The 144,179-nt window shown below is 37.4% G+C and overlaps 2 protein-coding genes, 1 non-coding gene and 1 pseudogene across 8 annotated transcripts; 2 read left to right on the forward strand and 2 right to left on the reverse strand.

The window, feature by feature from the left end:
• Positions 1–23,041: 23,041 nt before the first annotated feature.
• LOC137757645 (zinc finger X-chromosomal protein-like) lies at positions 23,042–85,684 on the reverse strand. Of its 6 annotated transcripts, XM_068534248.1 has the most exons (10): positions 85,353–85,684; positions 82,534–82,669; positions 43,925–43,992; positions 42,948–43,036; positions 37,905–38,474; positions 28,614–28,763; positions 28,260–28,400; positions 27,732–27,887; positions 27,104–27,244; positions 23,042–26,203 (listed from the first exon to the last, which is right to left on the reverse strand). In XM_068534248.1, exons 4-10 carry the CDS (start codon positions 43,006–43,008, stop codon positions 25,020–25,022), a joined length of 2,403 nt encoding a protein of 800 aa, XP_068390349.1. In that variant the 5' UTR covers positions 43,009–43,036; positions 43,925–43,992; positions 82,534–82,669; positions 85,353–85,684; the 3' UTR covers positions 23,042–25,019. The 6 variants fall into 6 exon arrangements, with proteins under 6 accessions (XP_068390349.1, XP_068390347.1, XP_068390351.1 ...); XM_068534246.1 differs by lacking the exon at positions 43,925–43,992; XM_068534250.1 differs by lacking the exons at positions 82,534–82,669; positions 85,353–85,684 and adding an exon at positions 84,987–85,114.
• Positions 85,685–107,114: 21,430 nt separating this feature from the next.
• Positions 107,115–129,670, reverse strand: LOC137757670 (eukaryotic translation initiation factor 2 subunit 3, Y-linked-like). The gene is made up of 9 exons (XM_068534281.1): positions 129,473–129,670; positions 117,919–118,087; positions 116,867–117,001; positions 114,994–115,088; positions 114,587–114,731; positions 113,446–113,614; positions 112,788–112,821; positions 111,705–111,877; positions 107,115–107,178 (listed from the first exon to the last, which is right to left on the reverse strand). Exons 1-9 carry the CDS (start codon positions 129,668–129,670, stop codon positions 107,115–107,117), a joined length of 1,182 nt encoding a protein of 393 aa, XP_068390382.1.
• On the forward strand, positions 117,521–117,625 carry LOC137757676 (U6 spliceosomal RNA). The gene has a single exon (XR_011072428.1). It is a non-coding gene; the product is annotated as a U6 spliceosomal RNA (small nuclear RNA).
• Positions 129,671–141,257: 11,587 nt separating the features above from the next.
• On the forward strand, positions 141,258–142,338 carry LOC137757671 (E3 ubiquitin-protein ligase rififylin pseudogene; annotated as a pseudogene).
• Positions 142,339–144,179: the final 1,841 nt, after the last annotated feature.

Genomic DNA, 144,179 nt, shown 5'->3' on the forward strand with positions numbered 1-144,179 from the left:
TGCATGTGAAACTGACAAAATCTGACTAATATTTGTAAGTTGTATGAATTTCAGTTTGTGGTTTTGATGTGTTGTAGTAATTAAAGTTGTTCCACTGTTTTTGAGTTGTAAGAGTTCTTTATGTATTCTGGATGCTATATTCTTAACAGAGTTATGGTTTACAATTTTGTTTTTATTCCATAGCTGTATTCTCAGTTTCTTGATAATGTCCTTTAATGCACAAAGGCTTTAAATTTTGGTAAAATCAAATATAATCAGCCATCTATATCTGCAGAAGATTGGTTCAAGATTGGCTCTGTGTATAGCAAAATTTAAGGATACCCAAGACACTTTTCCAAAATTATGTAGTAGAATTGGTGCTCTGGCTCCATGGATATGAAACCTGTGAATATGGAGGGCCAACTATATATTTATTGGAAAAGATCCAAGCATAAATGGACTCACACAGTTCAAGCCTGTGTTGTTCAAAGATCAACAGTATGTCTATTTTTTCCTTTATTCCTCACGCTTTTGGTGTCACACTTAAGAATCTATTGCCAAATTCAAGGACATGAAGACTTGCCAATTTTTTTTCTGTGAGTTTTTTTGTTTTTGTTTGTTTTGGTTTATTAATGTATAGTTGATTAATATTGTATACGTGTTAGGTGTACAACAAGTGATTAAGTCATATAAATTTTTCCCTTTTCAATGAGTTTTATAGTTTTAAATGTTATATTTGTCATTATTTTTTAAGTGAATTTTCATATATGTCTTGAAGTAGGGGTCAAACCTTATTCTTTTTCATATAAGTATCTGGTTGTCCCAGCAGTGCTGGTTAAAGAATATCGTATTGCCATTGGATAATGGAAATTGAATTCTTTTTCTTGTCACCCTTGTTAAAATCAATTGACATGGATATAAAAGTTTATTTCTGTACTCAATTCTATCAGATTGCTCTATATGTGTATCCATTTGCCAGTACCACATTGTTTCCTCCTCTTCAATTTTTTGAAAAACATTTGTCAAATTTTTTGTCAGTTCTTCTTTAAACATTTGGTAGAATTCATGAGTGAAGGTTCTGGTTCAGTGTTTTCCTTTGTTGGATAATTCTTTTAAATTATTGATTTAATCTCCTCATGGGTTACAAGTCTATTCAAAGTTTCTGTTTCTTCATGATTCATTCTTGGAAGGGTGTGTGTTTCTAAGAATTTTTATATGTCATTTAGGTTATCTAGTTTGTTGACATGCAATTGTTCATATTACTCTCATTATTTATTTATTTACTTATTTTTAATTTTTTAATTTTATTTTTGTAAAATCATAATGTCTCCATTTTCATTTCTATTTCAGTAATTTTTGTCGTCTTTTTTTTCTTAGTCAATCTAATTAAAGACGTGTTAATTTGCTAATGTTTTTGGAGAAATCACTTTTGGTTTCCTTGATTTTATTTATTGTTACTGTGTTTTCTAATTTATTTACCTCTGTTTTAATTGTATTATGTCCTTCTTTCTGCTAACTCTGGTTTACTTTGTTTTTTTTCCAAGTTGTTAAGGTACAAAGTTAGATTGTTCACTCAAGATCTTTCTTTCTTTTTAATGTAAGCTTTGCAGGTTTAAAATCCCCTCTTAGTACTGTTTTCGCACACCTTCCAGGTTGGCATTGGCAGTGCTTATCAGCAAATTTGAGCAGAAACAGATTTTCTACCTTGACTATACAAGTGATTTTAAACAATACCTTCATCTTCTGGGCTGGGAATAGAAGATAAAATTCCCACTGAGACTCAGCCACATTATCTAGCAAGAGAGGTGGAATACGGCATATATCTCTAGGTGGAAGATGAGCATCAATTCCTCAGTCAGATTCATAGACACAATCCTGGCCGAGGAATTGGGATACCACCTGCAAATCCGGGATGGGAAAAATGACAATACACACTGCACTCTGCATCCCTCCAGTGGAACTGTAGAAACAGCTATGTCTATATCTTCTGTGGTCAGTGGTAGAGGATTAGAAGATCAGCTCCCTGCTCTGCCCTGAAGACACTATGTTGGCAGGGGAAGTGGAATGACATTGTCATCTTCTGGGATGGAGATGTGTTACAGACTGAACTGTGAATGCCCCCCACCCGCCACCAATCCATATGTTGAAGCCTTAATGCATAATGTTACTGTGTTTAGAGATAGAGCACATAAAGAGGTAATTAACATTAACTACACCATACGATTATTGTCATAATAATAATAGTAGTAAGAAGAAGAAAAAGGAAAAGAAGAGGAAGAAAGAGAGGAAGAGGGAGAAGGACAAGGAGGAAAAGGAGAAGGAGAAGGAGGAGGAGTGGAAGGGGGAGTTAGTGCAATGCCAAAAAGATGGTTGTCTACAGGCCAGGAAGTCAACTCAGCCTTGATCTCAGACTTTGAGTCCCCAAACTACAAGAAAAACAAACTTCTGTTATTTACGCTACCCAGTCCTGGTATTTTGTTATGGTCTGAGTTGACTAAGACCAGAAGTATGATTAGCTCCTTACTATAAGCCACACACACTATCTCAAGAGCATGGCCTGCATATTTAAAACTAAGGCTATAATATCAGCCATGGTAAGGCATTTGGAGCACTACTTGCATCTTTTCAGTAGAAGATAAAGATTACCTCCTTGATAACACCCTGAGATGCATCCAGGAATGGAAAATTGGAACATGTCCTGCATCTTCTGGTCAGGTTTGAATGTCTGTGTGTGTGTGTGTGTGTGTGTGTGTGTGTGTGTGTGTGTGTGTGTAAAATCAGCTTCCCTGTCAGCACCATAGAAACTCTGTCTGAAGTAGTATTAGAGTACCACCAGCATCATCTGGAGGTAAAGAAGATGAACTATCCACAGTTCAAGAATTACTATCTCAGCATGCAAATTGGATCAGTATTTTTTCGGAGGGGAATAGAAAATTAACTCCCAGCTTAGCCCCACCAACATATGCAAGGGAATTGGAGAAATGCATACATCTTACTGGCAACATTGTATAGAAGATCAGTTTCATGCTCAGAACTGCAAACACTGTCCCAGCATTTGGACTGAGCACAAAATAGATCATCTAGATTGGATATGAAGATCAACTCCCCAGTATAACCTGATGACACTATCCTGAGAGGGAAACTGAAGCACCACTGGCATCTTTTAAGAGTGGTGATACATGAACAGCTCCCTGTTGTAAACAGAGGACAGTGTATCTTCATTGGTACTACAGAACCATGTACACTGTGTGAGTTAAAGACGGAAGATCAGCTCTTAGCACAAACTCATAAACATTATTTATTGTAGCAGGGGAAACTGAGGATTAACTTTATGTGCTGAAGCGTGTTTGAAACATCAACTCTCTGCTCAGGCCCACAGACACAATTCCAACTAGAAATTAAAGTGCCAGTGCATCTAGGATGGATCTGAAGTATCAGTTCTCCACTCAGATCCATACATACACTTTCCCAGCAAGCAGAAGTGAAACACCTGTCCTTTTTGAAGGTGTCGGTGAAGAAGGTATCTCCTTGCTCTGACCAGCAGAGGACTATGCAGTCAGTGGAATTAATGAGACACTTGAAGTTTCCAGGTGGGGTGGAGTAGATGTGGGAGAGGATACACTACCATCTTCCCTCTCTAACTTGAAGACACTATGCTAGGAGGGCAGTTGAAGCATGGTCTTCAACTTTTGTGAAAGGAGGGAAGGGAGCTCAATTTACCTCTCAGTCAACAGACGCTATCCTGGCAGGATAGAGAACTGCCTTCATCTTCAGGGGACGGGAGAAATTCAGCTCCCCTCTCTGACCCTCAGACCCTATCTATATGACACTCTATGTCAGGGAAATTGGAGCACTGTCTGCATTCTCTGGTGGGGATCAGGTGTGGGTTGTATGTTCATCTCCCCTCTAAGCACTGCAGATAATTTTTGTGAGTTGGAATTGTAACAATGCCTGCAAACCTGGTGGTGGTGGAATGGAAAATCGTTCCCTGCTCAGTCTCTTAGATACCCCTGCAAGGGTATGGAAGCATTTCCTGTACCTTCCTGCTGACAGATAAATATTAGCTCCCTGTTATATTTGCAGACACTCTTCTGACAACACAATTAAAGCACATGTGCACTTTCTGCATGGAGGATGGAAAATCAGAATGCTTTTGTCTTGCAGACCCTATGACTTCAGATGATTTGGAGTACCACCTGCAGTTTTTAGATGTAGGATGCATAATAAACCCTCACTGAGTCCCACAGATCATATCTGGGACAACAGTTTCTTCACCAAATGGTTCTGGGAAAACAGTATAAATACATGAGAAAGAATAAGGTTAAGGAATTCCCTGGCAGTCCAATGGTTAGGACTTGGTGCTTTCACTGCCAGGACTGGTTTCAGTCCCTGGTCAGGCAACTAAGATCCCGCATGCCACACAGCGTGGACAGAAAGAAAAAAAAATGAGGTTAGACTCTTGTCTTATACCATATACAAATATAGAAATTAATTCAAGTGGATTAAAGAACTAAAACTATAAAACTCTGAAGAAAATTGTATATTTTGAACTATTTGCTCTTACAGAGAGAAAAATTCATGACATTGGACTTGATAATGATTTATTACATATAACACCAAAAGCCCCGGCAACAAAAGTAAAAATAAACAAGTGGGATTACTTCAAACTTAAAACTTCTTTGCATCAAAGGGCACAATTAACAGAGTGAAAAGGCAACTGATGTAATGGGAGACAATATTTGCAAATCATATATCTGATAAGGAGTTAATATCCAGAATACACAAGGGATTCCTACAACTCAAGAACAATAAACCAAATAACCTTATTTAAAAATAAGCAAAAGATTGAACAGATTTTTCTCCAAAGAGCATATATAAATGACCAAACAAAAAGATGAAATTGCTCAACATGACTAATCATTAGAGAAACACAAATGAAAAATGCAAAGACGTTATTTCGCATCCATTAGGATGGCTACTATGAAAACATACGATAACAAAAAAAGAAAGTAAAAAGCGTTGGCAAAGAAAGTAAGAAATTGGAAAACTTGGTGTGCACTATTGATAAGTAGATAAAATGGTGCAGGCATTATGAAAAAACAATATGGAATTTCCTCAAATATCAAACATATAGTTACCATATGATCCAAAAATCCAACTTTTGAGTATATATCCAAAAGAACAGAAAGCAGGATTTCAAAGAAATATTTGTACACCCATTTTCATTGCAAAATTATTCACAATAGACAAGAGGTAGAAGCAACCCTAAAGTCCATTGATGGATAAGTGGATAAACATACAATGAAACATTATTAACCTTAATAAATGAGGAAATCTTGTCAATTGCTACAATAAGGATAAACTTTGAGGATAGTATGATAAGTGAAATAAGTCAGTCACTAAAAGACAAACAGTGTATGCTTCTCCTTATATGAGGTGTCTAAAGTACTCAAACATACAGAAGCAGAAAGCAGAATGATGGTTGCCATGGGCTGAGGATAGAGAAAAATAGGAAAAACAAAAAAGCCCAAGAATAATCTTGTTTAATATGTGTAGGGTTTCAGTTTTGCAAGACGAAAAAGATGGCATGGTCTATATTTTGATCTGCATGGTGATTATACAGATGAATATATATGTAAAAACATTAAGCTGAACACTTGAAATTTATATATGTATAAATACAATAAAAATATACAAAGGTAGGTGGTCTTGAACCAAGATGGTGGAGTAGAAGGACGTGCTTTCAGTCCCTCTTGCGAGAGCACCAGAATCACAACTGGCTGCTGGACAATCATTGACAGGAAGACCCTGGACTTCACCAAGGAGGATACCACACGTCCAAGGACAGAGGAGAAACCACAGTGAGACAGTAGGAGGGGCGCAATCAGCGTAAAATCTAATCCCATAACTGCTGGGTGGGTGACTCACAGACCAGCGAACACTTATACCACAGAAGTCCACCCACTGGAGTGAAGGTTCTGAGCCCCACGTCAGGCTTCCCAACCTGGGGGTCCGGCAATGGGAGGAGGAATTCCTAGAGAATCAGACTTTGAAGCCTAGTGGGAATTGATTGCAGGACTTCGACAGGACTGGGGGAAACAGAGACCCCACTCTTGGAGGGCACACACAAAGTAGTGTGCGCAACGGGACCCAGGGGAAGGAGCAGTGACCCTGGGCGAGACTGAACCAGACCTACCTGCTGGTGTTGGGGGGTCTTCTGCAGAGGCGGTGGCTGGCTCTGTTTCACTGTGGGGACAAAGACTCTGGCAGCAGAGGTTCTGGGAAGTGCTCCTTGGCGTGAGCCCTCCCAGAGTCTGCCATTAACCCCACCAAAGAGCCCAGGTAGGCTCCAGTGTTGGGTTGCCTCAGGCAAAACAACCAACAGGGAGGGAACCCAGCCCCACCCATCAACAGTCAAGTGGATTAAAGTTTTACTGAGCTCTGACCGGCACAGCAACAGTCAGCTCTACCCACCACCAGAGCCTCCCATCAAGCCTCTTAGATAGCCTCAACCACCAGAGGGCAGACAGCAGAAGCAAGAAAAACTACAATCCTGCAGCCTGTGGACCAAAAACCACAGTACAGAAAGATAGACAAGATGAAAAGGCAGAGGGCTATGTACCAGATGAAGGAACAAGAAAAAAACCCAGAAAAACAACTAAATGAAGTGGACATAGGCAACCTTCCAGAAAAAGAACTCAGAATAATGATAGTGAAGATGATCCAGGACCTCGGAATAAGAATGGAGGCAAAGATTGAGAAGATGCAAGAAATGATTAACAAAGACCTAGAAGAATTAACGAACAAACAAACAGAGATGACCAATACAATAACTGAAATGAAAACTACACTAGAAGGAATCAATAGCAGAATAACTGATGCAGAAGAACAGATAAGTGACCTGGAAGACAGAATGGTGGAATTCACTGCTGCAGAACAGACTAAAGAAAAAAGAATGAAAAGAAATGAAGACAGCTTAAGAGACCTCTGGGACAACATTAAACGCAACAACATTCGCATTATAGGGATCCCAGAAGGTGAAGAGAGAGAGAAAGGACCAGAGAAAATATTTGAAGAGATTATAGTCGAAAACTTCCCTAACATGGGAAAGGAAATAGCCACCCAAGTCCAGGAAGCGCAGAGAGTCCCATACAGGATAAACCCAAGGAGAAACATGCCGAGACACATAGTAATCAAAGTGGCAAAAAATAAAGACAAAGAAAAATTATTGAAAGCAGCAAGGGAAAAACGACAAAAAACATACAAGGGAACTCCCATAAGGTTAACAGCTGATTTCTCAGCAGAAACTCTGCAAGCCAGAAGGGAGTGGCATGATATACTTCAAGTGATGAAAGGGAAGAACCTACAACCAAGATTACTCTACCCGGCAAGGATCTCATTTAGATTTGATAGAGAAATCAAAAGCTTTACAGACAAGCAAAAGCTAAGAGAATTCAGCACCACCAAACCAGCTCTACAACAAATGCTAGAGGAACTTCTCTAAGTGGGAAACACAAGAGAAGAAAAGGACCTACAAAAACAAACCCAAAACAATTAAGAAAATGGTCATAGGAACATACATATCGATAATTACCTTAAACGTGAATGGATTAAATGCCCCAACCAAAAGACATAGACTGGCTGAATGGATACAAAAACAAGACCCATATATATGCTGTCTACAAGAGACCCACTTTAGACCTAGGGACACATACAGACTGAAAGTGAGGGGATGGAAAAAGATATTCCATGCAAATGGAAATCAAAAGAAAGCTGGAGTAGCTATACTCATATCAGATAAAATAGACTTTAAAATAAAGAATGTTACAAGAGACAAGGAAGGACACTACATAATGATCAAGGGATCAATCCAAGAAGAAGATATAACAATTTATAAATATATATGCACCCAACATAGGAGCACCTCAATACATAAGGCAACTGCTAACAGCTATAAAAGAGGAAATCGACAGTAACACAATAATAGTGGGGGACTTTAACACCTCACTTACACCAATGGACAGATCATCCAAAATGAAAATAAATAAGGAAACAGAAGCTTTAAATGACACAATAGACCAGATAGATTTAACTGATATTTATAGGACATTCCATCCAAAAACAGCAGATTGCACGTTCTTCTCAAGTTCGCACGGAACATTCTCCAGGATAGATCACATCTTGGGTCACAAATCAAGCCTCAGTAAATTTAAGAAAATTGAAATCATATCAAGCATCTCTTCTGACCACAACGCTATGAGATTAGAAATGAGTTACAGGGAAAAAAACGTAAAAAAGACAAACACATGGAGGCTAAACAATACGTTACTAAATAACCAAGAGATCACTGAAGAAATCAAAGAGGAAATCAAAAAATACCTAGAGACAAATGACAATGAAAACACGACGACCCAAAACCTATGGGATGCAGCGAAAGCAGTTGTAAGAGGGAAGTTTATAGCTATACAAGCCTACCTAAAGAAACAAGAAAAATCTCAAGTAAACAATCTAACCTTACACCTAAAGAAACTAGAGAAAGAAGAACAAACAAAACCCAAAGTTAGCAGAAGGAAAGAAATCATAAAGATCAGAGCAGAAATAAATGAAATAGGAACAAAGAAAACAATAGCAAAGATCAATAAAACTAAAAGTTGGTTCTTTGAGAAGATAAACAAAATTGATAAGCCATTAGCCAGACTTATCAAGAAAAAGAGGGAGAGGACTCAAATCAATAAAATCAGAAATGAAAAAGGAGAAGTTACAACAGACACTGCAGAAATACAAAGCATCCTAAGAGACTACTACAAGCAACTTTATGCCAATAAAATGGACAACCTGGAAGAAATGGACAAATTCTTAGAAAGGTATAGCCTTCCAAGACTGCACCAGGAAGAAATAGAAAATATAAACACACAAATCACAAGTAATGAAATTGAAACCATGATTAAAAATCTTCCAACAAACAAAAGTCCAGGACCAGATGGCTTCACAGGTGAATTCTATCAAACATTTAGAGAAGAGCTAACACCTATCCTTCTCAAACTCTTCCAAAAAATTGTAGAGGAAGGAACACTCCCAAACTCATTCTATGAGGCCACCATCACCCTGATACCAAAACCAGACAAAGACACTACAAAAAAAGAAAATTACAGACCAATATCACTGATGAATATAGATGCAAAAATCCTCAACAAAATATTAGCAAACAGAATCCAACAACACATTAAAAGGATCATACACCACGATCAAGTGGGATTTATCCCAGGGATGCAAGGATTCTTCAATATACGCAAATCAATCAATGTGATACACCATATTAACGAATTGAAGAATAAAAACCATATGATCATCTCAATAGATGCAGAAAAAGCTTTTGACAAAATTCAACACCCATTTATGATAAAAACTCTCCAGAAAGTGGGCATAGAGGGAACCTACGTCAACATAATAAAGGCCATATATGACAAACCCACAGCAAACATCATTCTCAATGGTGAAAAACTGAAAGCATTTCCTCTAAGATCAGGAATGAGACAAGGATGTCCACTCTCACCACTATTATTCAACATAGTTCTGGAAGTCCTAGCCACGACAATCAGAGAAGAAAAAGAAATAAAAGGAATACAAACTGGAAAAGAAGAAGTAAAACTGTCACTGTTTGCGGATGACATGATACTATACATAGAGAATCCTAAAACTGCCACCAGAAAACTGCTAGAGCTAATTAATGAATATGGTAAAGTTGCAGGATACAAAATTAATGCACAGAAATCCCTTGCATTCCTATACACTAATGATGAAAAATCTGAAAGAGAAATTATGGAAACACTCCCATTTACCATTGCAACAAAAAGAATAAAATACCTAGGAATAAACCTACCTAGGGAGACAGAAGACCTGTATGCAGAAAACTATAAGACACTGATGAAAGAAATTAAACATGATACCAACAGATGGAGAGATATACCATGTTCTTGGATTGGAAGAATCAACATTGTGAAAATGAGTATACTACCCAAAGCAATCTACAGATTCAATGCAATCCCTATCAAATTACCAATGGCATTTTTTACAGAGCTAGAACAAATCATCTTAAAATTTGTATGGAGACACAAAAGACCCCGAATAGCCAAGGCAGTCTTGAGGCAAAAAAATGGAGCTGGAGAAATCAGACTCCCTGACTTCAGACTATACTACAAAGCTACAGTAATCAAGACAATATGGTACTGGCACAAAAACAGAAACATAGATCAATGGAACAAGATAGAAAGCCCAGAGATTAACCCACGCACCTATGGTCAACTAATCTATGACAAAGGAGGCAAAGATATACAATGGAGAAAAGACAGCCTCTTCAATAGGTGGTGCTGGGAAAACTTGACAGCTACATGTAAAAGAATGAAATTAGAATACTCCCTAACACCATACACAAAAACAAACTCAAAATGGATTAGAGACCTAAATGTAAGACCGGACACTATAAAACTCTTAGAGTAAAACATAGGAAGAACACTCTTTGACATAAATCACAGCAAGATTTTTTTTGATCCACCTTCTAGAGTAATGGAAATAAAAACAAAAATAAACAAATGGGACCTAATGAAACTTCAAAGCTTTTGCACAGCAAAGGAAACCATAAACAAGACGAAAAGACAACCCTCAGAATGAGAGAAAATATTTGCAAACGAATCAAAGAACAAAGGATTAATCTCCAAAATATATAAACAGCTCATTCAGCTCAATATTAAAGAAACAAACAACCCAATCCAAAAATGTGCGGAAGACCTAAAGAGACATATCTCCAAAGAAGACATACAGATGGCCAAGAAGCACATGAAAGAATGCTCAACATCACTAATTATTAGAGAAATGCAAATCAAAACTACAATGAGGTATCACCTCACACCAGTTAGAATGGGTATCATCAGAAAATCTACAAACAAGAAATGCTGGAGAGGGTGTGGAGAAAAGGGAACCCTCTTGCACTGTTGGTGGGAATGTAAATTGATACAGCCACTGGAGAACAGTATGGAGGTTCCTTAAAAAATGAAGAATAGAACTACCATACGACCCAGCAATCCCACTACTGGGCATGTACCCAGAGAAAAGTGTACTTCAAAAAGACACATGCACCCCAATGTTCATTGCAGCACTATTTACAATACCCCGGTAATGGAAGCAACCTAAATGCCCATCGACAGGCCAATGGATAAGGAAGTTGTGGTACATATATACAATGGAATATTACTCAGCCCTAAAAAGGAACGAAATTGAGTCATTTGTTGAGATGTGAATGGATCTAGAGACTGTCATGCAGAGTGAAGTAAGTCAGAAAGAGAAAAATAAATATCATATATTAATGCATGTATGTGGAACCTAGAAAAATTGTACAGATGAACCTGTTTGCAGGGCAGAAGATGTGACAAAGATGTAGAGAACAAACGTATGGACACCAAGGGGGGAAAACTGTGGTGGGGTGGGGATGGTGGTGTGCTGAATTGGGCGATTGGGATTGACATGTATACACTGAAGTGTATAAAACTGATGACTGATTAAAAAATATATATATATACAAAGGTAGTATATACAACTTATATATACTTATATTTGTTAAGTTACACCTCAATGGGAAGAAGAGAGTGGGTGAAATAACAGAAGTATCTTCGGCCAGACTGTTTGGGGTGTTCATTTCACTTATGGCATAGTAATTATGAAATTATTGTCATGGCTTATTGAGCCTGAAGCAGGGTGCGGCTCTGAGGCAACCACACTGGGCAGTGAGACGGAGTTACAGTCCTTGAAGATTTGAATGTCAGTTCTGTGCTTAGAATTTAATCAGTGGAAAGAACTGGCATGTTATGATCAGTCACTAAGTAACTCACAAACTATTCACTGGTAATTATAAGTCATTAATGTTTTTAATAAATTTTTTATTTAAATTCATAATATGTACATTTGTTAAAAACAAATTAAATCTTATAAAAGGGTTTACAGTGAAAATCCATTTAACTTCCACCTTTATCTTCAAAACCCAGTCTCTGGGACTTCCCTGGTTGTGCAGTGTTAAGAATCCGCCTGCCAATGCAGGGGACATGGGTTTGATCCCTGGTCCGGGAAGATCCCACATGCCTGCGGAGCAACTAAGCCAGTGTGCCACAACTACTGAGCCTGCGCTCTAGAGCCCGTGAGCCACAACTACTGAGCCCACACGCCACAACTACTGAGCCATGCGCCTAGAGCCGGTGCTCCACAACGAGAAGCCACTGCAATTAGAAGCCTGCACACCACAACAAAGAGTAGCTCCCATTTGCAGCAACTAGAGAAAGCCCGCGTGCAGCCAAAAAAAACAAAACAAAACAAAAAACCCAAAAACCCCAGTCTCCCAGTCTTCCTTTTCGGAGGCAAGCAGTATCATCAGCTTCTTGAATATTCTTCCACAGACAGTCTATAAATATTCATGAGTGATTTCCTTAAAATCAAAACCAATTCAAGGTATGCTTATAATTTTTCAAATGGTTATGCTTTTATTTTCAAAATGGAATTAAATTTTTATTATAAAAATAATACACACTTTTTTAAATTTTATAACGTGAAAGTGAAACCCCCAGCACCCAATCTACCACCTCCCTGTAATAAGCATTGTTGATACTCTGTAACTGACAAATGGATGTCCAGGTGTCGCAGGAGGTTATTTACCTCTTCACTGCACTGTGGGTTTTCATAGGTGTGACAAATCATATAGCAAGCCCTGGAACAACAGCCCTAAGAACTGTGTTTCATTTCCAGCCCAATCAAAAACGTCTCCACCTAACAACTTCTTGCCATTGTAGTAATGAAGGCTTTCCCCTTGCTCACTCAGCTTTCTGACTGTTCCTACTGCTTCTCCAGGTCACTCTGTGTGGTGTGGGGGCCTCCCCTGCTCTTGGAACTATGAGTAATAAGTTCTTCTTTCAATTATATATATATGACCTGTGTCATTACTCAATCATACCTGTAAAGTGAATTCCAGTGATTTAATTAAATCACTTTACAGATTAATTTGAACAAAACTGGTGAAGAATTAATTTGTAGAACATAGTCTGGAATATCCAATCCTAAGGCAGTCCCCATTTGACTTTATAAGTTACTTGGGCACACATTTTTGCTGTCAGAGAAATACAGGGTGCCCTCCCCATGGAAAGTCATGGCATGGAAAGGCATGGCATCAGACAAACATAAATGGTGCCTCAAGTAAGCAAATCATGAGGTTGTCATGATCTTTCACCCAAACCAGTGGAATATTAGGGATCCCACCCATGGAGATCAGTGGCCCAAAGTCTAATGAAAAAGGAAAAGGGGGAGAAATAGTTTATCCTTTCTTCCCTCTAAGACAGTGGTCCCCAACATTTTAGCACCAAGGACCAGTTTCATGGAAGACAATTTTTCCACCAGTGGGGGCGGATGAGGGGGTGATGGGGGCGATGGTTCAGGTGGTAATGCAAGCGGGAAGTGATGGGGAGCAGCAGATGAAGTTTTGCTCATTTGCCCACTGCACACCTCCTGCTTTAAGGCTCAGTTCCTAACAGGCCATGGACCTGTACCTCGGGGTTGGGGACCCCTGCCCTAAGACACCTGAGGAGGTTTCTCAATTTATAGGAGATTGCATATCTCTTGGTTAACATGCTTGGGTACTCCTAAGTGCTGTCATCAGCATGCTAAAAGACTCATTTTCAAAACCAAGTAACCACAAAATCAGTATGCTGCTACCACTGCTCCTCTGATATGGACCCTAACCTCTCTGAGTCTCATTGGTACACCCTAGAAAGGGAAGCTGTCACTCACAGAAGAGGCTAACTCTAGGGAATTTCTTGGTGGTGCAGTGGTTAAGAATCCGCCTGCCAATGCAGGGGACACAAGTTCAAGTCCGGGAAGATCCCATATGTCGTGCAGCAAGTAATCCTGTGCACCACAACTACAGAGCCTGTGCTCTAGAGCCCACGAGCCACAACTACTGAAGCCTGCATGTCTAGAGCCCGTGCTCTGCAACAATAGAAGCCACCACAATGAGAAGCCCGCACACTGCAGCAAAGAGTAGCCCCAGCTCAACGCAACTGAAGAAAGCCCGCGATCAGCAACAAAGACCCAATGCAACCAAAAATAAATAAACAAAAATTGATTCTAAAAAAAAAAAGTACAATTACAGTCGAAAAAATTATAAAAAAAGAAGAGACTAACTCTAAACAACAAGGGATTTATTAGGTAAACACCCAAAGGAAAATTTAAAACCAAATGGTCTAGGACACACAAAACAGAAATAAACAAACGAAAAATTAAGAGGTACAGGTGAAATGCTGGGGGAACGGGACTGATTTCACTGCAGACAGGGACCTTTCTAGAGAGAATCTGCTGCATAGAGGTACTGAATCTCTTCCCTCTCCTCCAGAGACAGAAATTAAAAATCTATTCTTCAGGTAGTTAAAAGCCTAAAACAGGAAAAAAAAAAAAAAAAAAAAGGCAGGAGCCATGGGGAAACCACAACAAATAGAAGGGAAAAGAAAAATAATTAAATAAATTGTATATGTGTATATATACACACACATAAACATATAGCACATATACTTTAATGTTTCATTATATACACTTATATATATAATTTTAAAATTAAGTAAAGGTATATATAACTAAATGGAAAAAAAGGTCCATAATTTGACCCTCAAATTTATTCTCTAAAAATTTATGTAACAAATTATATGTAATACATGTATGTATACATTTTTAAAAATAAAATTTATAGAATAAAGGAATTATATATAAAAGTATAAACAGGTGCTGGTTGGCTTTGTGCCTCTACAACCTAGATTATCAACTATCTGTAGCATTTACTAAAATAACCAATTAACAAAACTTCATGGATTTAATCAATCCTGGGGCTCAAATTGTACTTACACCTGGGGATCCCACCAGTTTAAACACTGTCACTCCCCATAATTAGGAAAAGTTTAGAAAAACTAAATGTAAAATAAAGAAAGGGTATACCTAAATTTCCCATAGTCATAGTACCCCTCCTCCTAAAATATTCAAAATATTGGGCATAGACACTCAAACACAATGAATAATATATTTAAAGAAAGCCTTCGACATTTACAAATTGACTTGATAAAATGGAATCCCATGGAAACTCTAATTAAAATAGTTAATGTTGCCCAATGTAAGTAGGACCTTCAAGGATTGTAACTCATTTTGTAAAACCTAAGTAGTAAAGGGGTGATTCTTCCCATTGCTTCTCCATTTAACAGCTCAATTTGCCTGTTGCTAAACATGAAAATTATAAATGACACCTCATGGTGGATTACCACAACCTTAATGCTATGGTACCATTCATTAGGGGCCTCATATCAAATATACAATGTTGTTAAAATTATTGACTATCCAAACAACAAACAGGAAATATTTCTCTCTTATAAACTGGTTAATATGTTCTATTCCATGTCTTGCCTCTCAGCTTCAGTTTGCAATCATCTCCAAATGGTCACAATACAAAGGGCATCCCAACAGCCTTGCCATTAAACAGTCTTTGCAGACATCTTAATGATAGCCACATTTCACTAGGAACACAGGTATGACATACATTGATGACATCCTCATCCAAGGAGATTCACTTTACACACTCATTACAGACACATAAGTCTGACATCTTTTAGTCTTTTTTTGGTTCTGAGGGCAATATACTCAGTATTAACAAATTTTACTTCATCCCATTGATGCTGCTAGTTACAAATCAGCCCACCCTCAGTGGGACCCTTGCAATAAAAGGGTCTAAAATCTATCCCCATTAAAATCAATAGGCACTCCCATTAGTGCCCTCAGGGACTCTGTCACTAAAGACTTTGGCAACCTTCTCTCATGCCTCCTATGATGGCATAGTAGCCTAAGAACTTATCTAATATGAGAAGCTGTTCCTCTTGGCTCCATGCTATACAACATTACAACTACAATTGCTGGCCATATCCTGGGCTCTTCTGGAAAGAGAGGATCTCATGGGACCTGAGTCTGGCCCTCCATACCTAGCTACACATATACTTTGGGTCATGAAAATAGTATTCCACAAGCTTGGCACAGCTACTGAGGCCTCATTATTACTGGATGCACCTAAACCTGGGTCTTCTGACATATTCTACCTGCAGGAGAGCATGTCCTCCCTGTCCTAGTCCCTTTCAGATGTTCTGGTGATAAAGGAAGTCACCCTACCCCTGACCAGCTGGCTACCTGGGGAACCCCTTGGGATTAACTGAGTGAACAGCAATGGGAGTCAGTAGACTAGCAGTGAATGGCACTCTGTGGAATGTTACTGCTTTCCGTCTTTGAGCCAGCATATCCCAGAAAGGATGGAACCCAGGAAACAACATTCCTGGCCAAACTTCAGCCAACTTAGTGTTGGGTGACTTCATCAAGTGTTCCCCATCTTTACATTATAAACTATTGGGCCATTGCCTAAGTGTTACCCCTTGAGGACAAATAACGGGGAATTTCTTACCTCAGAGATACCTGGAATACATCAAAATCAAAATCATACACGTCTTTACATATAGTAAAGCCACAGTAAAAGGCCTTGCCAGGACATTCTGTATTCCTTTCAGAGTTACAAACATTACTGATAATAAGCAAGGCATACATTTCACTTGTCAAATTCACAATGTTGGGCTCTTGGAAAAGGCATTCAAGGAGTTTCATGTTCTTGATAAGATGCAGATAGCCAATTTAATTAAAAAACACATAATACATCTTTTGTAACAACTCCATTACAAATTGCAGTCCAGCAAATGAACCCCTAAATGCATCTCCATCTTGCCCCAGGTCTTAACCTCTATTTACAGCTCCTGGGTTAGAGAACCTGGAAATTTCAGATCCATATCTGGGTTAATACTATACAAATGGGAAACTTAGTTATGGACCAACCTACAAAAACTCCTTGTATTTCAATTTGTGTTCCTCCTTTCTATCCTCATTTTTAAAATGTGTTTTACATTGCTTAAGGCAACTTATGTCCTCATCTCTAAAAGTTTCCACTATTACTCCCCTAAGTTTCCTTGATATGATTCCTAAACATTGGATACCTCTTCTCTGCAGCGTGGGTTTTCACAGATGCATGGAAATCATATTGCAAACCTCCAACACAAACTCCAACATCTGTATTTTACTTCCTGATCAATCAAAAAATCCTCACCTAACAGCTTTCCACCTCTACATTAATAGAGGTAATACAGTAAGGAGTACATCATTTTTCCCCCTTGCTCTGTCTGCCTGCTTACCAATCCTAGTAATTCCCTATGTGGCACAGCATCCTAGTAGGGCAGAAAACACTTCTGTGTGTCTCCTCTACTCTCAACATGTTTGGGACCGTATGTATTTAGGTTTTCGTCATAAGCAAAGCAGTTCTCCAACATCAGCTGAGTGTCCTATGATTTAACTCAATTATAACACTATCTACCTGGAGATAGCATCAGATCCCACAGGTCTAGGTGTTCAGTCCTGTAAGACTCTCTCATCACCCTCCCCACCCCAACAGACACCAATCACAAGACCTGTTCTTCACACCAACTGGCTAGCCTGAAGATAGGAGGTTTCTATGATTTCCTCTTGGGTTAAATTAACTTGCTAGAGTGGCTCAAAGAAACATTTTAATTACTAGATTACATTTATTATGAAAGGAATTCAGGAATAGCCAGACAGAAGAGAGGCATACAGCAAGTATGCCTCTCCATGCTCAACTTCCATGCTCTCTGGGCACACCGTTCTCCCCACCCCCTCTCCTCCTGGCAGTCAGACCCAACTTTTGGTCCTTTTCAAAGGTCACCTAATTAACAGAAACTCACGTGTGGTTGAAATGAGTTTGTTATGAATATCAAGACATTTTTATCCCCCTTATCACTTAGTAAATTCCAGGGTTTTAGGAGTTCTGTGCCAGAAACAGGATAAAGATCAAATATATATATTTCTTATTATAAATCACCAATATCAGGCTGCTCCTCTTGGGAACTGTAAGTAATGAACTCTCCTTTCAATGGCATTGACTTTTTGTATCATCATTCAGTCATACCTAAAAATTAAATTCTGGGTACATTTTAAAGATTCCTATCCCTCAATTCCATAGTTAAGTACTGTTAACAGTTTCCTGTGTGGCTTTTCCAACAACTTCATACCTGAATAAACATACATGGAATATTACTATAAATAGTTATTTTACCACCTTTTTTTCACCAACAATAGAGAAATCCTTTCACATCTATTATGCATAGCTCTATCTATTTAACCTTCTTAATGCCTGCATAGCATTAAATGTTTTCCAGGAGGAGGGAAAAGGGTACAGATATGGAAGGAATTACACATGAATTTGTCCACCTGAAAGCACCATGGGTCCCAGATGAATAAATGTTAAAAGCAGCTGTTTTAAACCACTGAAGTCACAGTTTCTCATCTGAAAAATGGAGACAATTAAGTCCCAACCACGTTACAAGATTTTCATGAGGATTACATAGACAGGAAAAGAATGTGTAACAGAATAATTTGAAAACTTATAAGAAATATGACATTATTATTCCTGGAAGGAAGAAGGGAGGGTCTAAGGTCTAACTACCAGCAATTATTGCTTCTCCTGCCCATCACAGCCAAATGAACTGTTCATCTTTGCACAACTTGAGGCCATTCACTGAGTTCTTACTTTGCCAGGCATTCTCCTACAATATATTTATTTAATCTCAACAACTCTATGAGATAGGTACTTTCATTGTCCTGTTTCACTGATGAGGGAATTGAGGCTGACAATTGGGAAATAGCAATCTTACTTCTGAACTGCACTAACTGCATATAGTTGGACCATTAAATTTAAAAAATTTTTATATATATACTTCATATATTATATATTTATATATATTAAAATATTTTAATCGTTCAACTATATGATGTCTACAGATTAACTACATATCCAAAAATACAAGAATGAAAGGGTGAAAAAAGATAGTTCATGCAAACAGTGACCTAAAGGGTGCTAGGGTAGCTATACTAGTATCAGGCAAAATAAAATTCCACTGAGTAAATTTTAAAGATCTTACTGGATTCAATGATATGTGAATCAGGTAACATATCATCCACCAGACAGAAATGAGCTCGAAGTAGCTGTACAAAATGAAAGGCTTTCATAGGCTGAAGGAACAAAGAAGTTACACTCTGCAAAAAAAAATGAGTTGGTTATTGCAAAGTTACTTTCCTTTAGGAGCTGGCAGGGGATATATGTAGCAGATTATCTAACCAGTGCTGATCAGGAGATTCCTAATTGACTGGTTTAAGACTCCACTTCTGGGAGAGCTGAAGCTGTAATTAAGTTAAACCTCCATTTGGGGCTTAGCATAAGCCACTGCATTTTGGACCTACTGTCTTGTTTTTAACCAGTGAAAACCTGCTACAAGATACAAAGGACATTATATATTGACAAAAGGGTTAATCAATAATCAGATATGAAGATATGACAATCAGATACACACCAAAAAAAAAAAAAAAAAACAAAAGAACACCAATTTATATGAAAGACATATAGACAGAACTGAATGAGAAACAGCTCTCCAATAAAGACATCAGGCTCACATTCAAAAATGGATAAAAACACCAGAAAAAAAGATGAAACAAGGAACAGAGGAACTGAACACTCTATAAACAAAATACTCATTCCAAGAGCAAACTACACCTTTCCCTCAACTGCACATGGAAAATTCTCCAGTGTAGACTATACATTAGGCCATAAAACAAGTCTAAGTAATTTTTTTTAAAGTTGAAATCATATAAAGTATCTTTTTCAACCACAATGGAATGAAGCCAGAAATCAGTAACACAAGAAAAACTGGAAAATTTACAAAAACATGGAAATTTAATGACATAGTATTAAACAAGCAATGGGTCAAAGAAAAAAAATCACTAATGAAATTAGGGAAAAAACCTTAAGTCAGATGAAAATGAATACAATAAACCAAAACTTAACAGATGCAGAGAAAACAGTTCCCAGAGGGAAATCTATAGCTATAAACACCTACATTAAAAATAAGAATCTTTCATAAATAAACTGTTTAAAGCTTAAAGTACTGTGTTTTAGTATAGCAAAACTAAACACAATGCAAGACGGAAAACAACAATGAAGGTTAGTGCAGAAATGAATGAAATAGAAAAATAACAGAATTAACAAAACCAAAAGCCAATGCTTTGAAAAAAATTGATGAAACATTAGGTAGACTAAGAAAGCTAGAAAAAAAATGTTAAGTTACCTAAATCAGTAATGAAGGTAGGGACATTACTACTGACCTTTACACAGGAAAAAAAGAAGTTAAAATACATTAATATTGTCAAAAATTCAACACCAGCAATTTAGACAACCTAGATGAAACAGAGAAATTCCTAGAAATGCATAAATTACCAGAACTTAATCAAGAAGAAATAAAATAAATACAACAAACAAGCACTCTCACAGATACAGAGAAAAAACTAGTAGTTACCAGTGGGGAGAGGGAAGGGGGGGAAGGGCATGATAGGGGTAGGGGTTTAGAAGGTATAAACTATTATGTATAAAATAAGCTACACGGATATATTGTATAACACAAGGAATACAGCCAATATTTTATTAACTATAAATGGAGTATAACGTTTAAAAATTGTGAATTGCTTATATTGTATACCTGTAAGCATTAACACCAATAATAGTCAAAATATTCCCCAAATACAGAATAGAATACTTCCCAACTCATTCTATGAAACGACATTATCTGATACCACACAGCCAGAAAAAGGCATTATAAGAAAAACTACAGACCAATATTCCTGATGAATATTGATGGAAAAATCCTCAACAAAATATGAGTAAACCTTAAGCACTACTGAAGTGTATACTTAAAGATGTTAAATTTTGTTACGTGTATTTTTACCACAGAACAAAATAGGTTGCTGGGTCCTATGCAGTTTTTGATGTAGTGCATATATAGCACACCCAAAAATCTGTTATTTCAAACATGTTTCCAAGTAATGCTGATACTAGACATCCTAGGCCCAAAGTTCAAAAACCACTATTCTGAAATACCACATCCTTAAGATACTGACTGGTCATGCTTTTCCTTATATAAAACCTACCATTTGTGGGAAATAAAGGAAATCAGTGTAACAGAAGATTCCAGAGAACAGGGCTATAAATGATCTGAGTAGTGGGGATCACAGACTTGGTTAGGTGTTATTTATAAGGCAGTCTATTATAAATGAGTTATTCAGTTGAGCTGCAGTGGTCTTGTCTGACTTATGACTTGTCAGAGTGACATTCACCATATTCTCTTAATATTTAACTCAAATTTTTATTATTTACTGTTTGAACTATTAGGCAAACACGTACTCCTATACAGTTGAAGAACTGCAGAATCTTTATCTTTAAAAATCTAAGATTTTTGGAACTAAATAGAGGTGATTGTAACAACACTGTCAATGTATTAAGGGTCACTAATTTTACCCTTTTAGACAGTGACTTTTATGTTACATCAATTTTATCTCAATAAAAATCTGAATGTCCCAATCTTTTTAACTCCTATTGACTGAATGTCTTTGACTCCCTAAAATTCTTATGTTTTTATGTGCCACTGAATCCCAAGGTCATGGTTTTACGAGGTGGAGCCTTTAGGAGGTGATTAGGTCATGGGGGTAGAGCCCTCAGAAGTGGGAATAGTGCCTCACTATTCCTCCCCTCACTCTTTCCACCATGTGAAGACACAACCAGAAGCTGGCAGTCTATGAACTAGAAAAGTGGCACTTACCACCCACTGAATCTGTTAGTGCCTTGACCTTGGACTACCCAGCCTCTGGAACTGTGAGAAATACATGTCTGTAGTTCATGAGCTACCCAGTCTATGGTATTCTGCTACAGTATTCTGAATGGTTAAGACAACTCCTGATAACTTTTACCGAACTTCTAATTTTTACTATGACGATAACCTGTTCTACAGTATGTTAGTGTCTGTAACAGACCTCCAAACTGGGCACAAAAGGGTAACTCAAGGACAGGGTTCTTTGCTATGAAAACAGTAATAACCATCACTGATTGCTGTGGTCTTATACTGAAATGAACTTTATGTGGTCTAAAACAACCACTTTATACATGGGACATTTAACTCAGAAGAAGTTGCAGATGAAAAACGACAAATGTTTTGTAAAGAAAAAAGAAAAAAATGTATTTCAAGGACATGCTAATCAAAAGGACTTACCGGTTAGCTCTCAACTACTCTAAAATATTACGTGCAAACTCACAGGATGAACATTTCCATCCAAGTCAAAAAATGAGCAATTAAACATTTTGCCTTCATTCCACTTCTATACAGAATGAATTAAGAAATGGGGAAACAAAAATAGTCCACTGTATTATGTTTATTAGATTTAAGAAAACTGCACTTTTTTTTTCTCAGAAACGTGTTAACTTTGTACTAGTATCAAATAGACTAAACACTCATTATCAGGAAAATAGTCTGATTTTTATTTTTGCATGTTACTCTCAAGTACACATTTACAATAGTGTCACATTCTTCTATATGAATTTCTTATTAAGTATTTTACTTTAAGTATTTTACAATGTGTACAAAGGAAGGAACATACAATATTTGACACGTTATTTCAACAAAATAATAACTTACATTCTTCTAAAAATTGGTACCTCTTTAAAACATTAAACTGAAACATACACTTTTTTAGCTTTGCTAATCAAATTGTTTTAAGAATTAAAACAACCTCAACTAATATCAGTACATAACAGTAAGTACAATTTCATTTTTTCTTTATAAAGGCAAATGTTTTATCATATTAACTTGACCAAATCCTTAAATACCTTTTAAAGGTCTTAATATTGCGCTTAAAAACAAAACAACTGTTTGTGACTCCAGAATATGTGAGAAATATGATGTAAAGTGTTTTGTTCTTTATCTTTCAATGTATTTTTAAAATATAATTAGTTATTTATCTATATTAATTTTACAGAATGTTTTAAAACTCTTAAATGTAAACTTTCATTAAACATTTCCTTTTATGTTACTTCAGGGAATAACAAATTTGAGGGAGATTTAAAAGATACATACAAAAATAAGAGTTTTCCAGAACAGGACAACAGATGGACAATAAAACAGTTGGGGACATATATGAGGGCCAAGAAGACAGAAGTTCCAAAATCCATCTTGTGGCTGTGGCTGGCATTAGGTTTAAATTCCTATGTACCTAAAGCACTTGATTTAGAATGAGACTAAATTAATCTAGTCTTGAGTGGCTGTGAAAATCCCCAAATGCTTAGATTTCTAACCGTATTAATATAACTTCTGAATATGAAAATTAATGGCACAGAGAAAGGTAAAAGGTAAAACCTCTACAGGAGTAGAAGAAAGCACCATAATGAAGTTGTAAGGTACCTACCAAAAGGGAAGAAAAATTTCTAATTTCCCACAAAGTGCCAGTACCTATGTGCCAATAGCTAATTTCAGCAACCTAAAAAGTGTTTCCTTTTCTCCAAAATTTGTATTAACACAACCAAATTCTAATTAACTGAATTAATTTTATATCTATATTTATGACTCACTAACTGCTTAAAATATTTCAACTCTCCAATAAAAAACAAAACTGTGAAAGAATTGATATTTCAAATAAAGCCTTACATTTTATTATGTACTTTAAATACAACTTGTCTTCTAATAAAAGCCAACTTGAGTATTAAATCAAGTTTGCTAACTGCCTAAGAAATAAAAAAGCAGGCTAAGCTTGTCAAGTTTAATTTGCACCCATTGTCTAGTATATAGAGCCACCGCTTCCTTACTCTCCGCCTTATTTTGTGAGAAGACAGTTTCTTTACAGGCTTCTCGGTCTGAACAGAAAGATTAATCTACCGGTACTCATTAGCTTTTCAGAAATTTTTAAGGTATGAAGATAAACCTGTACGAAAGCATTCTATCTAGAAATACCGTTAACTTCTCTTTTCCAATTACCAAAGATTTTTACAATACTTCACTTTATAAAAATACTAGTGTCCTTATTTTTTTCCTAATTCTTCAGCTAAATTTTAATCTCTGAATAAGAAGTTGGCAAAAATGCTCCTTCATACATCTGTGGATCTTTCAGTTTATTGTACATTTAATACTTTTCATTGTAGACTTAGAATTTGGGATTGTGTGTTTAAGTAAGTAAAATAAGCAACATACAGGCACATATAAAATTTAGGGTACCTTGCAAAATCATATGAGCCACACTTATCTCTAAAACATTCCAAAACTTAGTTCACAATAAGTCTCATTTGCAGAACATAACTATTCCAAAACAAAGGAGTATAGACAGAAGAATGAAAAACAGGAAAAAGCAAAACCTTTCAATAAGACTTCTAAAAGTGTGCTGTGCTGGCAAAAAATGTAAACACTACAAAGAAAGTAAAAAGAAGCACATTTTGCCTGTTAAACAGAATGAAGACTAAGCACAAACTTAGCCAATATGCTATATTCAATGTTGAGGCTCAAATGCAAAGTTTCACGGTCACGTGATTTGAAAATGTTAAGCTAGAAAAGTAAATGACTCATGTTATAATTAGAACTGACAGTAAAATCTCCCATTGATATTCCAGATGTTTCTATTTAATGCAAAGAATTTGTGGGGAAAAAATGAGTCAAAATAATTACTTTCAGAGTTACCAAATCATGTTTATCTTTAAGTGGTCTTAGAAGAGTATCATCAAGGTGAATAAAGTAAATACTTAAATAGTAAAACTTCTAAGACTGAAAAATTCAATACAGAATCAGGGATGATTTTATTGAAAGCAACTTGTTTGTTGCTACTTTCCTCATTAAACAAACTGAATAGGATTCAGAACACTCTACTGAATAAAATGTAAAGGTAACAAGAAGGAATAATCCTACCTGTACACAGCATAAATCAATGTACAGTATTGTATGTGAACAAGACTGACTGGCTTTAAAATTGGCTTTTAAAGGCCAACATCTCTACAAAAGTCTGTAGAAGTATTGTTAGGGCAGGCCAACTTCTTTATGATGTCGCATTATGTGCTGGTTCTTTTCTGAAGGTCTTCGGAACCCTTTCTTGCAGTACTCACAACGGTGAGGATAGTCTTTCGTATGAATGGAGATAACGTGTCGTTTAAAGCCTGAGGCATCTGTAGTGCTATACTCACAGTACTCACACTGATACACTTTCCTGCCACTGTGTGTCTTCATATGCTTTTTAAGCTCATTCTGTTGTCTAAATCCCTTTCTACATCTCTTACACCTAAACGGAAGATCTTTTGTGTGAACTGAGAGAATATGGCGACTTAGAACGAATGGATCTGCAATCTTAAAGTCACAATGTCTACACTGGTGCATTTTTTTACCCTTGTGGGCAGCCACATGTTTCTTGAGTTCTGAAGGCCTATGAAAGCCTTTATCACACATATCGCACTTATGGGGGTAGTCCTTCGTGTGAACTGAAATTACATGTCGTTTCAAATCACTTGAGTTCGAACTCTTGTGGTCGCAATGCAAACACTGGTGAGTTTTGCTTTCTTGGTGGATAAGAGCATGTTGCTGCACCTCTTTGGTATCTGAGAAAGTCAGAAGACAAATGTCACACTTGAATGGCATCTCTTTACTATGCTTAGTTTTTACATGAGTTTTCAAATTAGAAGAGTCTGCAGACCTATATTCACAGTACTGGCATTCGTACGGCTTCTCCCCAGTGTGGATTCGCATGTGCTTTTTGAGCTCTGACGGGTGACGAAAACCTTTACCGCACTCCACACATATATGAGGAAAGTTCTTGCTGTGGACTGCCAAAAGGTGGCGATTCAATAACCCTTGTTCAGCTGTCTCATATTCACAGAATTTACACTTGTGCATTTTGTTAGCTCCTTTTTCCTTATGCACCATTTTGTGAGTAAACAAAGCCCCAGCGTGAGAGAAATGCTTCCCACACTCATCGCATTCAATGGCCTTCTCTGCCTTGCTGGTCAGCTTGTGGCTCTCCAGGTGGTTGTGTAAACTTATCTTCTTGTTGGTAGTGTAATCACAGTCAGTACAGCGGTACTTCTTCTTGGTGAGGTGTTCAGGGTGGTTTTTCATGTGCCTTTTCAAAAAACCTCTCGACTTAAACTTTTTCCCACAAATCATACAAGGATAGACAGTCAAGGGATGTCCATCAGGGCCAATAATTATTGCTAAGAAAGGAAAAGAAAGAAGCATGAGTGATCAATCCAAGTTGTTTTGGTCTCTTCAAGCATTTAAAGTGTGTGTTCTGAACACTGTTTATAAGTACCTATATTACGTTAACATACCTTTTATTGTTTTGCAACAAAAGATATAGCAACCTAGTAATAAAGAGAATCTGGTCCAGAAACCTCATTATGACTGTACCAATCTTATTCCCAGTTTAAAATATATAAAGTAGCAATTTAAAGCCATATAAATTTAGATATCTAGAGAAAATCATTCATAAAGTTCAACATTTCAGCTTTTATTATGTCAAGCCAAATTGATATTTAAAGTTCAACCACACCTATAAAAAAATTTAATATGTAAATCATTATACAAGATATACAAAAAAGGAATATATTCAATGAACAACTGAAGTATTTGTCCTGCTCCTCTGTGAATGATGCCTGCCTCATGCTGACAGAAATAGATCCTCTTTTTTTGGCCAAGCCATGCAGCATGTGGGATCTTAGTTCCCTGACCAGGGATTGAACCCGTGTGCTCTGCACTGGGAGTGAGCAGTCTTAACCACTGGACCGCCAAGGAAGTCCCTAGATTTTTTTGACTTTTTTTCATTTAAAGTTAACTGACATAATATTTTAGTGATTTTTTTTTCATTTCCACTAAAATAACCTGATATTTTTATTTTTCCTGAAATAGGTTCTGATCCAAAATCTATTTCTTTTTATCCAAGGAAATCATTCATGAATATCAGTGAATTCTTAAAATTATATTTTCAAATTCAATACACAAAAGCTACTGTATTCTAGCAGCTAAAATGCCATCATAACACCTCTGGGGATACATACTAGTTTCAACTGAGAGCTTGCAGAGCACGCTGCACTGTGGAACTCATGTGCCCTCACCTGTTTGGTACTGCCTGGAATCAGGTCTTCTCCTTTTCTTTGGTTTTTGTTTAGCCAGTCTGCCAAGTCCAGCAGACTCATCTATGTGCAAGAGGGCACTTGCAGTGCCATTCCGGCTTTCAATTCCATCAGAATTATTACCTAACAATATGCATTAAAAAACAAAATTATACAGTATTATAAATAATAAAGAATTAAGGATTCTTTATAAACTACAACAATGAAAAGCCATGATACTCATGAATGACAGAAATTCCCTATCTAGGTACTAGGCTTTACTTGGCTACTTATATACAAGACTGTAGGAAATGCCTAACTTCCAAATATAGCATCATTTTCCCCCATGAATTCTCTCGTTCTCACTCAAAGGTCATGAGCCACATATACTGAAGATTAAAACATTTGAGCTTGAAAGTTTACATAATTCTTAAATAACATAGGCACGAAAAAAATTCCTGTTAAACGTAAAGGCAAAGGCAAAAGGTAGACTATTTCATCTTCCTGTTTTTACTTAAATCACTACACTGGTACTTCATACTGCTGAAACTTAAGACCCTAGAAACATGTTTTTCAATAATAAATTCATGTTCAAGAACCATGCAATCCTTCAAGCTGCAACATGACATACCATAAGCTGCTGCCCATGCTATTGGCATGAATGTTTTCATTTCATTGTTATCCATTTGTTGTTCATGCACGGCAGCAGCGGCTGCTGCTGCAACAGCAGCATCCTCCTCTCCTACAATCACTTCCATATAAACTTCGTCTGCAATTTCTGCAACATCTGAGTAGAAAATCAACAGAACCACTTTTGTGACCAAGTTTACAGATCAGACAGGGAAGATATTTTTATTTCAATTTTGTTATTAAACAGAAAGGAGGTTCAAATGTTACATACCTAGAATATTACTTTCCCATAGTAAATACACTATAAACATTTATTCAATGAATCATCACTTTCTTGGCTTTCACCATAATTTGCTTACAAAATGACAATCTGAGCATACATCAAGAGTCACTGATATTCTTCTTTGGAATATGGCAGTACGATAATGTCTTCTTAGTGCTGCTTATTTTCTTCAAATACTGCTGCTTTAAAAAATTAAAAGCCTATAGGAACATAAAATTTTCCCCCACAAAAAGGCCACCTACTTACTTAAATCTTCATCTTGCTGAGAGTCATTGACAGTCATGTAAACCATCTTTTCCCTTGGCACACGAATACTGCTATTCTGATCAAGTAGTTCAACTCCACGATCATTCTCAGGCTCACTCTCCACAATGTCTACAGTGCCACCTATCAGAGAAGATGACAGCTCCAAGAATTTATGTGAAGACTTCATTTCCACCTGTTTCACTAACTACATTTTACATACTTTTCTACTGCTATATTGGAACCCTCCTAAAAGTTATCTTCAGAAAAGATTACATTCTCAATCTAAACCACCAAAAAGTAATTAGGTTGCAGTGTTTGATCAGGATGTACAATACGCTGAAGGTTTCCTCTTACCTAAGTCATCTTCTCCAGGGTCAGCTTTAAAAATGTACACCTTGATGACTTCAGGGCAAGTGCCATCCACTTTACAAGGATCCACTTCCGACTCTGCATCCACGGTCATTCCAGAGGAACCGTCGTGTTCTATTTTGCCAGCATCATCCACTAAAAAGGCAGGAAACGCATTACATAGTAATAGCAGATACTTAAATAAAATATTATCATTTTCAAAAGTCCTGTTTTACAAACATAATCTCTAACTTGACTCATGAAAACTGGATGATTCTACCTAGAAAGCAGAAGATTCAATGAATACATTTTGAAAATTTTCTAAAAGCGGATGAGATATAAAGGTAAAAATTATTTTATTTAAAGTAAACTGCTGGTAACCTAGAAAACTAACAAAAGTAATGAAATGATATACTTTACCTTTGGATATAGTTATATGCATAAGGTAAAAGCAGTATTACATTTTCCAAGATCTTGTGGAAAATGTCCTAGTAGTAAAATCAGCAAACACTAAATTTAATATAAATGTTTTATCAGTGTTATCTCATGTTCACTACTCCTGAATACTATTTGAATTTATGTTTCTATTAGAATTGCATTTTTCTTTTAAAAAAAACAAGTATGATTTTCAAAAAAGTATATTACAATGGTAAATGTAAACATCAAACTGTTTCATGTAAAACCACATACTCACAGACATGGTATATATACGTGCACATAACACACACAAACACACACATACTTGAGTCCACAAAAGTAATCACTCTGGGTCATTGCTTGCAAATGCAGCAAATCTATACTTAAACATACTCTTATAGACCTTAATTGAAGGTAGGGTGTTTTACATTTTTGGAAAAAAAACCCAAAATCATTATTTAACAATAGAGGCTCACATGGTTCCCAACAGTAGAGATTCAGGGAATACAGAACAAACATTTCATATTTTAAACTTTGTACCAGAAGAAAAAAAATTAGTACAGTATTATGTTTAGGATTTGGAAAATTAACAAAAGTAAAAAAAACAATGTCTCAAAGAAACATATTCTGAATTGTAATAATACCAAAAATATAATTCCCCAATAATGTCTCCTTTCATGCACTGCTATCTCTGGCACAAAAGAACGTCTGGCAAAGACTGATAAAAACTTAGTACTATTCAACTCATCACTGATGCTGTGTGCATTAGAGAAAGACTGATGGAATGTTCTCTCTGCTCTAGACACAACAAGTGATCTATTTGGCAGAGCTGAAGACCAAGCAGAGAGAAGCAGAACCAAAGCCCAGAGAAGAAGGTCGATTTAGCTTGTCTTCAATACTGCCATCAAGCCTTTTCATTTCCTTTTTGCTTCTGGTGCTCCTCTGCTAGACGTATTTCATTATCCTTTTCGTTGAACGATTATATTTTATTCAATTCAACAATGAATCACAACTATAAGTGAGACTTTGGGCTAGGTATCAGAGATAACAAATAAAATATGAAAAAGTCATGGACTCAAGAAGTTTGAATTCTAGTAGGAAAACAGATGATGAACAGATATTTGATTATTTTAAAATGTGGTAATACTAATAATATAACTACCATTTAAGTGATTACCTACCTAGTAACTACCTACTTAAGGAGGGAGGTTTTAAAGTACTGCCACTGCCAAAATTTCAAAGGACAGCAAACCTATGTTAACGCAAGTTGAATGATTATCTGAGATCACACAGCTAATGACCTAAGCCAGAATACAAAACCTAATCCATGTGACTCACAACTAACATTCATCAACTTTTAGTATTTTAAGAATGTATTCTATGAGATTTAAGGTAATTTTTTGGAAAAATCCAAAAACGGTATAATTAACAAAAGGTGGTTTCCATGAGTAGCGATCAGATGAGTAAGTTCATGACTCAAGCACAACTCAAAATAAGGCCATGGTGATAGTTTTGACCATCATGTAATTTTATGTCTTAAATTCTTAACACTGGCTTAGAAGGACAGAATTCAGCTTTTGATATCTTTAAAATAATTTCTCCAAATTCCCCATCATGTTCTTTAAAAGATCTAAAAATTTCATTTGTCTAATCAAATTCTTACATAGAATTATAGAACATTCTTACGTAGACTATTCAGATAAATTAAGTATCTCCCAAGTGAAAATACAACACTTTAGTTTCTTACTTATTACAAATCAAGACCATCCCCATCCCCAATAAATTACTTAACATAAAACTGCTTTCAAACAGCAGCCTGAAATATTTTTACCAACGTGAAAACCCTACTATGGCGTATAGAGTAACACAACACACATACAAAGTCAAGGAGGAACATCTACACTGGTTTATGGTAACCCAGAGGTCACTGATATTCTCGATGAAAAGTGTTTTAGTGAATGCTATATGGGGTCAGACTAAAGTGGGTGGAGAATTCTATATAGGATGTAAATTTCTTTAAGTTTAGTTTAAAAAAGGAGAATAAAGAAGCAGTAATCAGAATGGGTTGCAGGATCAAGGAGATTACTGTTTAACTGATAAAAATACTTAAGCCTGCTCAAAGTCTGTAGGTAATAAAGAAAGTGAGAGGCTGGAATTAAGAGGGCATAGTGAATCTGCTGGATCAAGATCTCAGAAGGAAAGGGAGAAGACAAAACTAGGAGCAAAGATGAAGGCAGTTTCCTTATACAGGAGAGTAAACACTATTCATTTTGAGACCCAGAAGCAAACAGCAATAGCAATGTAGCTAGATTGTTTTGGGGGAGAGGGTTGGACAGGAGCTAGAAATGCAGAAAACAAGAAAAAAAGTCCTGACTGGTGGTTTCAACCAGATGTACACAAGAGGAGGCAAAGGACTCTGGTTTAAAAGTAAGAGAATGGTAGACTGGGTTAAGAACTTGAGAAGTGAGGGAGAATGAGCTGGTACAGGATGAACTTAATGATATCAAGGTTCAAAAATCCCAGCTTGTTAAACTCTTGGCAATTATAAACAAATAACACACACACACCCCTTCCCTAAACCCTGAATTTAACTAACTAAAATATCTTCAACAATATTTAATAAATACAGTTTGTGAGGAAAAAAATAGGCATTATATCCTTAATTCTGGTCTGACGTGTATAGCAGTTTTTTTAATGACATATCCAGCTGACTGACCTAATTAAAATTATGTTCTTAAAGGTGACTTTGGAATGTCAAACTGAGATGGGAGTGGAGATCTCAGCAAACCAGGCAGGAGAATCCAAAATAAATTTATAATTCTTTGGAGAACTAACCTTTAAGAACTCTGTAGATGAAGTTGGCCTCTTTTGGCAAGTTTATAAAAAGTCATTATAAACAGGTACTGAAAAACCTAATGTCCTGTGTTTACAAATTCACACTAGATGTTCTTATAAATGTTAATTTGTAGGTAACCATAAAACTCTTGAGGACTGTAAAATCTAATAATTTTGGAATTGCAAAATGTCACATATTCACCTGTAGCTTGTAAAAGATCCTTCTAGTTGCTTCTACATTTTTAAAAATATGCAATAAAGGGAGTTCCCTGGGGACTTAGTGGTTAAAATTCTAGGCTCTAACCCCATCACCCAAAACTATCAATAGTTACAAGAATACTATTCAGATATTTCTCTATGCATGTATACATGTAAAAGAATGAAAGAATGAACACAAATGTTTTAAATGAAAATTATAACGTTATTTTTAAACAACAAATTCAACAATAAAACCAGTTTAATTTCACAGTTCACCATTCTAATCCCTTGAATATTCTCCCAATTCTTATGGCCCTCTCTCACTTCATCTGACCATTTGATTTGCAGAATCACACCCCTGCCAAATGTAATTTTTGTCTTTGCACCTATTATCTATGCAGCTACATCTAGATTTTTAAAAACCACATAATTCTTATGGTCTCATTTTAAAATACCTGACCATAAACTTTGAATGGATTATATTTCACATTTTTTCCTCAAAACTCCAACACTACCTACCAATTGATTTTACTGCCTATTTCCCTAAGAACAAGTGAAACATTAAAAAAAAATCCACTGAATTTGGCTCTACCCACGTGCCAAAAACTAAATCCATAAATTCTACCTTTACTGTACGTTACCATAAACTATTTGTACTCCTCCTATTTAAAAGCAATCCCTCTCATTGAGCACTAATTTATACTTTCTCTGTACTGTTCAACAATTATCTTTTACATCATCAATTTATCCATCATTTTCTACAGGAACATTGCTTTCAGCAAACAACTAAGCTTTCTCTCTCTTTGTAAAACAGCCACAATGATAAAACCACCTTATCTTGATCCCACTTCTGCAAGTTTCATTTCTCCAACTCTCATTCCACATTCTCTGAACTCACTTCACTTAGGCTTTTGCCAAACTTCACCAAAACTGTTCACTAAAGTCACTCATGACCAATTCTCAGCACTCATTTGACTTGCACCAGCATCTGACACAGATGTTCACTCTCCTCTGTGACTGACCTTCCTTCTTGACTTCTTTGACCTAAACTCTTGATTCTTCTACAATAGCTGCTCCTTTTCCCCTGCCTCTTAAAAACCTCACATCTTTTCATTCTTGGCCTTCTTTCCTTTATACATAACCAATCCCTCTTTTGGTGATCTCACTCTTACGGTTTAAATTTCATCTATACACTAAGAATTCTCAATCCGTATCAATCTATATCATCAACCCAGAACTATCTCCTGAACTCAGTTTAGCACATGCATTTCCTTTTTGATGTCTACCAGAAAACTCAAATGAAGTTTTTCATAAAATGTCATCTTCTCTAGGCATCCTGAGCATAACAACTCAGTATCTTCTTTATTGGGCTATTTTAACTTTTTCAAAGCACTTTCTAATACACACATAATTCACTTATTAATTTTATGCCTGCACACTTCTGCTAGAAGGCATTCCCTGTGAGGGGGAGGAACTTCCATTCATTTTACAACATTGTCTGGCACATAGTAACTATTCAACATCCATTTGCTAAATGTATAAGTGACGGTCTTCAAGTAAATGTCTATTAGCCCAATAAATGTAGATTTTAAAACACCCCTCTTGGAAAAAAGTATTATAGTTAGATTGTTATCATATTTTAAGTATCTACTGTCATCTGTGATAAGAGAAATTAACACACTTATACATCATGCCATCCGAAATACTTTATAGTTAATACTTTGTACATAATTACTTTGTTGCATGATCTTAAAATATACATTTGTTTGGTCTAGTTTTATTTTTTACTTTATTGAAGTACAGTTGATTTATAATGTTGTGTCAATTTCTGCTGTTCAGCAAAGTGATTCAGTTATATACATAATTTTTATATTTTTTTCTTTTATGGTTTATTATAGGATATTGAATATAGTTCCTTGTTCTAAATACACAGTAGGACCTTGTTGTTTATCCATTCTGTATATAACGGTTTGCATCTGCTAACCCCAAACTCTAGCTTTAAATTAACACTACTTTTTCCCTCTATTCCTGAGATATTTCTACTGATGTATTTCATTTAATTGTTCTAGTAATTACTGAATAGCAAACCCCCACCACTCATGAGTCCTAATGTCTGTGAAATCTTGGGTACCTGAGAATGACTTATCTGTTAATTTATTTTGAAGAACAAGTTGGTTGGGTATAAAATTCTTAAACTATAGTTTCCTCAGAATTTTTAGACGTTGTTGCATTATCATATGGCATTGAGCATTTTGTGGTTTATCCTCTAAAAGTTCACTAACATAACTACCATTATGACTTGATGGTTTTTTTCTTTTTACAATGTATTGCCTCATGATTTCAATGATTCCTTTTTAATATTGAGATAAAATTTATATACCATGACAGTCACCCTTTTATAGTGAGTGTACAATTCAGTGGTTTTTAGTAAATTCAGTCATGCAATTATCTTCACCATCTAATTCCAGAATATTTCTATCGCCCTTAAAAGATACCTTTGTCCTCTTTTAAAAAATAAATTTATTTATTTATTTATTTATTTATGGCTGTGTTGGGTCTTCATTTCTGTGCGAGGGCTTTCTCTAGTTGTGGCAAGCGGGGGCCACTCTTCATCGCGGTGAGCGGGCCTCTATCACAGCCTCTCTTGTTGCGGAGCACAGGCTCCAGACACGCAGGCTCAGCAGTTGTGGCTCATGGGCCTAGTTGCTCCGTGGCATGTGGGATCTTCCCAGACCAGGGCTCGAACCCGTGTCCCCTGCATTGGTAGGCAGATTCTCAACCACTGCGCCACCAGGGAAGCCCCCCTTTGTACTCTTTTAACAACCCGTCTTCAACTATCTCACAATTAGATTAGGCAATCACTAATTTACTTTTTGTCCTTATAGATATACCTATTCTAGACAGTCCATATACTTATTTCTTGAACTTTCTAAGTTCATCCATGATGTGGACTGTATCAATGCTTCTCTTATTTTTATGGCCAAACAAAATTCCAGTGTATGGTGATACCACATTTTTAAAGTCAATTCATCTACTAATGAACATTAGGGTTGTTTACATGTTTTGGCTACTAGTATTAAAAATGCTGCTATAATCATCTGTATAAAAACTATTGTGTGGCCATGTTTTAACATTTCCTGGGTATATGCTTAGCAATAGAATAGCTGGGTCATACGGTAATTCCATGTTTAACTTTCTGAGGAATTGCCAAATTTTTCTGAAGTGGCTACACACCATTTTCTTTCCCACCAGCAATTTATGAGATGCAAAATCTCCCCATTCATGCCAACACTTCTTACCTCCCATTTCTTAAAATACCAATCTGAATGTCTGTAGTGGTATCTCACTCTGGTTTTGATTTGTATTCCCCTAATGACTAACAATGTTGAACATCCTTTATATGCTTATGTTTTTTCCTTTGGAGAAATGTCTACTCAAGTTCTCTGCCCATTTTTTAAATTAGGTTATTTGTCTTTTTATTACTGAGTTGTAAAAGGTTAATATCCTTGATTCCTAGACCCTTACATACAGGCTTTACAAATATTTTCTCCAATTCTGAGTTATCTTTTCACTTTCTTGACACTGTCTTTGAAACAAAAACATTTCAAATTTGGGGCTGTTCTCTGTATTTATTTTTTGTTTTGCTGCTTGCGCTTTTTGGTGCCAAACCTTAGAAGCCACTATCATTAATAATCCAAGTTTAAGAATACTTACACCTATGTTTTCTTCTCAGAATTTTAGCTCTTACATTTAAGTCGTGAGTTAATTTTTGTTATGTTTTGAGATAGTGGCCCAACTTCATTATTTACAACACATAGACATCTAGCTATCCCAGTATCATTTGTTGAAGAGACTATTTTTTTCTCCCCATTGAACTATCTTTTATTTTTTTTCCGGCCTCACCACGCAGCTTGCGGTATCTTAGTTCCCCGACCAGGGATCAAACCCCGGCCCTTGGCAGTGAGAGTGCAGAGTCCTAACCAATGGACCCCCAGGGAAGTCCCCCCATTGAACTATCTTGAAACCTATGTGAAAAATCAGAGTATCAATCAATGGCCAGAAATGTACGGGTTTATGTCTGCACTGCCAATTCTCTTCCATTGATATATATGTCTATCCTTATACCAATACTGCTCAGTCTTGATTACTGCAGGTTTTTTGTTTATATGGGAAGGTCAATTTCTCCTTTATTTTTAAAACTTTAACTAGATAATAGAATTCTTGGGTGACCGTCTTTGTTCCTTCAACATATTGACTATATTATCCCATTGCCTTCTAGCCTCCATGTTTCCTAATGAGAAAACCACCATTACTCTTTTTGAGGAAAGATCATTTGTATGTGATGAGCCAATTCTGTCTAGCTTTCAGGGTTTACTGTCTTTTAACTATTTAAAAAGTTCACTGAATTTTTCTGTATTTGGGTTTTATCTCCTAGTTTCTGTCTCCTGTGTCTATCAATTTTCTCCATAATCATGTTTAATTCTATTTTTTTAGCCATTTCATTTTTGCAATTTTCTAAAGCCTGATCAAAAGATTCCTGAATAAATTACTTATTTTTATTCTTATTGTTGCTTTCACAGTGGCTTTTTTTTTTTTTTGCCAATTAGTTTACTTTTATTAAAAGAGTAATCCATGTACGTGGTATAAAATTCAAACAGTACATCAGTGAAAAGTGAGACAGAATGCCACACAGTTAAGGAGAAAGAAAGACAACTTGTTAAGAATCTCTGTGGATAGAGAAGATGAAAAAAAGTGCAGTTGCACTGGAGCAGTGGAGGCTGTAGAATGTAGAAAATTATCATTATCATAAAGCTGGGCCATGATGATGATATACCTGATCACACTGGAGACATATAAATGCCTACTATCTCTGCCCCAAAAATGTGTGCAGTAAATTTTACTGTGCTATGCTCAAAGACACAAGGGAAAAAGACTTATATTCAGAGTTAATGGAAACAGTCTGAACTCCGCATTTACACTAAAACTTGAGTGCAAAGACCCTGGTTATCTCTATGACCTGCTGATTTAAGATAACCAAGTTATTTAAATCAGCAGCTAGATAATGGAACTAGCCGACAAAGTGAAACCCCATTAATGTAAGGAATATATCTAAAAGCTGAAGTCAGAAAGATCAGACACCTATCCAGGCATTCTACTAACAATTATTATGACTATGACGTGTGCTATAAGCAAAACTATGTCTAATTATGTCCTGGGTGATTAAAAAAAGTAAGCTCAATGAAGAAAACCAGCATTCCATAATGAGTAGTGAGCAGAATGTAAAACAGTGATATTAAATTTCTAATCAATCTAAAATCTACATCAATTAGTTGTTTACGCTCTTGTACATGACTACTTTAGTTCAAGGTGTTACACTAATATAATTCCAAAAGCAAAAGTGAATTTATTTTTAAAAATACAATTATTACTCCAAAGGGAAAAGAGACATTGGTGTGGGAAAAAGTAAGTGCAAAAGTGACTGCATTATAAAGACAGAAGATTTTTTTCCAAACTGAAACCCTTTCAAGTTTTGGTGGTAATTCTAATAAGGGAAGTAACAGCCTAATTACATCCTTCACGATTTCATATAGTTCAGTCCTATTCTTTGCAGCCTTTATCTTTCTATTACAACCTTATGTAGAAATAAATCTTTACTTTTGTATCATTTCACTTTCCTTAATTACAGCTTATCTTATAGGAACCACAGTAAAACAATATTGCAAATAGGCTTATGCGATTTATCTTAACATTATATAAATGTAAGTCAAGAAAACATCACCCTAATGTAAGTTAGGAAAGACAGCCTTCAAAAACACCTTTGGACAATCACTGTACCCCAAGACTTACAGGAAATCATTAGGTAGTCCTCACAGTTGCCTTTGTCATCATCTTGCTGGTCCACAGGGATCCCGTTGGCATCTATGACTGCTTCAGAGGCACAATCTGCTACCAATACTTCTTCTGAAACTACATCAGTTGTCAGAGGATCAGTGATGATTTCTGCTTCAACTACACTATCATGAATGTGTTCAACGTGTCCAATGTCAGACACGTGTATGGATTCACTTGTCAAGACGTGTTCTGGCATAGACATTGAGGCTGAAGTAATATCAGAAGCTAAAACATCATCTGGGACTGTGCAATGTGCTAAAGAAACTTCTTCAGTTACATCTGAGGTAATAAGCACTTGCTCTGGAATGATGACATTTTCAGACACATCTGCTTCTTCTAAGATATCTGAGCACTGAACATCCTCAATAACAACATCCTCAATAACATCTTGGATTACAACTGAGTCTGGGTCATCAGGAACAAAGTTATGTACAGTTATATCTGAATCCACAACATCTGAAACAAAAACCGTTTCTTGAACTTCCACAACAATTTGATCACCATCCATGTGTGTAGCATCAGTTCCTTAAAAAAACAAAAATTAAAACAACAAATTTCAGGTAGGCATGAATGGCTATCTTAAATGATGTAAATGTTCTTTAACTTCCACCAGAAGAACAGACTATATCCTTGGCTTTCTCAAACATTAAAATAGCTTTAAGAAATACAGAGGGAATCTATTTGATTCATATAAGAAACAAAAGATTTTAACACAAGCATGGTTTTATTCAATCCTAACCAATTAACATGTAAAGAAATACTAGAAAAACAAAAAATGCAGGGCAGTCACAAAAGAAAAATATTCATTAAAAAAACACACAAAACATTGAAGTTCCCAGGCAACCAAAATAAAATTTTAAGCCATATTATGAAATTAAGCAAGTAATACAAGTTCAGAAAACTAATGAACCATTTTCCCTCCTGTCTGTTCCATTTCTTTTCTTCCCCCCCAACTCATTCAACACAGTTTTCTACTTTTAATCATTCATATATATTTCTTTTCTTCCCTTCCTTTAAAAAATTTCATTGTCTCACCCTATTCTGGTATAATACTCCACCATTATTCTTTATCTAATGACTGGAAATTTAGAAATTATCCTCTAAATTTATCCTCTGAATTTGGCGTATAAAAGGATTTGGGCATCAGTGAAAAGCGAGATAGAATGCTACACGGTTAAGGAGAAAGAAAGACAACTTGTTAAGAATCTCTGTGGATAGAGAAGATGAAAAATAGTGCAGCTGCCCTGGAGCAGTGGAGGTTGAGGTTAGTTGCTGTGCAGCCTGACCAAGTTCACCAGGGTATTGTGCCTCCACCTAGCCTCTTCCTGAGCCCATACACTCCATCTCCAAGGCAGTTCCTCAGAATATAAGAAACCCAACTCACTCCATTCTGCAATTAAGGTAGAGGGGTGAATCAACTGGAGCCCCTTGAGATTAAATGACTTCACCAAGATCACACAGTTGCTTGCACAGCACATGTACTGAATGAATGCCATGAGTGGGAAAAGAAGTAAAATATCCTCACCAAAAACATAAAATAAAATAAAACAAATCTGGTATCTTGGCTCTTGGTCCAGTAAAAAGCAATCATGGAAGTCTTAACTACAATGCTACTTGGCTGATTAGTGTCCCTGGTCATGACTCAGAGAAGCTGAATTTAATAAGCAGATGCCTAACCCAATGACTATGTGTCAATGAGCAGGCCCTCCAAGAAACAAACAGATTCTTCAACAAACAAAAATGATCAACAAGGGCCAAAGAATAATAAAGCTGCAGGGAGTCTTTAAACCAGTTAATACCCACTTTCATTATATATAGAAACAATAACGAGAAAATGCCTCCTTTAATTTCTATAAAACTTCAACAAAAGGCTTAGTAATAATTTGTCTTCAATGTCTCTAATAATTGACATCAAGCAATAGATGACTTTAAGCTGCATCTTAAGAACATACCTGTGAAAGCACTTAGTGGCAACAGCACTGATTAAAAGATCTAAATCACAGAGCACAGTTTAGACACATTCATTTTGTAACCTTGGGCAAGTCATTTAACCTCTGAATTTTGGTTGCCTCATCAGTAAAATGAGGACAGTAATATCTGTCATGCATACCTCACAGGACTGTTGTGATGATCAAATGGCAATGTAAGGAAAGTGTTCTGAAAAACTGTAATGAGAGGTTTCATTATTATTAGGACATATAAAAATGGAGGACCTCGTAAATTAAGTGACTTGTTCATAGACAGACAAACAACATAGTGTTAATAAATAGGGCTAAAATGCAAAAGCCCTTCATTCTACCCCTTGACCCATGCCCAGCCTTGCTTGTGGCTTTAAACTAGTAAATCCTATGTGTTTTTCTCCAAGGAACTTACAGTCTCTCTTTCAAGAACATTAATTATACTTCAATATGTTCAAGTATCCAAAGATGTATTTACCATTATCAAACAGAAATTACCACGAGTCAAGACTATCCCTAATTGTTTAAGACACACACACACACACATACACACAGGATTTAGAAAGCATATTAAAAATCCTCACGTTTCTTGGTATAATTAATTACTGTTTCTTTAATGTATGGCAATATGATCATATAAAATTCAATGAGTAAAATTCTTAAAATTTTAACTTATAAGAATAGCTGTGTAAATCACTTTACAATATTATGTACTTAGAACCATCTGTAAATGTCAATAATTTTTTTCCCACTGTTACAACTTCATGAATGTAATTTTCCTTGAGCAGTTGGAGGAATGAAGCAAGATTCCATCTGCCTGATGCAGAAGGCTCCTTTCAGAAAGCCTTTTGAGAATCAGGGCTGTATCAGTAGGACACTATCAAAACACAGGACTTCAGGTTTATACTTTACCTCCTGGGCATCAAAGAACAGAGAAATGACCTCATCTATGTGTTATTTTAGAATGAGTACTCTGCTGGTGCAGGTAGTGAAAGAAAGAAACTAACTTTGAGGAAAATAATTTAATATTATTAAGTTAAGAATGAGATTATAGTGCTTGGGCTAAGTGGGAGAACTGGCATGAAGAGCAGTGTGGTATACAGCCTCCCCAGCCCATTTACTCCACACTACCCTTCTTGCAAAATGTCCATGCCACAATGGCTGGAATTGTGAATACATTACATTATGGCTAATGCCATAAATACTTTTCAGATATAATTAAAGTTATGAACCTTAAATAGGGTGATTTTACTAGATAAACATAAACCCTTAAAGCAAAGAAATTTCTTAGGCTGGCATTAGAGAGTTGAAGCAGAATGTTAAGTATGAGACAGATTCAATGCCCTATTGCTTTGGATGGGGCAGGGTGGAGAGCACATGAAAAGCAAGTGAAGGAACACAAGCAGCTGCGAGGAGCAAAGGCCAGCCAGCAAGGAAACGGGCACCTCAGCCCTACAACTGTAAGGAAGTGAATTTAGCCAACCACCTGAATTAGCTTGGAATCGGTTTCACCCCAGAAGCTCCAGAAAGGAACAACACCCTGATGACACCTTGATTTCAGCCACATGAAATCCAAACCAAATAGCACAGCTATGCCATGATAGACTTCTGATGTATGGAAACCATGAGACGAAGAATTTTACTATGTTATACAGCTACGTTTGTTTAATGTTTGGCAGAGCAATAGTAACAGAAATGAATACAGATTTTTGGTACCAGAGAGTGGAGTGCTGCTGTACAAATACCTACAGATGTGAAATGGTTTTGATACTCCCTTGAATAGTCCAGTAATGGAAATATGGATGTTAACAACTCATGCTAGTGAGAACTCAGAAGGAAGAAACAACCAAAGCAGAAAAATTTTACATGGATTTACAGAATACCTAAGTCACCATGTACAGACAGTTAATACAAATCTAGACTTTAAGGACACTGCTAGTAAAGGCTCAAAAGATAGTGAGAAACATGTTATTCAAAACTGAAGGAAGGAATAACCTGTTACATTGCGACAAGTAGCTTAGCAAAATTGTATCCTGCGGTTATATGGAAAATGTAACTTGTAACAGTTAACTCAGATATTTAGCTCAGGTGATTTTAGCTGAGTGTTGATGATGTGACTTGGTTTGTTCTTGCTGCTTATGGTAAACTCAAGAAAAGAAAGATAAATTGTGGAAGAACCAATAAATAAAAAGGTAGCAGGACTTAACAACTGGGGAAATTCTCAGCTGCAACAGATGACAAAGAGAAAAAAGTAGTTAAAATTGGGGTGATTTGCTGTCAGTAAAGAACCTTTTAGAGGAAAAGCAGTTTGTGACTCTACAACTCTTCCCTATAATCTCAGACAAAGCAAAAAGTCTGAGAATTCAGTCATATAATGTCTTTCTAAGGCTGTAAACAGTGTGCCTCACAGATACCTTAATCAAAGTAGGATGCGTCTAAAGAGCTTAGGGCGTTGTCCTGCAACCATCTCAGCAGAAGTCAAAAAGAAGAGGGATTATCTTAGAAGGATATGTACATGGATCTCTTTTCCAATAAGGTAAATGCCCATGACACAGAGAGGAGATTCACAAAATTCTTTTAAAAATTTACACCATCAGAATCAATACTAGTTTCGATTGCTAGCTCCAGAAAAGAATGAAGCCCTGCCAACACTCTGAAACTCAACACAAGGACCAAGTTAAGCCACACTGTAGCTGAACTTCTGACCTACAAATCTGTGAGGTAACAAACTGATGTATTTTAGGTCGCTCAATTTGTGGAAATGCATTACAGCAACAAAAGAAAACCAGTAACAGCAGAAATAAACAAAAAACACTTTCAAAGACAGAACTAATAGGACTTAGTAAACTGAGAAAAATTAAAATAAAGATAACAAGTTTTTGATACTGATGGTATTACTGACAAGACTGAGTTGGCAACGAGATTTCTGAGAGGAAAACAAGATACCTAAGTATAAATCAATACAGATCTAGCAATACATCCTCTTGATAACTCCAAATTTGGCAGATGGAAAGTGGAACAACCCAAGAAATAGATATACCTATTCCATCAAAAAATGAGTTTGGCTCTTGTGGCTGTAATTCAAGTTCATCTTCATCCATGGCCTTTGATTCTCATTAGTTACAGCTCCTAAACCGGGAAATAAAGTATATCAAACATTAATTTTTTCATATCACATACTTAAAATGTCATCATGATATTTACACTTCTGAAATGGTCACATTTCTTGATTTTTCAAAACCTATCAATGTAAAATAAAGTGAACATAATGATTTCCAATTATATTTGGGTAGCTGTATCATAAGAAAGAGAAGTTAAATCAAGCAGGTTGACAGTGTTTTGGGGTTTTTCTCTTTGTTTTATTTAGAGTATACTCTACTAAAGTGAAGAAATTTTTTTCCTTTTTTAAACTGAGGAATAGTTGATGTGCATTTGCTATATAAGTTCCAGTGATTCACAATTTTTGAAGGTTATATTCTATTTATAGTTATTATAAAACACTGGCTATGTTTCCTGTGTACAATATATCCTTGTAGCTTATTTATTTTATACATACTACTTTTTAACCTCTTGATTCCCTACCTTATTTTGCGCCTTCCCTCTCCCCTCTGGTAACCACTAGTTTGTTCTCTGTATCTGTGAGTCTGTTTCTTTTCTGCTATATTTCATTAGTTTCTTTTATTAAAGTGCATAAATCTTAAGTGTTTAGCTTAATAAATTTATATTTCTGTAAATCTGTATTAGCATTACTCAGAATAAGACATAAAACATTTTTTGTACCCCAGAAAACTCCCTCTAGCCTCCTTTCCATAAACAGCCATGACTGTTTAAGGTTCAACTTTAACACATTTTGTGGAATACTGAGGGAATTCCAGAAAGATTTTTATTACATCTTTAAATTTAATATAGTCTACAATTTCTTACCAATAAATTACAAAATGGTAAAAATTCAAATCATTACAATGGTAAACCTTCTTAAGATTTCTATATAACTTACAGTGACCTCCCTTAACTGACCTTCTGGTTGCAGAAATAATTCTCAAAGTATATGTATATTCTCCAGGCCACAAATAACTTGGTACCAGCTGAAAGGTTAAAAAATAAATTCATCTTTACACAATAAAATCAAAGTCCCGTCTACAGGATGTCTGAACCCACAAGCAAGAGTTTGTCTCTGTCTCTCCCGGTGACCAAAACAATAACACACAAGCATGAAAGCTGGAGGTCATCGACGAAATACGGCCTAGGGTAGAAAAAATAGCCAGTTTAAAAAAAAAAAAAAGTTAAAATACAAGAATACAAAGAACCTAGTACATGCCTAAAAAGCAAGTGAGGAGATAGAGGGAGCAGAAAGGGGAGGTTTATTAGGGGCCATGATTTACTTATGTTGCAAGTACCACACAAACTTCCTAATTGGTTTTCCTATCGCCACTTTCTAATTCACCTTCAACAGTGCTATCACATACAGTTTCTTTAATCTCTATCATTTTTGCTGACAACATATAAATTGTTACTATTAAGACTGCAAGTAATGTAGTGCACCGACTATATTTCTCTCTCTTTTGCGGCCTTGATCCTGGAGGGACTGCCTACTGACAGCAATAGTCTCCCCGTGAGTGCACCTCTGATATACAAACCAACCAATCAAAGCCCACACCCCTAACCACCAAATTTACTAAGCCAAGATTCTCCTTACTCTAAAATAACCCAGGGCCACATTCCAAACAACTAGGGACAGTTCTTATAGCCCAGAGGCCACTAAAATTGTTCAAACTATCCAATCCTAAACTTAGTATACCTATTCTTCCTTGCCCATTCCTTCCCTATAGAATCCCAGTAACTCTGTACTATGGCATCTCCTCTTCTCCTCTGCTTTCTTACCCTATGTGGTCCGTCATGGAACGGCATGCCTCTCTCCTCTTATACATGTGAGTATAAACTTCTTCCTTTTCTAAAACATGTTTTAAATGATGTTAGACCTCAATTCAAAACATGTTAATGACTCCCTACTGATTCTCCAAATAAAATCTTATCTCCTTGGCCTACATGCCTCCAAGGTCTGGTTCTGACAACCTTTCCATTATTCTCATAATTTCCCTTCAATTCATCTTCCCTTTCTTTCTACCACTACCCCAATCTCTGTTTCTGTCTCTCTCATCAGCCAAATCCTTGGTTTCAGATTTCTTCTATGTGAATGACCTTTACGTGTCATCCCTGCACTAATTTATCCCCTACATGTCCTTCTTCACGAAAATACTAAAAACAACTACTTTCTCTGCTGCTGAATTTCCATACCACTTTATCCCTTTCTTCTTTTTTTTTTAAGCATACGTCATGGTAATTTATATCTCTTTTTTTTAAAAAATTAATTTATTTATTTATTTAATTTTTGGCTGCATTGGGTCTTCGTTGCACGCAGGCTTTCTCTAGTTGCAGTGAGCAGGGGGTACCCTTCGTTGCAGTGCGCAGGCTTCTCCTGTTGTGGAGCACAGGCTCTAGGTGCACAGCCTTCAGTAGCTGCAGCGCATGGGCTCAGTAGTTGTGGCTCACGGGCTCTAGAGCACAGGCTCAGTAGTTGTGGTGCACGGGCTTAGCTGCTCCGCGGCATGTGGGATCTTCCCCGACCAGGGCTTGAACCCGTGTCCCCTGCATTGGCAGGCGGATTCTTAACCACTGCCCCACCAGGGAAGTCCCTATATATCTCTTATTAATGTTTGATATTTACATAGTGTCTAAGGAACTATGCAAGTAAGAAACTCAGTTGTAATTTATACTATAAAAAAATTAATTTCCAACATGCCAGCCCTAAGACATCCAATTCATTTTCAAAATATAACGTATTTTATGACATTTATTCAAAATGCTTCAAATGAAAAGGTTATGATAGGTACAGTAATATTTTTTCAACTATAAAAAAATGGAAAAGATAGTTCCTCTAAATAAGTTGTCACTGCTTCCTCTTCCCAAAACTTTCTAGCTTGTACTTCTTTTCCCTTTTTCAATATGTGACTATAAAAGGATAAATGAGAAAATATCTTATGAGAATAAAAAATAAAATGATGTCTTATTTAAGGTATTTTAAAGTCTCCTTATAGAAATCAATCTCATTACCTCTAATAAAAGTTGAACTTGTATTCATTATGGTGCAATAAGACTTTTCTACTATCCTCACTCCAAAGAACACTGATTGAGACAATCATCCATGGATGAGTGAGCTTTTGTGGAAGTTCAAGAGTCAGTGGAGAAATTCCAGGACTCCCTTCAGCAAAAAATCTGAAATTGGATGCACTGGAGCAGGTAAGAAGAATGGTTTCACTTTACTCACATCCCCCAAGGCAGCACAGCTCAGTGCCAAGAGAGTCCTTCTTGGCCTGTGAATGAGGACCCAGCTAACCCAATGGTGCAGAATATTGTCAAAGAGATCCACTTTGTTTGCCACATCCAGAATACTGAGGTGTGGCTATAGGACTAGGGGCTGGAGAGCAGCTATGAGAACAGTAGCCAGGGTTCTTGCGGGCATCAAAGGAACATGATCCTCCTGCTTCACAACTCTATCAGAAAACCCACCCACGAGCTGCTGGGGACCCCCTGCTTGTTCCACCCACACACCTGCCTTACCCATACACACTCTCATCCTATGGCTGGCTCTCTGTGTGTCTTGCCAACAGTACCAACAGCAGGCCTGACTCAATGGGATTGTGTGAAACCACGCAAATTAGGATATTCAGCACCACCCTGGGTAAAGGAAACGCGAGGCTCTCAGCACCCATGTTGGCTTTGCAGAATGGGAATAAGGCATACAATCTAAGGATTCCCTCAAAAGAGGGAGCAAAAAGGATGGAACAGGCATGTCCATAGAAAAGGTATTAGAAAGCCTCAGAATTCCTCATAGGGATGAAAGAAGGTATTTCTTTGCTGAGGACAGTTAAGTAAAGACTAGAGAAGTGACTGCTTCTTGTAATGCAAAGAAAATGACACAAGACTTCAAGGAATTTGAAAAATGAAGGACACACCACACCACCAATGGAACACAGTAACTTTCCAGTAACCAACTCCAAAGACATGGAGATCTGCAATGTGCCATAAAGAATTCAAGTTATTTTATGAAAGCTCAGAAAACTAAAAGAAAACCCAGAGAAACAATTCAAGAAAACAATGAAAGAAATACATAAACAAAATAAGTTTAAAAGCAAGATAGAGATCATAAAAGAGAACCAAACAGAAATTCGGAAAGAATACAGTGAAATGAAATGGAAAAAAAATGAAATAGAGAGCATCAACAACAAACTGGATAAAGCAGAAGAAAAAAATCTGATAACAAGTCCTTTGATATAAACCAGTTAGAGGTTAAAAAAAAGAAAAAAGAATGAAAAAGGAGAGAGAGCATACCTTAACTGTGAGATACCATTAAAGAAAACAACCTACATATTACTGACGTCCCAGAAAATGAGGACAGAGACAAGGGGAAACAATGGCTTTAAGGAAAGAATGTCTTCCCCAAACTGTACAGGATTTGGATATATCCCCTGAATTTCAACCTAAAAGAATCTTCTCTAAGACACATAATTAAACTGTCTAGGGACTCCTTAACTGGCGAAGTGGTTAAGAATCCACCTGCCAATGCAGCGGACACAGGTGCAATCCCTTGTCTGGGAAGATCCCACATGCCAAATAGGTGGCATTTTCCCCCATGGGAAATCCACCTATAGCTTGATGGTGGTTCCCTTATGAAAGAACTTTTTTCTCTTGCTGCTTTTAAAATTCTCTATTTCTTTTTGATTTTAGACAGTTTATTTTTTTTAATAAATTTGTTTATTTTTGGTTGTGTTGGGTCTTCGTTGCTGCATGCCGGCTTTCTCTAGTTGAGGGGAGCAGGGGCTACTCTTTGTTGCAGTGTGTGGGTTTCTCATTGCAGTGGCTTCTCTTGTTGCAGAGCAGGGACTCTAGGCATGCGGGCTTCAGTAGTTGCAGCATGTGGGCTCAATAGTTGTGGCTCGCAGGCTCTGGAGCACAGGCTCAGTAGTTGTGGCACGCAGGCTTAGTTGCTCCGCGGCACGTGGGATCTTCCTGGATCAGGGCTCGAACCAGTGTCCCCTGAACTGGCAGTCAGATTCTCAACCACTGTGCAACCAGGGAAGCCCCTTTCCTTCATTTCTGAAGGACATATAGGACAATAATAAATTGTTCTATAAATTAAAAGACAAAAAGTATTAGAAACAATGTTAGCTACCATTTGTTGCTAGATATATGAGAAAAGTAAATTGTGACAACAGAAACAAAGTGTGAAGAGTAAAAGGATAGGGTTTTTGTATGCAATCAACATTTTAAGTTGTTATCAGCTTAAAACTGATCATTATGTGCATAAGATAATTTATGGAAACCAAAGCAAAAACCTACAGTAGATACACAAAACATAAGAGAAGCAAAGCTTACCACTATGAAAACTAGTCAGTTCCCAAAGGAAAACAGCAAAAGAAGAAGGAAGGAAAAAAGGAACTACTAGTCATTCAGGAAACACTAAGAGAGAATTAGTAAGTCTCTAAGTATCATTAACCACCCTAAACATAAATGCACAGAATTTTCTAATCAAAAGACAGAGCGTGGTTAGATGGATTTAAAAGAAAAAAAAAGACAAGACTCAACTACCAACTATATGTTGCCTAAAGGACACTCACTGCAGCAGTAAGGAAAAACACAGGCTCAAAGTGAAGGCATGGATAAAGATAATCCTTTCAAGTGGAAATGAAAAGAGAGCAGCGGTAGCTACAAATATCACACAAAATCAACTGTACATCAAAAATGGTACAGAAAGTTATATAATGATAAAGGATCAATTCATCAAAAGATATATCAAATCAAAAGTATGTATGCAACCAACATTGGACCCTACATTGGCCCACTTAAGTATAGTAACCAAATACTGACGAATCTGAAGGGAGAAATAATATCACAACAATAGGAGGAAGCTTCAACAGAGCAACTTTTAACAACAGACAGATCATCCAAACAGAAAATCTAAAAGGAAACATTAGAATTGAACTATACATTAGACCAAATGGACCTAAAAGACATATATAGAACATTTCATCCAACAGCAACAGAATACCCATTCTTCTCGCACGCACTCAGAATATCTTTCAAGATAGATTATCATATAGGTCATAAATCTTAAACTTAAGAAGAATGAAATTATCAAGTATCTTTTCCTGCAACAATGGTATGAAATGAGAAATCGGTACCAGGAAGAAAGCTGGAAACTAACTGAACAAAAAACTCTGAATTAATTTGTCCAAGAAGAAATCATACAAAAATTTAAAAAATATTCTGAAGCAAAAATGGAAACAAAATGCAAACATACCAAAACTTAGATGCGGCAAAATGATGATAAACACCTACATGAAGAAAAAAGATCTCAAATAAACAACCTAATATTACCCCTCAAGGAACTATAAAAAGAACAAACTAAGCCCAAAGTTGGCAGAAAGAAACAAAAAACAGAGCAGAAATAAATGAAATAGAGACCAGAAAACAACAGAAATGATAAAGTGAAGAGCTGTTTTTTTAATGAGGTAAACAAAACTGACAAACCTTTAGCTAGACTAAAAAAATAAAAGTCAAATAAATAATATCTGAAATTAAAGGAGACATTACCACTGACACTAGAGAAATACAATCTTTAAGAACAATCACATGCCAACAAACTGGACAACCTACAAAAAATGGATACAGTCCTAGAAACGTATTTCCTAACAAGACTGAATCAGGAAAAAAATAGAAAATCTAACAGATCAATAATAAGGAAGAAGACTGAATCAGTAAATAAAACCTCCCAACACAGAAAAGCCAAGGACCAAATGGTTTGGTAACATTTAAAGAAGGATTAACACTAAGCCAATCCCTTTCAAACACTTCAAGAAGCTGAAGAAAAGGAAACAATACCAAGCTCATTTTATGATATTAAAGCTATACAAGAGAACAGTCCAAAAAAGGAAAACTACTATCCCTGACGAATATAAACGTAAAACTTCACAATAAAATTGTAGTAAACTGAATTCAACAGCACATTAGAAGGATTACCACATTAACAAAATGAAGAATAAAAATCCTATGTAACAAGTCCACAACTAATGTAAGCATCTACTCTATGTTCAGACACAAGAGTGCTCACAATCACCACTCCCATCAACACAGTACTGCAAGTCCTACCTAGACCAATCAGGCAGGAAAAAGAAAAGGCACTGGAATTAGAAAGGCAAAAGTAAAGCTGCCTCTACCTGCAGATGACACATTTTATATACAGAATATCCTAAAGACTCCACCAAAACACAAATTCAGTAAAGTTTCAGGAATACAAAATAACATACAAAAATCAGTTGAGTTTCTATACACTAACAATATACTATCTGAAAAATAAAGAACACAATCCCATCCACAAAAACATCAAACACTACAAAATACTCAGGAATAAATTTAACCAAGGAAGTGAAAAATTGATCAGTACACTGTAAGTACAAGAGTTGGATGAATGAAATTGAAGGCACAAATAAATGGAATGAAATGCTGTGTTCACAGGTAAGAAAAATTGATATTGTAAAATGCCAACACTACCCAAAGCTATCCATAGTCTCAATGCATTAAAATTCCAATGGTATTTTTCACAGCAATAGGAAAAACAATCCTAAAATTCATGTGAAATCACAAAAGAAACAAGAGTCCGGAAATAAACCTATGTAAATACACTCAATAACTTAAAAGGACGTTAGAAACAGTCAATAGGGAAAGAGTGGTCTCTTCAACAGTGTTGAGAAAGTTGGATAATCACACGCAAATTATGAAACTAGACTTCTATCTTATACACCATTCACAAAAATTAACTTCAAATGGACTAAGACTTAAGACCTGAAACCATAAAACTCCTAGGAAAAGATAGAGAAGAAAAGCTCCTTGACACTGGTCTTTGCAACAATTTTTTGAATATGACACAAAAAGCAATCTATCTGTTAGAGTCATCACTTAGTAGCTGTTAACTGGCTAGTATGAAAAAGAGATGATTAAGTGTTGGTGAGGACATGAAGAAAAGGGAACGCTCCTACACTGTTGGTGGGAATGTAAACCGGTGTGGCCACTAAGGAAAACAGTATGGAGGTTCCTCAAAAAAATTAACAGGACAGCCCCATCGGGACCCCAGTGGGGTCTAAATGCCCAGTGAGCTCAGCATGTGCCCAGAGGGTGCCCAAGGACAGAGACCCAGGCCTGGAGATAGCATGTGCAACTCTGTCTGCAGGCTAGAGAGGGTGTGCACCCCAGCTGAGCTCCGCATAGCCATCTGGGAGAAGGGGAGGGGAGAGAAGCCTTTAACACTCTGACATTAAACCAAAGAGGCCTCACTTAGCCAAAGTTACTATTTTACCCTGAAATTGAGTGTCCTACAACTGAAAAACAAGGAGTAACCTTAATGGACCAATGTACTACTCTACTCTACTGGGAGTGCGAACTTGAGCACCACATTATGTCAATTATACGGATAAAAAAGGAACCACATTTTCAGAAAACAGAAAGTTGGAGACAAGATGGCAGAGTAGAAAGACTTGAACTCACCCCCTCTCACAAAAACACCAAAATCAGAACTAACTGCTGAACAACCATCAATAAAAAAGGCTGGAACCTACCAAAAAAAAATCTACATCCAAAGACATAAAGAAGCCATAATGACGTGGGAAGAGGGGTGCATTCACGATAAAATCAAATCCAATACCCGCTAGGTGGGCAACCCACAAACTGCAAACTAATTATATCACAGAGGTTCTCCTACAGGAGAGTAATGACCCCCACATCAGGCTCCCCAGCCCATGGGTCTGACATTGGAAGGAGGACCCCCCCAGAGTATTTGGCTTTGAAGGCCAGTGGGGCTTGATTGCAGGAGCTCCACAGGACTGGGGGAAACAGAAACTCCACTCTGGGAGGATGTACACAAGGTCTCATGTGCACCAGGACCCAGGAAAAAGACAGTGACTTCATAGGATCCTGGGTCAGACTAAGCCGCTGATCTTGGAGAGTCTCTTGGGGAGGTGAGAGCAACTGTGACTCACTGTGGAGACAAGGACACTGGTGGCGGAGGTACCAGAAAGTACTCATTGGTGTGAGCTCTCCTGGAGGCTGCATTTTGACACAAGACCTGGCCCCACCCAACAGCCTGTAGGCTCCAGTGTTGGGATGCCTCAGGCCAAACAACAAACAGGGTGGGAATACAGCACCACCCATCAGCAGACAAGCTGCCTAAAATCTTCCTGAGTCCACAGCCACTTCTAAACACACCCCTTGACATGGCCTTGCCTACCAGAGGGACAAGATCCAATGCCACACACCAGAGAGCAGGCACCAGTACCCCCAACAGGAGGCCTGTAAAAGCCTCTTAGACCAACTTCACCCACCAGGGGGCAGACACTGGAAGCAAGAGAAACTACAATCCTGCAGCCTGAGGAACAGAAACCACAAACACAGAAGGTTATAAAATAAGACAGCAGAGGAATATGTTCCAGGTGAAGGAAAAAGTGTAAACTCCAGAAAAACACCTAAGTGAAGTGGAGATAGGCAACCTACCTGAAAAAGCATTCAGAGTAATGAGATAAAGATGATCCAAGATCTCAGAAAAAGAATGGAGGCAGAGACCAAGAAGATACAAAAAATGCTTTACAATCAGTTACAATATATAGAAGACAAACAAACAGAGATAAACAATACAATAGGTGCTTCCCTGGTGGCGCAGTGGTTAAGAATTCTCCTGCCAATGCAGGGGACACGGCTTCGAGTCCTGGTCCGGGAAGACCCCACATGCCGCAGAGCAACTAAGCCCATGCGCCACAACTACTGAAGCCTGCGCGCCTAGAGCCCATGCTCTGCAACAAGAGAAGCCTCCGCAATGAGAAGCCCGTGCACCACAACGAAGAGTAGCCCCCCCTTGCCGCAACTAGAGAAAGCCTGCGCACAGCAACAAAGACCCAACACGGCCAAAAATAAATAAGTAAAATAAATTAATTTTTAAAAAATACAATAAGTTAAATGAAAAGTCCACTAGAAGAAATCAATAGCAGAATAAATGAGAATGGATAAATGAGCTGGAAGACAAAACCATCAAAATCACTACTGCAAAACAAAATAAGAAAAAGAATGAAAAAAAAAAAATGAGGGCAGTTTAAGAGACCTCTGTGACAATGTTAAATGCATCAACATTAGCATTACAGGGGTCCCAGAAGGAGAAGAGAGAAAGGGCCTGAGAAAATATTTAAGGAGCTAATCGCTGAAAACTTCCCTAACATGGGAAAGAAAACAGTCACCCAAGTCCAGGAAGTGCAGAGTCCCATACAGGTTAAACCCAAGGATGAATATGCTGAGACACATATTAATCAAATTGAGAAAAATTAAAGACAATGACAATGAGAAAATATTAGAAGCAATAAGGGAAAAACAACAGCTGATTTTTCAGAAGAAACTCTGCAAACCAGATGAGAGTGGCACAATATATTTAAAGTGACAAAAGGAAAAACCCTACAACAAAGGATACTCAACCCAGCAAGGCTCTAGTTTAGATTCGACAGAGAAATCAAGAGCTTTACAAACAAAAGCTATGAGACTTCAGCACCACCAAACCAGCTTCACAACAAATGCTAAAGGAACTTCTCTAGGTGGAAAAGAAAAGGCCACAATCAAAAACAAGAAAATTACAAACGGGAAAGCTCTCCAGTAAAGGAAACCATACAGTAAAGGTAGGAAATCATCCACACACAAATACGGTACCAAAACCAGCAACTGTGAGGACAGTACAAATGCAGGATATAGGAAATACATTTGAAATTAAGAGACAGCAACTTAAAACAATCTTGTATACATATAGACTGCTACAGCAAAACCTCATGGTAACCACAAACCAAAAATCTACAATACATACAAAGCACAAAACAGAAAAAGGATTCCAACACAACACTGAAATTAGTAATCAAATCACAAAACAGGAACAGAAAAAAAAGACCTACATAAACAAATCCGAAACATTAACAAAATGGCAATAAGAACATACATATCGATAATTACTTTAAATGTAAGTGGATTAAATGCTCCAAGCAAAAGACACAGACTGGCTGAATGGATGTAAAAACAAGACTGCTATAAATACTGTCTATGAGAAACCCACTTCAGATTTAGGGACACATACTGAGAGTGAAGGGATGGAATCAGGTATTCCACACAAATAGAAATCAAAAGAAAGCTGGAATAGCAATATTCATATCAGACAAAACAGACTTTAAAACTAAATACTGTTACAAAAAAAAAGATATTCCTTAATGATAAACCCATCAACCCAAGAAAATGATATAACAACTAAAAATACATATGCACCCAAATAAGAGTACCTCAGTATATAAGGTAAATGCTGTCAAAAAAGAAGAAATCAGCAGTAACACAATAATGGTGCAGGAATTTAACACCTTACTTACATCAATGAACAGATCATCCACACAGAAAATCAATAAGGAAACACAAGCCTTAAATGGCATACTAGACCAGATGGATTTAACGGATGTTTACAGAACATTCCATCCAAAAGGAGAATACACATTCTTCCCAAGCACACATGGAACATTCTCCAGCATAGAGCACATGCTGGGCCACACAAAGTAAGCCTTGGTAAGTTTAAGAAAACTGAAATCATATCAAGCATCTTTTCTGACCACTACATTATGAGATTAGAAATCAACTACAAGAAAAAGGCTGTAAAAAACACAAATACGTGGAGGTTAAACAATATGCTACTAAACAACCAAAGGATCACTGAAGAAGTCAAAAGGAAATCAAAAGATACCTAGAGACAAATGACAGCAAAAACATGAAGATCGGAAACCTATGGGACGAAGCACAAGCAGTTCTAAAGGGGAATTTTACACCAATACAATCCTACCTCAGGAAACAAGAAAAATCTCCAATAAACAACCTAACCTTACACCTAAAACAACTAGAAAAAGATGCAAACAAAACCCAAAGTTACTAGAAAGAAAGAAATCATAAATATCAGAGCAGAAATAAATGAAAAAGTGATGAAGAAAACAACAGAAAAGATGAATGAAACTAAAAGCTGGTTCTTTGAAAAGATAAAACTGATAAACCATTAGCTAGGTTTCTCAAGAAAAAAAAGAAGAGAGCACAAATCAATAAAATTAGAAATGAAAAAGAAGTTACAACGGACACCACAGAAATACAAAGACTCATAAGGGACTACTATAGGCAATTCTATATGCTGGTAAAATGGACAACCTAGAAGAAATGAACAAATTCTCAGAAAGGTACAATCCCCCAAGACTGAACAAAGAAGAAATAGAAAATATGAGCAAACCAATCACAAGTACTGAAATTGAAATTGTGATTAAAAAACTACCAACAGGGGTGCTGGGCAAGATGGTGAAAGAGTAAGATGCAGAGATCACCCTCCTTCTACATCTACACGTGGAACTGCTCCTACACAACCCCCACTGAATGCTGGCAGAAGACCTCAGACCTCCCAAAAGGCAAGACACTCCCCACGTACTTGGGTAGAGCAAAAGAAAAAAGAAATAACAGAGACAAAAGAATAGGGACGGGACCTGCACCAGCGGGAGGGAGCTGTGAAGGAGGAAAGGTTTCCACACACTAGGAAGCCCCTTCGCGGGCGGAGACTGCGAGTGGCAGAAGGGGGAAGCTTCGGAGCCACGGAGGAGAGCACAGCCACAGGGGTGCGGAGGGCAAAGCGGAGAGACTCCCGCACAGAGGATTGGTGCCGACCAGCACTCACCAGCCCGAGAGGCTTGTCTGCTCACCCGCCAGGGCGGGCGGGGGCTGGGAGCTGAGGTTCGGGCTTCGGTCGGTCGGATCGCAGGGAGAGGACTGGGGTTGGCGGCGAGAACACAGCCTGAAGGGGTTAGCGCACCACAGCTAGCCAGGAGGGAGTCCGGGAAAAAGTCTGCAGCTGCTGAAGAGGCAAGAGACTTTTTCTTGCCTCTTTGTTTCCTGGTGCGCAAGGAGAGGGGATTCAGAGCTCTGTCTAAACGAGCTCCAGAGACGGGCGTGAGCCGTGGCTATCAGCACGGACCCCAGAGACGGGCATGAGACGCTAAGGCTGCTGCTGCCGCCACCAAGAAGCCTGTGTGCGAGCACAGGTCACTATCCACACCGCCCCTCCCGGGACCCTGTGCAGCCTGTCACTGCCGGGGTCCCGTGATCCAGGGACAACTTCCCTGGGAAAACGCATGGCGCGCTTCAGGCTGCTGCAATGTCACGCCAGCCTCTGCTGCCTCAGGCTTGCCCCGCATCCGTACCCCTCCCTCCCCCCTGCCTGAGTGAGCCAGAGCCCCCGAAGCAGCTGCTCCTTTAACCCGGTCCTGTGTGAGCGAAGAACAGACGCCCTCAGGCGACCTACACGCAGAAGCGGGTCCAAATCCAATGCTGAACCCCGGGAGCTGTACAAACAAAGAAGAGAAAGGGAAATTTCTCCCAGCAGCCTCAGAAGCAGCTGATTAAAGTTCCACAAACAACTTGAGGTACCTGCATCTGTTTAATACCTGAATAGACAACGAATCATCCCAAATTTAGGAGGTGGACTTCGGGAGCAGGATATATTAATTTTTCCCCTTTTCTTTTTTTTGTGAGTGTATATGTTTATGTTTCTGGGTGAGAATTTGTCTGTATAGCTTTGCTTCCACCATTTGTCCTAGGGTTTGGTCCGTCTGTTTTTTTTTTTTTTTTACTTAAAAAATTCTTTTTCTTAAAAAATTTTTGCTTAATAATTTTTTCCTTATTTTTTTATTTTAAAATATTTTTTTAAAATTTCTTTTAATTTTTTTTTTTATATTTGAAAAAAATTAAAAAAAATTTTTCTTAAAATTTTTCTTTTATTACAAAAAGTTAATAAACTTATTTTAAAAAATTTAAACAAATTTATTACATTTTTTCTTAATAATTTTTTTCTTATTTTTTAGTGTAATAGCTTTATTTTATTTTATTTTACCCTCTTGCTTTCTATTTTTTCTCCCTTTTAATCTGAGCCGAGTGGATGAAAGGCTCTTGGTGCTCCAGCCAGGCATCAGGGCTGTCCCTCTGAGATGGGAGAGCCAACTTCAGGACACTGGTCCACAAGAGACCTCCCAGCTCCACATAATACCAAACGGTGAAAATTTCTCAGAGATCTCCATGTCAGCATCAAGACCCAGCTTCACTCAACGACCAGCAAGCTACAGTGCTGGACACCCTATGCCAAACAACTAGCAAGACAGGAACACAGCCCCATCCATTAGCAGAGAGGCTGCCTAAAATCATAAGGCCACAGACACCCCAAAACACATCACCAGACGTGAACATGCCCACCAGAAAGACAAAATCCAGCCTCATCCACCAGAACACACACTAATTCCCTCCACCAGGAAGCCTACACAGCCCACTAAACCAACCTTAGCCACTGGGGACAGATACCAAAAACAATGGGAACTACGAACCTGCAGCCTGTGAAAAGGAGACCCCAAACACAGTAAGATAAGCAAAATGAGAAGACAGAAAAACACACAGCAGATGAAGGAGCAGGGTCAAAACACACCAGACCTAACAAATGAAGAGGTAATAACAGGCAGTCTGAAAAAGAATTCAGAATAATGATAGTAAAGATGATCCAAAATCTTGGAAATAGAATAGACAAAATGCAAGAAACATTTAACAAGGACGTAGAAGAACTAAAAAGGAACCAAGCAATGATGAAAAACACAATTAATGAAATTAAAAATACTCTAGAAGGGATCAATAGCAGAATAACTGAGGCAGAAGAAGGGGTAAGTAACCTCGAAGATAAAACAGTGGAAATAACTACTGCGGAGCAGAATAAAGGAAAAAGAATGAAAAGAATTGAGGACAGTCTCAGAGACCTCTGGGACATTAAACGCACCAACATTCGAATTATAGGGGTCCCAGAAGAAGAAGAGAAAAAGAAAGGGACTGAGAAAATATTTGAAGAGATTATAGTTGAAAACTTCCCTAATATGGGAAAGGAAATAGTTAACGACGTCCTGGAAACACAGAGAGTCCCATACAGGATAAATCCAAGGAGAAACACGCCAAGACACATATTAATTAAACTATCAAAAATTAAATATAAAGAAAACATATTAAAAGCAGCAAAGGAAAAACAACAAATAACACACAAGGGAATCCCCACAAGGTTATTAACAGCTGATCTTTCAGCAGAAACTCTGCAAGCCAGAAGGGAGTGGCAGAATATACTTCTAGAGTGATGAAGGAGAAAAACCTACAACCAAGATTACTCTACCCAGCAAGGATCTCATTCAGATTTGATGGAGAAATTAAAACCTTTACAGACAAGCAAAAGCTGAGAGAGTTCAGCACAACCAAACCAGCTTTACAACAAATGCTAAAGGAACTTCTCTAGGCAAGAAACACAGGAGAAGGGAAAAACCTGCAATAACAAACCCAAAACATTTAAGAAAATGGGAATAGGAACATACATATCGATAACTACCTTAAATGTAAATGGATTAAACGCTCCCACCAAAAGACACAGACTGGCTGAATGGATACAAAAACAAGACCCATATATATGCTGTCTACAAGAGACCCACTTCAGACCTAGGGACACATACAGACTGAAAGTGAGGGGATGGAAACAGATATTCCATGCAAATGGAAATCAAAAGAAAGCTGGAGTAGCAATTCTCATATCAGACAAAATAGACTTTAAAATAAAGACTATTACGAGAGACAAAGAAGGACACTATATAATGATCAAGGGATCGATCCAAGAAGAAGGTATAACAATTGTAAATATTTATGCACCCAACATAGGAGCACCTCAATACATAAGGCAAATACTAACAGCCATAAAAGGGGAAATCGACAGCAACACAATCATAGTAGGGGACTTTAACACCCCACTTTCACCAACGGACAGATCTCCAAAGTGAAAATAAGTAAGAAAACACAGGCTTTAAATGATACATTAAACAAGACGGACTTAATTGATATTTATAGGACATTTCACCCAAATACAACAGAATACACATTTTTCTCAAGTGCTCATGTAACATTCTCCAGGATAGATCATATCTTGGGTCACAAAACAAGCCTTGGTAAATTTAAGAAAATTGAAATCGTATCAAGTATCTTTTCCGACCACAACGCTATGAGACTAGATATCAATTACAGGAAAAGATCTGTAAAAAATACAAACACATGGAGGTTACACAATACACTACTTAATAACGAAGTGATCACTGAAGAAATCAAAGGGGAAATCAAAAAATACCTAGAAACAAATGACAATGGAAACACAACGACCCAAAACCTATGGGATGCAGCAAAAGCAGTTTTAAGAGGAAAGTTTATAGCAATACAAGCCTACGTCGAGAAACAGGAAACATCTCGAATAAACAACCTAACCTTGCATCTAAAGCAATTAGAGAAAGAAGAACAAAAAAACCCCAAAGATAGCAGAAGGAAAGAAATCATAAAGATCAGATCAGAAATAAATGAAAAAGAAATGAAGGAAACAATAGCAAAGATCAATAAAACTAAAATCTGGTTCTTTGAGAAGATAAACAAAATTGATAAACCATTAGACAGACTCATCAAGAGAAAAAGGGAGAAGACTCAAATCAATAGAATTAGAAATGAAAAAGGAGAAGTAACCACTGACACTGCAGAAATACAAACGATCATGAGAGATTACTACAAGCAACTCTATGCCAATAAAATGGACAACCTGGAAAAATGGACAGAGTCTTAGAAATGCACAACCTGCCGAGACTGAACCAAGAAGAAATAGAAAATATAAACAGACCAATCACCAGCACTGAAATCGAAACTGTGATTAAAAATCTTCCAACAAACAAAAGCCCAGGACCAGATGGCTTCACAGGCGAATTCTATCAAACATTTAGAGAAGAGCTAACACCTCCCCTTCTCAAACTCTGCCAAAATATTGCAGAGGGAGGAACACTCCCCAACTCATTCTAGGAGGCCACAATCACCCTGATACCAAAACCAGACAAAGATGTCACAAAGAAAGAAAACTACAGGCCAATATCACTGATGAAAATAGATGCAAAAATCCACAACAAAATACTAGCAAACAAAATCCAACAGCACATTAAAAGGATCATACACCATGATCAAGTGGGGTTTATCCCAGGAATTCAAGGATTCTTCAATATATGCAAATCAATCAACGTGATACATCATATTAACAAATTGAAGGAGAAAAACCATATGATCATCTCAATAGATGCAGAGAAAGCTTTCGACAAAATTCAACACACATTTATGATAAAAGCCCTGCAGAAAGTAGGCATAGAGGGAACTTTCCTCAACATAATAAAGGCCATATATGACAAACCCACAGCCAACATAGTCCTCAATGGTGAAAAACTGAAATCATTTCCACTAAGATCAGGAACAAGACAAGGTTGCCCACTCTCACCACTATTATTCAACATAGTTTTGGAAGTGTTAGCCACAGCAGTCAGAGAAGAAAAAGAAATAAAAGGAATCCAAATCAGAAAAGAAGTAAAGCTGTCACTGTTTGCAGATGACATAATACTATACATAGAGAATCCTAAAGAGGCTACTAGAAAACTACTAAAGCTAGTCAATGAATTTGGTAAAGTAGCAGGATACAAAATTAATGCACAGAAATTGCTGGCATTCCTATACACTAATGATGAAAAATCTGAAAGTGAAATTAAGAATACACTCCTGTTTACCACTGCAACAAAAAGAATAAAATATCTAGGAATAAACCTACCTAAGGAGACAAAAGACCTGTATGCAGAAAATTATAAGACACTGATGGAAGAAATTAAAGATGATACAAATAGATGGAGAGATATACCATTTTCTTGGATTGGAAGAATCAACATTGTGAAATTGACTCTACTACTCAAAGCAATCTACAGATTCAATGCAATCCCTATCACACTACCACAGGCATTTTTCACAGAACTAGAATAAAAAATTTCACAATTTGTATGGAAACACAAAAGACCCCGAATAGCGAAAGCAATCTTGAGAACGAAAAATGGAGCTGGAGGAATCAGGCTCCCTGACTTCAGACTATCTTACAAAGCTACGGTAATCAAGACAGTTTGGTACTGGCACAAAAACAGAAATATAGATCAATGGAACAGGATAGAAAGCCCAGGGATAAACCCATGCACATATGGTCACCTTATCTTTGACAAAGGAGGCAAGCATATACAGTGGAGAAAAGACAGCCTCTTCAATAAGCGGTGCCGGGGAAACTGGACGGGTGCATGTAAAAGTATTAAATTAGAACACTCCCTAACACCATACACAAAAATAAACTCAAAATGGATTAAAGACCTAAATGTAAGGCCAGATACTATCAGACTTGTAGAGGAAAACATAGGCAGAACACTCTATGACATAAATCACAGCAAGATCCTTTTTGACCCAACTCCTAAAGAAATGGAAATAAAAACACAAATAAACAAATGGGACCTAATGAAACTTAAAAGCTTTTGCACAGCAAAGGAAACCATAAACAAGACCAAAAGACAACCCTCAGAATGGGAGAAAATATTTGCAAATGAAGCAACTGACAAAGGATTAATCTCTAAGATTTACAAGCAGCTCATGCAGCTCAATAACAAAAAAACAAACAACCCAATCCAAAAATGGGCAGAAGTCCTAAATAGACATTTCTCCAAAGAAGATATACAGATTGCCAACAGACACATGAAAGAATGCTCCCCATCATTAATCATTAGAGAAATGCAAATCAAAACTACCATGAGGTATCATCTCACACCGGTTAGAATGGCCATCATCAAAAAATCTAGAAACAATAAATGCTGGAGAGGGTGTGGAGAAAAGGAACACTCTTGCACTGTTGGTGGGAATGTAAATTGATACAGCCACTATGGAGAACAGTATGGAGGTTCCTTAAAAAACTACAAATAGAACTACCATACGACCCAGCAATCCCACTACTGGGCATATACCCTGAGAAAACCAGAGTCATGTACCAAAATGTTCATTGCAGCTCTATTTACAATAGCCAGGACATGGAAGCAACCTAAGTGTCCATCATCAGATGAATGGATAAAAAAGATGTGGCACATACATACAATGGAATATTACTCAGCCATAAAAAGAAACGAAATCGAGGTATTTGTAGTGAGGTGGATGGACCTAGAATGTGTCATACAGAGTGAAGTAAGTCAGAAAGAGAAAAACCAATACAGTATGCTAACACATACATATGGAATCTAAGGGAAAAAAAAAAAAAAAAAGGTCATGAAGAACCTAGTGGCAAGACGTGAATAAAGACACAGACCTAGTAAAGAATGGACTTGAGGATATGGGGAGGGGGAGGGGTAAGATGTGACAGGGTGAGAAAGTGGCATAGACATATATACACTACCAAATGTAAAATAGATAGCTAGTGGGAAGCAGCCGCATAGCACAGGGAGACCAGCTCGGTGCTTTGTGGCCACCTAGAGGGGTGGGATAGGGAGGGTGGGAGGGAGGGAGATGCAAGAAGGAAGAGATATGGGAACATATGTATACATATAACTGATTCACTTTGTTATAAAGCAGAAACTAACACACTATTGTAAAGCAATTATACTCCAATAAAGATGTTAAAAAAAAAAAAAAAAAAACTACCAACAAACAGAAGTCCAGAGAAAAGTCCAGGACCAGATAGTTTCAGAGGTGAATTCTATAAAATATTTAAAGAAGACTTAACACCTATCCTTCTGAAAAAATTCCCATAAATTGCAGAGGAAGAACACTCCCAAGCTCATTCGATGAGGCCACCATCACCTTGATACCAAAACTAGACAAAGATACCAAGAAAAAAAAAAAAAAAAACTACAGGCCAGTATCACTGATGAACATAGACACAACAATCATCAACAAAATACTAGCAAACTGAATCCAACAATACATTAAAAGGATGATACATCATGAGCAAGTGGATTTATCCCAGGTATGCAAGGATTTTTCAATATCTGCAAGTCAATCCGTGTGACACACCACATTAACAAATTGAAGAATAAAAACCACGTGGTCATCTCAACATATACGGGAAAAAACCTTTTGACAAAATTCAACATCTATTTATGAGAAAAACTCTCTAGAAAGTGGGCACAGAAGGAACATAACTCAAAATACTTAAGATATTATATGACAAAGCCACAGCTAACATCATACTCAACTGAAAAGCAGAAAGCATTTCCTCTAAGACTAGGAACAAGACAATAGTATCAACTCTCACCACTGTGATGCAACATAGTTTTGGAAGTTCTAGCCACAGCAATCAGAGAAAAAAAAAGAAATAAAAGAAATCCAAACTGGAAAAGTAGTAGTAAAACTGTCACTGTTTGCAGATGACATGATACTATACATAAAAATTCTGAAGATGCTACTAGAGCTCATCAATGACTTTGGTAAATTTGCAGGGTACACAATTAATACACAAAAAATCTCCTGCCTTTCTATACATTAACAACGGAAGTTCAGAAAGAAATGAGGGAAACAATATCATTTACCATCACATGAAAAAGAATAAGATACCTAGGAACAAACCTATCTAAGGAGGCAAAAGACCTGTACTCCAAAAACTGTATGACACTGATGAAAGAAATCAATGATGGCACAAACAGATGGAAAGATATACCATGTTCTCAGACTGGAAGAATCAATATTGTCTAAATGACTATACTACCCAAGGCAATCAAAGATTCAATGCAATTCCTATCACATTAGCAATGGCATTTTCTCACAGAACTAGAACAAAAAAACTTTAAATTTGTATGGAAACACAAAACACCCCAACAGTCAGGTTCCCTGACTTCAGACTGCTACAGAGCTACAGTCATCAAAACAATATAGCACTGGCACAAAAACAGAAATATAGATCAACAGATCAGGCTAGAAAGCCCAGAAATAAACCCATATACCTATGGTGAATTAATCTACAACAGAGGAGGCAAGAATATACAATGGAGAAAGAAGTCTCTTCTATAAGTGGTGCTGGGAAAACTGAATGAAAAAGAAATGAAAGAAAATAAATAAAAGAATGAAACTAGAACATTCCCTAACACCATACACAAAAATAAACTCAAAATGGATTAAAGACCTAAATGTAAGACTACATACCACTAAACACTTAGAGGAAAATATAGGCAGAACACTCTGACATAAATCGCAGCAATCTTTTTGGCTTCACCTCCTAGAGTAATGAGAATAATAACAAAAATAAAAAACTAGGACCTAATTAAACTTAAAAGCTATGTGCAGCAAAGGAAACCATAAACAAAATCAAAAGACAACCCACAAAATGGGAGAAAATATTTATAAATGATGTGATCTACAAGGGATTAATCTCCAAAATATACAAACAACTCATGGAGCTCAATATCAAAAAAACAAACAACCCAATCAAAAAATGGGCAGAAAAATCTAAATAGACATTTCTCCCAAGAAGACACACAGATGACCATAAAGCACATAAAAAGATACTCAACATCACTAGTTATTAGAAAAATGCAAATCAAAACTACAATGAGGGGGCTTCCCTGGTGGCGCAGTGGTTGAGAATTTGCCTGCCAATGCAGGGGACATGGGTTCAAGCCCAGGTCTGGGAAAATCCCACATGCCGCAGAGCAACTGGGCCCGTGAGCCACAATTACTGAGCCTGCGCGTCTGGAGCCTGTGCTCCGCAACAAGAGAGGCCACGATAGTGATAGGCCCGCGCACCGCGATGAAGACTGGCCCCCGCTTGCCACAACTAGAGAAAGCCCTCGCACAGAAACGAAGACCCAACACAGCCATAAATAAATTAATTAAAAAAAAAAAAAATAATTTCCATTCAACGGACCAAACAACATAATAAAGTTTCTCAAAAGAAAAAAAAAACTACAATGAGGTATCCCCTCACACCAGTGAGAACGGCCATCATCAAAAAGTCAACAATAAATCACTAGAGAGTGTGTGGAGAAAAGGGAACCCCCCTACACTGTTGGTGGGAATGTAAATTGGTACAGCCACTGTAAGGAGATTAATTAAAAAATTAAAAACAGAGCTACCATATGATCCAGCAATTCCACTTCTGGGTATGTATTCGGAGAAAACCATAATTCGAAAAGGTAGATGCACCCCAATGTTCATTACATCACTATTTACAATAACCGAGACAGGGAAGCAACCTCAATGTCCATCAACAGAGGAATGGATAAAGATATGGTACACATGTACAATGGAGTATTACTCAGCCATGAAAAAGAATGAAATAATGTCATCTGCAGCAACATGGATGGACCTAGAAATCATCATACTAAGTGAAGTAAGTCAGAGAAAGACAAATATCGTATGAAACCACTTATATCAGGGATCCCCAACCCCCAGGAAACAGACCATTACCGGTCCACATAGAGGTGAGTGAGTGGCAAGCAAGCGAGCAAAGCTCCATCTGTATTTGCAGCCGCCCCCCCCACTGCTTAGATTACCGCCTGAACTCCACCTCCTGTCAGATCAGCGGCAGCATCAGATTATCATAGGAGTGTGAACCCTACTGTGAACTGCACATGCGAGGGATCTAGGCTGCATGCTCCTTATGAGATTCTAATGCCTGATCATCTGAGGTGGAGCTGAGGCAGTGATGCAGGCACTGAGGAGCGGCTGCAAATATAGTTTATCATTAGCAGAGAGGTTTGACTGCACAGAGACCATAATAAATCAATTGCTTTCAGACTCGTATCAAACCCTTATCAGTGAGTGGCAAGTGAAACAAGCTCAGGGCTCCCAGTGATTCTGCATTATGGTGAGTGGTATAATTATTTCATTATATATTATGATGTAATAATAATAGAAATAAAGTGCACAACAAATGTAATGTGGTTGAATCATCCCAAAACCACCCCCCACCTCCCACCACCTGTGGAAAAACTGTCTTCCACAAAACCGGTCCCTGGTACCAAAAAGGTTGGGGACCACTGATTTACATGCAGAAGCTAAAAAAAATTGATACAAATGAACTTATTTACAAAAGAGAAAAAGACTCACAGACTTAGAAAACAAACTTATGATTACAAAAGGGGAAAAGTGGGGTGAGGGATAAATTAGGAGCTTGGGATTAACATACACACACTACTGTTATATATAAAACAGATAATCAACAAGACCTACTGTATAGCACAGAGAACTCTACTCAATATCCTTTAATAACCTAAATGGGAAAAGAATCTGAAAAGAATAGATATATGTATAACTGAATCACTTTGCTGTACACCTGAAACTAAGACAACACTGTAAATCAACTATACTGCAATGTAATATAAATTTTAAAAACTTAATAGAATTGAACTACCATAAGATCCAGCAATTCCAGTTCTGGGTATATATCCAAAGGAAATAAAATAACTATGTCCAAAAAATATCTGCATTGCCATGTTCACTAAAAAACAGTAGTTATGGGCTTCTCTGGTGGCGCAGTGGTTGAGAATCTGCCTGCCAATGCAGGGGACACGGGTTCGAGCCCTGGTCTGGGAAGATCCCACATGCCACGGAGCAACTGGGCCCGTGAGCCACAATTACTGAGCCTGCGCGTCTGGAGCCTGTGCTCTGCAACAAGAGAGGCCGAGATGCTGAGAGGCCCGCGCACCACGATGAACAGTGGTCCCCACTTGCCGCAACTAGAGAAAGCCCTCGCACAGAAACGAAGACTCTACACAGTCATAAATAAATAAATAAATAAATAAAAGAACGTGAATTTCTTTAAAAAAAAAAAAACAGTAGTTACCCTTAGCCACCAGGACAGGTTTCAAGCCCCCAGTGGATACCTGAAACTGTAGACAGTACAAAAGCTATACATTCTACGTTTTTTCCTGTAAGTACATACCTATGATACAGTGTAACTTTCAGACACAGTGAGAGGCTAACAACAGTTAAGAATTAATACAGTAGAATGATTACAATGTATTTTAAACAAAGTTACGTGAATGTGGTCTCTCAAAACATTTTATTGTACAAATTCAATACCTTTTTAAGCGTTTATTATGCATTGTGGCTGTAACTTTTGCAGTCTGAGGTGTGACAGTAAAACCACGACGAACTTTTTTTTCTGGATAGGATATTTCATACATGGATAGAATATTCATTTTTAATGTAAATCTTAGCAACCTAAGCAATTTTTTTCTTTCCTTATTATATCCAGAACTTTCACCTTCTCCTCTGAAGCATTTTATGGCTTCTTTTTCACATTCCCAAATTGCTACCTTTTCCCTTAAAGTAAGCACTTTATGCTTGTCTTTGGCACATCCGAATTGCCAGCATCACTACTCTTGTGCTTTGGGGTCATTATTAGGTAAAACAAATGTTACTTGAGAACAAGCACTGTGAAACCATGACAGAAGATCTGAAAACCGAGGAAGCTACTAAATGACTAAGGGGCAGGATACACGCATCAAAGGGTTAATTCACGTCCCAGCTGAGAAAGAGCCAGATGGCAAGAGATTTCAACACGGTATTCAGAATGGCATGCAATTTAAAACTTAAGAGTTGTTCATTTCCAGAATTTTCCATTTAATATTTTCCAACCACATTTGACCAGGGTAACTAAAACCCCTAGAAAGTGAAACTTCAGATAAGGCAGAGACTGCTATATTATTTGCAATAGCCCAGATACAGAAACAACCTTAGTGATGAATGGGTAAAGAAAATGTGTTATAGGCATACCATGGAGATATTTTGGGTTCAGGTCCTGAGCCCCACAATAAAGGAGGTCACATTAATTTTTTGGCTTCCCACTGCATACAAAAGTTACATTTATGCTGTGCGGTAGTCTATTAAGTATGTAACAGCATTATATCTTTTAAAAAAATACATATCTTAATTTAAAAATACTTCATTGCTGAAAAACAATAACCATCATCTGAGGCTTCAGCTAGTACTAATCTTTGCTCATGGAGGGTCTTGCGCTTTGATCTTGATAGCTGCTGACTGATCAGTGTGGTGGTTGCAAAAGGGCTGAGGCAATTTCTTTAAATAAAACAATAAAGTTCACTTCATCAATGACTCTTCTTCTCACTTGGAATACTTAAAGGCCACTTTAACCAGCCTAATTTTTTTTCCTTTCCTTTTTTTTTTAAATTGAATTACAGTTGATTTACAATTCTGTGTTACTTTCCAGTGTACATAACTGAATATGTATACATATTCTTTATCATATTCTTTTCCATTATGTTATTATAAGATATTGAATATAATTTACTGTGCTATACAGTAAATCCTTTTTAACTATTTTACATATAGTGGTATGTATGTGTTAATCCCATTCTCCTAATTTACCACTCCCCACCCCTGATTTGGTAACCATGTTTGTTTTCTATGTCTGTTTTGGTTTGTAAATAAACTCATTTGTATTATTTTTTAGATTCCACACGTAAGTGGTATCATACAATATTTGTTTTTCTCTGACTTCACTTAGTAAGATGATGTATATAGGTCTCTCCATGTTGCTGCAAATGGCATTATTTCATTCTTTTTTATGGCTGAATAATATTCCATTGGTGTATATACAGTGCATCTTCTTTATCCATTCATGTGTTGATGGACATTTAGGTTGCCTCCATGTGTTGACTACTGTAAACAGTGCTCCTATGAACAGTGGGGTGCATGTATCTTTTGGAATTAAGAGTTTCCTTTGGATATACGCCTAGGAGTGGGACTGCTGGATCATATGGTAACTCTATTTGTAGTTTTTTAAGGAATCTCCATACTGTTCTTCACAGTGGTTGCACCAATTTACATTCCCACCAACCATGTAGTACGGTTCCCTTTTCTCCGCACCGTCTTCAGCATTTATTGTTTGTAGACTTTTTGACAACAGTCATTCTGACCGGTGTGAGGTGACACTTCATTGTAGTTTTAATTTGTCTTTCTCTAGTAATTAGCAATGTTGAGCATCTTTTCATGCAGGCCTACTATTATTACATATTGTTGGGTCCCAGGGAATAGGGAGACCTGAGAAAAGGTACAGAATGGGGAATGGCCCAGAGCTGAAGCAGTCAAAACACACACAACATTTATTAAGTTCACTGTCTTCTATGGGTACAGTTCCTGGTGCCCCCAAACAATTACAATAGTAACATCAAAGATCAGGTCACCATAACAAATGTAATAATAACAAAAAAGTTTAAAATATTGAGAGAACTACCAAAATGTGGCACAGAGACACGAAGTGACAAAATGCTGTTGGAAAAATGATTCCAACACACTTGACACATCGTTGCCAGAAACCGTCATTTTGTAAAAACCTCAGTATCTGTGAAGTGCAATAAGCAATATACAGTAAGAGCAGGTAGGCCCATCTATAAATTAAATGAAATAAAGAGTAGAATCAGGGGCAGGAGAGTTTGAGGAAATGAGAACATGTTGGTCTAAGAGTACAAACTTCAGGTATAAGTTCTGGGGATCTAATATACCAAATAATGACTTCAGTTATCAATACTGTATTACATACTTCAAAGTAGCTAAGATGTCAAAACTTAATATTCTCACCACACACAGAAAATGTAAATACGTTATGAGGCAGAGATGTTTACAACCAATTCACAATGCATACTGGCATCAAATCATTGCACTGTACACCTTAAACTTACGTAATGTTATATGTCAATGATATTTCAACGAATGGTAGGATTAACCTAGGTTAAAGAATAACCCTTTTTCTCATTTACCCCATTAACGTTTGAGAGAGAATTCCCTCAGTTTTGAAATTCTCTTGTTTCTCAGTCTTTAAGTGACACCCTAGTTTTCTTCCCACTTTCCCAAGTTCTGGTTACTGTGTCACTCCTCAGCCTTTACTGTCTTGCCCAAGGTTGTGCAATCAGCCATGTCTTCTTCTACTTTCTCTTTATTCCTATGGTTTCAACTACCATATGCAGAATGATAATTCCCCAAATCCACATACTCACACTAGGCTAGGACCTAATTCTTCCACCAGACTATCTACTGAATATTTCATTTGGATAAAACCCAGCTTCCTCCAGACATGATCACTATGACCTTTTCTTCCTTCCCTGTCAGTTGGGATGTCCGATCTTGCCCATTCCTTCCCTCCCAACTACTCAATTATCTGTTCCTTTCTCTTATTCCCATGATCATCATTCACTCTCAGCCCCGTATTTCCTGATCCTAGGAGATGAAAATAGCCTCTCGGGACTTCCCTGTGGTTAAGGTTCAGTGGTTAAGAATTCACCTGCCAATACAGGGCACACAGGTTCGAGCCCTGGTCCAGGAAGATGCCACAAGTCATGGAGCAACTTGCCTGCGAGTTGGATGCCACAAGCCTGCGAGCCACAACTACTGAGCCCGTGCACCACAACTACTGAAGCCCACCCACCTAGAGCCCGTGTTCCACAACAAGAGAAGCCACCACAACAGAAGCCTACGCACCACAACCAAGAGTAGCCCCAGCTCACCGCAACTAGAGAAAGACCGTGTGCAGCAACAAAGACCCAATACAGCCAAAAATGATTAATTTTTAAAAATTTACCAGTATTAACTGGAGATAGAAAACTCAAGCAATCATAAAAATAAATACATAATAACTTGTCTAATGTTAACATTTCAAACAGCTTGAAACCCAAATGCTTTCATAGGTGAATTTTTTCACAAGTTCCAAGAACAAATAATTCTAAAGCTTTATGAATTATTTTAGACCATTTTACAATTCCTTTGGCAAAGTCAACAAATCTCCAAAACCAAAACCTGATAAAATAATTCAAACCACTCCCAAACTCTATTACTTATGACACCAGTTCAAGTATTTGCAAATATGATCCATAATCTGAAAGAGAAACACACAAACACATCCCTTGACAAAGTAAGAAACCAGGATGGAGCCAATTAGTCCATATCAATGGGCTGCAAGTAAAAAACTATGATACTCTTAAAGATGTCAAAAAGTTGATATTCAATATTGATTCTTTACTTAAAAATATTCACTCCAGTGGAAAAAAAGGTATGTCTTAACACAATAAAAATGTGTGCACAAGTGTACACACGTGTACAATTATGCACTTCAGAATCTGAAAATCAGTCTAATCTGCTACCAAAGGGTTTCTATAACACAAATAAAATCAGCTCACATAATACAGAATAATATTTGCAATACTTTAAAGTAGAACTGCATACCTTGAACTTCGGGATGAAACACTACATTCTCACAAAGGTCAGAAAATTAAGATGCCTTTTATCATACTGTATTATTAATACTGGAAATTGCTAACCAATGCAGTTAGGTAAGATAAGTAAATGCATGATTATAGTCAAATTTCTGATTTATACCTTATATATCCAAGAAATCCAAAAAACCAACAGAAATACTATCAAAATAACCAGTTCAGAAAAGCAAAATAGTACAAAATTAGTACTATTAAAGACAACAGATTTTTTACCACTTAATTAAATACATGATTGGCTATATTAATTGAAAACTCTAGTGAGATTCTTCTTAAAAGACAAATGGAGAATTCTCTTGCTCTTGAAAACATTGCATCTGTAATGTCAATTTCCCCTAAATTAACCTCTGTATTCAATTAAAATCCTAGCAAATTACTCTTACATACTTATCTAACCGGAATGTTTACTACCAGCACCAAAGCATGCACTGGGTAGGCTAAAAAGTTTCTGCTGATTTTTCTGTAACATTTTACAGAAAAACCCAAATGATCTTTTTGGCCAATCCAATAAATGTACATTCTCCAACAGTACTCTTTGAAACTGCCAACATAAAGAATCCAGATGTTAATCAATATCAGAATGGATAATGATGGAATATTTATACAACTCATTATTATACAAAATAAGAATGAAATAACTGCTATATGCAATTTCATGGATAACTTTTCCAGGCATAATGTTGCTCTGGAAAGCCCGACACACAAAAATACAAACCAAATCAATGGTAACAGAAGTTAGAATGGTGGTTCTTTCTTGCCAAGGGAGGAATAATTGACTGGGAAGTGGACAGGAGTGAGGCTTCTGTGTTACTCATAATGTCATTTAAAAAGTCAGGGTAATGGTTAGTCCCATGAGTGAATGTGTTTAATAGTTGAGGCCAACACAATCAATATCAGATAAGGTAATAATGCATTTTAAATAAACTACCTCTACATCTTACCACCGTTATGATTAATGTTCCTCAAGAGGGCTACTTTTCCTCAGCAGGTAAGAATTATTAAGAGATGCTCTCCATTTCCTTCTAGATTTTTTAAAAGTATGGTAAATTCTATAATTTGCCCTTTAAGCAGATTCAGTTGGTTATGAGTATGCTCTTACTTAATTTAGCCAAGTTCAAAATGAGACTTGAATACTGCTTGCATCTATCTCAGTACTTTAGTATGCAACACTGCGACAGACAGCACATTTTGTTTTTTGCTGTTGTCGTTTACATTTTGGTGGATATTCTATAGGAAAACTGCAAAGAAGGTCACGTGAGTCAGACTGTTTTGTACATGTAAAAATTTAAGGGAATATCCTCACAGTCCGGTGGTTAGGATTTGGAGCTTTCACTGCCGGGGCCAGGTTTGATCCCTCGTCAGGGAACTAAGATCCCACAAGCCACATGGCGCAGCAAAAACAAAAAACAAAACAAAAAAACCCCCGACAGATATTGTTAAGATGCTCTCCACAAAACGCTCCTAACAATGTATATGCTTTTACCAGTAATGTAAACGTACCTATTTCCCTAAAACCCAATGAACACTGGAAATTAATATTTTTAAAATCTGTAATTTTACTGAAAAATGAGCATTTGGGTTTTTTTGTTAATATGTTGCTTATGAGTTTTATACATCTCTCAGTTGAGTTTTATCTCACTGACTTTTTAAAGACCTATCAGTCTATGTGTGTGGTGTATTCGTCCTTATTGCCACATATTTAAACTTCTCTTTTTTAACACCACTGGGATTGACTGGGATTCTGTTAATTTATACTGATCAATTTGGGAAGAACTGACATCCTTAAAATATTAACTGTTTCTAATCTATTTCTCTTCTTTAATTTATCAATCCTTAAATTTAATATGTTTGTGAAAAAGGTCTTAGATTGTTTTATTAAAGTGCTAGATGTTAGTCCACCATTATTTCCACTTTGTTAGCTAACAAAGTCAGGAAAGCCCAGTATTCACACCTTTTAATTTGTATTCATGCTTATTTTAATCTATTCTGTTTCCATCCTTAAAAAACCTGTCATCTGTAGATAATTTGCTAGATCTCAAAAACTGTACTAAGGTCTTTGCATAAATTATCTCATTTTATCTTTACCTGAACTAGCGGTAGATATTACCAGCCCCATTTTCCAATAAATGACATTGAAGCTTTGAAAGCTAAGAAATGTGCTCAAGGACACAAAGGGACTTTATTCATTTCTCATAAACATGTTAACTATTTTACTTTTTTAATCCTTTTAAGACTCTTATTCTCTACTGTCAATTATTTCACAGTATCTTCTGAAGCCTATTTAAGTTGTTTGAATGTTCATTACCTGAATCTCAGGAGATCTAATGGTTGTAGGAAAAAGCAAAAGTCTTAAGAATGAATGTATTTAATGTGCCACTGGTCACTGAAGTGATATGTGCACACCCCACAGAACTGTTGTTTATATATAATTTTTTTAAATGCTGTTCATTAAAATTACTATATTGCACATGTTTAAAAATATATAATAGTTTAACAATACGGGTGAACAAGAAGACTGCTTGGAGTTCGCTCAACTAATGAACTCAAAACATTTCTTCCACATAAACTGTAAACTCTGCTTTCCACTTAAAACACATTATCTTTGTTAATTAGTATGACTGATCAATTCTTTAAACATAATGATAATACAAAGTAAACACAAAGTAATTATATTTTAAAGTGAAAACGTAAAGCACAAAAGACATAAAAAAGTTGGTGAAAATGAAGAAGAAATGATCAGTCACAGTCATGGCCACTGACTTAGTCTTCCTATAGATTTTAATTTAACAGCTAGAGAAAGAAAAATATCCACAAGAATAAGCCTAGCAAAGGTATTAGAAAACTGACATACAATTCTCATATTGCAATTCCAGTATGAAGTGAAAATACCATATAATGCTAGCTCACAATTATGTCAGAAAATCATGCCAAAATACAATCCACCTCTTTATTCTCTTCATTTGTAGAATGAGTGCACTGTTAAAATTAGAACTAAATCTAGTTTTTAAAAGATGAAACAAATATAATTTCAATTTTTAAATTTCATTCACAGAGATAAAACATCAATCAGTTTCATCACTGTTAAAAATTCTTCATTCTAGGGACTTTTCCTGGTGGCCCAATGGTTAAGACTCTCCATGCTTCCACTGCAAGGGGCACAGGTTCGATGCCTGGTTGGGGAATTAAGATCCCACATGCCACAAAGGGTGGCCAAAAAACAACAACAAAAAACTTATTTTAGTTTTCCATAGTCTAGCCTTCCATATAAAAATTCTCAAAAAAAAAATTTAATTAATATTTTTTAAATTACATTTTTAAAAAACCTCTCACTGTTATCCTTTTAAATCTACCTAGTTTTCCTCTAATATTTTAAAGTTAACTTTCATTCTCTCTATCTTAAGTAAAGTCCTAACCATCTTTTTTTTCCCCCCCTTATCCATCCCTCAGCTAATCTTTTTATTACCTGGCACAGTGAATTTTAAACTTCCTTTTTTTTTTTTTTTCTAGTCAGCAAACCCTATCTTCAAATGGAAGTTTAAAAAGAAGGTAAACATAATGATTAACGTTCATTACCTGAAATCAAGTTAAGCAATATTTAACATCTAAGTTGAATAACTGGAAGAACATAAGTAGAAAGAATTAGTTTGTAAGCTAGTGTTTAAAAATATCTTGAGAAATAAGGGACAAATTACAGCACAATGATATGGAAATGTAAATACCAACTACACAGAAAATTCAAAGATAATTTAAAGTTAGGAAATCCATTAATAAAATTCAGCACATTAACGGATTAAAGGAAAAAAAAAAACAACAGATGCAGGTCAAAGCATCTCCCAAATTCAACTCCTCTTTATGATAAAAACTTTTAAACTCTAAAGGAAGAGAATTTAAAGAATATTTACCCAAGAGAACACTGCAGTATCAGTATTTAAAGAAAAAAACACTAGAAACACTCTTTCAAGTACCTAGACCATTAAAAAATGAATCTAACATCATTAGTAACAGAAAACACAATTACAAAGAAAATGCAAAAAGACCACTAACTAGTATCACTACTGGATTTCATGGACTCTGAAGATGCTCTTAATTATTAAATGAACCATTATTTTACATACCACTAAGAAAAATTACTGCTCAGTAAAATGATATAATTTGTCATCATTTAGAACTGTAAAATACATATTGGAGTTGGCATTTGTGTGAAAAATAACCAAAAGAAATGCATTTAGAATATTAAAACTTCTTCACATCACATTCAGGGTGTACTGTGGCTCACTTTTCTGCTCAAAGCTGTTCAATGTCCATGTCTAACTATAGTTTTCTCCCAACAACAAGGTGTTGATGAAGTACCCCTTAATTATCAACTGTAGAATCTTCTTTCAAGTCAATGACACTTACTTCTCAAACTTTGATGCCAGCACTTTATTTTTTGACTAAAGTCATTATTTAATTTTTGCTAAAGTAAGTTAAGCAGCTTCCGTTCAAAGTTGGAAATTTTGCGTTAAAAAGGCTCTCAATGTATGACCACGTATCCTACGACTGAACTATGAATCAAACAACCCAGGCTCTGACTGCTGTTTAATTTCTTTCAACTCTTCCAAGAGCAATTTATTTTACTTTCAGGAATACTGTCTGACAAGTATTAGCAATGTATGTAGTAACCAATAATTACGGTAACTCATGTGGAGGGATACAAAATGAGTAGTTCCTGAATACTGCAGGCTGTGATAAATACATTTCAATTTCAGAGATACTGACCTATAAGGGGGTAAGTGCACCTCAGAATATATGCAATATGGTCATGCATTTAATAATGCAAGTTTGCATAATCGATTTCTGCATGTCAACAGAGTCTGTTATAAATTATAACCTGAAATTGTTACTTTTAAATAACTGCTATTCACTATGGCCACACAAGTTACACAACATAACAGGATACAGTTAACAATGCATCTATGAAAAGCAATATATAGTATGGTATAGGTGTAGACTCTGGAGCCAGATGGTACAATTAAAATTCTAACTCCACTAAGATTATGGGTTTCAATCCCTGGGGTTTAGAAGTTTCATAGCAAACTTAGGATACAAGAAAATGCGTATTGGGAACTCCCTGGTTGTCCAGTGGTTAGGGCTCAGAGCTCTCACTGCCAAGGGTCAGCGTTCAATTCCTGGTTGGGAAACTAAGATCCCACTAGTCATGCAGCACGGCCAAAAAAAATAAATAAATGAAATGTGTAATTATCGCAGGGAGATTTAAAAAGTTATTATATTAGTACTGTCTGAAGAACAGTGCTGGCACACAATAAATGTTTGATGACAATGGCAAAGATGATAACGATGATGGAGAAAATGTTATAAAAGGACTTTAAAAAGCCTATATAAATAAACAGACAAACCATGTTCATCAAAGGCATATATATGTCCATATACTGTATAAACTTGATGCAAATACAAAAATCTAATAATTTTTCCAATTGAAATAAACAGTCTAAAAAAAGTTAAAGGAAAAAGATGACTAAAACAATTCTCCAAAGAATAAGAGAATACTTACTAAGATTTTATTATAATCACAGTTTTAAAAACAGGGTATACAGATATGCAACAGACCAATGGAACCAAAATGGGAAAACGTTCAATATCCTTGTATAGGAATTCAATATACCTCATAAACTGAATTACAAATCAGTGAGAAAGGCTAAACCTGCCAATAAATCTACATCTAAAAAACAGAATTAGAATCCTACATCAAAAAATACAGAAAAAAAAATTCCAGACAGACTAATCATCTATATATAAAAAAGCAAACTGTAAGAGTTTGTGATAAGGGAAGAATTTGTCGAAGATACAAAAAACACAAGCCATTCTTGAAGATTAAAAAAAAATCATCTCACATGAAGTTCCACTCAACAAAATATGGCAGAAACAAAGATTAAAGACAAGTCACAGACTGAGAAGGTATTTACAGTGAAAATCACTTTTACACAGAACATAAAAGTAACACCTAAAAATGAATAAGAAAAATGTGTTAATGGAAAGTGGCCAAGATGGAGGAATTGGAAGACCCTGAGCTCACCTCCTCTCACAGACACACCAAAATTATATCTACAGAACAAGTATTGTTGAGAAAAACCAGAAGACTAGTAGAAAAGATCTTCCACAACTAAAGATACAAAGAAGGAACCACAAAGAGACAGACAGAAGGGGTGGATATACAGTACAGTCAAGGCCTATGCATATCCCTGGGTAGGTGACCCACAAATGGGAGGATAATCATAATTGTAGAGATTCTTCCCAAGGAGTAAAGAATTGGAGCACCACAGTAGGCTCCACAGCCTGGGGGTCTTGCGCTGGGAGGACAAGTTCCCAGTATGTCTGACTTTGAAAGCCAGTGGGGCTTACTCTGAGGAGACCCAGAAGAATGCGGGAAATAGACTCCATTCTTAAAGGGCACATACAGAAGCTGTAATTTGAAAGACACCCAGGTTAGATCCATATGCTGATATCTGATCTTGGAGAGTCTCCTGGAAAAGAAGGGGCAAATGGAGCTCACCCTGGGGACAGAGTCACTGGAGGCAGCCATTCTGGGGAGCCTTGTTCTACCATGTGGACACTGGTGCTGGCAAGCACCACTCTGGAACCCTCCCTCTAGCTTATTAGCACTGCGACCTGGTCCAGCCACCAGTCTGTCAGCACCAGTACCAGGAAGTCCAGGCCAAGCAACTAGCCAGGAAGGGACCCAGCCCCACCCACCAGGAGGCCAGCTAACCTTAAAGTCCTTCAGCCCATAGCTGCCCTGGGAATCAACCACACACACAAGTGCACTGGCACTAGCACGGGACCACCCAGCCTGGGAACCTCATGGGACTTCACATCTGGCCATCAGAACCAGGCCCTGCCCACCAGCTGGCTAACACCAACTCCAGGACACCTTCAGCCCTGCAGTTAGAGACCCCAGCACTCAGCTCAGCCCACTAGTGGGCCAGCACTAGCCCCAAGACCCACTAATACTCCACAGCCAGCTACCCTATGTACAGAAATAAAACCTCAGAGGAACTAAATGAAGTAGAGATAGGCAATCTACTCAATAAAGAGTTAAAGGCAATGATCATAAAGATAGTCAAAGAATTTGGGAGGAGAATGGATGCACAGAGTGAGAAGTTAGAAGTTTTTAACAGAGTTAGAAGATAAAAAACAACCAAATAGAGGGGAATAATACAATAACTGAAATGAAAAACACACTAAAAAGAATCAACACTAGATTAGATGATACAGAAGAACATATCAGTGACTAGACAGACTAGTGGAAACTGCTGAGGCTGAACAGAAAACAGAAAAAGAATGAATAGAAATGAGGATCGTTTAACACACCTCTGGGACAACTTCAAGTGTACTGATATTCACATTACAGGAGTCCCAGAAGGAGAAGATATTAAGAAAAGAGGCAGAGATAATATCTGAAGACATAATAGCCAAAAACTTCCCTAAAATGGGACACAGACATCCAAGTCCAGGAAGCACAGAGAGTCCCATACAGGATTAACCCAAAGAACACATCAAGATACGGTGTAATTAAAATGGTAAAAGTTAAAGACAAAGACATAATATTAAAAACAAGTTATGTACAAAGGAACTGCCCATATTTGCATGTAATTAATCTGTAACAAGGGATGCAAAAATAATACAATGTGGAAAAGAGAGCCTCTTTAATAAAGCTGTTGAGAAAAGTGGATAGCTACATGCAAAAGAATCAGACTGGACTACTCTCTTGCACCATGCACAAAAATAAACTCAATACGTATTAAAGACTTAAACGTAAGACCTGAAACCATAAAAATTCTAGAAGAAAACACAGGCAGCAAACCCTCTGACATTAGTATTAGTAGTATTTTTTTTACACACGTAAAAAAGAGAAATTTTATTTCTCACAAGGGATATAAAAATAAACAGATGTGGGACTACTTCAAACTAAAAAGCTTTTGCACAGGGAAGGAAAATATCAACAAAACGAAAAGGCCCCCAATTGAATGGGAGAAGATATTTGCAAAGGATATATCCAATAGAGCGTTAATATCCAAATGTAAAAAGAAGTCACACAACATCAAACAAACAAAAGAAAACAAAACCCACAAACTACCCAATTAAAAACAGGCAGAGAATCTGATAGACATTTTTCCAAAAAACACATACAGATGGCCAACAGACACATGAAAAGATGTTCAACATCACTAATTATTAAGGAAATGCAAATCAAAACCACAATGAGGGATCACATCACATCACACCTGTCAGAATGACTAGCATCCAAAAGACAGCAAATCACAAGTATTGGCAAGGGTGTGGAGAAAAGGGAACCCTTATGCACTGTTGGTGGGAATGTAAATTGGTGCAGCCACTATGAAAAACAGTATGAAGATTCCTCAAAAAATTAAAAATAGAACTACCATATGATCCAGCAATTACACTCCTAGGTATTTATCAAAATAAAAACAATAATTAGAGAAAATACATGCACCCCAATGTTCATTACTACAGGACTGTTTACAATCGCCAAGGTATGAAAGCAACCTAACTGCACCATGCAGATGAATAAAGATGTGGAATGTTAGCCATAAAAAAGAATGAAATATTGCCATTTGTGACAACATACATGAACCTAGAGGATATTAGACTAAGTAAAATTAGTCAAAGAAAGACGAATACCGTATGATTTCACTTACATGTGGAATCTAAAAAAACAAATGAACATAACAAAACAGAAACAGAGGGATAGATACAGAGAACAAACAGGTGGTTGTCAGAGGAGAGACAGGTGATAAGAGGAAAGAAATAGGTAACGGAGATTAAGATATACAAACTTCCGGTTGCAAAATAAATGAATCATGGGTATGAATATACACGGTGGGGAACAGAGCCAATAACTGTGCAATATCTTTGTATGGCCACATATCGTAACCAGACTTACTGGGATGATCCCGTTGAAATGTATAGGTAAGTCGGATCACTAAGCTGTGTAATAGGATCAAACATAGTGTTGTAGGTCAATTACAACAAACAAACTCACAGAAAAAGAGATCAGATTTGTGGTTACCAGAGGCGGGGCTTGGGGAGAGGGGTAAGTGGGTGAAGGTAGTCAAAAGGTATTAAACTTCCAGTTATAAATAAGTACTAAGGATGTATGTACAAAATAATAAGTGTAATTAACACAGCTGTATGTTATATATAAAAGTTTGTTGAGAGTAAATTCTAAGAGTTCTCATCACAATGAAAAATATATTTTTTCCACTTATTTGATTTTATATCTATGACTGATGTTCACTAAACTTACTGTGATAATCTTTTCATAGCATATGAAAATCATTACACTGTATGCCTTAAACTTATACAGTGCTCAGTAAAACTGGAGAAAAAAAAGAAAAATGGGTCAAGAATAGGAATGAGCAATTCACTGAAGAGGACAAACAGCCAATAAACATATGGTATAAAAAAAAAAAAGCCTCCACCTCACCAGTATTCTGACTGACGCAAAGTTAAAGCGACAATCAGAAAACATCTAATCCCTGAAGACTGGAAGAAATTAAACTGTTAAATCTTTGGCAGTGCTATGAAGAAAGAGAGACTCACAATTTAGTATCAACTAAATACAACCACTGTGGAAAGAACTTGGCAATTCCCAGTAAAGCTGACAATGCATATATATACACTTCAGTGTACCAATTCCACGTATATCATAAACCCAAGAGAGAAGAGTTATGTGCAAAGAGAGCAGCACTGTTTTGAAAATTCAAACAACTTAAAACTTAACTGTAGCTATTAATGAATAAATAAGCCAGGGCTTATTTATTTACTAAAATACAAGTCTATTATTAAATTAGACTAGGAATTTCTCAAACTTTTCCACCTCAGGACTCCTGCATAATTTTATAAAATGTTGTACTGAAAAATAATGTTATAAGAATAATGGACTGTCCATATTCCTATTAGGTGAAGAATATGGGGGAGGAGAATAAAGCAGGGAGGGAAGGTTATTCCTGAGCTCCCATTTGGACTTTGTGCCTTTATAATGTGGACACAGTATGCCTTAATATTTATACCTTTGTCCACAACACAGTATCTGTTTAAGCTAATTTCAATTGGAAAGTTAGTCAACTCCATATAAATCTCTGCATTCAATCATTCAAATAATATTTACTGGAAATGATGTCCATGCGCCAGATCATTTTGCTAAGGGGACAAGGCAGGATGAGAAACTGTCTCTACAGTTAGGACCTCAAGAAAACAAAATATAAACTAACAGAATACAATAGATTCAATGGTAAGTTAAAGATGTCTGTATTGTTCTATGGGACACAAAAGAAAAAAAAGCCTGGGAAAATAAAGTCACAAACAGAAAGAAATCAACAAGCAGGAGTTGTTTTAGGAATTCTATGAAGAAACTGCTTTTTCAGCTCATATTATGTATCTAATATGTATCAGATACATTTTATTTTAGCCATATTGAGTATGGAATGTCAGGAAGGCAAATGAGTTGTTCAGTAGGCAATGAGAAATGCTAGATGAGAATCTTAGACAAGAGGAGACAGTGAAGCCGGGTAAGACTGGAGAAAAAAGGATAGAGGACTGACCTCAAGGGAGAGTCCACATGAGGTTATAAAAAGAACCACAGCAGAGACAGAAAGCAGAGTTTCTGAAACACAAAACACTTTTATGTGACATACCAATTGTACTGTGGAATAGTCTCATTATTAGGGAAATAATGAATTTAGAAATAAGTGGGATAAAAAGAAATAAAAGGACTGATGATTTTTAGAAGATTAGAGAACCTAAGAAAATTTTGAGAGAGAAATGAGCCAGCAGAGTGTCTGGGAAGAGCTTAAGCAGAGCACCTGGGCTTGGAAGGAGAGCACTGTAGCAAAAGAAATGGGAGAGAGCCTAAGTAGAAATAGAGGAAAAGCATGATGTTAATGAGAACAATCATTTACAACAAATGACCATCTACCTTTCTCAGTTAAGTAAAAGAATAAAAAGACTTCAAAAATTTGAAAGACTGGAGTTGAGAATTTTTTTTAAAAGTTTGTAATTGCCAATGTGCTCAAATACAAATAACACAAAGAAGATTATTCTGTGACAATACAAATTAAATAGGATCAGAGAAACCATTTACAAAAAGTGCTGTATGCTTTTTTTTAAAAAAAGAAAAACTGCCTCTATTTGAAAAATACACATAAATTAAAACAGCTGGCTAATACCTGTCATCAGAATCTACCCCTTCAAGCAAAAAACATCATATATTTAACCGTTTCTGATAGAAATGCTTTAAAGTCATACACTTACCTGTCTTCTTAATTATACATTTGAGTTTAGTATAATCATTATCTTGAACATCCTTTGTTGCTGTACTGGAACATCTGCTGCTGCTGTACTATGCAGCATACAATTCTATCTTCTCAGAGTTCTTTGTGTTTCCCAGCTGTCAAGATATAAAGCAACTATTTCTACAGTTTATGTTCATACTTCACACCTCAACAACTAGGTTGCATTAGCAACTTGCTTCCCATCTGTCTCTTTCAGTCCAGTTTCTAAGTTTTCTAAACATGGCCATTCATGATAAATGTAAAAATCTTTCTCATGGAGCATCACTGTTGAAAGATTAGCAAACACCTACTTTCTGAAACCTGCATCTAGAACATTCATAAATGAAAAAACGAAGTTTAAAGCTTGGTTTAGAGAAGAGTAATAAAATTATTTTCACGATGCGGTTGCCTTCACCAGGGGGAAGGAGGTTTGCACAAGGTCATGTAAAGGTTACTTATTGTGTTTTTAGGAATTACTCTTCTGTTTTTTCAAACCTACTTCCTAAATTATTCCTGTAATTCTGAACCATGGTTAACTAAAATTTTGTTCACTATAGGAAATATAATACTTTTGAGCAAAACGTTACTTTATGTTAGAACTCAGGATAGAAAAAAGGAGCAGCTGTCGGGCTACCCTAATGGCCCAATGGTTAAGAATCCGCCTGCCAATGCAGAGTACACAGGTTTGAGCCCCGGTCCGGGAAGATCCCACATGCCATGGAGCAACTAAGCCTGTGTGCCACAACTACTGAGCCTGTGCTCTCGAGCCCAGGAGCCACACAGCTACTGAATCCCACGTGCCTCAACTACTGAAACCCGCGTGCCTAGAGCCCGTGCTCTGCAACAAGAGAAGCCTCCGCAGTGAGAAGCCCGTGCACCGCAAGGGAAGAGAAGGGAGTGGGGAGCTCACTGCAGCTAGAGAAAGCCTGAGCGCAACAATAAAGACCCAACGCAGTCTTTATTAAATAAATTTATTTTAAAAAAGAAAAGAAAAAAGGAGCAGCTGTCAAGAACACACGAGTCATTCAAGAAGCAGCAATACTCGATAATTTTTCTAGTAAAGAAAAACACTGATCAACTTACTACTAGTTTTCATTACTTCTCAACTATAAAAGTTCTCCCCAATGGCTGGAGCCAGAACTGCTAAATGAATATGAAGCACGGCTTAGGTGTTCCATCAGTCTACCTTAGAATCTACCTTTTCTAGTCTCAATTTCCAGTATGCCCCTACCTATACCATCCACTCTAGTTAAACTGTAAATATGTGCTGTCTTCTGAAGAAGCTTCAAACTTAAAATATGCCCTTTCCCTACTTCTATCTCCACCTAATTAAGTCCCACAAATTTTCAGTCAGTACCTTCCTAAAATTCCTCCTACTTCAGGGACCATTTCCTAATGCTCCAAATGAAGACCTCGCATTCCTATGAAACCTTAGAGGTGAACTTCTAGCAGGCATAATCCAATTTTAGGAACTTTTTCAATCTTTACTAGTACAGCGCAAAGCTCACACAGGCTTAAGAGTTCACCAGTAAACCTGAATAATATACAATGTAAAGTACTGTAAGGAATGGGACTGTACCTCAAGAGTTTTCAAATAAGACAAAATCTAAACAGCAGCACGGTACAAAAACACGAAAATAATGCATCACTTTATCGTACTTCAATAAGAAAACGCCATTTCCAACTCTTACTATATACAGTGTAAAATTATCACTAGTCGCTTAAACGAAAGTTTCCAACAAAATTTTTCCAGCTAAGGAAAGAAGACTTCAGACTTTTAATCGCTTTCGAAGTATTTGTATCCTGCGGCACAAAAAAGAGTTGCGAGCACTTTTTTCCCATCAAATTCAATTTTTATTACTGAGATACACAGGGAGGCAACTGTTGGAAAACCCCAAGGAAGGCACGTCGGGGGGCATGTATGACTTAAGTAAAAATAAAATTTCCTAGATTCTCATTTGCCTTCGTGAGCCCAGGTGCCTAGGCGGTCATCGGCCCTAACCGCCCTAGGGTGGCTTCAAGCGCGGGGGTAAGGCGCGAGGTCGTGATTGCCGGCAGCTCGGCTAAAATGCAGCGGAAGCAGCAGCCAGCCAGCGAGCTGCGGTCAGCACGGCAGGAAAGTGGCGCTGCCGCCGAGCACCTGGAGCCCGAGGGCTCATCACGACTGCGAGTACCACGGCCGCTGTAGGGAGCTAGCACGCCCCCTCCGCGCGTACACGCTGCCGTGCCGGGCCTCCGGTACCCGCCACCCGAGCCGCCGCCCGCCCGCTTTCCGACCCCGCCTCACGGGCTGTAGCGGAATTTCCCCTTCAGAAGCCACCTTCAAGATGGCGGCTCCCCCTCCCAGCAATCCCTCCCAACCATTCCCTGCAGCAGGCGTAAATCCGCCGCCATCTTGTCCCCCCTCGCTACCCCCTCCCCGCCGATATTTACATAGCGAAAAATTGGCAGGCAGGCCAGCGGCCTTCACCTCACGCCTGCAGCCTTCGCCTCCTTGCCAGGCCTCACTCCCGCGCGGTGCCCGGGCGGGCCGCGGCGCCAACCCGGCGCCCCTCGGCCGCCTCCCGGGCCACAGGGAGACCCTCCCCCACATCCCGCCCCGTAACAGACCGCGCCTCCACCGCCGCTTGGGGCAGCCGGGCTCCTTCCCGGGCCTAACAGCGGCCTCCGTGGGGCCTGCTCGGCGCCACACGCCACACTGCCCCGCCTAGCGCGAAAAAGCGCCACGCGGGCCGCCGACCAGGCCGGGACCAGGCCGCCCCACTCGCTCTAGGCCCCGCGGCCGCGTCCCTGACTCACCAGACCCAGGTGCGGGCGGTCAGCGACGGTGGCGGGTGCCGCAGGCCGGCCTTTCTCTGGACCACTGGGCCGGGCTCCGGCTGGTGGGGCGGGCGGAGGGAGGGAGGAGGGGCCGAGCTCGGAGCTGACAAAAAGCGGCCCAGCTCCCCGGCACGGGCCCGCCGTCAGCACGTCACGTCACCGCCTGGGACAGAAACCCAAGAAAATGCGGAAGGGTAGATAAGCCCCTTCTTCTGCCCGGTTGGTCCCTCGGCGTCTCGTGTCGAAGCCAGTCAGGCCCTTCGACCCGAGAGCATAGTTGCCGTGCTCCGGCGGGGTCTCCGGCGGCCTGACTGACAACGTTCCTTTCTCCTCCTCCGCGCTCCCGCCCGCCGCCGCCGCACACGCGCCACTGCCACCACCTCGGCCGTAAAACCCACGCAGGGCCGCGGTCCGCTGACCCCGCGGAAAGACAGGAGGTCCGCACCTGCCCGGACCGAGCTCTGCTCAGAGGCGTATCGCGTCTCGGCGCGGGTCGTGGCCCAGGTACCTGCTCGAGTTGTTCGCAAGCTGTCAGACCCATGCCTGCAGAAAATGTGTTTTCTTCATCCTTGTAGCTAGAAAATTTAGCAACCCCCGCCGTACCCTTCCTTCGCTTAAAAAGAAAAAAAAAAAAAAAATTGAAATAAAAATAGGCTTGCCACTCTGAATGGTTGTGGGCAAGAGCAGCAGGCGGCTTATTCTAGAACTACCACATATTTTCATTTTTAAAAGTTAATCAGAGAACCTAACTGATTTGAATGTAATGTGGGAGAGGATTAAACTCTGAAAGCGATTTTGCACATTTCAATGAACAATTTTTAACGTATCGTGCATTTTCTGTGTACCTTGTGTTTGTGGATTTGTGAGCCTATTGAAATGTAAGTTTTGTGTATTTGTTTCATAAGTAATGCTTTTTTTTGTATTTCAGTATTCATATATAGTGGCAGAATTGGCTATGGATTTTTTTTTTTCAAGCAAACTACATAAACAGCTCTTTAAACGTTAAAAAGGCCTGAAAGAGTAAAATGTATTTGATTAAACAGACATTTATCAGCTCCGAAACCATGTATTTTCTGTTTTTATTACTTTAAATTTCTATGCTGTCTTTCCATACTGAACTTGGGGTCCAAACTTTGAAAGATGCTAGTCAAAAGTGAAACAATGTTGTCTTTCTCTATATTAATCTGGAATCCGACATGCTGTATTTCCTCAGTATGGACCTAAATGATAAAGACATTTTAAATAACAAGGAATACAAAAATAACAGAGCTTGAAAAAAGGAGAATAAATAAATAAATAACAGAGCCAATAGAATACAGGTGGAGAAATCTCTTTCTTTAAATGTAGAGGCCAAATATTTAAGTTTTCTATCATGCATATTGTCAAAACTCCCAGAATGCAACTCGTCCTTGCCTCATATACATTAAAATCACGAAAGGCTTTGTAAAAGGAAAAACAGAGGTACAGTTAGAAATCTCTGGGAAAGTCTCTGGGTGATAGTTTTCCATTCATGTCCATAGCTTAGTTTTGTTTTTGTTTTTTCTGAGTGACTAAATTTTGTTTCAGAAATCACAAAAGACAACATGTCATTATTGTTTATAGAAAACTACAAAAGGCTGTGATAGAATATATTTTCACAGAAAGGTGAAGAAAAATATTTTTTCAGGTGAAAAAGAACTAGCTTAACTTCAAATGTAATTAACATAATTTCAAAATAATGACAACCAGTGTTTATTTTCCGAAGGCCTTGTTTAATGTTATGGTATGCTAAGAATGGGGTCTGACATCATCCTTTCAACTGTAGTACCATAATCAGAACACAAAAAGATAATGTCAGTATTCTTGTTAGATCTCCCATGATTATAAAAAATACTAGTAGGACCATCAGTATAAAGCACTTAAGAGTGGCCACAGTAAAAAGAAAAAGATGTTTTCTAATTTCAGAGTTAAGTAGTTTAGACAGTGTTATTTTTATAATAGCCTTTTGAAATTACATTTCACACGTTAAAAGATTGTTAACCTTTGATAGGATACAAGTGATGGCCTAATTATATTTGTTGATAAACCATTATTAGAATTCAAGAAAGATTATTCCATAGATGACTATACATATGAAGTCAACTATATTACATTAGCTTTTTTAAAATGCAAAGTCATTTGTATTTCAAATACATTTATGGATAGCAGTAAAGAAATACCAGTATATGACAAATCATTTTACCAGAAATACATGTAAAAATACAAGATATTTATGATAAAATGAAGAAGTATGAAGAGATGTGAAATTGTTTAACATTATAAAATATGAAAGTAGTTACAGTAAGACCTTTAGTACACCTAACATCACCATGAGTTTTAAAGGATCTCCTACACTCTATCTTGTATTAAAATTATTTATCATTGTTTTAGTATTAGGGGAGGGGCCTACAGAATTCTGGACACAGAGAGTAAGGAAGATGTGCTTGGTTCTTGCCCTTGGGGAACTCCATATAAGCAACTGCTCCTGACAATGAAAACATTCAGAAATGCTTTCACTTTCACATACAAATACACAAAAGGAAAAGTTAGACAGTAAGCAAAATATTTTGAAAGTGTATGCTGTAAATACAAAATGCCTGTTTTCAAAGAAAAGGAATTTTTATTACTACTAAAATATTTTTCTTTTTTCAGAGATGTGTGTATCAGAGGGTTACAAGCTATAAATATCAAGGTTTTGGAACTTTAATAAAGTATCAAAAAATGGCATGGGGGCTTCCCCGGTGGCGCAGTGGTTGAGAATCTGCCTGCCAATGCAGGGGACACGGGTTCGAGCCCTGGTCTGGGAGGATCCCACATGCCGCGGAGCGGCTGGGCCCGTGAGCCACAATTACTGAGCCTGCGCGTCTGGAGCCTGTGCTCCGCAACAGGAGAGGCCGCGATGGCGAGAGGCCCGCGCACCGCGATGAGGAGTGGCCCCCGCTTGCCGCAGCTAGAGAAAGCCCTCGCACAGAAACGAAGACCCAACACAGCCATAAAAAAAAAAAAGAAAAAAAAATGGCATGAATAAGAGACAATACAAAGTTTTCAATCTTCTTCTGAAGAACAAGGCCATACTTCAATTTATTACTTAGAAATCTCTTCAGCAAAATATCCAGGTTCACCACTCACAAATTCTATCTTCCACAAAACACTAAAATGCAATTTAGCTAATTTCTTTACCACTTTATAACAAGGATCACCTTTCTTCCAGTTTCCAGCCCCTAACATCTCACCAGAGCAACTTTAATATCCGTATTTCTACCAACAGTGCCTTCAAAGCAATCTAGGCTTTTTCAGCTTCTAATCAGTACCTTTTTCAGCTTCTAATCAGTACCCAGTTCAAAAGAAGCTTCCACATTTTTAGGTATTTGTTATTGCAGCACCCCACTTCTCAGTACCCAGAATCTGTATTAGTCAGTGTTCTCCAGTGTTGACGTATAACAAACTCCCAGTTATTTCTTCAGGAAAAAAGGGGAGGGGTTTTGAGATCAGCAGAGAATTGCTATTCACAGTCTGCAACCATGGGTGAGCCACACACAAGTTCCAGCACAATAAGCAAAGGAGAACACTTCTATAGAGGGGAAAAGGAAGTTGGGAGGGCTGTAGTAAACAGAGAGCCCATGGGCTTTCATTGGCTGAGTTCTTAACAGGGAAGAAGAGGACTCTTTCTTCTTCCTGTTGGGGTCTACTATTTTTGCAGAGCATGAGAGCTCCCCATTCCAGTCTCTCAACTTCACTATATTGAGGTTTCTGTTTATTAAAAATTTTCATTTTCCCCTTTTGATCAAGATTTTTCTCTGAAAGCATCACTGATCAAAAGTCAGCTTTTCTAGTTTCAGCAGTTTTGTCCCTCAGTGTCAGGAAGGACCTTTCCTGGGTGTAGTTTCTCACATCAGCCAGAATGTGTACAGATTGGAAACCTACTGAGGTCATATTCAAGCAACAGGCAGGGGTAGGAAGGAGAACTCTCAGGGACCTTTTATCTAAAGTTCATATGTTACATAGAACATAGACATTGCAGACCATCTAAAGCATTATGTCATCATCAGAGGTTTGGTGACAAATTTTTATCAGTCCTGGTCTGGATGTCGTCAGAAAGCTGTCTCATCAGATGTTTTCTACTTCTATTCCAGGAAATCTTTAGTTTAAGGTCACCAGATAATGTGCAGGTCCAGTCAGCGTTCTGTGCTTTTTATTTTTAGGTGTGCCACGTGAATCCAAGAGTCTTTCCCTGGAGATTGATGCCACAGGGTTGGTTAGCTGTACCTGATAGAGGTCTTTCGATTGAGATGAAAATAATCTTTCTGAAGGTGTCTTTTCCAAGACACAAAATATCTAAGTTGCAAGGTGTGATGCTTAAGGTCTTTATCTTCACAGAGTGCACTGTGAAAATATCGCTCTATGAAAACATGGTTATTTGTAATAGAAACAATTGGCCTTACAGGATATTGAGTAATTCTGGGAAGAGGTTTTGAGGGATCTATGAGAATCTTGATGGGAGGGGTGCTGTGAATTTTGCCAATACCAGCTGGAGATTTTGCCCATAAGAAGGTGGTAGCTGATTCAATAGGGACCAATGATCAGCTTTTCCAGAATGTGCTCTCATACTGACAGAGAAGGAACAAATAAAAGATGTTAAAGTGTCATTTAATTCACCTGGTTGATTACTTTGATGACTACTGTCAATTCTAGAATTAGTTTCCATTTTGGGGAAGAGAAATTCCAGCATGATGCTCCTGTAAGAAGTCTCTGCCTAGGTCATGAAAAGGGGTAGAAGAACCAGTGAGAAACAGGTATGTATTTCTCAAAGGGCCTGAACAAAAGGGCAAGGGTTCAGAGACAGGAACCTCTTGAGGTTCGTTAGAGATCTAACTCTGAAACATTTCAGTGCTCCAAGGCAGGGGCTCTGGGTAGTAGAGGGGTAGAGCACCAAGAGTGTGGCTCCAGTGTCAGGGCTGGAAGCGGCTTCATCCTGCGTGTGGAGAACTGCTTCCCCAAGCTGCTTAAGAGGAAGGAGTGGGAAGAGCCCCTGTAGTTCCTCAGAGCTCCATCATTGAGAACTGGGAGGATGTGAAAGGCTGGTTACAGGGTCAAGGTGTCTGAAATGCCTAAGGTAACAATCTCTTTTTCAATCTCCTGCCTCTTGGCAAAAATAGTAGAAACTAGAGGGATTTTTTTTTTTTTTTTTTTTTTCATTTAGGAGACTTCATTTGCTGGAGTTGAAGATGAAGAATTTCAGCAGTGTTGCTTTTAGGTTACTTACCTAGAAGGTGAGAAAGCTGGTTTACCAGATTAACTAAATCTGCGTGGACATAGTTTCCTGTTCCATCCTGGTCCTTTTTACCACAAGGGGAAAACAATCCTTGTTCAGTCCATTAGTAAACAAGAGTTAAAAGCTACCCAGGTGGGATCAACATTTAAAGGAAGAACAAGAATTCAACAACAATCTGAAGTCAATTGTAATAGTCATGAACAGGATCATCAGATTTTGTGTGCAACGCTGAATTTTCTTCCAACCAACAGGCTTTGGAAAATCCCTAGGAATTTCTCCATGAAGTTGCCTGGTGACTGCCTGCGCCTGATCATATAATAAGTTAGTGGGCTCATCTCCCAGTTGTAATTGTAGAGACCTTTGAGGACCTTCCCAATTAGCGGTTTTTGTCTGATGCTGGGCCTGGCCTTCACAGCATATGATCAGCTGATGTAAGTCAGAGAAACCAGGTTGATAAGTTTGAATGAATATGTTAATTTCATTAACAAATCTATGAGAGTCTTTGGTTATGTTAGGAAAATCTTTGACTATGGCTTGCGGTTCAGCTTTCGTCCAGGGAGAATAAGAAATTAAGGGTTTAGCTTCTGGATCCTTAGAAGGCTTAATTTTAAAGGGACAAGTTCCGATGGGTACAGAGGAAAAGGGGGTGGGGAGAGTTTCAGGGAGAAAGGAATTTTGGTAAGAGAATTAGTATAGAGGATTTGAGGGTATAGGGGAGGCATAGGTACAAGAAAAGGAGGAAGATGGCACGGAGGCAGAGTCTGAGACAGAGAAGCCAAGGAAGAGGACAGTGAGGCTTTGGAAACCATTTTATCTGTCTTTATCATTTGCTTGCCTCAGTTAATCTTAAAAATCTCATTTTGCAGAGAGGAAATTTTAGACTTCTGATAACTTCTGGAAGCTTCCAAATACAAACTGGAAGAGGCATTCCATTCAGTTCTGGAAATTTTAGAGCCACTGTAGTCCAATTCAGTTTTAAGAAAAGTAAGTTTGGGTTTGTTCAAAATTAGCAGAAAATTAGTTTGGGGTCTGCAACTGTGAGCAAACCATGTGTAAGTCCCACGTAGCACAGGAAGGAGAATACTTTTATAGAGAGGAGAAAGAAGTAAAGGAGGGCTGTAGTAAACGAGAGTTCAGGAATTTTCATTGGCTGAGTCCTTGCCAGGGAAGAAGACAAGTCTTTCTTCCTGTTGGGCTTGCTACCCTCATGGAGTGTGCGAGTTGCCTGCTGGCCTCCCGACTCCATTTAATTGAGGCTTCTGCTACTTAATTTTTTTAAATATTAAAAAAAAGAAGCAATAAAAGATAAACAGTGAAAGAATGAGAGACAGACACAGAGACAGAGAGACAGGAACAGAGAGACAGAGACAGCGAGAGAGATCTGCAGTGTAGGCCAGCAGGCTGAAGACCAAGGAAAATGTTGATGTTATGGTCTGAAGGCAGCCTTTTCTTCTTCAAGCCTTTAACTGATTGATAGAAGCCCATCAACATTATGGAGAATAATCTGTTTTCCTAAAAATGTTAACCTCATTCTAAAAAACACCTTCACAGAAACACGTCAAATAATGTTGGACCAAGTATCTGGGTAACCTGTCCTAGCCAACCTGACCCATAAAATTAACTATCACCCTAAGCATGGCTTACAAAACTTTATCATTTACCTTGGACAATGAGCAAGTTGCATGTTGTGTTGTAATTTGCTGCATCTATAAAATAATATCAAGTATAAATTTTGACCTGCATATTTAATCCATACATATTCTGCAAATAAAATTAGTTTAAAATTTTGACTGTCAATGAGGTGATTTTCAAGCAGTATTTTTCCACTTGTTGAATAAGGTATTATTTAATTTCTGAAAATCGCCACCAGCTGAATTATACTTTATGGTTATAAGTCACAGGGGATGACAAACTAGCACTACTAAATAGGTAAAAGTCAACATATGAAGCCTAGAAAAAATAATCAGCAGCAATACGCACCCCTCGTACATGGTTTGGGGCTTTTATATATCATTTCCCACAAAAAGCAAACAGCTTTCCTTAAAGAAAAGACAATTCCCTGGCTAGGACATCTTGTACCATAAATTAAGAAAATAAAGTATTAAAAATTAGTAGTGTTTCTAAACATGTCACAAGCCAATAAAGAGAGGCTTCCATTTGCTAAAGATGAGAATATTTGTATCAAAATTATATTAATTGCAAAAGAGTCAAATATATCAACGGTGTCCACATTTATGAATTTATAGTGACATTTCAAAAAATGATCACTTTTGATAAAGTAGGCAAGAATATACAATGGAGAAAAGCCAGTCTCTTCAGTAAGTGGTGCTGGGAAAACTGGACAGATACATGTAAAAGAATGCAATTAGAACACTCCCTAACACCATACACAAAAATAAGCTCAAAATGGATTAAAGACCTAAATGTAAGGCCAGACACTATCAAACTCTTAGAGGAAAACATAGGCAGAACACTCTATGACATAAATCACAGCAAAATCCTTTTTGACCCATGTCCTAGAGAAATGGAAATAAAAACAAAAATAAATGGGACTAATGAAACTTTAAAGCTTTTGCACAGCAAAGGAAAACCATAAACAAGACGAAAAGACAACCTTCAGAATGGGAGAAAATATTTGCAGATGAAGCAACTGATAAAGGATTCATCTCCCAAATTCACAAGCAGCTCACGCAGCTCAATATCAAAAAAAGAAACAACCCAATCCAAAAATGGGCAGAAGACCTAAACAGACATTTCTCCAAAGAAGATATACAGATTGCCAACAAACATATGCAAGAATGCTCAACATCATTAATCATTATAGAAAGGCAAATCAAAACTACAATGAGATATCATTTCACACCAGTCAGAATGGCCATTATCAAAAATCTACAAACAATAAATGCTGGACAGGGTGTGGAGAAAAGGGAACCCTCTTGCATTGTTGGTGGGAATGTAAATTGATACAGCCACTATGGAGAACAGTATGGAGGTTCCTTTTTAAAAAACTAAAAAGAGAAATACTATGTGACCCAGCAATCCCACTACTGGGCATATACCCTGAGAAAACCATAATTCAAAAAGAGTCATGTACCACAATGTTCACTGCAGCTCTACTTACAACAGCCAGGGCATGGAAGCAACCTAAGTGTCCATCGACAGATGAATGGATAAAGAAGATGTGGCACATATATACAATGCAATATTACTCAGCCATAAAAAGAAACGAAATTGAGTTATTTGTAGTGAGGTGGATGGACCTAGAGTCTGTCATACAGAGTGAAGTAAGTCAGAAAGAGAAAAACAAATACAGTATGCTAACACATATATATGGAATCTAAAAAACAACAAAAAAGGTCATGAAGAACCTAGGGGCAGGATGGGAATAAAGACTCAGACCTACTAGAGAATGGACTTGAGGACACGGGGAGGGGGAGGGGTAAGCTGGGACAAAGTGAGAGAGTGGCATAGCCATATATACACTACCAAACGTAAAATAGATAACTAGTGGGAAGAAACTGCATAGCACAGGGAGATCAGCTCGGTGCTTTGTGACCACCTAGAGGGGTGGGGTAGGGAGGGTGGGAGGGAGGGAGATGCAAGAGGGAAGAGATATGGGGACGTATGTATATGTATACCTGATTCACTTTGTTATAAAGCAGAAACTAACACACTATGGTAAAGCAATTACACTCCAATAAAGATGTTAAAAAACAAAAAAAGATCACATTTGGAAAATGCTAGAGAACATGTTATTTGAAAAATGCATGATTATAAACCGTTCCTACAATGAAAGAGGAAATCTGTCTCTACAGAGGTATTCCAACTAATACATTAAGAAGGATAGAAGTAGATATATCACCTTAATCTAATCAATGACCATCAATGGCTGCTAAAAAGAGGGACAATTAGCTATTTGCCTCAGGATGACTATACACAATACCACCTATGAAGTAATTTGTCCCTCATCACCTCACCCTAAAATCAAACCTCAATATGACCAACCCTGTAGATTTAACTATTTACCAGTAAATACAGGGGTTCAAAGAAGCCAAAACCGTGGGGGTATGATGATTCATAGGGATTAATTCACAAAATCCAGATGGTAGGAAATTTGACAGGACAAATGACCTGCTTTATTTATCAATTTTTTTCTTACCTTCTTATTTGAAAGAAATCTTGCAGAGAGGCAAATATTACCAATACTGGTTGCTGCCTTCTTCACTCTTCTGTGGACCCACATCATAACAGATATTTTCAAAACAACTAGCGTAACTAAATAAGCAAAAGCAGACCACTTATATTTAAGAGAACAGCAATAGTTCTCAAACTGTCAAGGGAAACATGCCGGTAAAGATGCATACTAACACTGTTGTTTTAATTTGGTAATCTTTTTATTTTCATTAGCTACTTAGTTTCACTCTTCTGGACATTACTTTAGTATAAACTTTATACTTTTTCTCTTGTGTTGCTCTTTTCTTTATTATTTGTAGTAATATTTTATACATTATGAATGTTAAACCCTTGTTGCTATGTATGTTACAAACATCTTCTTCCTTTTATGGAAACCAAGTCCCTCCATTTTTTTCAGGACTTTCCAGTTTTAACACTAAAAGTTCCGTTCCCTGTGAATTCCCGTAATCCCAAAGCAAACCATGACAGAAGATCCCACAGCCACTTGTCTTCTACTTGGTCTAACAAGAGGTTTTCAAATTGAAATCAGAATCACCTGTCCACATTCAACTTCCAGATACTCTAATTTCATCTGGGTGGAACTACAGCCTATGTTTATTTTCCAAAAGCTCCATCAGATTGTATTAATGAGTAGCAAGGTAAAGAACCACAGATCTAGGGTGTTGGCATTCTTTAAGTGTAACAGAATGCATCAAAGTACATTGCAAGTAGCAGGTGATTTTACAAAGTTCTTGTTTGATTTCATACTTTTGAAGGTATCTAACAGGTTAAACATATACAGGCATACGTATCTCATTATTTTGCTCTCTTCACACATTGAGATTTTTACAAATTGAAGGTGTGTGGCATCTCTGTACTGACGAAGTCTATATTGGTGCCATTTTTGCAACAGCATTTACTTATTTCATGTCTCTGTGTCACATTTTGGTAATTCTTGAATACCTCAAACTTTGTGATCATTGATCATTGATATTACTACTGCAAAAAAAGATTATAATTCACTGAAGGCTCAGGCAATGGCTAGCATTTTTTACTTATAAATTATTTTTAAATTAAGGTATGTATATTGGGGTTTTTTACACATAATGTTATTGCACACTTAACAGACAACAGTATAGTGTAAACATAACTTATTTATATGCACTGGGAAACTAAAAAAATTTGTCTGATTTGCTTTATTGTGATATATGCATTATTGCAGTTGCCAGGAATTAAACCCATGGTATCTCTCAGATATGCCTACATAAAATTTCTCTTACTATACGCAGAGGTCAAACTTTTGAAAGCCAACTGGCTTATGGTGGATTGTGCAATCTTTAACTATCATATAATCAAATCACTTTCAACTTACATTGTTTCCTTTTTTCTAGGTCATGTTTAAGAAATCCAAAGTTTTCCCAGGACTCTAAATAGTAACTCCTCTATCTTCTAGTTGTCACTTAATTCTCTAATCCATTTGTGTATATGAAGACTTTATTTTCATTTCTTTCTACATGGAAAGCCACTTGTTTCAGCATTATTTGTTGAATACTATACCCTTTCACTATTTTGTGGTGCCAACTCTATCACAGTAGTATGTATTTATAGTTACCTGAAAATGTTGCTGTGCTTCTCCTCTGGTATACTGATATATTCATTTGTCCCTACATAAAAGCCATACTTTAAAAATTACTGTAGCTTTATTATAAGTCTTTATTTTGTTAGGTTAATCACTTCCCAATCCCTCCGCCCCCCAGTTTTAATCTGTTCTCAAAATGGTTCTCCTAGTCCTAGAAATGGAAACATAAATCTAAAATTAAAAATTTCAAACATCACAAGATATGCTAATGAAATTTAAACTGCAGTAATACACCTATAGATTTAATTGAGCCTTTCCACAAGTGAACTTGATCTATCATTCCAAATTGCCTTTCTTACATATATTTCAAAGATACTTTCTAATTTCTTTTCATAAAAATCACCAAGATCTTTATTTACGCTTACTGCTCAGTTATCTTATTATGTTACTGTTAGGAATGAGGTGGTTTTTAAGCTGTATTTTAAAACAAGTATTACTTTATATGAAAGAAATGAAATTAGAATTGTATAGAATGAGCAAACTCCTAAAGTTTCACCATTGTGAACGTTTCACAATGTATCTGGTAGCAAACATTCTGCAAATTTTTGGCAGCTAAACATCACGACAAAGAAATTTCTCTCTATTCCTATCTTGCTAAGAATTTTTTATTAGGAATGAATGCTGAATTATCATACTTTCCCTCCTTTACTCTGTTCACATAGATCTGCTATAAGTTTTTACTGAAGTTAAGCTATTCCTTTCGCTATGATGAATTCTACTCAGTCATAACTCTTTGATTGCTCCAATGAAGTCACCTATTATTTTCATGTTCGTGTTTTTAAGTAATGGTTGGTTAATTTTCTTTTCATGTACAAGATCTCACTTTGATAACAAGGTTATCTCCAAGGTTAACTCCTTACATGAGTTGGGTATAATTCCCTTTTAAATTACTATCTGAATATTTAGGATAAGATACTGTTTTCTTATAAGCTGGGCAAAGTTCTGCTATAAAGCCTACTTTGTGTGCATGTGTTTGTGGTAGAGGATTCATCAATTTTTATTTCATTTTCATTTCTTGATTCCATTAGGAACTCCATATATATATATTTTTAATAAATTTATTTATTTTTGGCTGCATTAGGTCTTCGTTGCTGTGCGCAGGCTTTCTTTAGTTGCGGGGAGCAGGGGTTACTCTCTGTTGCGGTGCGCTGGCTTCTCATTGTGGTGGCTTCTCTTGTTGTGGAGCACAGAGGCATGGGTTCAGTAGTTGTGGCACGTGGGTTCAGTAGTTGTGGCACATGGGTCTAGTTGTTCCGTGGCATGTGGGATATTCCCTGACCAGGGCTTGAACTCATGTCCTCTGAATTGGCAGGTGGATTCATAACCACTGCGTCACCAGGGAAGCCCTATACATTTTATTTTTAAATGGCCTATTTGTGAATTTTAAAATGTATATTTATAAAGTGATTCAAAATATACATAAGTTTTTCAATCTTTATCAAATATATCATGTTCTCTTTTATGACTATCATTTTTTATGAATTCTATATTTACCAGTCAGTGATGCAAGCAATTACTCAATTTTTTACATTCTTTTAAAATATTAATGTTTAGTTTCCTTGATTATTTTTCTTGGCTGTCTTTTATAAATTTGTTTTATATCTTCTTTTCACTCTTTTCTATGCGTTTATCTTTTGTCATTTATAGAAGACTGCTAATTGTCCAACATCTTTTCTCTCCACAATTTTCTCTATAATTTTAACAGAATTGTAGCTGGACACATGGCTTTGGAACCAGAAGTCACATTTCCCAGTCCCCTAAGCTACTAACTGTTTCGTCACCACAAAACAAAGTTCTAATAGAATGCAGGACGAGCTATTATGTGTCTTTTCAGGGTCTTGCCTTTAAAATAATTGCACTCACAGACCCTTGGGCTCTTTCACACTTTCTGATGGCTGATGTGTGATAACAGCTTTTATTACAGATGTCCTGGAGATGTAAATAAAAAAGCTGATATTAAGTTTGGTATGGCTGCTTATCAACCTTTAACTATTCCCCAATCACGAATCGATTTATGAGGGAAAAACAGAGTTCTTCATTTCTACATATCTAAACTGTGTATTTATTAACATATTTGGCAGTGTTTTTAATAGAGGTACATCACTTGTATACTAAATTATTACTTCTTTATCCAAGCACTTCAGCTTTAAAAGAGAAACTTTGGTAAATCCCAGCTTTAAAACAGAAACTTTGATAACTCTCACTTTTTTTTTAAACTGTTGGTTCTAACTAGTTTATTATTTTCATTTTTGTTTCTTCTCTAACTAGTTAAGCATTTTGGTGTATTCTTAAATTTTGATACCAGGGTCAGGACATTGCTGTGTTTTTACCAATTATTTGTATCAAATGATACCACTTGAAGCCAGAGAATGTACTCTTTATCAGTGCTGCTCAAGTTTTCTGCAGTAAAGAATTACCTTCAAAAGAAAAAAAAAATTCCCTTTAATTTTTAAATTACCAACCTACTGTACGCTGATGCTTTTGTAAAATATTATAAAAATAAATTAATAGAATAGTGAGGTGCATTAGATTCAGAGAAGAAAAATACTTCGTCAATGGCTATAAAAGTTTCTAAGCTCTTAGTCTCAATTTTTGTACTATCTTGTCATAGATGGGTCAGAAAAACTGTTTGTAGATTACATCCCTACAAAAATCATAGTTCCAGTAGCATCGGTCTATATAATATATAAATCATATAATACAGACTTACCTTGTATGATGAAAAGTTAACAGTTCTTGCCATAAGAGCTCTTGAAAAGGTATGACATCTTTTGAAAAAACAATGACTCTTGTCTAATTTATTTCTTCTTTTTATTTTCATAAAAGAATTTTTATTTATAAAAGTACACTTTCAGAAGGCAACAGACAGCAGAATAGGGATAATCTTTATATAAGCATACTTTAGTAAATAAACTGTGGTACACCCAGACAATGGAATATTATTCAGTGCTACAGTGAAATGAACTACCAAGCCATGAAAAGACATGGAGGAAAGTTAAATAGAAGCACTAAGTGAAAGAAGTCAATCTGAAAAGGATACATTCTGTGTGATTCCAACTCTAAGACACACTGGAAAAGGCAAAAGTATGGAGACAATGAGCAGATCACTGGTTGCTAGGGATCAAGGGAAATTTACATCTGTAAAAGCCTAAATTTACAAAAAAGTCTCAAATCAGTAATCTAACTTTACACCTTAGGGAATTAAAAAAGGCAGAGGGAACCAAACCGAAATCTGGTAGCACAAAGAAAATAACAGTAGAGCAGAAACAACAGAGAAAAACAATGAAATCAAAAGTTGGTTCTTGGAAAGATCAATAAAATTGACAAAACTTTAGGCAGACTGAAAAAAAAAGAAAGCTCACGACTACAACAGAAATGGAAATGGGGACAGTACACAAACCCTCCTTAAACTTTTCCCAAAAAATGAGTAGGAAACAGTTCACAATTCATACCACAATACCAGAATTACTGTAACAACAAAGCCAAAGATATCACAAGAAAACGACAAATCAATATCCCTCAAAATATGAATAAAAATGTAACATTTAATCAATATAACATACCACATTGTTCTGGGGTAAATTATGTCCCCATGCCCCAAACGCAGAATAGTACTGAATATGGAGATACGGCCTTTAAGGAGGTAATTAAAGCAAAACGAGGTCATTGGGTGGGCCTTAAACCAATCTAGTGTCCTTATAAGAGGAAATTTACAAAAATAAAGAGATATCAGGGAGGCACACACACAGAGGAAAGATCTGAGGACAAAGCATCATGTGGCCCTCTGCAAGCCAAGCAGAGGCCTTAGAAGAAACTAAATCTGCCAACACATGATTTCAGACTTCTGGCCTCCATACCTATGAGGCAATAAATTTCTGTTAAGATACCCCATCTGTGGTACTTTATATGATAGCTGCAGCAAATGAATAGTGATACCTCAGTATCAAAGGGGGACTGGTTCCAGGAGTCCCTGCATATCCTCAAATCTTGGGTGCTTAAGTCCCTTACAGAAATGATGTAGTACAATCAGCCTTCTGCATCCGTGGGTTTCAAAACCTGTGAATATGGAGGGCTGACTACATATTTATTGATAAAAATCTGCATATAAGTGAATCTGCACAGTCCAAACCCATGTTGTTCAAGGGTCAACTATATAATCTGAATTCAATCAATAAAATATATAATATCAACAGAATAAACAGCAAAAATCACATGATCAACTGAACAGATGCAGAAAAAACATAAAATGCAAACCCTTTCACAATAGAAACACTCAGCAAAGCATAAAAAGGAACTTCCTAAACTTAATAAAGAACACCTACCAAAAGACAACAAAAACTGGAATTTCTAGGTGGCTAGGCAAGAGAAAGTTCTAGAAATTAGACAAGAAAAAGGCATCCATATTGGAAAGAAGTAGAAGTTTATTAGAAGAGGACATGATCTTATAGTTAGAAAATCCTAAGGATCCACTAAAAAATCTATTAGAATTCATATATGAGTTCACCAAGATTGCAGAAGATCAATATATAAGACTCTTTTATTTCTACTGAACAAAAAATCCAGGACTATACAATGGAGAAAGGATGGACTTGTATACAAGTATCGAATCACTATGTTGTCTAACAGGAACTAACACAATATTGTAGGTCAATTATATTTCAAAAATAAACGAACAAAAACAAAAACAAAATTCACAGAAAAAGACAGCAGATTTGTGGTTACCAGAGACGGGGTGGGAGGAGCAAGAACTCACTGAAGGTGGTCAAAAGGTACAAACCTTTTTAAGATAAATAAGTACTAGGGATGAAATGCACAACATGATAAAAATAATTAAAATTGCTGTATGTTATACAAGAAAGTTGCTGAGTTTTCATCACAAGGAAAAATGTTTTTTCTATTTCTTTAATTTTGTATCTATAAGAGATGATGAATATTCACTGAACTTCTTGTGGTAAACATTACATGGTGTATGTAAGTCAAGTCATTAAGCTGTACATGTTAAACTTACACAGTGCTGTATACCAATTATATCTCAATAAAACTGGAAGAAAAAGAGGAAAAAAACTTTTATGCTTCTAAGGACACTATCAAGACAATGAAATCAACCCATAAGAGAAAATATTGCAAATGACATCTGATAAAGCACTTGTATCCAGAGTATATAAATAACTCTTACAACTCAGCAAGACGAATTAATCAATTAAAAAAAAAGCAAATAATAGTCGTATGATTCAAGTCAGGACCACAATAATCTATCACTTCACACTTACTAGGATCAGTAGAATAAACAGTGAGGTATGAAAAAGTGTGATGAGGATATGGAAATCAGAATTCTTATATATCACTGGTGGAAATGTAAAATGGCACAGGTACTTTGGAAAAAAGTCTCACAGTTCCTCAAATGATTAAACATAATTATACGATCAAGCAATTCCACTTCTAGGTGTATACCCAACAGAAATTAAAACATATATCCACTCAAAAACATGTACATGAATGCTTACAGCATCATTATTTATAAGTCAAAAAGTGAAAACCAAGTGTCTATCAACTGGCAAATGGATAACACAACGTGGTACAGTCATACAATGGAATGTTTGCCCAGAAAAAGAATGAAATAGTATAGATGAAGGTCCATGCTATAATAGCAACAAGGATGGAAACATGCTATGTGAAGATGCACAAAAGACCAGATTATGATTCCATTCACATGAAATGTCCAAAGCAGGGAAATCTAGAGAGACAGAAAGTAAATTAATGGTGTTTAGGGCTTGTCAAGGGTGCATGATATACAGAGAGAGGAATGGTGGGTAATACCTAAAGAATACAGTGTTTTTGAGGTACTGAAATGTTCTAAAATTGATTGTGGTGACTGTTCACATAGGTTGTGAATACACTAAAACACCACTGTTTTGTATAATTTAAATAGGTGAACTGTATGGTATGTTAATTGTATTTCAATAAAGTTATCTTTAAAAAGCTTCATAGGTATTAGAGGAGAGAGAAATATACAAGTAGAAGTGGAGACTTCAATATTCCTCTCAAAAACTACTAAACAAGTAGATAAAATATCTGTAAGGATATAGACATATGAAGCACTGTCATTTTGACCTAACTGACAGTTAAAGAAGTATTAAGGTTGTTAGTATAAGTGATACCATCTTGGGCCCGTACCGTTACCCTTGTCTTTCGCTCAACCTACCCAGTACGGTTCAGTAAATCACTTCTGTTGTCAGGGGCTTTAGTTAATTGATATTGTTTACAATGGCTTTGATACAATGATGAAGAGCTTCGTTGACATATTCCCAGCACACACCAGACTAGTTACCCAACTGTAAACCTTGACTTAGGGATGCACATCTTGTTTCTAAGTACATACTCCAATATCCTAGATTAACTATAAAACTGTCCTAATGGCCCCTCGATAGTGTAGAGTGCAGCTGCAAATGTTTATGGATCACTGTCTGATCCAGGTCCCACCCATTAGGTTTCCCTGTAATAAACTGATCCATTAATTATACGAAGCTGTCTGTCTCATTTTTAGTTCTCAGCATGGCTTCTCAGTTCAGTGAGCACTTTTTGTTCCCTCCACCCTCCATCAAAAGCATTCCTGTCTAACAGCACTAAACATGTACTTTTCAAGTGCATATAAAATATTCAAAATATACCATATTCTAGGCCACAAAACAAACCTTAACAAAGTTTAAAAATAAAAACAACAAAATGTACTTTCTTGAGCTACAAAGAAATTAAATTAGATACTGGTAACAGAAAGATATCTGGAAAAATCCCAAATATTTGAGAACGAATCAAATACTTCTAAATACTCATGGATCAAAGAGAAAGTTACAAAGGAAAAATTTTATATAAATTAAATATGAAAATAGAACTTTTCACATTTGTGGGATGTAACTTAAGTAGTACATAGAGGGAAATACATAATACTAAACGGTATGCTAGGGAGAAAACTAAGCTTCCAACTGAGGAAGAGAGAAGAGTAAATCAGATTTAGAAAAAGGAAATGGATGGAATATTTTTTAAGTGCAGAGATGAACACTGCAAAAGGAAAACAATAAAGAAAAAAACAAAAGCTTGTTCTTTGATAAGATGAATAAATTCATAAACCTCTAACCTAGCTGAGTAGGAAAAAAAAAGAGGCCCAAATTACCAGTATCAGGGATGAAACTAGTTATAACACTACAGACTCAAATGTAGACAGAAGATAATGGAATCTTATGAATAACTTCTACCAAAAAAATCCAGCACTTACATGAAATGAACAAAATTTTGAGACAGAAACTACCATAACTCACTCATGAATAGCTTACACTAAAGAAAGGATTTTAAATTGCAGGTAAAAATATTTCCATAAATACGAAAAAAAAAAAAAGAAAAAAAAAGAGCTCACATGGCTTTTATGGCTTTGACTGACTTCCTGACTTTAGCAAAAATACCAGTTCACAGATTCATCCAAAATGTTGAAGAGGGAATACTTCTTCAGTTCATTCTAAGTCAGTATACCTAATTTAAAAAATTAACTGAAAAAAAATCAAAATTCATCCTAACAGATGAAAATTCTCAACTAGAAAAAAGAGCAAACTTAACCTGAATCGTCTAAATAATTATTTAATTTACAAACATTACTCCTGAACTCTTCCCTCCTCTCGATACTTCAAAATTCTACATGAAGTACATTTAGTTTTCCATTCTACGAAGCACATTTTTCCAGGAAGATTTATTTTGAAGACTGTGTTCTCTGAACAATGAAAGGACATTCAATTAATACATCTGCATAAACAGATGGCTAAAGTTCTTTAGCTAATATGATCATTTTCTCTAAAAGAACAGAAATATTAACTATAGAGTAGGCACACATATGAATAAGCATTTTTAAAACCTCCACTCTGAGTGTAGAGTGAGAGGTAGCTGGATGAGAGTATATAAACTTCTTACCTTTACTTTTTTCACTCCTAGTACTAAAATCTACAGTGTTTTAGACTTACGTTTGTATCATTTAAGAGCAAAGTAATACAGAAGCCCATCTTGGTGAAATTTTATCTTGTATGTTTAGAATCCAAATTATTATCACCACTGCTACCAATACCAGTAAAAATATCCTTCATCTGTTACTATTTTCTTTTACTTAATTTTTTGTTTTGGGGGCTTTTGCTCACTTGTTACCTGTATGAGCCCTAAAAGTTTGCTGTACTTGTATCAGAAACAGGCAAACAACAAATACAGAAGAAATCATCATCCAAAGTAACATTTTTCACCATTCATGACTTTTCAGAGATATTAAAGGAGAAATGGTAGGGAAAGCTACTATTTTTTTCTCCCCTCATGATTATCCTTTGAAATCACTATCTCCTTCTAACCTATTTCATTTTTCAAGACTGGTCTTCCATGGCCACAAATAATTACAGAATGAGCAGTGGACCTTTTGCTTCCCATGCTTCAACTACATGAATTTTTCACACAAAAATAATTCATACTAACTTCAGAAGAATTATTATATTTTGAGGAAAGATTATTAAAAAAACAGCTCTACATATTCTCTTAATGATCTCACTGTGGGCTAAGTACTACTTTAAATACGGAGCTTATGATCTGTAGCATGTTTGTGATTTGTTGGTAATGAATGAATAAAACACCATCGGTTATGTCCTAGTTATGCTGTAGAAACCAAACTTAAAAGTGCTTTTGTTCATTGTATCCCGTACTCACACAAATGTAAATATTCTCTGATCTTCTATGAAAATAAAATTCCCAAACGCTTTACTTCTGGCTAAAATTACTGTTGAAACCAAAGGTCAAATATTAAATGATATGCTAGGTAGATAATAAACAAAATTATGCTGGTGTAGCTATACTAATAGCCAGTAAATTTTACTAGCCAAAAACAGTATTACAGACATTTATTTCCTTAAGTTGAGAGATGCACTTAAGTCTACTTTATCTGTACTTACTCTCAATATGTATAAAGCAAAGACAGATGACCACAAAAGGAAACTGAGTCTTTCTTCATAGAGGGAGATCTTAACAGTAATAGAATAAGCATTATTATAATAAGCAGGTAAAAACAGTAAGAGAACAATAAAAGGAGCAGAGGAAAAAAAAAGTCTTAACAAATGAAAAGCTCTTGAATTACAAATTTACAAAGGTTTATCTCACTGGCAAATATAGACCATGGCACCCAACAACTGGAAAATACACCTTCCCAAAGAGGTGAGTAATTTCATGATTAAGGGTATTATCTCTGGAGCCAGATTATTCATGTTTGACTTCCAATCCTTTACTTATTAGCTGTGAGACTTGGGCAAATTTCTTATCTTCCTTATGCCTATTTCTTCAATGGTAAAATGGGGATAACTGTACCCAGCTCAATGGAACTTTGTGACACATTACTATATATAAAATGGAACAGTGCAAAGCACAAGCAAAACATGCAATAAATGTGTAGTAGTGGGTTTTTTTGCAGGCACAGTTTAGATTGTAGGAATTCTTAATATGAATTTATGAAAGGACTCCAGCGGCTCTGTGAGACTACTGAACTCACACGCAAAACTTTAGACTTGAATGCATTTTTCTGGGAGATAAAACTGTTTTTGCTCTAAAATTTATGACCTATCTGCCCCAAGAGCCTAAATGTTAATACTGTGTTTATGCTTTTTTAAAAATAATTTACTCAATATTGGAAAATATTTAAGTCTCCCAGGCTATGATATCTCAAATTATTACTTTTTAAACATAACTGGCTAGTGAGCAAGTCAATTCAATGTATGTGGGCTAAGAAAAACAGGTTAAATACTTCCTTTGGCAAACTGCTTACAGTATCAGCACCTTGTCTTCTGTAAGCTCTTATTTTTTTCAAATGCAGATTAAAATCATCAATATGCCAATTTTGATAATTAGTAACTTCTAGTGAGTATTTTAAGAAGGAAAAATACTTGCTACTTGATAGAAAAAAAAAGACTAATATTAGAATCCATGTTATAATTATATAAACTGAACAGTTAGGATAAAACATAAAATTGGTTTAAGCTTCCTATGTTTCAGTCTAGGAACACAGTAAAGGGAGGGAAAGGTTTGTGCATGTAAATGAGCACCTATGCTCTAAAAGGACAATTTAATTTGAAGCTGTTAATTTTTGTTCTAAATTTTAAAGAGAAGGCAAAATAAAATAGGCATAAAAAGGAAACCTAGTTTTGAAGGAGACTTTGTATCTTCAGGTTTTGACTGGTATAACAGCCCTTCAGGCCCAGAAATACTCATAGACAAATTATGAAAAAATAAAAGAAAAACTTTATTTCAAACAGGGTCAGTGGTATGTATGCTATAGCAAAGGCTGGTTGTAACAGCACTTCAAACCTGAATTGATGCACAAATGTGACATTGTTTAATGATCAGTTACTGCTAAAATGTGGATTAAATCCATCAACATGCTAATTCTGACATCTGTTATAGACCCTATTATTTATTTTAGTAGTAGAGGCTAATTTTCATCAGAAGAAAATGAAAACAACCTTACGGTTTCTACTAATGTAATGAACTGTATCCCCAGTATTGCTCTGAAATTATACCACTAGGTTGCTAAGAGAAATTCTAACTTCATCCAAATGTATTATTTAACTGATAATCTTCAATCATCATCTACTGTTGGCTTGATGGTTACTCCTCTTCTTATCTGACCCCAACCAATTAAACTGAAAAATGAAAATAAAAGAAATCATGAATTTTAAATCCATTTCATTAGCATTACTATAAAATGTTGATATATCCAATTTTACTACACTCTCCTCTAAATTCAAACTTGTTCCCATAACATGTTCTATTAAAAAAAGTCTGTATGTTACCTTCTTAGATTCCTAGAACCTTATACATGGATTTTCACCATCAGGAATGACAAGAAAAGCAAACAAGAAGTTGCTGTCACACATATGCTCATGTTTCTCTAAAAAAAATACCTATCCATTCAGAATCAGCAAACAAGAGCATGTCAGGTCCCCCTAAGGAACAATGCCAATAGACAAAACACATCAACTTAAATTAAAAACAACAACAAAAGAAACCCAACTCATTATCAATTCTTTTTTCCTTGAAGAATGCCTCTTTCACAGCATCTCAATAGATCATAATGGCTTTAAAGGGAAATAAGTAAAGAGAAAGAAGTGAAGAACTAGAATAGGTAGTCTATAAACAGATTACTCTCAATAGCAGAGGGACCAAAGTCCCCTTTAGTCAACAACCAGACTGGATTGATACCACAACTTTATTTTCTAGAACAAAGCCCACCTAAATATGGGTAAAAAATACAATTCTAAAGAATATAAAGGAAGAAGAAAGTTAGCAAAAATGGGGAACTTGAAGGTTCCAGATACCTGTTCTCCTATAGAACCACCAAGTAATTAACATTCTGAAAAAGTAGTTTTGTGGATCTGCAGCAGCCAAGCATATGCCCAACAACAAAAAAAAGCCACACTCAAGATAGAAAAAAATTTTGCATAATTTTGCTCACCCAGTGCAGCATAGCCAAGAGGAAGCCAACCAATTCCCAGTTCCTCCCATAGGACAGAAGGGAAAGAACAGAACTTGTTTTCAAAGGTCTAGTTTGTCTGGGGGTTGCTCAAGGGACTAGTTTCTGTTTTGTCTGACTTTGAGTACCTGGAGAACTGTGGCATGGTTACATCATCAGGTTGAAGACTCCAGAAAGCAGTAGTGTGAGACCAGGTAAGTAAAAGCTTCAGAAGGACTGGAGACTAAGGGTGCCTGGGGAACAAAGGATTATGAGCAGAGAAATACAGTAAAGTGAGGTCACAGAAGCAAGGGTGAGACTTGGAGAAACTAAGACATATAAAGCAGTTGTGTACATGAAAAACTTGGACAAAAGAACACAGCTCCAGGGAAGATGAACACACAGAAAGGCCTGAGAAGACAATAAACAGTCACACTCAGTTGATTAGTGAAGTTTTTTCCTTCAGTCTTCAAAAACTATGACAGATGGCTTCTTTTTCTTCCTTTCAAATGCCCAATTTTAAATAAAAGATCACAAGGTATACAGAGATACAGGGAAACATGAACACAGCCCATGCAAGAGAACAAAATAAATCCCTAGATACTAAACCTAAAGATGCACAGGCCTTGGACCCACTTGATAAGGACTTTAAAACAACTGTCTTAAATACTTCCAAAGAGCTAAAGGAGAAATAGAGACCTAAAAAAATAATGAAAATGATACACAAACAAAAAGAGAATTTAAACAAAGAGAGTTTATAAAAATAAAGAGAAAAAAAACCTAAATAGAAGTTCTGAAGCTGAAAAATGCAAGGACAATTGAAAAACTCAATAGATTAATAAAACAGCAGATTGGAACAGTATCAGCAAACAGACAACAAATTTTGAAGATAGGTCATCTGAAATTATTGAGTCTGAGAAGCAAAAGAAAAAACAAAGAAAAGTAAACACCAGCTGAAGTACTTATGGGACATCCAGAGAATCAACACACACATTATGGGAGTACCAAAAAAAGAAGAGAGGGGCAGAGAGTTTATTTGAAGAAATAATGGGGTTTCCCTGGTGGCGCAGTGGTTGGGAGTCTGCCTGCTAATGTGGGGGACACGTGTTCGGGCCCTGGTCTGGGAGGATCCCACATGCTGCAGAGCAACTGGGCCCGTGAGCCACAACTGCTGAGCCTGCGCGTCTGGAGCCTGTGCTCCGCAACAAGAGAGGCCGCGATAGTGAGAGGCCCACGCACCGCGATGAAGGGTGGCCCCCGCTTGCCTCAACTAGAGAAAGCCCTTGCACAGAAACTAAGACCCAACACAGCCAAAACAAATTAATTAATTAATTAATTAATTAATTTTTTTTTAGAAAAAGAAAGAATGACTGTAATAGTTCATGAATATATATAAGAAGCTCAAAACCCTCCAACTATGATAAGCCAAAGAGAAGTATATGAAGACACAGGGTGATCTAACTGTCCAAGTCAAAGACAACTAGAGACTTTTAAAACTGCAAGAGAAAAGGCAGTCAGTACATATAAGGGAACTTCCTTAAGATTATCAGTGGACTTCTTAGCAGATAACTTGCAGGCTGAAGGACAGTGGGATGATATATTCAAAGTGTTAAAAGAAAAACACTACCAACCAAGGATACTATCTTGAAAAACTGCTTTCAAAATGAAGAAATGAAGATTTCCACAGATAAAAGCTGAGTGATTCATTATCACTATACCTGCTTTTAAAGAAATGCTAAAATAAGTCCTTCAAGTTGAATTGAAAAGATAATACACAGCAACACAAAGACCTATGAAAATATAATGCTCAGTTGGTAAAGGGAAATACACAAATATAAAAACCTGTATTATTTAATTCTGGTGCACAGAATCTAAATGACACAAATGTAAGAAGTAATGATAAATAAATATGCAAATATATAATTCATTTGTCACATCAATAGCATTAAGTGCATGAATAAATATTTAAAAAGAGTAAGCTACTGTATTTAACTGAAGTTAAGCTGTTAGCAGTTTTGAACAAAATGTTTTAATGTCAAGTTTTTATATGTAATTCAACAACAACAACAACAAATCTATAGAATATACACAAAGGAAAAATGATGGGGTGAATTCATAAGAACATAGGAACAGGGAATCCCTGATGGTACAGTGGCTGAGACTCAGCACTTTCACTGCTCTGGGCCCGGATACAATCACTGGTTGGGGAACTAAGATCCCACAAGCGAACACAGGAATGAAGCGGAACAGAATCCGACTGGCCAATGTGGGTTATGAGCATCAAAATAAAAACAAACAGCAATGGATCATAACCCACTGTAAACAAGTAAATAAGTAGGAAAAGAGGAATGGCAAATGATAAATGCAGAGAAGCAGCACAGAGTTATGCTATCCCCAGAACGAAGCACAATTCAAGCAAGAATAATCAAGTGGCAAAGGGGTAGGCAATTTGATGAGAAGCAGGCTATTTGCAGTCTTAAGGGTTCTCGCCATAGACTTCATTAGTGCAAACATAAAAAGAGAAACTTTACAACAGAAAAATCAGATGCCTTGACTCTATGAACAAAATTAACATCACCATCTAGGTGCAGCCAGATATTCTGTGCCCTTGAGATTCCTGATAAGGACACAACACAAATTATATAGCATTTTGGCTTATAATAAATAACCTAAATCTAATAAGACAAAATATCAAATTCAAATTGAGGAAGATTCTATAAATTAACTGGCTTGTATTATTCAAATGTCAATTCATGTTCAGACAAAAACGTTTAAAAAAGTTTCATATTAGAGAGACTATAGGAACATGAAAAGGAAATGAAATATGTGATCCTGGGGTGAAGAAAGAAAAATTCTATAAAGTACAATGGTGAGACAGGTGACAAAACTGGAATGAGAAGTTCAGGTTTTTGTATTTTGTCAACATTAAAAATCTTGAGGGGCTTCCCCGGTGGCGCAGTGGTTGAGAATCTGCCTGCCAATGCAGGGGACATGGGTTCGAGCCCTGGTCTGGGAAGATCCCACATGCCGTGGAGCAACTAGGCCCGTGAGCCACAACTACTGAGCCTGCGCATCTGGAGCCTGTGCTCCGCAACAAGAGAGGCCGCAATAGTGAGAGGCCCGTGCACCGCGATGAAGAGTGGCCCCCGCTTGCCACAACTAGAGAAAGACCTTGCACAGAAACGAAGACCCAACACAGCTAAAAATAAAGAATAAAAAAAAATAATAAAAATAAAGGAATTCCTTTAAAAAAAAATTCTTGAACTAGCTGTATAAGAGAATATCCTTATTCTTAGGAGATACACACTGAAATATTAAGAACTCCAGGTTATGTAACCTACTCAATGGTTCAGAAAAACTAAGGTGTATGCTTATGTATGTGCACATGTAATAATATGAATGCTGTACATATATAAAAAGTCAAAGAAAATGGAAATATTGATTTGGAATTGTTTGATTTTATATAGATTCTGTCTGAGATGAAAGGAAAGCCAGTTGCAATACCTGGAGTAAAAAAGTGAACTGCAACTTTACAAATCAGTGCTTGAAATATAGATTTTAGTGATCCAAATACACACCTGAGAATTAAAGCCATGAGAACCACTGAATTCAAGGACAAATGTGTTTGTGCATGTATATACATCATTAAGAACTAATATAACACAAGAAAATGTGCCGTTGCTCTTGAATAAAAGGTGGACAAGTTGACAAACTTACCGCCAGTGTTTCTCAACTCTTCGGCTAATGGCTATTTTTTCTCCCACTTCTGTGCACACAGGATTAGTGAGAACTATTTTACCCAAATCAGCCTTTACTGCACTAACTCTTCCTCCTGTTGAAAGGGATCCTATGTTCACCATAAGCACTTCACTCTTAGACAACTTTTGCACCTAGGGAAATAAATTAAGAAAAAAATCCTTAAATAAAGGAAGCGCTTTCCAAAATGAAGTGAGAATTTACCAAATACTGCTAGAAATAAACTATGAAGGAAAAAGAATTCTGCACAAATTACATTATAATGGGATTTGAACTATATATAAGTGTCCAAACAAAACAAAAAGTTAGTTATTTAGCAATTACTGAATATACACAAGGTCTAATTCTAAGCTACTTAGTGTAGCATAGATCAATGAAACTCTTAAAATTTTGAAGAGACTTACAGCAAAAAGAATGTACAGGGACTTCCCTGGTGGCGCAGTGGATAAGACTCCCTGCTCCCAATGCAAGAGGCCCAGGTTTCATCCCTGGTCAGGAAACTAGATCTCACATGCATGCCGTAACTAAGAGTTCACATGTCACAACTAAGGAGCCCAAGTGGTGCAACTAAGGAGCTCAGCTGTTACAACTAAGACCTGGTGCAACCAAATTAATTAATTAATTAAAATAAAAAAAGAAAAAAGAAGTTCAATATGTCCTGAAAACTGCAGCAAAACAAGAATAACATATAATACATAGTTTATGTGAAGGCCTAATTCCATTCATGTAATGTTAACTAGGTACTTAAACTTCCTAGCCTCTATAAAACTGGATAACACCTACTACCATAATTATTAACTGTTACACTGCCTACTGCTGTTGTCTACACTTACAGTCTCATGTCAAAATTCACACCAGTGTTTTTAAGGGCTTCAAGTTTCATTAAGTCAGAGGGTAAGAAATATAAATAGTAAAGGAACTCCGAAAAATTGACATGTAAATTTTATAAGCACTTAATTCACATCCAGAACAATTCCTTTCCTATTGCTTTTACATGACCATTGTTGTGTCCTAACATAAAAAGGAGTTTACAATCATACATACAGAATTTTGAGTACTGTATGGATTGATATTCAATCTTTCATGGAACAAAGGTAAAAATTTTAAGCAACACATCAACCAATCCTAAGGCTTAAAGAGCAACTGGAGAATAGAATCTGATAGTGAGAATGAGATACAAAGAAGACTTAGTTACTAGAAAAAGCCCAGTGTTAAAAAGTTAATATAAGAATTCTATATCACTCTTTGGCCACCTGTTTCTCTCCCTAAGCTTATTATATCATCAGACCTTTTAATGTCAAAACATGTATTATGGATCTCATTCCTTTTAAAATGTCATTTGCCTACTGCTGTTTAAAATAACTCTGAAATGAAACTGCTGGGACACTGTTTGCACACTTAAATACATTACAAATTTATACTTTCTTGAAAAGGTTAAGTGCTTATTTCTGTGTATCTTTGCCAACAAAATCTTACTTTTTTAGAAAAAGTCAAGTGTATACTAGAAATATTGATATTAAGTCTTTGTAATATGTGCCACAAACACTTTTTTCCATTAAAAAACAAAACAAAACTCTGGTTTGGTTTATGGCTGGTTGCTACAAAGAAACTTCCAGATTATTCACCTTTTCTTTGTTTGTAATTCCATTGTGTAAGACAATGAAACAAAACTGGTTGAAACATCATACTTTGTCTCATTTACCTTTGCTGCTTTTTGTCTCCTTCTGTGCGTACACCAAGAAGTCGTCTAAGTAGGAAATAGGAAATTTCCAATTCTGTGAAGATCTCAGGTAAAGCACCAACCACACCAAGCACTTGCCCCACCATTCTGTCAGCCCGGCACAGAGTGGGGTCAATTTTTGTTCCAACTCCTAATACATGATATAAACATTACATATTCCAACTTGTTTTTCTTAAAATGTTTGTAAAGTTAGTCAAACCAGTACAAGTCTCTACATATTCTAACCCTGTTAACTCATACCATGTAACAGCTACGTAACCAAAATCCCATAAATTCCTAATTAAAATCCCTGCTTTATCTAAAAATACAAGAACAATGGGAAAAAGTGTTGCTAGAAATTCAAGACTATAAAAAATCTTCTTGATTTAAATTATAAAGAAAAAAATTATAAAGGTAAATGAGATACCTGCTTACCTCAAAATAAATTTCATTTAATCAGATATTGTTTTAATAAAGATTGAGAAGTACAAAGTTTGTAATGTTTACTTCAAATTATATGTTTGTACATTAATGCAATAAAAAGTTACAAGAAAATGTTCTCTGAATGTCCTTATTCCTAAAACAAACAAAAACACCAACCAAACAAAAAACTGCACCCACATCATATACAGAAAACAGGCAATTTGTAGGCAACCTTCCATTTGTAAAAATTTACATAAAATGCAACCAAGGACAGTGTAAATAAGAGTATAATAATATATTCAATATTAAATCATAAAACCTCGTTACTGAGCTTAGTCATGAAACTAAAATGTATTCTTTATATATAAAAGTATCCTCCTTTTCCCCACCCCACCCCCTCGCACTGCACGACTTGTGGGACTTAGTTCCCCAACCGGGGACTGAACCCAGGCCCACAGCAGTGAAAGCACTGAGTCCTAACCACTGGACCACCAGGGAATTCCCTAAAAGTATTCTTTTTAACAAACATAAGAAATCATTTTATAATGTATAATCGACAATTCAACTACATGTATACCTCCCATCCACTCCTTCATATTCAGTTAAAATATCTAATCAGAGATACAGACTCTCAGATAATCCATTTCACAAAAAGTGACATGAATAGCCACTATCAAAAGAATGTAAGTGAAATCCTTACCAATAAGACCCCCTGGAGCAGCATACTGAAGATCATTGTGTTCCACGAAAAGTGATACAATTTTGGAAAAGATTGGTTTGCACATGAGTTTTCCTTCACTATCTTTGGAAACAATACCAGGTCTGACTTCTATCTCCTGGCCCACCTGAAATATGTAAGTGAGTAATCAAAATATGTGGGGCAACACAGTTACCATTTACATGGTTAAGAGTCCTCACTGGTAGATTGCCAAACACAATAACCACTCAATTATCTAGCAATTACCTAGAAGATATATATGCTTTAAAGACATACTTAAAACATAAAAACAGTAAACAAAACAATAAGTGTTTTTAAAGTTAATTTTGAGATTTTGTTTTTACCATTTTTTTCCCCCCTGGTTAACAAGAGTTCAAAATCAAGTTCACCTTTAATACTCCTTTTAAAATACTACCACCAGCCACACCACCTTTAAGGTCATCAACTTCACAGCCAGGTTTGTTGACATCAAAGGACCTAATAACTGGGAAGGGGATAAGGAAGAAAGGAAAGAAACCATAAGGCTCATCATGTTATTTAAATTAGATGTTTATCAAGTTAACTTACTATTTTTTTTTTTTTTACAAAAGTAGTCAATTAAGATCTACACTTTAGAGTTGAGTTTGTGGGGAAATATCATTATTCCAATGCTTACCGTGGTCTTAACTATTGGAAAAATGAAAATAACTTGATCACTTAAGTGACACGTTTAAGCTTTATCTATCTTTTGGAGTATAATGTGACTGTTACAAAACAAAAGACAAATAAATACTCTTTATGTATACAGTTAAGTGAAAGGATGACTGTTCTGGGCTGAATTATGGCCTCCTTCCCCAAAATTCATGCTGAAGCCCTAACCCTTGGACTCAGTACCTCAGAATCTGACTCTATTTGCAGACAGGGTGTTTAAAGAGGTAATTCAGGTAAAATGAGATCAGTGAGGGGCCCTAACCAATCTGACTGGTGTCCTTATAAAAATAGGAAATTTGGACAAAGAGGTACCAGGGATGCACACACAAAGAGGAAAAATCATGTGAGAAAAACCATCATGTGGCCCTCTGCAAGCCAAAAAGGAGAGGCCTCTGGAGAAACCAAATCTGCCAGCACCTTTATGTCTGACTACTGGCCTCCATAACTGTGAGGAAATAAATTTCTATTCTTTAAGCACCCATTATGTGATACTTTGTTATGGTAGCCCTAGAGAACTATTACATTAGTCCTCACATACAATTACAAAAAGAATTAGCTATGAAATTAATCTCCAGAGTACAATCTTGCACTCATTAAAAAAGACTATACAGGGACTTCCCTGGTGGCGCAGTGGGTAAGACTCCACTCTCCCAATGCAGGGGGCCCAGGTTTGATCCCTGATCAGGGAACTAGATCCCACATGCCACAACTAAGAGTCCACATGCTACAGCTAAAGATCCTGCATGCCGCAATGAAGATCCCACGTGCCGCAGCTGAGACCCGACGCAGCCAAATAAATAAATACTAAAAAAAAAAAAGACTACACACACACACATATGTTTATGTGATTTTATGAACAAAAAGAGGTTTGGAAATATACATGTTATCAGTGCTGTGGGACTGAATTCTTCTTTTATATACTTTTACATTACAACTTATGTAATAAAAACTTAGTTTTAAAACTACAAAATAATTCTAGGACTATGTAACTTACAAAAAGAACAGTGACACTTAACGAAGAGTGTGCTTCAGAATCACTCAAAAGAACACTCTCCAGAAAACACACAGGAGGCCCAGAAGAGTCCCCAGAAAGGCTGAAGTTTTCTACAAACTGTGTGCAAGAACCACAAACTTAATTAGTTTTGGTACTGTAAGCTTAAGGTAAAAGGAACATGAAAATCTTCATCAGAAGTATGGTGAAATCATTTGTACAGAAATTCTAATGTCCTGTTCCTGCCTAAAACATTATCACATAAAGAACACTGTATTAGTCTAATCTCAATCACATAATAAAAAAATTAATGTTCCTATTTTATTCAGGAGTCTGTTCCTCAACCAATCTAGCATTACCAATACAATCTTAGAATCAATCTATCTTAATACTAAACTTTCATTCACTCCACTGAGTTCAAAATGGAATGTTGTCCTTGGTGTTCATAAACTCAATCCTTATTTTAAAATTCAAAAAAGCACATAAAGACTTTAATTTACTATTGCCTCTGTGCCCTTAAAACCAAATCAACAATGCATAAACTGAGTCAACTGTTAAAGGCCAAACGGTTAAGTCCTTACCAATAAGTCGGGGCTCTGAAGTAAAGTCTCTTAGAGGTACTGGAATTTTATTAACGATATACTCACAGACAACTTCAATATTATATTTCAGCTGAGCAGAAATTGGAATAATAGGAGCTCCTTCTGCTACTGTACCTATATGACAAAATTCAGAAAGATCCAAATTTGTCATTTTTACAGAATTTGTCCCATAGATTACTAAAGATTATTAAATGGATATCCAGACATAGATATACAGATGTCAGCAAAATATGCAATGCTATCATCCTGTTTAGAAAGATGACAGTGTTTTGTTTTTCTCTCTAATTAAATGTCAATCGAGAAGTCAACAGAATGGACCAAATGAGTTTTTGTAGACATAGCTTTTCCTTTTCTTTACCACATAATCTGGCTAATAAAGCCAGCCTATCTAACAAATAAAAGAGAAGTCAAATGTAAAAAATAATTTGCATCATGTCTTGCCCCAAATGAAAACAATATGTTTTACAGAAAGGGACACTAAAGATTAAAGAAATCATTGTCAGTTGCAGTTTGGGAAACAGATTCTCAATGAGAAGAGAGTCTAAATAATTATAAAACACACCAACATATACAAAAAAGCTACTTTCATTCATTTTACTATCACTGGGAAAGAATTTTAGAAACATCAGACTGGTGCTCACTTTGACAGCACACATACCTAAACTAGAATATTACAGACAATATTAACATGGCTCCAATGCAAGGATGACATGGAAATGTGAAGCATTCCGTATTTTTATTATAATAATGAATTTGTTATATAGTTAAAAAAAAAAAAAAAAGCAATGTGTTTCCATTTGAAAAAAACCCACCTGGTAACATTCATGGAATATAACTTCTTTTCTATCTAATATGTACTCTAAGCACATCAAACTCAGAAACAAATTTCACTGCTTCTATAAACTGGCTAAAAGCAACACAAGTGTTAAGTAGTACAGAGAAAAAGGGCTTAGTACCCACAGATTCACTTCATTTTTGATAACTAAATTCTTAAAACTTGATTCATACATTTATTAATTACAGCTTCTTACCTTGTACAAATGCAAGGATCTGTTCATACTGTTCTTTAGCCTGACTTTCTTTTACCAAATCAATTTTATTTTGTAGAATCAAAATATGCTTCAGTTTCATAATTTCTATGGCAGCCAGGTGTTCAGAAGTCTGAGGTTGAGGACAGGATTCATTACCAGCTAAGTTGATTATGAAGAATTAAAACACAAAAAACATGAGTAATAGGAATTAGTTCTCACCTAATAGAGACTTTTGGATGTCTTAAAGCAAATTCCTGGACACCAGTGCCAAGTGTCTTTGTGTGTACATTTAAATTCCATGACAGACTGCCCTGGATTCCCCAGTCTTTTGGCTCCTATTCGAGGCGCTATGCACACTACTTGGAATCAGCTAGTTTGGCTTCTTTCAGACTGCCCTCAAGTATTCAATAGGCTAATAGCTTGATTACCATTATTTAAGACCTGTGCGTGAACTCAGGCTTTGGTCTGATCAGTTATATTTTCCAATTCTACTGAAGGCACAAAAATGACTGCTAAATACTAGCATACTAGCGAAATAGAGATCTCTTGACCCATTAGGCTTGTATGAATTATAAATTTACTAGGGCCATATCTAAATTATTACATAAATGATCTTCAGTCCAAGGGAATCCTAAGGCACATCTTCCTATTCATCTTGTGGGAAGCCAAGGCCATAAATTAGTACCACAAATCCATTCAGTTCCATTATGTGCAACCCAGTGAATCTCTGGTCTTCTGACTCAGTCTGTTCCAGACCAATCAGTGTCACTAAGATAATGATATGTAGGCATTGTTCATAAGGCACCCAGCCTAGTTTCCTAGTGCTGCTAGGCTGATTATCCTTAGTATGATTTAATTCTTCCCAACATAAAGGACCCTTTAAACTTAAATGACCATAGCCTGGTGTTAACCATATAAATCCATCCCTTAATTGTGAGAGGTTTCCTTCTAATAAACAGGAGTTTCAGTTTTTGACTGAGATACAGCTCCTTGTTCTGACTGAGCTTGAGTTATCATAATAGAAAATTCATGTTTATGGTCGAGGTCAAATCAGGTACTATTAATTGGCCACCTAGTAATATCAGTAGTGGCCTGAAAACTATGATTTCTTTCTTCTCGAATAATTTTCTAAGGACCATGCAGTTAGAACCTTGGACTGGAGAAATCCACGAAGGTAACAGAGAAGTACTGGATATAGGTCATTGACCATAAACACAACAACTGGATTAATTCCAAACTCTGCCTAAGATTGTGAAATACATTTGTTTCATAAGAAAAAAGGGTGAGAATTATCAAAGTATTGGTATATAGCCCTAATCTGGCATCTTGGGTTAGATATCTACTTCAAATGTCTTCTTCTCATCCTTGTCTGGTAGTTTCTCTTCTGCTTGAGTATTGTTTTAAGGTGATTTTCAGGCCAGCAGTTCTCACTATAGGCCAGTCCAGTGAAGGAGCCCTAAGTGGAAATATTAATCCAAGAGTCAGTTCTCTTCAGTTTCCCTGTGCGTGAGCTAGTTAAGAGTACCTGATAAAGTTCCCTCTATCTAGGCTGAAGATAGTCCTTTAAATTATGTCTTTTCCAGTATGCGTGATCTCCTTGTTGCATGGGGCATCCAATCTTCATCCAAAGATAGATTACTGAGATAAGCTTCAGAAACAAATTTAGAAAGTCCTTTTAATAATTCAATTAAACTTTACATTAATATAACAGCAAGTGGCTGAGAAGTGAGTCTTAGTATATGCAGACCTCAATTAACAAAACTAGAATTTAATATCCTTTAAAACATAATCTTTTTTTCTAAAATTATCCTCGTTTTTACCAAATATAGCCAGATTAAGACTAATTTGTTTGCACAGTGAGTCTGGTTTCAATAAACTTGGCTTGATGATTTGTAATTGTAATCGATCATACAGGTTCTTTTAAACTGGCTGTGCTGGAACTTTTTTTAAATATATTTATTTATTTATTTTTGGCTGCATTGGGTCTTTGTTGCTGCACGTGGGCTTTCTCTAGTTGTGACGAGCAGGGGCTACTCTTCATTGCAGTGTTCAGGCTTCTCATTGCAGTGACTTCTCTTGTTGTGGAGCACAGGCTCTAGGTGTGTGAGATTCAGTAGCTGTGGCACGTGGGCTCAGTAGTTATGGCTCTCTAGAGCACAGTCTTAGTAGTTGTGGTACATGGGATTAGTTGCTCCATGGCATGTGGTATCTTCCTGGACCAGGGCTCAAACCCATGTCCCCTGCATTGGTAGGCGGATTCTTAACCACTGCACCACCAGGGAAGCCCCCCTGTGCTGGAATTTTTATTTTACTTTTTATTTATTTTTTAAACATCTTTATTGGAGTATAATTGCTTTACAATGGTGTGTTAGTTTCTGCTTTACAACAAAGTGAATCAGCTATACATATACATATATCCCCATATCTCCTCCCTCTTGCATCTCCCTCCCCCCCACCCTCCCTAACCTACCCCTCTAGGTGGTCACAAAGCACCAACCTGATCTCCCTGTGCTATGCGGCTGCTTCCCACTAGCTATCTGTTTTACATTTGGTAGTATATATATGTCTATGTCACTCTCTCACTTCGTCTCAGCTTACCGTTCCCCCTCCCCATAGCCTCAAGTCCATTCTCTGTGCCTGCATCTTTATTCCTGTCATGCCCCTAGGTTCTTCAGAACCATTTTTTTTTAATATATATATATCCCATATATATGTGTTAACATATGGTATTTGTTTTTCTGTTTCTGACTTACTTCACTCTGTATGACAGATTCTAGGTCCATCCACCTCACTACAAATAACTCAGTTTCATTTCATTTTATGGCTGAGTAATATTATGTTGTATATATGTGTCACATCTTCTTTATCCATTCATCTGTCGATGGACACTTAGGTTGCTTCCATGTCCTGGCTGTTGTAAGTAGAGCTGCAGTGAACATTGTGTTACATGACTCTTTTTGTATTATGGTTTTCTCAGGGTATATGCCCAGTAGTGGGATTGCTGGGTCGTATGGTAGTTCTATTTTTAGTTTTTTAAGGAACCTCCATACTGTTCTCCATAGTGGCTGTATCAACTTACATTCCCATCAACAGGGTTGCAAAAGGGTTCCCTTTTCTCCACACCCTCTCCAGCATTTCTTGTTTGTAGATTTTTTGATGATGACCATTCTGACTTGTGTGAGATGATATCTCATTGTAGTTTTGATTTGCATTTCTCTAATGATTAGTGATGTTGAGCATCCTTTCATGTGTTTGTTGGCAATCTGTATATCTTCTTTGGAGAAATGTCTATCTAGGTCTTCTGCCCATGTTTGGATTGGGTTGTTTGTTTTTTGATACTGAGCTGCTTGTAAATTTAAGAAATTAATCCTTTGTCAGTTGCTTCATTTGAAAATATTTTCTCCCATTCTGAGGGTTGTCTTTTCGACTTGTTTATGTTTTCCTTTGCTGTGCAAAAGCTTTTAAGTTTCACTAGGTCCCATTTGTTTATTTTTGTTTTTATTTCCATTTCTCTAGGAGGTGGGTCAAAAAGGATCTTGCTGTGATTTATGTCATAGAGTGTTCTGCCTGTTTTCCTGTAAGAGTTTTTTTTATAGTGTCTGGCCTTACATTTAGGTTTTTAATCCATTTTGAGTTTATTTTTGTATATGGTGTTAGGGAATGTTCTAATTTCATTCTTTTACATGTAGCTGTCCAGTTTTCCCAGCACCACTTATTGAAAAGGCTGTCCTGTCTCCATTGTATATTTTTGCCTCCTTTATCACAAATAAGGTGACCATATGTGTGTGGGTTTATCTCTGGGCTTTCTATCCTGTTCCATTGATCTATATTTCTGTTATTGTGCCATTACCATACTGTTTTGATGACTGTAGCTTTGTAGTATAGTCTGAAGTCTGAGCACCTGTTTCCTCTAGCTCCATTTTTCTTTCTCAAGATTGCTTTGGCTATTTGGGGTCTTTTGTGTTTGCATACAAATTGTACAATTTTTTTGTTCTAGTTCTGTGAAAAATGACATTGGTAGTTTTCTAAGGATTGCATTGAATCTGTAGATTGCTTTGCGTAGTATAGTCATTTTCACAATGTTGATTCTTCCAATCCAAAAACATGGTATGTCTCTCCATCTGTTTGTATCATCTTTAATTTCTTTCATCAGTGTCTTATAGTTTTCTGCCTACAGGTTTTGTCTCCTTAGATAGGTTTATTCCTAGGTATTTTATTCTTTTTGTTGCAATGGTAAATGGGAGTGTTTCCTTAATTTCTGTTTCAGATTTTTCATCATTAGTGTATAGGAATGCAAGAGATTTCTGTGCATTAATTTTGTATCCTGCTACTTCACCAAATTCATTGATTAGCTCTAGAACTTTTCTGGTGGCATCTTCGGGATTCTCTATGTATAGTATCATGTCATCTGCAAATAGTGATAGCTTTACTTCTTTTCTGATTTGGATTCCTTTTATTTATTTTTCTTCTCTGATGGCTCTAGCTAAAAATCCAAAACTATGTGAATAATAGTGGTGAGAGTGGGCAACCTTGTCTTGTTCCTGATCTTAGAGGAAATGGTATCAGCTTTTCACCATTGAGCACGATGTTGACTGTGGGTTTGTCATATATGGCCTTAATTATGTTGAGGTAAGTTCCCTCTATGCCTACTTTCTGGAGGGTTTTTGTCATAAATTGGGGTTCAATTTTGTCAAAAGCTTTTTCTGCATCTATTGAGATGATCATATGGTTTTTCTCCTTCAATTTGTTAATAGGGTGTATCACATTGATTGATTTGCGTATATTGAAGAATCCTTGAATTCCTGTGATAAACCCCACTTGATCATGGTGTATGATCCTTTTAATGTACTGTTGGATTGTGTTTGCTAGTATTTTGTTGAGGATATTTGCATCTATGTTCATCAGTGATATTGGCCTGTAGTTTTCTTTCTTTGAGACAACTTTGTCTGGTTTTGGTATCAGGGTGATGGTGGCTTTGTAGTATGAGTTTGAGAGTGTTCCCCCTCTTCTATATTTTGGAAGAGTTTGAGAAGGATAGGTGTTAACTCTTCTCTAAATGTTTGATCGAATTTGTCTGTGAAGCCATCTGGTCCTTGACATTTGTTTGTTGGAAGTTTTTTAATTACAGTTTCAATTTCATTATTTGTAATTTTTTCTGTTTATATTTTCTATTTCTTCCTGTTTCAGTCTTTGAAGGTTGTACTTTTCTAAGAATTTGTCCATTTGTTCCAGGTTATCCAATTTACTGGCATACAGTTGCTTGTAGTAGTCTCTTATGATGCTTTGTATTTCTGTGGTGTCAGTTGTAATTTCTGCTTTTCATTTATTGATTTGAGTGCTCTCTCTTTTTTCCTTAATGAGTCTGGCTAAAGTTTTATAAATTTTGTTTATCTTCTCAAAGAACCAGCTTTCAGTTTCATTAATCTTTGCTACTGTTTTCTTCGTTTGTATTTCATTTATTTCTGCTCTGATTTTTTAAAATTAATTAATTAATTAATTTATTTATTTATGGTTGTGTTGGGTCTTCGTTTCTGTGCAAGGGCTTTCTCTAGTTGTGGCAAGCGGGGGCCACTCCTCATTGCAGTGCACGGGCCTCTCATTATCGCTCCCTCTCTTGTTGCGGAGCACAGGCTCCAGACATGCAGACTCAGTAACTGTGGCTCATGGGCCCAGCCGCTCTGCAGCATGTGGGATCTTCCCAGACCAGGGCTCGAACCCGTGTCCCCTGCCTTGGCAGGCAGCTTCTCAACCACTGCGCCACCAGGGAAGCCCTCTGCTCTGATTTTTATGATTTCTTTCTTTCTACTAACACTGGATTTTGTTTGTTCTTTCTCTAGTTGCTTTAGGTGTACGGATAGATTGTTTATTTGAGATTTTTTTTGTTTCTTGAGGTAAGATTGTATTGCTATATTTTACCCTTTTAGAACTTCTTTTGCTGCGTTGCATAGGTTTAAGTTTGTCGTGTTTTTGTTGTCATTTGTTTCTGTGTATTTTTTGATTTCCTCTGATTTTTTCAGTGATCCATTGGCTTCTTAGTAGTGTATTGTTTAGCCTCTATGTGTTTGTGTTTTTTACAGTATTTTTCCTGTAATTGATTTCTAATCTGATAGCATTGTGGTCAGAAAAGATGCTTGATATGATTTCAATTTTCTTAATTTTACGTAGGCTTGATTTGTGACCCAAGATGTGATCTATTCTGGAGAATGTTTCATGTGCACTTGAGAAGAAAGAGTATTCTGTTGCTTTGAGATGGAATGTCCTATAACTATTAATTAAGTCTGTCTGCTCTAATGTGTCATTTAAAGCTTATGTTTCTTTATTAATTTTCTGTCTGGATGATATGTCCAATGGTGTAAGTGGGGTGTTAAAGTCCCCCACTATTATTGTGTTGATTTCCCCTTTTATGGCTGTTAGCATTTGCCTTATGTATTGAGGTGCTCCTATGTTGGGTGCATAAATATTTATAATTGTTATATCTTCTTCTTGGATTGGTCCCTCAATCATTATGTAGTGTCCTTCCTCATCTCTTGTAACAGTCTTTAAAGTCTATTTTGTCTGATATGAGTATTGCTACTCCAGCTTTGTTTTGATTTCCATTTGCATGGAATGACTTTTTCCATCCCCTCACTTTCAGTCTATGCCTTTTGGTTGGAGCATTTATCCATTTACATTTCAGGTTATTATTGATAAGTGTGTTCCTATTACCATTTTCTTATTTGTTTCAGGTTTGTTTTTGTAGATCTTTTTCTTCTCATGTGTTTTCCCATAGCTGGAGGGGGTTTGAAGGGGTTCAACACTCTGCCCACCTGGACCCATGCAGCCAGAGGAGGATTTGTCTGGGGTGGTACATGGGCCACCAGGACCCGTGTGTCCCACAGAGGCTTGGGAGGGTGGTGCTTGGGTGCTTGGGTTCACTGGGACCATGCAGCCAGAGGACACATTTGCAGGGGCAGGGCTCAGGCCTGGGATCCATGCAGCCTGTGGAGGCTTTAGCGGGGGCAGGGCTCAGGCCCGGTACCTAGGTGGCCCTCAGAGGCTTTGGCAGGGGTGAGGCCCAGGCTTAAGAACTGCTCTGCCAGAGGAAGCCCTGTTGGGGTGGTGTGTGAGTCACTGGGACCACGAAGCCTGCGGACGCTTTGTGGGGAGTGGTACTCGGGTCTGCCGGGACCTGTGTGGCTAGAGGAGGCCATGGCAGGGGCTGGGCTCAGGCCTAGGACCCCAGCAGGCTCACTAGGTCTTGAAGGGTGGGTGAGCCTTCTCAGGTGTACACCCCCATAACTGTCCAAAGAGGCCGGGCTGGAGGGTGGGGAATGGTGCTGCAATGGTGGCCCCACCCCTTGCATGCCACTCAATAATGGTGCCCCACTTCTTCCCACCCCCCACAGACCAGTCACCATGCTCCCCTCTGACCCCCAAACCCCTGAAGGCCCCCCTCTGTCTCCCCTCCGTGAGTGGGCCCACTGAGAGTGGGAACCTCTTATCTCCCCAAGCCCCACCCAGGGGCACGGGTCCCATCCCATTTCCACACCTCTTCCCCCACTCCTTCCTTCCCACAACCCACCAAGTTACATGGGGACCCCTACTGTCCCATTACACATCTGAGGTTTCCCACTGGCACCCAGCTGTCACTCTGAGAAAACTGTTCCAGTACACCCCTGCTGTACCTGTAAGGAGACACGAACTCCACGTCCTCCTACTATGCCATCTTGAATCTACCCCGATCAATCATTTTTTAAAATGAGGTGTATCTCGATTGATTTGTGGATATTGAACCATCCTTACATCTCTGGAATAAATCCCACTTGATCATGGTGTATAATTCTTCTAATGTATTGTTGTAATTGATTCGCAAATATTTTATTGAGGGTTTGTATCTATGTTCATCAGAGACATTGGCCTGTAAATTTGTGTGTGTGTGTGTTGTCTTTGTTTTGTTGTTAGGGTGATGTTGACCTCATAAAGTGAGTTAGGAAGTGTTCCCTCCTCTTCAGTTTTTCCCAGGAGTTTAAGTAATTGCTTGAGATGTAAGTTTAGATTGTTTATTTGAGATTTTTCTTGTTTATTGAAGTAGGTCTCTATTGCTATAAACTTTTCTCTTAGTACTATTTTTGCTGTATCACACACATTTTTGTATGGCATATTTTCATTTTGATTTGTCTTTAAGTATTTTTTGATTGCTCCTTTGAATACTTTGTTGACCCAATAGTTATTCAGTAACATGTTGTTTATTATCCATATATTTCCATTTTTGTTCTTGTGGTTGATTTCTAGTTTCATATCATTGTGACTGGAATAGATGCTTGATATGATTTGTCTTTATCGACACTTTTTACTGAGACTTGTTTTTTCTCCCAACATGGAGTCTCTCCTTGAGAAATTTCCATGTTCACCTGAGAATGTGTATTCTGCTGTATTTGGACAGAACGTTTGGCATGAATTTTGAAATCCACCTGTCTAATGTTTCATTTAGGACGACTGGTTTTGTTGTTGTTGTTGTTTTGTTGACTTTCTGTCTGCATGATCTAGATCTACCCATTTATGTAAGTGGGTGTTAAAGTTCCCTACTACTATTGTGTTTCTGTCAGTTTCTCCTTTTAGGTCTGTTAATAATTGCTTTATATATTTTGATGCTCCCATATCAAGTGCATATGTATTTGTAACTGTTATGTATTTTTGTTGTTGTTGTTGTTATGTCTTCTTGATGAATTGTCTCCTTTATCTTTACGTAGCACCCATTTTGTCTCCTGTTATTATTTTTTTGACTTCACATCTATTTTGTCTGATATTTGGAGTATCATCTACCTTTCCTTCACTTCGAGCCTATCTTTGCCATTAGACTTAGTGAGTATCCTAGAGGCAGCATATAGTTGGGTCTTGATTTTTAATCCATTCAACAACTCTGTATCTTTTATTAATGACTTCAATACTCTTTGATAGATGAGGACTTTTAGTACCACAGTTATATCTTTTGTTTTCTACTTGTATATCTCCATTGTTTCTTTTTCCTTGTGTTTCTGTCTGCCATTTCGGTCTGGTGGTGTTCTATGATGTTGTTCTCAGCTATCTTTTTTATGTTTTGTGTTTTGTTCTAGGTTTATGTCTTGCAGTTACCACGAAGTTTGTATAAAATGTCTCATAAAACCAACTATATTCCTTAAAAACAAAATTCTTGCTTCCTACATCCACTAAGATGGCTATAATAAGTTATTTTTTTTAAAGAAGAGAGTAAGTGTTGGCAACAATGTGGAAGAATTGGAACACTTGTACCTTGCTGATAGGAATGTAAAATAGTGGAACAAAATTTGGTGATTCCTCAAAGGTAAGCATGGAATTACTATATGACCCAGAACTTTTACTCCTAAGTATATACCCAAGGGAATAGAAAACAAGTGCTCAAATATATGTCTGCACATGATCATAGCAGCACTATTTACAAATAGTCAAAAGGTAGAAACCTGAATTTCCATCTACAGATGAATGGATAAACAACTTGTAGTGTACATTAACAATGAAATATTATTCAGCCATAAAGGGTTTAAGTACTGACACATGCTACAATGCGGATGAACTTTGAAGACATTACATTAAGGGAAAGAAGCCAGTCACATAAGGTCACATGTGTGTGATTCCATTTATATGAAATATCCAGAATAAATTAATCCATAGATGCAAAAAGCAGGTTGGTGGTTGCCAAGGGCTGGGAGGAGGGAGGAATGGGAGTAACTGCTTAGTGGGTACAATGTTTCCTTTTGGGATGATAGGAATGTTTTGGAACTATATAGAGGGATGGTGGTACAACATTGTGAATATACTACATGCCACTGAAATATTCACTTTAAAGTGGTTAATTTTATAATGTTATGTGAATTTTACCTAAAAGTATTTTTTTTAAATTGCAAACTACATAAAATGTTTTGCTAAAATGGTTAAACAAATTATGACACATCAAAACAGTGAAATATTATTCAGCCATTAAAAATTCAAGGATGTTTTAATGACATGGAAAAATGCTTACAATATAATACTAAGCAAATAAATGCAAATTGTATTTGCAGCATTTTACTAATTATATTAAGTAAAATGTGCACAGAAAAGACTATAAAATAAAAGTAAACTAAGATGTCTGTCATAAAAACAAATGTCTCAGAGATAGGATAGTTTTTTTCTGCTGATAGCCTCTTATCTCCATTTACCTAAAGGGGTTGCATCCTTCTCCTCTTATCCCTACATGTTTTTGTTGTCTCAAATTATCCTTTTTTGTGTTGCGAGTTTGTTACCAAATTGAAGTAACTATAGTTATTTTTTGCTGCCTTTTCCCCCTTTAACTTTCATGATATTATGAAGTGTTTAAAAATGTTTTCTAACACAGAATTACAATTTTCTGACTCTGTGTATTTATCAGCTTACTCAACATTTTGTGTACATTTGCTTTTTTGTTTCTGGTAGAAGAGCTTATTTCAACATCTCTTGTAAGGCAAGTCTAGTGTTGATGAAGTCCTCCAGCTTGCGTGCTTTTTCTGGGAAGGCCATTATTTCTCCTTCATATCTGAATGATAACTTTGCTGGATAGAGTATTCTTGAGTGACAGTTTTTATCCTTCTGCCTTTTGAGAATGTCATTCCTCTCTCTCCTTGGCCTTTAGAGTTTCTGCTGAGAAATCTGCTGATACTTCAATGGGTTTTCCTTTGTGGGTTGCCATCGTTTTCCCTGGCTGCCTTCAAGATTATTTCTTTATCATTGACTTTTGACATTTGACTTTTAATATAACATGTCTTGGGAAGGTTTTTTTGATTGTTTGTTTCTGTTTTGCTTTGAGGTAATTCAGTGTCCTCTTAGTTTCGTGGACTTGTATATTTAGTTCCTTCCCCAGGTTTGGGAGGTTCTCAGCTATTATTTCTTTATTAAATAAATTCTCTGCTCCCGTCTCCCTCTGTTCTCCTGGGACACTGATTACCCTAATGTTGCCTAATGTTAAGAGTCAGATAGTTCTCTCCAGGTTTCCTCATTTTAAAAATATCTTCTCTGTTTTCTTCTAGTTGTGTAATTTCTAGACTTATATTTTTGAGGCTGATTCCCTCTTCCATATGGTCTGCTCTGTTTTCAATGTTTTCTAAGCATTCTTTATCTCATTTATTGAGTTCTGCAGCTCCAGAATTTCTGTTTGGTTCTTTTTTATAGTTTCAGTCTCTTTGATAAAGTATTCCTTCTATTCATTAATTTTATTCTTGAACTCATTGAACTACATTTTTGAGTTTTCTTGTAGCTCCTGGAGTTCATGACAGCTATTTTGAATTCTCTTCAGTTAGATTGTAATATCCCATGACTTTAAGTATCTGGAGAATTGTTATTTTCTTCTCCTGGTACAGCATTATTGTGGTTCTTCAGGGTGCTTGATGAGTTGTTTCTCTGCTGGCACATTTGAAGTAGTGAACACTTCTTTTCTTTTTGGGTAAAGTTTTTTAAAATTCTATCAATTCAATATGTTAGATATTAGAGCCCTTTCTTTTGTTTCCCAATGTGTGGCACTATAGCACAAGTCTTTGGTTCCTCTTACCTGAGCTGCCTTGGCACTTTTCACCCTCCATCCTCCAATATCAGAGGTATCACCTAACACCCTCATTATCACCACTTGTACCTCCAAGGTTGTTGGTGCCTTGCTGCTTCTGGTGTCACTGGCATTGCAGCTGAGGCACCAGGATGGTGAGCTCTTCTGCTGAGTCACAGACTCTGCCACTGGTAGGGGGATGGGCATGGGGCTGGGGGATGGTAGTTCTGGGCCACCAAGTTTGTGGGTGCCTCTGCCGCATCTGTTGTTGTCAGGTTCTCAGGCTCTGCCATTATTGTGGGTGCCTCTGTGGTTGGGGGGCTGGGATTTCTGGCACCCTCCCCCTGGTGTTGTCTCTTCTGTGTGTTATAGTCCACTCTCCTTTAGATATACCTATGTGTGGAATCCTCCAGCATCCTGATGTGTTGAGCAGAGGCACCTTTGTTGAGTTGTGGATGTTTTTCTGGTTGTAGATTGAAGGGGAGAGACAAAAGGAACATCTCACACCATCAAGACACGGCTGTCACTCCAGTGGGCAGCTTGTTGATGAGTCAGAAGGAAATCCTTCTTCTTCCTGTTAGGGTATGTAAGCTGCAGTGAGCAATATATGCATGAGAGCTTCCACTTCTGGGCTTCCCTACTCCATTTTAAATGAATGTTCCTTTATTCATTTTCCCCTTTTGATCAGGATCTTTCCTTGAAAGCATTGCCAACCAAGAGTCATGTTATACAATTTTAGTGGAATTGTGTTTTGTCCCTAAGCACCAGGAAGGATTTTTCCAGGATGTCATGTCCCACTATGGATGAAAAGTGCACATGTTGGAAACTGTTGAGGTCACACTTGAGTAACAAGGATGGGAAAAAGGGAAAAGTTTCAGGCTTTTCCCTTACTAGGTCTATACCTTATCAAGGTTGTGGGTGTTGAAGATCATCTCGAAGCACTGAGCTAAAATCACCCCATTAGGTGCATCACTTCTGCTGAGATTTAACAACAGTCATTTATTCTTTTTTTTTTTTTTTAAACATCTTTATTAGAGTACATTTGCTTTACAATGGTATGTTAGTTTATGCTTTATAACAAAGTGCATCAGTTATACATATACGTATATCCCCATATCTCTTCCCTCTTGCGTCTCCCTCCCTCCCACCCTCCCTATCCCACCCCTCTAGGTGGCCACAAAGCACCGAGCTGATCTCCCTGTGCTATGCAGCTGCTTCCCACTAGCTATCTATTTTACGTTTGGTAGTGTATATACGTCCATGCCAGTCTCACACTTTGTCCCAGCTTACCCTTCCCCCTCCCCGTATCCTCAAGTCCATTCTCTAGTAGGTCTGCATCTTTATTCCTGTCTTGCCCCTAGGTTTCTCTGACCATTTTTTTCTTTTCTTTTCTTTTTTTTTTTAGATTCCATATATATGTGTTAGCATGTGATATTTGTTTTTCTCTTTCTGACTTACTTCACTCTGTATGACAGTCTCTAGGTCCATCCACCTCACTACAAATAACTCAGTTTCGTTTCATTTTATGGCTGAGTAAGATTCCATTGTATATATGTGCCACATCTTCTTTATCCATTCATCTATCGATGGACACTTAGGTTGCTTCCATGTCCTGGCTATTATAAATAGAGCTGCAATGAACATTTTGGTACATGATTCTTTTTGAATTATGGTTTTCTCAGGATATATTCCCACTAGTGGGATTGCTGGGTCATACGGTAGTTCTATTTTTAGTTTTTTAAGGAACCTCCATACTGTTCTCCATAGTGGCTGTATCAATTTACATTCCCACCAACAGTGCAAGAGGGTTCCCTTTTCTCCACACCCTCTCTAGCATTTATTGTTTGTAGATTTTTTGATGATGACCATTCTGACTAGTGTGAGATGATATCTCATTGTAGTTTTGATTTACATTTCTCTAATGATTAATGATGTTGAGTATTCTTTCACATGTTTGTTGGTAATCTGTATATCATCTTTGGAGAAATGTCTATTTAGGTCTTCTGCCCATTTTTGGATTGGGTTAACAACAGTCATTTAAAAATGATTATACAGAATAATATGAGGAGCAGAATAATGACCCCAATTTATATAATAATCTTAAGCCAAGAGCCCGAACCTGAAAGCAATCAGCTAAAGAGGTCAAAGGACCATTGATTCCAGGTGACAGCTGGCAAAGGTGGAGGTGTTTTAGTTGAACTCATACAGTTATAGTTGAAGAAAAGTTGACACATGGCTGTAGCAGCCTGCCCCACTGGGTAATAACAATAAGCTTGTGGGTATAATCGACAGTGGCATTTGGGGTCAAAGAGAAATTTGTTATAGGTAGGACCAAGGGAACTCCAACATCATGAACAGATCAGAGTTTCTCATAACAGATGCAACAGTCAAAAAGGTTTCTCCCTTTTGGAAATAAGGTAAGAAGCAACTGGAAGAAAAAGGAATACCGGCCTGGTCCAATCATCTTGGCGAAGCTGTCTCCTTTGCCTGTCATCCGCTTCAATTCCTGGAGATCTTTTCCAGGTAATCAGTTGGTGTGCAGGTTCAGTCAGGGTTTGGTGCTTTCTTTTCATGTGATACATGGATCCTAGAGTCTATTTTTTTGGAGTTTGGTGGCACATGGTTTGGTTACAAGTGCCTGATATTGGTCTTTCCAATGGGGTTAAAGGGAGTTTTTCTGGAGGTGTCTTTCTTAATAGATGAAATCTATGGGCTGCAAGGTGTGTTTAATGTCTTCATCTCCCAGGAGTATGCTGTAGAGAGATTGCTCTCCTAAAGCATGGTTATTCTCAATGGAAGCAATTAGGCCTTTGCAATGTTGAAGTATATCTCCTTTTACTAGTTGTGGACCAAAGGGTGACAGTTTATGGGCTCCAAAAGGGGTAGAGAAGGAGTAATGGCAGTGTTTTTGGCCAGGGTACATGAAGGGTCGTTATAGATTTTGCCAGTTGAGTCTTAGTGATGTTGGTACTAAGTTATTTAGATAGAGGATTAAGGATGGTTAACACAGTGAAAGTGTTGTAAAACTGGCCACTCTCATCAATGCCCTTGATGGTGATGAAAATTCCTTGGCCACAGTGCAGTTTTGGCAGGGGGCAGGGAGGTCCCAGATAGGCATAATCTTTTCTAGTAGGATTTTAGCCACAGAAGTAGCTGTAGCTTGTCTACAAGGGAAGGCTTCAGTGCAGTGAGAAAACATACAAACTATTACCAAGACATATTTACATCCATGAGACAGAGGAAGCTGAATAAAATCCATCTGCCAAAACTCAGTAGTCCATTGGGCAATTTAAAGTGTCCAGGAGCAGTGTGGATAGGTTTTCCTGAATTATATTTTGTGTAGCTGGGGCAAGCAAAGTAGACATTCTTTGCAGCCTTGTTAATATTTCCCCACTAGTATTGGTTCATTCATGTTATCAGTTTATCAGTAGATCAGTGATTCTATTGTGTGTACAATAGCTGGTAATAAGAATTTTAGAGTCTCTGACAGGATTGGATTATTATTTGGCCCAACTCAGAGTTCTTTCTTTTATTGAATCAACAATTATTAGATTTCCAATATCACTTTTTTTCCCCCTATGGCCAATTTTGGACATCTCTAGTCAGTTTTTCTAGATTATCAATTGGGGGAACATCCTTCTGTACCTTTTGGTTATTGATTTTCAGAAATATCAGTGAAGTGGTTTCCTTTAGTGTCCATGGAATCAATTTTGGAATGCCCAGGGAACTTGAAAATAGCCAAAGCAGCTGGCAGAAGTATGGCACCAAATAATTCCAGGACATAAAGACCCTTTTAAATTGTGTCCCTGGTGGAAGTGAGGAAGTCTCGCTCTTTGATGATCTACTCCAAATGCATACTTACTGTCTGCCCTTGACTAAAATGCAAGACTGAGCAAGTGTGGGTACTTATAGGCAAAATAGGAGTTTGCAGGGACCAATGCAGAGGATTATAAGGCCCTGAGTCTTAAAGTTTTTTGTTATGGGCTTGATGACTTGCAGCTGATCCAATAGGGCAAATGGTTAGTATCCTTAAAATTAACCGTACTGACATTAAAGATGGAGCAAATAAAAGGTGAAGGATCATTTGATTCACCTGGTTGGCTATTTTGGCTGCTGCTCTCAAATTCTAGAATTGTTTGTCCTTTTAGGGAGAAAGAAATTCCAGCATGATATTTCTCTCAAAAAAAAAAATCTTGTCACAATAAATGGATAGAGGTAGAGGAATTATGGAGAAAAGGGTGCGTATCTCTCAAAGGGCCTAAACAAAAGGGAATAGGTTCAGAGGCAAAACCTATTGAGGCTTATTAGAGATCCCACTCTTTAAACCATTTTAGTACTCCAAGGCAGGGGGCTGTATAATAATTTGAAAAGTCCCTATAGTTTCTTGGAGTCCTGGAATTGAGAGTTAGGGGGGCATTTGGAATGGCTAGTAAAAGGGTAAAAGCACCTGGACGCTTAAGTTTGTAACAATTTTTCTTCCAGTGTCCTGGCTTTTTGCAGCAATATCAGAGACAAGGAGGGGTTTAATTTTGTTTCGGGACCTCCATTTGTTGGAGTTGAAAATTGAGGATTTTAGTAGTCTTCCTTTTGGTTGAATCCTCTAGGTTGAGGGTGAGCTGATTTGCTATATTAGCTAAATCTGGAGTGAACATTGCCTCCCATTCCATCCTTGTTCTTTTAATTAGAAGAGAAAAAGCCCAGTTCAGACCACATGGAGTTGAATGCTACCTGTGTCGATTCAACATCCATAGGAAGGCCAGGATTTTCCTTAAAAAAATTTGGAGCCATTATAGTCATCACGAAAGGGCTCACTGGGTTCCTGAGTACAAGCTTGAATTTACTTTAATTAATAGCTTTTGGGAAAGACCTGGGATTGCGAGGTGAAGTCAATTAGTGATTGCTCAAGGCTAGTCATTTAAGAAAGCAGGGGGTTAGTTTCATTTGCAATTCTAGAGATCTTTTCAGGGTTATCCAAATTAGCTGTTTTCAAACAGTGTTGGGCTTGGTCTTTGCTGCTAAGCATGTGACCTATCTGGTCTAAATCTCAGAAACCTGGTTGGTGTGTCTTGGTCACTATATTAAATTTCTTGGCAAATCTATGAGGACTTTCAGTAACTCTAGGAAAATCTTTGTCCATGGTTTGTAGTTTGTTCCCTTACTGTAGGGAACATAGGAAATTAGGAACTTAGCATTAGGATACTTAGAGGGTCTAATTTTAAAGGAGCAGGTTTTATAATGGGTAGGGAGTGACTTGGGAAAAAAAGGAAAGTTATGGAGCCCAAGAGGACAGGAGAGAATATAAAGCAGTCTCGGAAGGTTTTTGTTTTTTGGTTTTTTTTTTTTGGTCTTCTTTCAGTATTTTATTCAACTTGGTTGATTTAGAAATAATATTTTATAAAGAGGCAATTTTAGATTTCTGAATATGCTTGGAATCCTCAAGACACCCATTGAAATAGCCATCCCGTTCAGCTTGTTTTATTTTAGAGCTGCAGTCTTCTAATTTGGTTCTAAGAAAAGCAAGTTTGGGGAGATCAAAATGTTTCCATAATGGTCACTGGAGTTCTAAATTCCTTTTGGTTGAGTTGATCCAAATAGTTAAAATTGTACATGAGGAGAGACCCTTGTTTTTAAAGAAAGCTACCAGGTTCCCAGAAGGAGGACCCAACAGAGACCCAATTCAGCAGTTTGGGATTCCATTATACAAAAAGCGCTTCAAAGAAAGAAATGGGTACTCTCCAGAAAGGAAAAAGCCTTCAAATAGATCCTGGATAAAGTCAGAAAGCTCAAGCAAGAGGAGGGAGCTCAAATCCAAGAGGAGACAGTGAACTGAAAGGAAAAAGATGACTCATGGAAGCAGAGAGCACAAAGGACTGTAGGTCTCTAATTCCTCAGGGTTTTTCTTCTTGGGATCCCACTTCTGATCATCATACAATGTTGACCGTAAAAACAAAGCCAGTTATTTTACCAGCAAAATGGGTGTATTCAGAATAAACAGAGAATAGCAGAGAATTGCAATTTGGGACAAGCAAAGTATGGCACACCATAGGCAGGTCTGGAGAACAGAGAGGAGGGGAGACATTTATTTAGAGATAAGAACTGTAAAATCTGTCCTTATGAACATTCTATTTAAAGCCCTGCACTAAGAGACTTGATCAATCTTTAATATGGCTTCTATTAGTCTGAGGCTAATCCCTGGGAAAATTTAGCCGCTTTTTAAGTTCCTTTCTGGAAAAGCTCAAGGCTATCGAAAGAACTTACTATTTGTTCTAGCCAACACCTGAGATTGGCCCTCAGCCTCTGTTTCTTAGAGTATTTATTGAAAGGGTTTATTTACAATTCTGAAGCATTCCTCTGTCCCTTTGGGATGTACTTGTACTTTCTACAACACAGAGTATCTGTCTCAAGAAAGCCATTACTTTGAAATCTTTATTTTTTTATTTTTTAATTGAGGTATAGCTGGTGTGCAATAATACGTAGGTTACAGGTGTACAGTATAGTGATTCATAATTTTTAAAGTTTATACTCCATTTATAGTCATCATAAAATATATTCTCCATGTTGTACAATATATCCTTGTAGCTTATTTTATACATAATAATTTGTACCTCTTAATTCCCTTACCTTTAATTGCCCCTCTCCTCTCCCCACGGGTCACCATTAGTTTGTTCTGTGGCAGAGCAGGATGGAGTGGGGCCTGTGCACATGGTCCCTGTGGCAGCCCTGGGCACCCCAGCCTGGGTTGTGTGTCTTTTGGTGGGGAGGAGGGCTGGGTGCCAGCCAGTGGGGTTTGAAAGGTGGACCCGGGGAGGGGAGAGCTGTGGGCGGTGGGCGGGGAGGGCTCCGTGGCCAGGAATTTTGGTGGACGAGGACCAGACCACCAGGGAAGTGGGGTGCCATTGTTGAGTGGTGTGCAAAGGGCAGGGCTGCCATTGCAACACCAGTCCCTGCCCACCAGTCCGGCCTCCTTTGGCAGTGGTGGGGGTGCACAACTGAGAAGGCTCACCCACCCCTCAAGCCCCATGAGCCTGCTAGGGTCCCAGGTCTAAGCCCCGTCCCCACTAAAGACTCGTCTGTCTGTGAGAGTCCCGGACTTGAGTCCCACCCCCGCCGGGGCCTCCTCCAGCCACATGGGTCTCAGTGAACCTGAGTACCACCCCCCAGGCCTCCGTGGGCTGCATGACTCCTGGTGGCCCACCTGCTGCCCCTGATAAGGCCTCCTCTGGCCCCATGGGCCTTGGCAGGCCTAAGCACCACCCCCATCCATGGGATACACAGGTCCCGGTGACCTGCACACCACCCCAACAGGATCTCCACTAGCTGAGCAGGTCCTGGGCCTGGGCCTCCCTCCTGCCAAGGTCTCTGAGGGCCACGAGGGTCTCGCCACCCCTGACAAAGCCTCCTGCAGCCACACAGTTCCTGGCCTAAGCCCCACCCCCATGAAGGCCTCCTCTGGCCACAATGGTCCAGTCAGGCTGAGCACTGCTCCCCTCCAAAGCCTCCTCCAGTTGCACCAGCTCTGACAGACATGCCCACTGACGTGTTCACCCCAGCCGGGCTTGTGCAGGCATGTGTGTTCTGGGCCAGATTCAGGAGCAAATGCTGGTGAGAGGAACATGCACAGAGTTCAAGCTGACACAGTGGGTGCAGAGACCTACCTAGAGGTCTTGGAGGCCCTCCAGGGCAGGCAGGGGTTGGATGTAACTCACTGTGGGGAGAAGGACACTGATAGCAGAAGCACCAAGAAATTTCTATTTTTTTTAATTAAAAATAATTTTTTGCTGTTGTTATGTTTTCTTGTCATTTCATTTTAATTTTTCTAGTTTTATATTATTTTTTATTCTTTTCTATCATTCTGCTCCTTTTTGTTTGCCATTTGTTTTTTGGTTTTGTTTCTTTGTTTTGTTTTTTTTTGTTGCCATGCCATGTGGCTTGCAGGGTCTTGGTTCTCAGGCCAGAGGTCGGGCCTGATCTCCTGTGGTGGGAGCCCTGAGTCCAAGCTACTGGACTAACAGAGAACTTCAGGCCCCAGGGAATATTTATCAGTGTGAGCTCTCCCAGAGATCCTCATCTTGGCACTAAGACCCAACTGCCTGCAAACTCCAGTACTGGATGTCTCAGGCCAAACAACCAGCAAGACAGGAACACAGCCCCACACAACAACAAAAATGAGGTGACAGAGTAATATGTTACAAACAAAGGAGCAAGGTAAAAACCTACAAGACCAAAAATATCAAGAGGAAATAGGCAATCCACCTGAAAAGAATTCAGAGAAATGATAGTAAAGATGCTGCAAAATCTCAGAAGGAGAATGGAGGCATGGATTGAGAAAGTACAAGAAATGTTTAACAAGGACCTAGAAGAACTAAAGAACAAACAAACAGAGATAAACAATGCAATAACTGAAATGAAAAACACACTAGAAGGAATCAATAGCAGAATAACTGAGGCAGAAGAACGGATAAGTGAGTTGGAAGATAGAATGGTGGAAATAACTGCTGCAGAGCAGAATAAAGAAGAAAGAATGTAAAGAAATGAGGACAGTCTCAGAGGCCTCAGAGACAACATTAAATGCACCATATTTGAATTACAGGGATCCCAGAAGAAAAGAAAAGAATGGGTCTGAGAGTATATTTGAAGAGATTATAGTAGAAAATTTCTCTAACATGGAAAGTAAATAGCCACCCAAGTCCAGGAAATGCAGAGAGTCCCATACAGGATAAACCCAAGGAGAAACACTCTGAGACTCATAATCAAACTAACAAAACTTAAATTCAAAGAAAAAATATTAAAGGCAGCAAGGGAGAAACAACAAAAAACATACAAGGGAATCCCCACAACTTATTAGCTAATTTTCCAGCAGAAACTCTGCGGCCCAGAAGAGAGAGTCCGAATATATTTAAAATGATGAAAGGGAAAAACCTACAACCAAGATTATTCTACCCAGCAAGAATCTCATTCAGATTTGACAGAGAAATCAAAAGCATTACAGACAAACAAAAGATAAGAGAATTCAGCACCACCAAACCAGGTTTACAACCAATGCTAAAGGAATGTCTCTAGGTGGGAAACAAAAGGGAAGAAAAAGACTTCAAAAACAAACCCAAAACAATTAAGAAAATGGCAATAGGAACATATATATATCAATAACTACCTTAAATGTAAATGGATTAAATGCTCCAACCAAAAGACACAGACTGGCTGAATGGATCAAAAAAGGAAATCCATAGATATGCAGGCTAAAAGAGACCCACTTCAGACCTAGGGACACACACAGACTGAAAGTGAGGGTGTGGAAAAAGATATTCCATGAAAGTGCAAATCAAAAGAAAGCTGGAGTATCAATACTCATATCAGAAAAAATAAACTTTAAAATAAAGACTGTTATAAGAAATAAGGAAGGACACTACATAATGATCAAGGGATCAATCCAAGAAGAATATATAACAATTATAAGTATTTATGCACTCGACATATGAGCTCCTCAATACATAAGGCAAATGCTAACAGCCATAAAAAGGGAAATCGACAGTAACACAATAATACCAGGGGACTTTAACACCCCACTTACGCCAATGGACAGATCATCCAGACATAAAATTAATAAGGAAACACAGCTTAAGTGATACATTAAACCAGATAGACTTAATTGATATTTATAGGACATGCCATCCAAAAACAGCAGAATACACTTTCTTGTCAAGTGCACATGGAACATCTTCCAGGATATGTTACATCTTTGATCACAAATCAAGCCTTGGTAAATGTATGAAAATTGAAATCATATCAAGCATCTTTTCTGACTACAATGCTATGAGATTTGATACCAGTTACAGGGAAAATAACTGTAAAAAACACAAACACATGGGGCTAAACAATATGCTACTATATAACCAAGAGGTCACTGAAGAAATCAAAGAGGAAATCAAAAAATTCCTAGAAACAAATGGCAACAAAAACACGATGACCCAAAACCTAGGGATGCAGCAAAAGAAGTTCTAAGAGGGAAGTTTATAGCAATAAAATCTTACCTCAAGAAACAAGAAAAATCTCTAGTAAACAACCTAACCTTACACCTAAAGCAACTACAGAAAGAAGAACAAACAAAACCCAAAGTTTGTAGGAAGAAAGAAATCATAAAGATCAGAGCAGAAATAAATGAAATAGAAACAAAGAAAACAACAGAAAAGATCAATGAAATTAAAGCTGGTTCTTCAAGAAAAACAAAATTGATAAAACTTTAGCGAGACCTATCAAGAAAAAAAGGGAGAGGACTCAAATCAATAAAGTTAGAAATGAAAAGGATAATTTACAACTCACACCCCAGAAACACAAAGGATCATAAGAGACTGCTACGAGAACTATATGCCAATAAAATGGATAACCGGGAAGAACGGACAAATTCTTGGAAAGGTACAACCTTCCAGGACTGAACCAGAAGAAACAGAAAACCTTAGTTTAATACTATACCAACACTATGCTCCCTTATAGTTCTGTACTGCCACTTAAGTTGTGATTGGCACAAATAACACGCTTATACATTACCAATTAGCAAAGATTTACAAGAATCGTTTTATGCATGTATCTTTTGTGTTAACAAAAAGTGCAGTATTACTGGCTTTTATATTTAACCTATGTAGTGACCTTCACAATGACTCTTCATTTCTTTGTATGCTTTCAACTGCTATCTCATGTTCTTTCATGTCAGCCTGGACTACGCCCTCTCAGCATTTCCTGTAGGTCAGGTCTACTATTGATGGATTTCTTCAGTTTTAATTTATCTGGGATTGTCTTAATTTCTTTCATTCTTAAAAATATATTCCTGAATACAGAGTTCTGGGTTGACACTGTTTGTTTATTTTTTCAAGATGACTTTGATATTTAAATAATCTTAAGTATGTCATTCCATTTCTTATTCCGGAAGTCAGAGCTTAGGGTCCTCTTAGTTACTTTCTGAGCATGTGTTCATGCATATGAGTCCCACATGGCCTTCCAATTCCCCAACTTTAAAATTTCCTCTCCCTCCCCCCACTCCGGATTCCTGACTTTCCTTTTCCAACCTCTTTCTTCCCAGGTCTGGAGGGCTGTGTTTAGTTTTCCCAACTATTGTTCCCTGTGCCTGGCTGCTGGAGGCAATACTTTTCTTTCTAAATGGTATTAACTCAAGTACAATTGTTATAAATTTAGGATGTTGATTATAATCACCAGGGTAATTATCAATGAAATAATTAGATATGCAGGAAGGTAAGAGTGGAAATCAAAAAGGCATACTAGGAAAAATATCATTTAATCACATAAGAGACTAGTTTTGGAGGAATTGAGAAACTAAACAGGTATAAGGCATACAGTAAATTAATTATCAGTATTTACTTTAAATTTACATGAACTGATCTCTCCAATGTTGACTAAAAAAAATGCACATGAGAGTTGTGAGTTAAGTTTTATTAGGTGCAAAATGAGGAGATACCTCTGAGAAACTGCTTCAAAGAAATAGAGGGGAAGATCAGTATTCTCTTTGATATTAATGAAGGAGGGTATGCGTAGTAAGTACAGATTTTGGCAGAAGCTTGCTGCTACTCCCAAGGAGCAGACGTCACTCTTAGTAATTTTAGTGCTGGCCAACTTCCTGGGCCCACTTGTGAGGATGTCGTGACAATCCCCCCACCCCCTCACCCTTGGAGATGCTGACCCAGTGGAGCCTGCAGCGCCCCTACCTGAGTCGTCCATGGCCTGGATCAGGACACTGCCATCCCCTGCCAGGTATGGGCTGGGCAGGCGGCCAGGGGCAGATTTTATCATGTGGGAAACCTGATGCAACTGGTTCTGCCTGAATGGACAGCCTGAGGAAAACCCACCGCCCCAGAGAGCCATGACACAGGCCTATTCCAACCCTGGGTACAGCTCCTTCCCTTCCCCCATGGGCTCAGAACCAAGCTGCAAGGCCTGTGGGGCCCACTACATAAGCATGGCCAAGAAGCAGACCTGTTTGGACTGCAAGAAAAATTTCTGCTTGACCTGTTCCAGCCAAGTGGGGAACGGCCCTGCCTTCTCCACCAATGCTTCTGAGCCACAGCCTTTCAGTGAGCGGAGCTCATGAAGATGAAGGTAAAGGAGCTGAGGGACTACCTCAGCTTCCATGACATCTCTACTGAAATGTGCCAGGAGAAAGAGGAACTGGTGTTCTTGGCCAGCAGCCTGTAAGCTCCCAGGAGGTCTGGACTCACACCCCGACCTTGTCCCCAGACTTCCCCAAGCAGTGGGACTTCCTGACCCAGAGTCACACCAGCACAGTACCTCCTACCTTACCCAGCCTCCCTTCTTCACTCCAGCCCAGGCTGGGGATCGGCAGCAGGCGAATGGACATGTGTCTCCAGGACCACGAGGAACCTGGAGAGCACAGCTAGAGCGCCTGCTGCGGATGAGACCCAGACTGTTGATGCAGAGAACAGCTTCATCCGAGGCCAGAAGACCTCTCGGTATCAGTTGACTAACCTGGAGGACATTGAAGGTCTAAAGGTCTAACTGTGTGGCAGCTCGAAGAGGTACTGGCTCATACAGGGCTGCTGTGAGAAGTGAGAGCTGATGGAGAGGGTGACACAGCTGGGCAAGGATCAGAAGGGACTCCAGCACCTGGTGTGTGATGCTGAAGACCAAAACAGGGGAGCAGTGCCATCCAGCCTGGAGGACAACCTGTGTCATATCTACATGGACTCACCCATCAACTGTGTTCTGCTGGAGTGCGGCCACATGGTCACCTGCACCAAGTGTGGCAAGCACATGAAAAGTGTCCCATCTGCTGGCAGTATGCAATCTGAGCCGCACACGTCTTCCATCCCGAGGGCTTGTACCAGCTTCTTGAGTGCCTTATAGGGACATAGCTCTAGGTGTCTGAGTCCATAGTTGGCCAGCTTGCAGAGGGGCAGACTAACAAGAAAATTTGCAGTGTTCCCAGAACCAGGGCAAGCAAAGATGCTGTTTCACCTCTGGGCATACCAGTCTTGCTTCAGAGATACACTTTGTGGCTGGCAGAGCTGGAGGCCAGTGGGAACTGGTACAGATCTCACAAGCAAGTCCCTGTTTCAATGATCTTGGGGTGATGATGGTAACTGATGAAGAGAGGACTTTCCAGAATTTGGACCGTATCTTCCTCCCTTCCTCTGAGAACTTAAACAGTTTCACGCTTCCTCCTGTAGCCTGCCAATCCCCCTGTGTGCCTCTGTTTCAACCATCAGCCATTTTTACCCTGGTAGAAGTGGCTCTCTTCTTCCCCATCACATCTGGATTCGTTTCTGTGCTTTAACTGACCTTTGCTAAAGTCTCTTGCTACATTACCTAAAATTCATTTGTTTCTTCAGACCAAAACTTTGCTAGCTTACCAAACCAATAGTGATCCTCCTTAGGGCAGAATTTGAACAGGTAAACTCATTTTTGGTGAGAAATGAAACACAAATGCTGTTGAAAAAACCTGAAGTCATTAACTGTTGCTTCTTTAAGTGAAGGGATTGAAAGCTATCAGTCTCTTGACCTGACCTTGAGAGTCAAGAAAACATCTGGCCTTCAAACTGCTGGGAAATTCCAGCCTCTGCGCAAGAGATGGTACATGGAGCATCTCTGCTTCTTCTCTTGAGGCCTGACTTTGTGCCATCGTTAAGTTTAGGTCATGACTAAAGGGAAAGTTTTGGGTGGAAGCAGTGGTTTTCTGCTTGGCTTTGGATGTGAATGTTTTATTTCAAGTGACTTACGTTAAGAATTTCTCAGACTTTCTTGCGTGTTAGAGCAAACTCAAATCTGCTTTTTTTGTTTTGTTTTGTTACAGAGCTCTGCTTTATAATTTTGTAATAAAGTTTCAACATAAAAAATAATTTTAGTTCTTTTCTAGATATAAGGAGATGCAAGAACTTGGGTTCATAAAAATATTCTCCTGAAAATATTTAACTCTCTGAAGGCCTGTTCTGCCAGTTTCTCCCAGAGCACAGAGTGCCTCATTCCTGATCTCCACCCTGAACTCCTTTCAGGGGGTGTTGTAGGTCAGCAACTGCAGTGGCCAGTGACCTAATCCTTGTAGTGCCAGAAGGCAAGTGACAATTTATAGTTGGCACCAATCAAAAGGCAGATAATGGCAGAATGTATTTTTAAAAGAGTAAAGAAAAGACAAAGAAAACATGATTCAGTTATGCATTGTCATCAAGAAATTCACTCTATATGCAAAAGGTATTCTCCATTATGATGCAAAGATACAATGCAAATAGAAAGCAAAAGTGAGCTGGGGTTGTTCTATTAATATCAGAGAAAATAGAATTTGGTTAAAGATACTTACAAGAGAAAAGGATATTTTTATTGATAAAAGAGTCAAACCATTAACAGGAGTTAACAATGATAAACATATATGCACCTGAATCTATGACGCAAATAGTGACAAAAAAGGGGATGTTCTATAATCATAGTTGAGGGCTTCAATACTCCATTTTCTATTATGAATATAACTAGAGATATCTAAAAGCAGACAGGGGACTTGAACAACACAACACACAAACTAGACTTAACAGATAATTATGTATACATATACCATATATACACACACATACAAATATGTCAGTACGTAACAACAGCAGAATACACATACTACTCTAGTACACATGGAACATTCACATCATAGACCAACTCATATGTAAGTCCCCCGAAAAGACTCAGTGATGTTTTAAAGTTTGAAATCATAGAA

The sequence above is a fragment of the Eschrichtius robustus genome, assembly GCF_028021215.1.
Source record: "Eschrichtius robustus isolate mEscRob2 chromosome Y unlocalized genomic scaffold, mEscRob2.pri SUPER_Y_unloc_1, whole genome shotgun sequence".
NCBI lineage: Eukaryota > Metazoa > Chordata > Mammalia > Artiodactyla > Eschrichtiidae > Eschrichtius > Eschrichtius robustus.

Bases quoted from the DNA above. Each gene is read 5' to 3' on its own strand.
- LOC137757645 (XM_068534249.1), bottom strand. From the start codon at position 43,008: ATGGATGAAGATGAACTTGAATTACAGCCACAAGAGCCAAACTCATTT. The intron at 28,764-37,904 runs GTAAGTCTTGGG...CTGCCTTTTTAG, and splicing joins GGACTACCTAATGATTTCCT to TGGATGATGCTGGCAAAATA. The intron at 28,401-28,613 runs GTAAGAGGAAAC...CTTCTCTGATAG, and splicing joins CCCTGGAGAAGATGACTTAG to GTGGCACTGTAGACATTGTG.
- LOC137757670 (XM_068534281.1), bottom strand. From the start codon at position 129,670: ATGCCCATCCCCCTACCAGTGGCAGAGTCTGTGACTCAGCAGAAGAGC. The intron at 111,878-112,787 runs GTATGTATGATT...TTATTTCCCTAG, and splicing joins CATACAGTACTCAAAATTCT to GTGCAAAAGTTGTCTAAGAG. The intron at 107,179-111,704 runs GTAAGTTTGTCA...TTCATTTTTCAG, and splicing joins AGAGTTGAGAAACACTGGCG to TTTAATTGGTTGGGGTCAGA.